General features: G+C 35.5%; 12 protein-coding genes and 3 pseudogenes across 12 annotated transcripts; 9 read left to right on the top strand and 6 right to left on the bottom strand.

Moving 5' to 3' along the window:
- The first annotated feature begins 2,318 nt into the window (after positions 1-2,318).
- LOC130236507 (olfactory receptor 1496-like) lies at positions 2,319-3,329 on the top strand. The gene has a single exon (XM_056467231.1). It carries the CDS (start codon positions 2,319-2,321, stop codon positions 3,327-3,329), a length of 1,011 nt encoding a protein of 336 aa, XP_056323206.1.
- Positions 3,330-7,932: 4,603 nt separating this feature from the next.
- Positions 7,933-10,530, top strand: LOC130235927 (olfactory receptor 1500-like). The gene is made up of 2 exons (XM_056466459.1): positions 7,933-8,867; positions 10,473-10,530. Exons 1-2 carry the CDS (start codon positions 7,933-7,935, stop codon positions 10,528-10,530), a joined length of 993 nt encoding a protein of 330 aa, XP_056322434.1.
- A 3,234-nt stretch (positions 10,531-13,764) lies between these two features.
- On the top strand, positions 13,765-14,766 carry or42a6 (odorant receptor, family 42, subfamily A, member 6). The gene has a single exon (XM_056467203.1). The coding sequence runs from the start codon at positions 13,765-13,767 to the stop codon at positions 14,764-14,766; it is 1,002 nt and encodes a 333-aa protein (XP_056323178.1).
- A 2,810-nt stretch (positions 14,767-17,576) lies between these two features.
- On the top strand, positions 17,577-18,575 carry LOC130236523 (olfactory receptor 1500-like). The gene has a single exon (XM_056467246.1). The coding sequence runs from the start codon at positions 17,577-17,579 to the stop codon at positions 18,573-18,575; it is 999 nt and encodes a 332-aa protein (XP_056323221.1).
- Positions 18,576-22,559: 3,984 nt separating this feature from the next.
- On the top strand, positions 22,560-23,537 carry LOC130236536 (olfactory receptor-like protein DTMT). The gene has a single exon (XM_056467260.1). The coding sequence runs from the start codon at positions 22,560-22,562 to the stop codon at positions 23,535-23,537; it is 978 nt and encodes a 325-aa protein (XP_056323235.1).
- A 5,415-nt stretch (positions 23,538-28,952) lies between these two features.
- On the top strand, positions 28,953-29,951 carry LOC130236538 (olfactory receptor Olfr180-like). The gene has a single exon (XM_056467262.1). The coding sequence runs from the start codon at positions 28,953-28,955 to the stop codon at positions 29,949-29,951; it is 999 nt and encodes a 332-aa protein (XP_056323237.1).
- A 6,329-nt stretch (positions 29,952-36,280) lies between these two features.
- LOC130235925 (olfactory receptor 1468-like) lies at positions 36,281-38,487 on the top strand (annotated as a pseudogene).
- Positions 38,488-42,384: 3,897 nt separating this feature from the next.
- LOC130235924 (olfactory receptor 2S2-like) lies at positions 42,385-44,611 on the top strand (annotated as a pseudogene).
- Positions 44,612-45,021: 410 nt separating this feature from the next.
- or42a9 (odorant receptor, family 42, subfamily A, member 9) lies at positions 45,022-46,088 on the top strand. Its single transcript, XM_056466458.1, has 2 exons — positions 45,022-45,028; positions 45,094-46,088. Exons 1-2 carry the CDS (start codon positions 45,022-45,024, stop codon positions 46,086-46,088), a joined length of 1,002 nt encoding a protein of 333 aa, XP_056322433.1.
- A 6,124-nt stretch (positions 46,089-52,212) lies between these two features.
- Positions 52,213-56,115, bottom strand: LOC130236306 (cytochrome c oxidase assembly factor 4 homolog, mitochondrial). The gene is made up of 2 exons (XM_056466980.1): positions 56,028-56,115; positions 52,213-52,614 (listed from the first exon to the last, which is right to left on the bottom strand). The coding sequence occupies exon 2, from the start codon at positions 52,611-52,613 to the stop codon at positions 52,359-52,361; it is 255 nt and encodes an 84-aa protein (XP_056322955.1). The 5' UTR covers position 52,614; positions 56,028-56,115; the 3' UTR covers positions 52,213-52,358.
- Positions 56,116-59,555: 3,440 nt separating this feature from the next.
- Positions 59,556-60,536, bottom strand: LOC130235738 (olfactory receptor 24-like). Its single transcript, XM_056466177.1, has one exon. It carries the CDS (start codon positions 60,534-60,536, stop codon positions 59,556-59,558), a length of 981 nt encoding a protein of 326 aa, XP_056322152.1.
- A 5,481-nt stretch (positions 60,537-66,017) lies between these two features.
- LOC130235922 (olfactory receptor 24-like) lies at positions 66,018-67,001 on the bottom strand. The gene has a single exon (XM_056466457.1). It carries the CDS (start codon positions 66,999-67,001, stop codon positions 66,018-66,020), a length of 984 nt encoding a protein of 327 aa, XP_056322432.1.
- A 9,678-nt stretch (positions 67,002-76,679) lies between these two features.
- Positions 76,680-77,717, bottom strand: LOC130235743 (olfactory receptor 1M1-like). Its single transcript, XM_056466182.1, has one exon. The coding sequence runs from the start codon at positions 77,655-77,657 to the stop codon at positions 76,680-76,682; it is 978 nt and encodes a 325-aa protein (XP_056322157.1). The 5' UTR covers positions 77,658-77,717.
- A 4,442-nt stretch (positions 77,718-82,159) lies between these two features.
- LOC130235921 (olfactory receptor 1078-like) lies at positions 82,160-99,762 on the bottom strand (annotated as a pseudogene).
- A 7,280-nt stretch (positions 99,763-107,042) lies between these two features.
- On the bottom strand, positions 107,043-108,394 carry waif2 (Wnt-activated inhibitory factor 2). Its single transcript, XM_056467200.1, has one exon. It carries the CDS (start codon positions 108,210-108,212, stop codon positions 107,199-107,201), a length of 1,014 nt encoding a protein of 337 aa, XP_056323175.1. The 5' UTR covers positions 108,213-108,394; the 3' UTR covers positions 107,043-107,198.
- Positions 108,395-143,118: the final 34,724 nt, after the last annotated feature.

Below are 143,118 nucleotides of genomic sequence, written 5' to 3'. Positions count from 1 at the left end.
GTATTGCATCATGTTTACTTCCCTTATAAACAGACATTATTACACTCCTAAATATACACGTCTTTAATTAATTATTCGACATTTGTTGCTCTGCTAATTGTGACTTAATTTTAATTAAATACAGATTTACAGGGCATTAACATTTTTACTTGCAACTCCAGAACCTGAAGCCCAGAGGCATGTGAAATAATTGTTATATTAATTCTTGTTTACTATAGTCAATAGAAAATTTAATTTAACTGTTCTGCATCTATAAATACAGTAAACAAGACAACTGCAAATACTATTTAAAGACTGCAACTTCTTGATAAAGAAGATAAACCTCTGAAATGTTTTCAGGTTTAGTAAATATTTTAATCATACAGTTTTTTTTTTGTAACAATCAATTTTTTCTATTAATAAACAAAAAGATTTAGTTTTGGCTCCTTTAATTTTTTCCAGGGGGTTTTAAATCATGTTTATTCAGCCCAAAATGTGTCATTCATTCAAACACATTTATTTCATATATTGACAAGAAAACAGTCACTGACTTTGTCACCAAGTCATTAAATCAAGTTTTTCTTTCTAAATGGATGATTCATTCAGGAATGAAGTGAATATTTATGAATGCTTCAATGAACAGGACTCTAGACTAACTTTTGTTCTGGTGCAAAATTTTGGGCCCACCAGTGCAAAAAGTTAGGTGCACCCAATTTTTCGACCCCATCGCATTTTACAGTGCAGTTTTACAAATTCACTTAAAAAAAAGAAAAGATATTCAGTTGTGAATGATTAACAAACAATCTGGTCAACATTAAGTTCTTTATTTAAAGAACAATTCTACAAAAAGGGGACTTTCTACCACCCTTCCCCATCTCTGATTGGTATAAACCAGGGATGTTTGTGACATATTGACAGTTTAACCCAGTGGACACCAAACTTTTTTAGCCAAAGATCCTTAATTTCATGCTACCCATTTTAAAAAATATGTTATTTGTTGTTGTTGGAACGCTGCAGGTGCATTAAAATTCTGTTGTTCGCACACCCTAGAATAGATCACTATTTAAAAATGCAATATTTAATGTGTCAGACAAAAAATAGACTGGTCAATTTTTTTTTTTTTTATTAACTGATACTTTAATATTATTCTGATCGGTCAACAGTTAATATATGTATAACATGATTGTTGGTTAGGAAAATTAAACATAATTAGCATCCCTGTTTGTGTCTATTGAACCACAGTCGAAGACTTCTTTAAATGTTTTTATTTTGCCCTCAAATGGCTGGTCGCATTTTGAAAAATTAGGTTGCATATGTGACCAAATTTGCTGCACTCTAGAGCCACGATGAATCATTGACTCAAATAATTGATCAGAATATGTGAATGACACTTTTTTTCCTGAGCATGATCCCAGATGATGTAATGCAAGCAAGTGTACAATTATATACACAGTACATGCACAAAATTGCATCTTTGCACAGACTTTGTATGTAATCTCACATAAATAAGTTTGGTGAAGTCAGTAATCATTGCAACATAAAGCTAAATGTAACGTTAAATTTCCAGAATTATACAAATTAACTACATTTTATTATTAATGATTCTTTGTTATTACTAATAACCTGAGAAGTCTTCAATTTATTTGAATAATTTTCAATAAAACTTATAATCAAACAGACAAAAAAAATCTTAAAATTTCAAAGGAATATGTATGGATGACGGTTCATGTCAACAACATTTCAGTTTATTCCAATTCAGCAACAATTACCCATGAGGAACAAAAAAAAATAATAGTACATCTTATATTAATAATACTACAACTACAACCAATGTTCAGTGTAATTAAACGTTGAATATCAGTCGCAATACTGCAAGTCCAGTTAAAGTTCATCATAAAGTCATCAAGTGAAAGCATTCACACATAATAATAATAGAGACGCAGTGACATAACATTAAAAACAAAAGTTACAAAAAGGCTTTCTGGACAGTGCCATTGTTGATTTATTCCAACCTTTTCGTGCTCAAGTCTACAGGGAGAATCGTTGCTCCATCAACAAAAATCCCAAGCTCAAGAGAAAGATCTAATATAAATTTGTCTGATAGCAGATAGAATAATGACTCTGTGGGAGCTTTGCAGAAGGTAGAGTATGAATCACACATTCCTTCTATTCTCTTGTTTGATTATTAAGTCAATGTAGGTATACATATAAAAAATACATTCACAAACACCATCATGACTGAAATGAAAACAGTGCTTTGTACATTGTCTGCTTTTGTAGTATTGAGTTTTTTACTTTTTCAGTTCTTAATTACAGGTGAAACCCAGACAGCAGGTGTCATGAGCTCCATACAGTCAAACTCTTCTGCAAACGAGACCTTTGTTCGTCCTGCAACATTTTTCCTCAGTGGCCTTTCTAATGTTCCACATGCAAAATACTACTATTTGTTCTTGTCTTTAGTGTATGTTGTGACTGTTTTGGGGAATTCATTTATCATGTGTGTCATTTATTTGTCCCGCAGACTACACACAGCCAAATATGTTGTTGTTTTCCATCTGGCCTTTTCTGATCTGTGTGGAAGCTCAACTGTGATTCCCAAAATCATTGACACATTTTTATTCGAACATCAGGAGATTTCATATGAAGCATGTTTGGCAAATACATTTTTTATATATCATTTTCTAAATATCCAGTCTTTAACACTACTTGTCATGGCTTATGACAGACTGGTTGCTATTTGTTTTCCTCTACGATATCATGCCATTATAACCAAACCAACAATGTTTCTGATCCTAGGAGTGATGTGGATTTATTCTGTGACATATTTTTCTATATTTATAGGTTTCCTAAATAGACTCTCCTTTTGTAGATCTAATGTGATTGATAGTTATTTTTGTGATTACAGCCTTCTGAATAAGCTAGCTTGTAATGATAATTCTATAAATATTTTGATGATAAAAATTTGCTTTGGTGTCATGATTTGCACGCCACTCATGCTGATCTTTGTCTCATATTTCTGCATTTCTTTAGCTCTGTTTAAGATTGCTCATGGTGCTGAGCGAGCCAAAGCCATAAAAACCTGCACCTCACACCTCATGTTGGTGGCAATTAGTTATATCCCTTATTTAAGTAGTCATATTGCATTCTTAACATCACCTATTCATCCAAACACCCGGTTAATTAACCATTCCCTCACACAGACAATCTCACCTATGCTGAATCCCATCATATACACTCTAAAAACAGAGGAGGTCGTGCAATCCATAAAAGATCTGTACAAATCTAGCAAAGTGAGCAGTGCAGTACAAATGAAATGTAGAAGAAATTCTAATCTAAAATTACAAGTTTAAACTGCGATCTGTGAGTTGATGGATTTTATATGTTAGATGTTGCTACAAATGTATTGTAAACAGGCCTAACATGTTGTAAATATTTGAGGTGAAACCTAGCAAACTACTAAAGTTTTTAAACAAAGCTTTACATATATTAGTTTAACAGCAAGTCAAATGAAGTAACATTTCAATCACCTTGGCTTTAAATATAACAAATGGTTTAAAATGCTTCTGCATCAGTGTTTGTTTTCATTATGAATAGACACCATCACACACTTTAATATAATCTTGTTCCATTTAAAACATTCACTGGAATGAGTTCCAGTTCTGCTGAATGTGACCCACAGTTTGAGCATTAAATGTATATATTTCCAGAGGTCAACTGTTTGAACTAAATCGGTTTAAGAGACCTTGTTCACCAAAAGTAATTTAATAATAACAACAACTATAAGCCAACTTAGCAGCACACAGAATGCACAAATACAGTTGTATGTCCTATATTATTGTAACAGGATATATGCAGGAATCCTAAAGGAAATTTCAATACCTTTTTAAGACTTTTTAAAGACCTTCTCAGAATATTTTAAGACCTCATCGCCACTTCAAGTTCTAATCAGAACTTTACCTTAATAAACAGTTGCAGTTAAATAAATCTATGGAGCACAACCGTGCAACAGAACTCCGATAAGCTCGGAAAAAACAAAGCCTGTAAGAATAAATTACGTCATTGTTTTCAGCGACAGGTTTCAGCCACTGTTTAAACTCGTCTTTCTCCAATCAGGAGTATGCAAACTTGCATTATCCCATTTTGCTGTCTGTTTTGCTCTATGGCAGGGCTATTCAATTAGTTTGTCATGTGGGCCAGTTCATGAAAAGCATCCCAAACTGGTGAACAATAATCATTTCTTCATTGTTAGAGCTGGAACTGCTACTTGAACCATCGATGCTTGTTCGAATCGCCAGTTCCGTGCCGTGCAACAGAAAACGCGGCGTTGAGAAGCCTGTAAGCTTAAGTATCCAAATGTTTCTGGCTGCTCGCGCCACTCGCTTAATGCCAGGTGACTTACGCTCTGCGCAGCCTTCAACTGCAGCTCAAGCTGTATTGAACAGATGCACGTCACTTCATAACTATAGCGGCCGTTTTTCGACTGAACAAAATTTATTTTTGATGTTTTGATCACACTATTTGGAGGGCTGGAACAAATTGCCTTGCGGGCCAGCAATTGAATAACCCTGCTCTATGGTTTCGCTGGAGAACCTTGGCTGGACAGAGAACCTTGGCTGGACGCACCCGGCCAGAACCAATTGAGGAAAAGAAATATATTTATGCTTTTTTGGAGTCCAACACTTTGGACAATGCTTGATCAAAATTTAAGACCTCATAAAAATGAAATTAAGACTTTTTAATACCTCTTAAGGGCCTTCATTTTCTCATAATCGATTTGTCAACTTTTAATACTTTTTAAGACCCCGCAAACACCTTGTGCAAAATTATAAACCCATCAGTAAACAATACATTGATGTAACAAACAGTCAAGACAATTTTAGGACTGCAACAAAAAATTAATAATGAAAACAACTGATAACTTTCATCTGTGCACTTTGCATGAAGAAAGTGCAAATTAACATCATTTTACAGAAAAACCACTGAAAACTGCTTCCCATTTAAAAACACATTTGAAATATTTCAGAAGTCAAAGAGAAATTACTTTCCAGGTCCCTGTACAGTTCGACATATTCATATATTTTTTTCATGTGTATAAATGCACATTTGAACGTTTACTATTGTTTTACCAAAAATTGTATTTTTGTCTCTTTTGCTCATGAATTCAAGCAAACATTTCCTTCGTGTGCAATTTCACATCTCAGTTTTAAACTGGATGCATAAACAAAATGAAAACAGGACATGGTAACTGTGCTTTCACATTGGCAGTGTTTATAACATGCAGCTGAACAGCTGTCATTCATTTATTCATTCATTTTCTTTTCGGCTTAGTCCCTTTATTAATCTGGGGTTGCCACAGCGGAATGAACCGTCAACTTATCCAGCATATGTTTTACGCAGCGGATGTCCTTCTACCTGCAACCCATCACTGGGAAACATCCATACACACTCATTCACACACATACACTACAGACAACTTAGCTTAGCCAAACTGAAGCACCCGGAGGAAACCCACGCAAACACAGGGAGAACATGCAAACTCCACACAGAAATGCCAACTGACCCAGCCGGGGCTCTTCTTGCTGTGAGGCGATTGCTGAACAGTTGTGCACGGCATAATTACTTTAAGTCCATACAGCTTATAAGTTGTCAGTTTGGTCACAAAAGTTATGTTGAATGTGGATGGTGTGTATGGAAATCTGAGGAGGTCTGTCCCAGACATTGCGCACATTTTCACGAAACTCTAATGAATGCTAATAGACTCATGCATGTGACCTGCCTTAAGTGAGTGTGACAAAATGTATTGAACAGAATTGTACACATTATGTACTCGTATGCCCTGAATTTTGTAAACACATAAGCAATATACATGCACTACAAGTTGTTTTTGCACTACCTAATTTGTCCACAAAGGGCTCTATTTTAACGATCTAGGCGCAAAGTCTAAAGCGCAGGGTGCAAAAGCATTAAGGATGTGGCCCAATCCACGTTTGCTATTTTAAAGATGGAAAAATACACTCAGCGCCGCGGAGCATGGTCTAACAGGGTTGAGCTTTTTCTCTTAATGAGTTACGGGTGTGTTTGGAGAATAAACCAATCAGAGTCTCTTCTCCTGTTCCCTTTAAGAGTCAGTTGCTTTGCACCATGATGCATTAGGTCCAAAACCTGACAGGTGGACAAATCTAAGCTTGTTTTTAATAAAACAAATATAAATATGCAAATAATAAATACTACGACTACTACTACTAATAATAATAACAACATTATACAAAAGCAAGTTGTCATGAACAAACTAAAAAAAGTTTTTTAGTTTAGTTAGATGAAGGCATGAAGGCAGTGGTTTTTATATTTATGTAGAAATTAATAATTTTTTAAATATTATAATCCTTTGATTATTTTTCAATTGTAAAGATATTTGCATATTGCTGTACATCCTGCGTGTTTTAAGCAACGTGGCGCACAACTTACGCGCTCTGCGCTGGACTTTAGACCTGCTTTCAGCTGGTCTATTGCGCAGTCTATTTTAGTTCCACAAAACAGCAACGCGCCAACAATGCGCCTTAACACACCACTTTTCTAGACAAAACACCCATGAGTCCACAAAGTGGAGCAAATGGATTTGCTATTTAAACAACATGGTGGAAAACGGGAAAATTAATGTTGCGTTGGTCTGAAAATAGCAACACATCAGGGCAAACAGGTCTTGCACCTTATTGCGCCGGGTGTATGATGGGGACCAAAATGTCAATACTGATCCTAAATCTTGATACAAATTTTACAAAAATATGGATCAAGAATATCATTATAAAACTCAGTAAAAGATAGAGACACCAGTGTTGTTAAGTTCTAAGAATCCAGTGGCTTCCCTATTAATCACACTGTAAATTGATAAGGTTAAGAATTTGTAAATGCTTCCCTACTTTCTTTTAAAAAGAAAGGAAACTGTTGTCACTTACACAAAATAAGGTCTCATCATTATAGCTAAATAAAGACTTTATTCAAGCCTCAGAAAAACTAAAAACATTAGTCTTACATAGTAGTACTATTCTATTAATTGTTATTATTAATATAATGTTAAATGTAATTAAGCATTTAAAATCCAACTTAAGTCATTAGTGCATGTCCAGTCAAAGTACATCTTGGCATCATTATTATTTCTCGGACTCTAATCATCCTAATAAAATCTATTAATCACCATAACCATAATGAGTGCATCCATGAAGGAATTAATAGACATCTGCAATTCTATTTTAACAAAGTTATTATCAATCATCTATTTCATCAAAATAGATAGTACAGAGACTGGACAGCAATAAATCTGAACCAAATTAAAAAATTAGAATTTTTTCTTGAAAGAATCTTGAAAAAATAAAAATAATATATATTTTTTTTATGTATGTATGAAAGCTTTCTGGACAGTTGCATTGTTGATTTATTCCTGCCCCTTCTTGCTCATGTCTACAGGGAATATCGTTGCTCCATCAACAAAAGTCCCAAGCTCAAGAGAAAGATCTAATATAAATTTGTCTAATAAGTAGAATAATGGCACTGTGAAAGCTTTGCAGAAGGTAGAGTATACAAAATGCTTTCCTTCTATTTTTTTCAATTTCTTTTACACTTCTTTCATTAATAGGTAATTACATTATATACAAAAACAAATTATTAACTCAGTTGTGAATGAAAATCATCATTTAATTTGATTTATGTGTGTGTCTTACATGACACTCAAAGACACCTAACATTAAAAAAACAATCTGCATTAAAAACAATTCAAATTAAAACAGCCATGACAATAGACCTACAGTAATATAAACAACCACATAAAATTACTAAAATTATTAAAAATGGATCTTAAGGGGAGATTTTAAAAGAAATAGTGTTTTGAATGTTGTCTGTTATTGAGTTTACTTTTTCTGTTCTTCATTACAGGTGAGACAAACCCAGACAGCAGGTGTCATGAGCTCCATACAGTCAAACTCTTCTGCAAACGAGACCTTTGTTCGTCCTGCAACATTTTTCCTCAGTGGCCTTTCTAATGTTCCACATGTAAAATACTACTATTTATTCTTGTCTTTAGTGTATGTTGTGACTGTTTTGGGTAATTCATTTCTCATGTGTACTATTTATTTAGCCCGCAAACTTCACACAGCCAAATATATTGTTGTTTTCCATCTGGCCTTTTCTGATCTGTGTGAAAGCACGGCTGTGATTCCCAAAACCATTGATACATTTTTATTTGAGCACCAGGACATTTCATATGAAGCATGTTTGGCAAATATGTTTTTTATATATCATTTCCTAAATATGCAGTCTTTAACACTACTTGTCATGGCTTATGACAGACTGGTTGCTATTTGTTTTCCTCTACGGTATCATGCCATTGTAACCAAACCAGCAATGTTCCTCATCATAGGAGTGATGTGGATTTTTTCTGTGACACATTTTTCTGTATTTATAGGTTTGCTAAATAGACTCTCTTTTTGCAGATCTACTATAATTGATAGTTATTTTTGTGATTACAGCCTTCTGAATAAGCTAGCTTGTAATGATAATTCTATAAATATTTTAATGATAAAAATTAATTTTGGCCTGCTGCTTTGCACACCACTCATGCTGATCTTTGTCTCATATTTCTGCATTTCTTTAGCTTTGTTTAAGATTGCTCATGGTGCTGATCGAATAAAAGCCATAAAAACATGCACCTCACATCTTATGTTGGTGGTAGTTGGTTATACTCCATTAATAAGTAATCAAATAGCAGTCTTAACAACACCTATGCATGCAAACACAAGGTTAATTAACAATTCCCTAACACAGGTAATACCACCTATGCTGAATCCTATCATATATACTCTAAAGACCGACGAGGTCATGCAGTCTATTAAAGAACTGTACAAACGCTGCAAGGTGAACACTATAGGACAGATGAAATGTACACGAAGATATTCAAAACAAAAATGACATGTTTAAATGTGACCATTCAACAAATATCTAAATGTTGATGGATTTTGTATGTTGTATCAGAAATGTATATTTAACAGGCTGAATATGTTTTAAACAACTGAGCTGAAACATAGAAAACAGTATAGTTTTTCAATAAAGCTAAGAATTCTTTTGTGAAATAAAGTCAAATGAGATAACATTTTAATCACATTTACTTTAAATATAACATCGTTTAAAATGCTCTTGCATTAGCATTAACTATTAATTAAATATTAATTGGTCACACTTTATTTTTATGGTCCGTTTGTTGAATTTAAGTTACATTGCATCTACATGCCAACTAATTCTGATTAGATTATAAATCGACTGTTAGGTTAGGGTTAGTGTAAGACATGTACTTGCAAAGTTTCTTATAGTCTTATAGTCAGTTAAATATCTGTTAAAGGAGCAGTTTTAATATATATTAAGCATGATTTATTAAAGATATTAAGCAGACAGTCTGTTAATACTCAAATGGACCATCAAAATTAAGTCTTGCCTATTAGTTTACTGGCATTTGTTTTAGTTCCACTGATTGTGACCCACAGACAGTTTGTGAATTAAATAGAGTGAGTGATCCTATCCCAGTGAGCCAAATCATTATCATTAACAAGTATTATGCTCTGTGATAAAAAAAAAATTACAAAGAAAGCAGTAACTATATTGACCTTTCCAGATTTTTCATAATTAAGAATTTCATTTGACTGAACTTCCTATGGCTTTCATTATTTTGTAGTGTTGCAAGATATACTGTTATATTAAAATGATACAATTACTCATTTTATTAGTACCGGTACTTTTAAGTGACAGCTGTCACTTGACAAGAGCTTGACAATAGGGGACAGAGTGTAGGGCTGCACGCTGCTTCTACGCCCATTAAAGGGCACATAGTTTACCTCTTTTTTATGATTTAATATTAATATTATGGTTCTTCTGAGTGTGCCAGTTTAGGTTCAGTTTAAAACACAATTCAAATTTTTTTATTATGTGTTAAAAAGTGTCCACAGGGCGTGGAGATGTGTCCACAGTTCGCTGATTTAGGGGTGTGTTGCTTCACATGTAGACTAGTTTCGGCTTTCCGCCCAATGTAACAAGGGGGCGGGGCCATGAGCTCACCCGCTCTGTGTTTGCAACACAGACAGGCAGACTGAGAGAAGGAGAAGGATCCTCCGCATTCAGTCGTACATGTACGACTCAGACACAGACCAAGCAGAGAGTACAAAATCATATGCGTCTTTGTACAGTTTTACAGCCAACTGTGTGCTAGTTTCAAGTGCCGAGCTTGTACACAGAAACTAAAAACCACGCACACTGAATTAACTTTGACTGAGGCACCGGATGCGCCGCTCGAAGCCGCGACACGGCACACCAGACACTCTCTGTGGCGCGGCAGAAACATGAAGTGTCCCGAATCGTCGCACCACGCATTTTTGCATTCTAAACATAGGTTTCTGCAGCGGTCCACGGCGCCCAGCTGTCGACTTGAGTGTACCCTGATAGAAACTTATGTTTAGAATTCTAAGACACATGCTAGTTAAGATCACAGGGAGCTTCTGGGAACGGCTGAAGTAAAGGGTAGACTTAATGAGAAGAACACGTTTGCAAACCTACCTAAAGATACAACCAATAATTCCGATTAGAGCGATAATGTGGAGAATATTGATCTTGTGTTGAACCCAATGAGCCTTGCATCTAAAAATAGAGCTAACGTGTTCTTTTAGTGATATTGCTTCAACTCGCACTGAAAATGGCGGACGTAAATCAACAAACTAAGGATATGATGGCGCGCCTGTCAATCAATATTGGTGGGCGGGGGGGACCGCACTCCTACGTAAAGTTGAGGTCGGTTTGAAAACCGCTCCAATTGGTCCAGTGTTTTTTATGTTGTTAAATTGAAAAAAAAGCACTGGGTGTGCTTATATCACCCCAATATGACGGTCTATACACCATACATGCACATATGTCTGTCCAAACAGCTTGAAAAGTAAATTTTTTACCATAGGTGCCCTTTAAGTGTGTTGAGCTGTGCTTTTCATCTCAGACCACTCTCAGTTTCATAATGACAAAATGAGGCATGTACATACACATCCTCTTAGTGACCACCCACAGCTTGTGGACAGAGCTGATGTGCAAAGTGAAATTACATTGCGTATGTTGCGCACTGTGACAGCCGATGTGTAAAATGCCAACAAGCATGCTTGCTTTAAGTTTGGAGAATGATTGTAAAATAAAAACAGTTTGTGTGTATGAACAGGGTAAGGTTCATGGGGGTGACTGCAGCTCTTAGTCTTTTTGTTAGTGCTGTGGAGCCAGGCAAAAGTATAAATCAGCCATAGTCTGTGTGGTTCATGCAAACTCTGGCAGGACACAATTGCACCAAATCAAAATGAAACGAAAGTAAGCTAAATTTATTAAGATAGCACGTATGAAATGGTCAAACTGTATTTATGCATTTATTCGCTTTGACATGCATCACCTGCTGTAAACAGAGAGAATGTTTATCTAATTTCTGCACAACTTTAGCAGAAAATGATATTCTTCTCATGCATTTGAACATTTACATTAAATTCATAAATAGACGCATGTTGTGACGAGTCGGGGTGACAAATGAGGTGGGGGTTTAAATGCAGTTTATTTAAAGCTTAGTCAGGCAGGCAATGGTCAAGACAGGAGCAAACAGTAGCATAAGGGCAATCCAAAAAGAGTAGTCGTGGTACACAGGTGAAGAGATCGATGCAGGCGGCAAAACAACATAAGTGGAGAATAAAACATGGGTCAGGGAACACGGCAAGGCTAGACAAGAGAATGCTTTGTAATGCTTACAGAAAACAAGACTCAGCAATAGATGAGTGTGAGCGTGCTGTATATGAAGTCCAGGATATCAGCCATGACACATGTGCTGCTCAATGCTAACAGGCTGAAGACAAAACTAAGTTTTCCATAGTTCAAATTTGAGGCAATCGAGCCAAAAATTTAAAGCAACAGCTGATTGCGCTGTCCTACTTGTAGAGGTACAGCAATGTAAATCACATTTAAATTGCAAGCTAATATTTAGATTTTAAATATATATATATACACACACACACACACAAAATATTGCAAAAATTTATATATTCCGATATAAATGTGTAATTTATAAATGAATATGACAGGATGGCTGTGTCATAAACAGTGAGGACCAATCAACATCTCCAGAACATCTCCTTTGATAACCTAACCCAAAAAGTTAATTGTTAATTTAAGCAAAGCTGCAACAATTATTTATAGATTTATTTTACTTTATTTTAAATTGTTCTACTCTGTTTCAGCTGACAGCAAACACCAAGCGTTTAATAATAAATTAAAATAGTTCTATTCTATGCTTTCCCAGTACTGGGTTGAGGCTAGAAAAAGCATGCGCTAAGTAAAACATATGCCAGAGTAGTTGTTGGTTTATTCCGCTATGGTGACCCCTGATAATCAGAGACTAAGCCGAAGTAAAATTTATGAATGAACGAATGAATAAAATTCTTGCCAATATTTCCATTTATATACATTTCTATTGCGGAGGTTCACAGATATCAATATAAAATTATATGCATAACATGACACTACAATAAGGTTTCATTTGTTAATGTTAGTAAATGTATATACAGTACTAACATGAACTAGGAATGAACAATATTAGCACTATGAATCATAGCTCAACTTTTGCTAATGCATTATGAAAATCAAAAATTGTACTTGTTAACAAAAACTTACTTTAAATGGCTAATTAACTATAGTTAAAAAAATATTAATAAATACGGTAATAAATCTGTTGTTCATGTCAGTAAATACATTAACATTAAACCCTGAGGGGTAAAACATTATTTTAAAGTTATAGGATTTCATTGTAATCTTACGTAAAAGTAACCCAAATTAAGATATATTGTACACAATCCCGGAGCTCTATGATCCTCCACAGACAGCAAGGGTTACGAAACTATAGTTCATGTACCAAAATCATTGTAAAATATTCCATGTCTCTTTAGTGGTTCCACCAAGACCTAATGAAGCTATGAGAATGTGTTTGTGCTCACAAAAGGTTTCTGCTCTTTTGTGTCAGTTCATGGAACAAAATTTCGAAAGCACTGTTTGTGCACTTACATTCAACCCTGGGTATATGTCTGAATTGTTTTGGGGATGTTTTTGATACCTATCTGAACTTATGGTGTTTAGCGACCCTTGCTGTCTATGGAGGGTCAGAGAGCTCTAAATATCTTCATATGTGTTCTGAAGATTAATGAAGATGTCAAGAGTTTTAGAACAACCAAGGATGAACAATTAATTACAGAATTTTAATTTTGATCAATTTTGAATTATATGAGTAACTGAAAAACCAGACCTGCCACTTCGTACAAGAATTAACACCTTGCCCATCATTTTATAATTTTTTTTTTTATTGGACAGAGTTGGCACTGTTGATTTATTCCTGTTCCTTCTTGCTCATGTCTACAGAGGAAATTGTTGCTTCATCCACTGAAGTTCCAAGCTCAAGAGAATTACATAATATAAATTTGTCTGCTGGCTGGTAGAATAATGACATTGTGGAAGCTTTGCAAAAGGTAGAGTATGATAGGGTGGAGATGATCTTTCTCTCTAATTCTATTGTAATTCAATGAGCTATTTTACTATTTGCTTGAGCACTAAAACATTTCTGTTTGCTCATACACTGTGACAGGTAAATGATAAACTATTTATTTTTGTTTAATATTTTCTGATATCAAGCATTTTTTATCACATTCCTTCATTACAGGTGAGACAAAGACCCAGCCAGCAGGTGTCATGAGCTCATCTGCAAATGAGACCTTTGTTCGTCCTGCAACATTTTTCCTCAGTGGCCTTTCTAATGTTCCACATGCAAAATACTATTATGTGTTCTTGTCTTTAGTGTATGTTGTGACTGTTTTGGGGAATTCATTTATCATGTGTATCATTTATTTGTCCCGCAGACTTCACACAGCCAAATATGTTGTTGTTTTCCATCTGGCCTTTTCTGATATGTGTGGAAGCACGACTGTGATTCCAAATATTATAGATACATTTTTATTCGACCATCAGGAGATTTCATATGAAGCATGTTTGGCAAATACATTTTTTACATATCATTTTATGAATCTGCAGTCTTTAACACTACTCGTCATGGCTTATGATAGACTGGTTGCTATTTGTTTTCCTCTACGATATCATGGCATTGTAACAAATCCAGCAATGTTTTCGATCCTAGGATTGATGTGGATTTTTTCTGTGACACATTTTTCTGTATTTGTAGGTTTGCTAAATAGACTCTCTTTTTGTAAATCTAATGTGATTGATAGTTATTTTTGTGATTACAGCCTTATCAATAGACTAGCTTGTAATGACAACTCTATGAATAGTATGATGGTAAAAATTAACTTTGGTCTTCTGATTTGTATGCCACTCATACTGATCTTCGTCTCATATTTCTGCATATCTGTGGCTTTGTTTAAGATTGCTCACGGTGCTGATCGAGCCAAAGCCATAAAAACCTGCACCTCACACCTTATGTTGGTGGCAATATTTTTTATTCCATTTTTAAGTAATCAAATTGCAATTTTGACAACATCAGTCCACCTAAACATCCGGTTAATTAACAGTTCCCTGACACAGGCAATACCACCTATGCTGAATCCCATAATATACACTCTAAAGACTGATGAGGTCATGCAGTCTGTAAAAGAACTGTACAAAAGAAAAGTGAACACAACTACTGAAAGGAGAATGAAATGGAACAGCAGAAACTCTAAACAAAAATTACAGGTGTAAAGTTGTCAGCTGAAAAATCAATTTAACAGAGTTGATTGATTAAATGTCAGATGATGTAAAATCTGTGTTTTACATTTGTAAACCTCTGAGCTGAAACTTATTAAAGCTATTTTGTGATTGGTTTTGTTAATTTAAAATGCTATATGAAAAACTTTCAGAGGAGATTTTAAATAATAATGCTGTAAGTTTAAGTGACATGAAAGAACATTTTAATTATATTTGCTTTAAAAAAACGGCAAAAGGTTAAGAAATGCTTCTGCATATATTTTTTTTTCTGCAATAAACAGATGACAATCACACACCTAAATATATTTAGATTCTGAACAAATCATTAGCTGGTATTAATTTTAGTTTTGCTGACCATGACTAACAATTTGTTAATGAAATAGTGACTTCCATACAGTAGGCCAACATTGTTTTCTTCAAAGTGATCCTAGAATCTCCTCTGAAAGCATTTGTTTCGGTGAACTAAATTATTTCAAGTCAATAACTATCACAAGCAGGAAAGCAGAATACAGAAACAGAATTATATAGATCTATATTAAAGAGCAGGCGGTTTATTCCACTGTTGAACCCCCACCTCTGCAGTCCGACCCCTGAAAAATCAGGGACTAAGAGCATCTACAATTTTGTGTGAATCAGTAAAGCTAACTATAACAGCTAGAATACCTAACAGCAACTATAAGCAAATGCCTATTTTCTTTTCTTTGCAAGATGAAAGTCTGAAAATGAAATCATTTTCCAGAAATGACAAAATAATTACTATTGATCATAAACCTATTAAGCAGATCAGAAATCTATTGAACACAGCAACAAATTAGCAATAAGACTATTTGTGTGATTTTTTGGTACATTTAAACATGCACAGATTATATAACAGAAAAAAAGTATTTAATACAGAAAACCAAACATAAGAGGATGACTAGAGGAAAAGCATAAATATAACAATTTGTAATGAATATAACCATCGCATATAACTGAAATTAGGGGTGGGTGTTTTTCATAATTATTCCATGCAAATGTTATGACTGAAATAAAATGTGTTTATTTAAATCATATTTAATGAGACTATGGTATTTTAATCAATTAATCAATAATACATATTCACAGTAACAAGCTCTCACTTCACTCACTTTTTCAAAGCTTATTCTTTTCCTTATTAGTGGTCTCCACAGCAAAATGAACCACCAATAACTGTCACATTTTACCAGCGGATGCCCATCCTGCTGGAACCCAGCTCTGAGAGGGAATGAACTTGTGTAACCCCAGTGCTAGGAAACACTCACACACTCTCTGATTTACAAAAATGTTAGGTGTTGAACCAGTGCTTAATTTGTGAATCACGAGGTCCCGGAACAGATAGGGGTTACAGAGCCGGCATGTTACCCGAGGATGGAGAGGTGCCACGCACAAAAGTGGAGAGGGGGTGGAGGGTTGGACTGGTGTGGTGGATGGCGGAGGGGTGTTGCGGACGATAGTGAGTGGGCCTGGGTGTCGCGGACGAAAGTGAAAGTGAACAGCAGACGGGGGAGGAGGACGGTTGAGGAGGGGGATCGGTAAAATGAGGCACACATTAAGCCCTGGTCGTAACTAATGGAGCTAATTATCCAAAACTTGGAAATTTTTGTTTAGTTACAACAGTATGTTAGGAAAGCTTTACTGTCTGAATAAGACATACTAATCACTAGGGACATAATGTATAGATATGCATATGACCTGACCCTATTTTGGAAGTGGTACACATGGACTAAATAAGACTCTGTCTCTGTCAAGAGAAAGGAATTTGTCAGGAGACTCTGTCAAGAGAAAGACGCGTTTACCAGAAGGGAAGATGTCCCAAGGAAAAAGTTTTTCAGTTAGGGAACTTAGAAGTGTAGAATACTGTAAGTGCACACATCTTAGGGTAAGGGAGAAAATGTTATGAATCAATGGTCTTGGTACTAGAGCGCAGGACATTGTGCGCTTTTTCCTCACTGAATTTTTTTCCCAAGCACAGGTGCACCAAGCGTGAGGCACAGCAGGTGGTAAGAATGTGAGATGCTCGGGGTGCATAAACAGCAAGCAAAACATTTGCTGCCAATACAAATGACCTCATCATGTCCAGTAGAATCAGGGCCTTTTAGTGACACCAATCCAGCTCTTCCCCATTACCTGTACTCATTAAAAGAAAAATGATGCGATACACTAAGATTGTAAATTGCATGAATATGTTTAGTGGTCATTCAGCCCACAGTTTTAAAGATACCTCCTAAAAGGGTGCCATGCTCTAACGTCCAGGAGGAGGAAACGCTTCTTGTAGAACGATTCTTGAGGCGTATGCCAAGGTGATGGCATCTACTATTTAGTAAACCTCTATTGGATAAGTACTTGGGATAAGTAGAGATTGTATCATTAAGTGGAGCATAAGACATATTGAATGCCATTAGAATAATACCATGTTCATAATTGTATATTATCTAAAAAATAAAAAGAGCTTTCTGGACAGTGGCACTGTTGATGTAGCCCTGCCCCTTCCTTTTCTAGTCAATAGGGAGCTTTTCTTGCTTCAACTAATGTTTCAATCTCAAGTGAATGATATGATATAAATTTGTTTGATGGCTGGTAGAATAAGGGGATTTTGAAAGCTTTGCAAAAGGTATAGACCTCGTATTCTTTGTTCTCTAAATTTTTTACTACATTTATATCTGTAATTATTAGTTAAAGTTGGGTTTTATCAAAACCTTGAAATCATTATTTATATTTTCTTGTTATTAAGTACATTGAAGTATTCTTCTTTTATACAGGTGGCAAAAACCCAGACAGCAGGTGTCATGAACTCCATTCAGTCAAACTCTTTAGCAAACACGACCTTTGTTCGTCCTGCAACATTTTTCTTAAATGGCCTTTCTAATGTTCCACATGCAAAATACTATTATTTGTTCTTGTCTTTAGTGTATGTTGTGACTGTTTTGGGGAATTCATTTCTCATGTGTACTATTTATTTAGCCCGCAAACTTCACACAGCCAAATATATTGTTGTTTTCCATCTGGCTTTTTCTGATCTGTGTGGAAGCTCAACTGTTGTTCCAAAAATCATTGACACATTTTTATTTGAGCACCAGGACATTTCATATGAAGCATGTTTGGCAAATATGTTTTTTGTGTATCTTTTCATGAGTATGCAATCTATGACATTACTTATCTTAGCTTATGACAGACTAGTTGCTATTTGTTTTCCTCTACGATATCGTGCCATTGTAACCAAACCAGCAATGTTTCTGATCATAGGAGTGATGTGGATTTTTTCTGTGACGTATTTTTCAGTGATGGTAGGTTTGGTCAACAGAATCTCTTTTTGTGGATCTAATGTGATTGATAGTTATTTTTGTGATCATGGTATCATTTATAAACTTGCTTGTAATGATATTTCTATAAATTTACTGATGGGGAAAATGACATTTGGTCTCCTAATGTGTACACCCCTCATACTGATCTTTCTCTCATATTTTTTCATTGCTCTGGCTCTGCTTAAGATTGCTCATGGTGTTGACCGGAAAAAAGCTATGAAAACCTGTACCTCACATCTCATGTTAGTAGCGATTGGTTATTTCCCACTTATAAGCAATCAAATTGCAGCTTTAACAACATCTTTTGATCCAAACACACGGATATTTAACAACTCTTTGAGACAAATAATACCATCTATGTTGAATCCCATCATATACACTCTGAAAACAGAGGAGGTCATGGAATCCATAAAAGAACTGTACAAACGAAGAAAAATTAACACAGCTATAGAAAGAAAAATAAAATGTGAAAGGGGAAATTAAAATGTATTTTTAAAAAAATAATTTGTCATTAGAAAATTTTTAATATGAACTTAACAGATGTTGTATGTTTAATGTTACATTTTGAAGAGCCAATTATCTTTAAATATTTAAAACTTTTGTGCTGAAACCTAGTAAAACTACTATGTTTTCCTCATGAGCATCATCTTCAGAATCCTGAATATATGGTACAAAATGAATCTCTCATTGGCATCAATTTTTTTTTTTTTGAGACCATATGGTGCAGGTATGAACTGAGCCTAATCATTATATATATATATATATATATATATATATATATATATATATATATATATATATATATATATATATATATATATATATATATATATATATATATATATATATATAAAAAATTATAATTATATATTATTTTATGAAATAATTAAGTGTTGTAAGACTTTAGAATTTAACTAGCCAGACATATATTGTAAGGGTCAAGATAACTGATTCATTTTTTGTGCCAAAAATCATTAGAATATTAAGTAAAGTGGATTGTGTTCCATGAAGATGTAAATATATCCAAACTCAAATTTGGATTAGTAATATGCATTGGTAAACACTTTATTTAGACAGTTTTAAAGGCAGTTTTCCTTATAAGTAGATTTTATTTTTAACCCTCAGATTGTAGATTTACAAGTAGTAGTTTTATCTTAGTCAAATATTGTCCTAACAAGTCATACATAAATGAAAAGCTTATTTATTTATATTTATGTGATGAATAAATAAATCTCTCAATTTCCAAAAATTTACACTTATGTCTGGTTTTGTGGTCCATGAACACATCTAATTGACAGTAAATCAGTAAAAATAGGCATCAGTTTACCAGTGTTGTAATGACAGCACAGTATATTTCTTGCAGTATATTTATTATATTTTGTGCACACAGCACATTTTTTTGCAAGCAGCAGAAAAAAGTAACTACATAGAAATGCCCTATCACACATTATTTAAGTGTACTTTGCTTTTCAAGTGAGCATGTGTGGTTCTTTCATAAGCGCACATGCTCCCCCTGCTGTTGCGTTTTGGTTAACGCAGCAAAAAAATAGCCTTTACTACGGCTGTGCAATTAATCGAAAATTCGGTTTCGATTTTGGCTTCTAACGATTATGAAAAAGCATTAATCGAGATAAATGATTATTGCATCATATACCGCCCCTTTCCAGTTGTACACATTTGTTGATCTGCAAAGCTCAGTTTCACGTGAAAATTACTAAAAGCATGTACTGTAATGTAACTTTTGCAGCACGGGATGCGCATCATTCACTGATGTACATTTGAATCACTCATGTTTTGAAAATGAGACTGTATGCTGTTGTGTGCCCGCGCTAAGTCTCAGATTTTAATGTGAACACGTTAATGGTCAAATAGTTGTCAAATGCGGTGTTTAGTGATTTTTCATATTAACCCTCATATGTGTAATAAACGAGTTGAGAATCAAAAGACATGTGTAAGACAAATCATACATCAGAACCGCACAGCCTTAAAGTGACAGCGCGCAATATTTCTGCTGCTGACTGTTTTTAACATTAATCAAAGAACCAAATGAGAAAATCACTTACTGCTCTTGACTGAAGAACTTTTGTAGCTATAATTAAAGTTTTTATCTTACAGTGAAGATCCTTAAAGCACAGTTTTTTTCATATTTTTATTCTATTGTATTTATTTCCCTTTAATTTATTTCCCTTTATTTACAGGGAGGACAATAACTGTATATATACAGTTGAAGTCAGAATTATTAGCCCTCTTGAATTATTAGCGACCCTTTCCCCCCTATTTCTGTTTAATGGAACGAAGAATTTTTTCAACCCATTTCTAAACATAATAGATTTAATAACTAATTTCTAATAACTGATTTCTTTTATCTTTGCTATGATGACAGCACATAATATTTTACTAGATATTTTTCAAAATACAAGCATTCAGATTAAAGGCTTAATTAAGATAATTGGTCAAGTGATTGTATAACAGTAGTTTCTTCTGCAGACAATCAAAAAAATATATTGCTTAAGGGGGCTAATAATATTGACCTTAAAATGGGTTTCAAAATATTTAAACCTGCTTTTATTCTAGCCAAAATAAAACAAATAAAGACTTTCTCCAGAAGAAAAAATATTATAGGAAATACTGTGAAAATTCCTTGCTCTGTTAAACATCATTTGAGAAATATTTATAAAAAATAAAAAATTTACAGAAGGGCTAATAATTTTGACTTCAACTGTAATCGTTTTGAGTAATCGAGATTACAATTATGATTAAAATAATCATGATTTTTCCCATAATTGAGCAGCCCAAGCCTTTACATTATGCATTTAAATGAATGGTTCTACTGTATACCACAATGATTTCTACTTCCGCTACTTGGAGTCAAAAGCTGGAGGAAGGGTGAAACCAGCACACAGCATCACCCCTTTTCTTTTTTTCAGCACAAAAACAAAAATGCCTTGCTCCCAGATCATTTTCATCTGCTGAAAATTCAGTGCATTCCTAATTATATCTGTCATCTGTGACTATAATAATAATAATAACAAAAAAAATGCAATCATTTTTATGATATAAAATTTTTATTAAATGGTACCTGCAGTAACTTTCACACTCCATACAAGTGCAGTAGGGATGGGCGATACCACAATTTTTGAATGCGATAAGATAATGATACTTTTAGTTAAAATTTTTACGATACCGATACGATACCACTTATTATTTTAAATGTAATGTGATTTTTCTAAATAATGTTAATTTAAAAATAGATCATAACATGTAAATAAATAAAATAAAAAAAATAAAAACCTAAGTCTGTAAGTGTTTAAAAAGGTTGCTTGTATTGTTGCTGTGTATGACTTTCTCATCACAAATATTGGATCGTGCAATATTCCATTAACACCGCTGATAAGAAGTAGCCACACACCTCACTACGTTTCCTCTCTGCCATCGTGCCGTTCTATAATGCGGAAGTGTGCGACTTGTGTGTATTGAGTTCATAAGTTAGCTTAAAGACACGATAGCTCATGACAGTTCCGCCGCAGGTTGATTGGTGTAACGTCTTATATGCAAAGCGTCACTGACCATACTGTACATAGCGCTAAATCATGTAGTTATGCAGAAATTATTCAAATATAGTTAAAATATCCATACTTTAAAAAAAAAATATCGATATTCAATTCCATTCATCTTTATTTCTGTAGCGCTTTTACAATGTAGATTGTGTCAAAGCAGCTTCACATAAATTGAAACAGTGTCAGTCCAGTTTTCAGTGTTGAAGTTTAGTTTATTCAGTGTGGTTTAATATTCACTTGATACCAAATTAAAAGCTGCTGAGTATCGATATAACGATACTCCAGCATCGATGTGCACATTCCTAGAGTGCAGTGTACACAAACAAACTGGTGAAGTAGATAAACTGCCTAAAATATTAATTTTTGCTGAAATAATTTGTTGAACGCTTAATTTGATATTAAGATACATTATATTCACCTGAAATAATATTCAATCTATGAGGTCTACATTTTCATGAGAACAATAACTGCAATACATTTTAAAGAAACATCATTAAGTGAAAATATAATTTGTTGAATTCTTTAATTGGGGCAGTTAAGAGGCAGACATGCAGTAAGAAAAAGAAGAAGAAAAAAAAAAGCTTTCAACAGTGCCACTGCTGATTTATTATCCAGTCTGTAGGGAGAGTCACTGCTGCATTAACTAAACAACTAAACTCCCAAGCTCAAGAGATTGATCTGATATAAATTTCTCTAATTGCTGGTAAAACAATGTCACTGTGTAAGCTTTGCAGAAGGTAGAGACTGAACCGTATGTCTTCCTTTTTCTCTCTAGCTATTTTACTACAGTGATTTTTGAATTCTTTGGGTTACATGAGCAACTGGAAATGAAATAATTATTTGAATATTCTGTTATTGAGTGCATTGCAGTTTTTTCTCATAGGTTACAGCAACCCAGACAGCAGGTGTCATGAGCTCCACACAGACAAACTCTTCAGCAAACCTGACTTTTGTTCGTCCTGCAAAATTTTTCCTCAATGGCCTTTCTAATGTTCCACATGCAAAATACTATTACATGTTCTTGTCTTTAGTGTATGTTGTTACTGTTTTGGGGAATTCATTTATCATGTGTGTCATTTATTTGTCCCGCAGACTTCACACAGCCAAATACATTGCTGTTTTTCATCTGGCCCTTTCTGATCTGTGTGGAAGCTCAACTGTTATTCCAAAACTCACTGATACACTTTTATTTGGTCACCAGGACATTTCATATGAAGCATGTTTGACACATATGTTTTTTATATATCATTTCATGAATCTGCAGTCTTTAACACTACTTGTCATGGCTTATGACAGACTGGTTGCTATTTGTTTTCCTCTACGATATCATGCCATTGTAACCAAACCAGCGATGTTTCTGATCATAGGAGTGATGTGGATTTTTTCTGTGACGTATTTTTCAGTGCTTGTAGGTTTGGTCAACAGAATCTCTTTTTGTGGATCTAATGTGATTGACAGCTATTTTTGTGATCAAGGCATTATCTATAAACTTGCTTGTAATGATATTTCTATAAATTTACTGATGGGAAAAATTAGTTTTGGTCTCCTAATGTGTACACCTCTCATACTGATTATGATCTCATATTTTTTCATTGCTCTGGCTCTGCTTAAGATTGCTCATGGTGTTGACCGGATCAAAGCTATGAAAACCTGCACCTCACATCTAATGTTGGTGGCAATCGGTTATCTACCATTAATAAGCAATCAAATTGCAGCTTTAACAACATCTATTGATCCAAACACACGGATATTTAACAACTCTTTGAGACAAGTAATACCATCTATGTTGAATCCCATCATATACACTCTGAAAACAGAGGAGGTCATGGAATCCATAAAAGAACTGAACAAACGAAGAAAAATGAACGCGGCTATAGGAAGAATATAATGCAGCAGGAGAAATAACAATATTAATAACACTAATAACTAATAACAATAAAAGGTTTAATGACACTGTTTCACACTGTGATAATTCAACTACTATCTAATATAACAAACCTCTGTGTGTTTCTGTATATCATACTGTATGTATACATGATACTTTATTTATTTTTTACTTTACTTTAGAAGCCTAACTGCTAATAAAAAAGGTAACCTTTCAAAAAGCTTAAAAAAAAATTTCCCAGCACACCATCATTTTACATAATCATATACTAGAATAGTCGATTACAGAAAGAAATCAATTGATATATCACACGTCATTGTTTTAAATTGATTTATTAATTACTGTTATTTTGTAGTAACAATGGTTGAGGTTCAATCATAAAAGTAATCTAATAATTTTTATATTAAGTAAAAGTATTCTTCATATCACAGATTTTATTTTTTTTGCTGAGAAAATGCTACAGTGTCATTTAGGTTACTTCCATTCTGCTATTGCAATGCTATCTGTTGAAAATTTGTACGTTGACTCTTAACAGTAAATTTGAAAACCTTGTGTAAAACATTAAGCTTTGACATTATAATTGTATTTGCAATTTAATTGTTTTAAATACAAGATATTTTAAAAGATATTTTACTAATATCATTCCTCATTGACAAATATTAATGTAATACATGTCAGTGTGAAAAAAGTAGTTTCAATGTAAATATCTACTTAAGTAGAAAGTTGACAGTGCTGTAGCTTAACTACTTTAACTGATTAGTAGCTTGTCTCTCATCAAGCTACAATTTCAGAGTACCTTCCCCAAACCCTGTGGTTCAAAGCATTTGCCAAATGTTTTAATGCTACAGTAATGCAACGTAAAACCACGAGGTTGAAATCTAGTAAATTTGATAAATATTTTCCTTTTAAAGAGACATCTTCACTCTCCTGAATACATTGATTGGTGTCTTGAGTGAGTCATTCACCGGTATTTGTTTGAGTTCTGCTAATTGTGATCCACACACAGTTTAAATTAAACTCTAGTGAATCAACTTAAGTAAACTAAATCATCATTTCAAACCTGGTTAATTTAACCAAATTAATATCAAACAACTAAAACAAGAAATTACACAACCCTAGCGTCAGTGGTGTAAAGCAACAAATTGTGAATAACTGAGTAGTTCAAAATGTGTACTTTGAGTAATTTTTTTGTTCTTTACTGGTTCTTATTTTGCACTATTTTCATCAACCTGCAGAAACTACTTATATAGTACAAGTATCAGAGTGTATATGGCGTGATTCCAGTCCAATGAAATCAGAAATAGAAAATGTAATTGCAACAAATATTAAGCAAACATACAGAGAACCAATAAAAATGTTCAAGACGTTGCAAAATTGCTACATGTAATGACCAAATGTGTTGTTTTCAATTACAATATGTCCAATATAAAGAGGTGGTCTAAGGCTGTTGTATACATAGAGTAATGTACAATGTTATAGAGTTGAAAAAAATCATTTGGACCCATCACTATTTCTTTGCCAAAAATATTACTTCTGAAGCAGAAGGTGGTTCATCTTTTTGTCCAGTCTTTGTCTTACATAACTATGAGTCGAAATCCTTGTAGAGATACTTCTCCCATTAAAAGGCATGAGTGTCTATCACCCCACAACAGTGCTTGGGTGAGAATGAGAATGTCAATCATCAGCGTCTGCTAAACTTCATGTCAGTGGCTGTTTAACTGGGAGAAGAATAGAGTATACTATTCCGCGTCCTAAGTAAATGTTATTTAAGTGAAAGTACTGATAGTTTTGATCTTTGACAAGCTTGTATTTCTTTCTCTAACTCAGCTCCAGCCATTGTGAGGGCTGATTTGAGTTTAGCAGATTTGCAGTTTAGTTGAGTTTAGTTGATTGAGTTAATCAATGATGTACTGGATGCTCTAACCACACGGTTGTGATTGTACACTCCTGGTACTACACTGTAAAAAATGAATCTTGAGGCTTGTAATTTTCATTAAAAAAATTCATGTGGTCATTAAAAACAATGTGCATATTTTCTTTAAAAAAATTGATATTCTGGATTTATTGCAGATGTTTGCATTTGAATCTCAACAACAGCAGTGATTAGACGACATTTTAAAAAGCAGATCAACAGCGAGCATGTTAAGAGGTGAGCATTAACAGTTTATAATTTTATTGTCTTAAATAGCCGAAGCCCTTTCAGGAAAGACACATGCTGTTCAAGCTAGTTCAGGAGCTTAGTTTTTGCCATATGATGTATATAGGGATACACAGGTATTTTTAACCACCCATCCCTATTTGAAATTGATTTGCTTCAATGTTCATTCTGAATTATATAATGAAATTGAACAAATTATTTGCATTGTAATATTTAACAGCAACGATCAGGCAACAGTTAAGCAGGGTGGACGAACAACAGTGAGCTTGTTAAGTGGTAAGTCAAAGCCAAGCTAAGTTAGCTAGCTATTCAATGGGGTTTATGCACAGTTAATGTTTTTCCATTTCATAAGGTTTCTTTTACAGCATTGATGATGTAATGTAATGAACTGTGTTCATATATAATACTGTACATAAATACTAATATTTGTTTGCTTCATTTTTCAGATCAATGAAGAAAACGTTTGCAGTATTTTCTCACTATAGAGGAGCAGTTTATTAACGCAGATTTTGATAAAGAGAATGGGTGCCATACATCGGGTATTTTTAATAATGTTATTTATGTATTAATATTATTATTATTAGGCAATATTACTAATTTCCACACTTTTTTTGCATCAGACCTCACATTAAATCAGGAATGAAACGAGAGATGACGTCCTCTGTTGCTGGTCTATCTGTATGAATAAGAGGAAGAGCTCATCCAGGAGTGCAATGTAAGTGTCTCAAACCGTTTCAGATATTTATGATCTTCAGAAAACGGCATTTTATATTTTTGCATGCTTACAGAAAAAATACATAGCTCAAGTACTACATTGTTGAATGCACTATTCCTTGAAACGTATATTAAGTTTCTGACACAAATTCACTGCTACAACCTTTTGGGGAAATTTCACTGCATTGACATTGATTGTGTTGCTAATATTTTGAGATACAGCTTTTATACTGGTTTTATATGTTATGCAATACACAAATTCTGTCAAATTTTGTCTAAAATGTGACTATTCCTACAAAAGAAAGTTGACAGAACATTTTTTCCATGACATGGATAAAGGAATTTTTATCAGAGATTAACATTGCTGTAAATTTTATATAGATTTTTTTTTAACATATTGTACCATTTTGTTATCAGTGTAACATGTAATAAAATGATATTTGGCCAAAATGTATTGTGTATGTATTTCATTATACATTATATATTTTACATTTTATGAATGAGTAATTTTCAATAATAAATTTGAGTAAATGGTGATTTATTTGTATATATTATAAAAGCACATTCCACTAATAATATTAAAGTCATCATCCATCACTTAAAAAAACTAGTAATTTTCACATGATTCATTCAAGTGGTTTTTGTTAAAAAAATTAATATGAGTAAATGGTGGTGGATTTACTTAAATTATAAAAGCACATTCCACTAATAATATTAAAATCTCCATCTGTCACTCAAAAAATTTAGTAATTTTCACATCAATTCGTTTAAGTGGTTTTTGAAAAAAAAAAAAAAAATCAAGTCTTGAAATTTACTTAAAAATAATATGTGCAATAGTGTTACCACAATTTTTTTAGTAAATATCACATAAGATTTTTTACAATGTGTACTGGATGCTCTAACCACACGGTTGTGATCGTACACTCCTGGTACTATAAGCTAGACTGATCACACTGCTGTAATTGTTTTCGTCAAAGGGCTATGGTTACAAAGTTGTTCTCCGTTTTACAGTGATATGACAGGATGCAAAATTAGACTGAGTAGAGTAGACTCAGTAGCACACCTCACAGAGACAATTGGAAAGCTTTAACAGCTTTAAAAGTTTCAAAAAGCTGAATACTTAAAAAAAAAAAATGGATGCAGTATTACCCTATAGTAACTAAAGATTAATATAAGATTGAGAAAAAGTTAGCTTGTTACACTCCCTTTAATTTACTAAAATATAATGATGATGGAAAAAGTTGTGGTGGGACCTAAATGCTTTCTTAGGCTATTATTTAAAGGTGTTTTCGGTCACTCTTTGTTTAGCCTGCATTAATGCATTCAGTGTAAAGCTGCACAAATAAACATTAAAAGATCATAATCTCAATTCAAACATGCACAACATAAATGATAAATGAAAATGATTTGCATGCTTATTAATGCTTCAAAGCGCTGCATTCAAATCTGCTTTTGATTGGGAGAGATTTAGTTTTTACACTTTTTCAGTTAGTTACAAACAGGAGAACAGTTTATAGCTCAGATATAAACACTGATGTTTAGGGTAAAAATTAAAATCGCTGTTTAATGGAACTTGATGTGAATGTTTTAGCAATTACATTGTTTAGCCAATAGGTGGCGACAGACAACCATCAAAATTATGTCACTGAATAGATTTCAAAAATGATCCACCTATAACGAAACATGAAGTTTTATGTGTGAATTGTTGAATCATTAATTGAAAATAAATATGATATTTTGTACAAGATGTTAGATCTCTATATTTAGCATTATCAGCAACAGTAGCAAAGATCATTTTTCTTATTGAATATTTTCCTTTTTTTCAGCTAGCTCTTTCTTGATTTTTATTTTTATTAAAACTACAGGTAGTCTGTCCACGCAGCTTACCCTGGGGTCACAAAGACAAACAGAATCAGATGGATTGAGATTGAATTTACTACAGAACTTTCATTTTTGGTTGTAGTTTGTCTTTAAACGGTCCGATTTATTCTTGCAAAGCTGGCAGCAGATGGTGCAAAGATGATAAAAAAAAATTGGGATTTTGTGGTCAGCAATATTACTTGTCATACAAATCTGATTTTCTTCTATTAATAATGTATTTTTAGCTGTACTTTATTATTAGTCATTATTTTTATCACGGTTTAGACATTTATCTTTTTAAAAATCTTTTATCTTCATTTCAACATAAGCTTACTCCCGCCTCCTTTTACAGAAATCTACAGGGAGAGAGGTTGATCTATGACCAAATGTCCAAAGCACAACAGAATGATCACATATAAATATGTCTGCTAGCTGGTAGAACAAATCCATTCTGTCAGCTTTGGAGAAGGTACAGTATGAACCATACTATAAGTCTTTGATTCTGTATACTAATTTTGCTGAAGCAATGCAACAACTTTATTAATATTATTTCAATGTTAAACATGTTTATTCACTTTTGCTTATTTACTGTGAATGAAAATTAAATCTACATGAATACTCTGTTAAGTTCATTTCTTTAACAGGTCTTTATTACAGGTGACACAAAGACCCAGACAGCAGGTGTCATGAGCTCCATGCAGTCAAACTCTTCAGCAAACCTGACCTTTGTTCGTCCTGCAACATTTTTCCTCAGTGGCCTTTCTAATGTTCCACATGCAAAATACTATTATGTGTTCTTGTCTTTAGTGTATGTTGTGACAGTTTTGGGGAATTCATTTATCATGTGTATCATTTATTTAGCTCGCAGACTTCACACAGCCAAATACATTGCTGTTTTCCATCTGGCCTTTTCTGATCTGTGTGGAAGCTCAGCTTTGATTCCAAAAGTCATGGACACATTTTTATTTGACCACCAGGACATTTCATATGAAGCATGCATGGCTAATATGTTTTTTGTACTTCATTTCATGAATCTGCAGTCTTTGACACTGCTTGCTTTGGCTTATGACAGACTGATTGCTATTTGTTTTCCTCTTCGGTATCATGCCATTATAACCAAATCAGCAATGTTTCTGATCATCGGGGTGATGTGGATTTTTTCTGTGACATTTTTTTTAGTAGTAGTTGGTTCAGTCAGCAGAATCTCTTTTTGTATATCTAATGTAATTGATACATACTACTGTGATTTTGCCCCGATCTATAGACTAGCTTGCAATGATAATTCTGTGAATATTTTGATGGGAAAATTATGCTTTGGCATTCTGATTTGCATGCCTCCAATTCTAATTTTTGTCTCATACTTCTGTATTTCTCTGGCTCTTCTTAAGATTGCTCATGGTGTTGACAGAAACAAAGCCATCAAAACATGCACCTCACATCTCATGTTGGTGGCAATTTTTTACCTTCCAATTTTAAGCAATAATATTGCATATGCAACCACATACATAAATCCAAATGCCCGGTTAATTAATAATTCTCTGACCCAGACAATACCACCCATGCTGAATCCCATCATATACACTCTGAAGACAGACGAGGTCATGCAGTCCATAAAAGAACTGTACAAACGCAGCAGGGTTTATGCGACTATGGAAAGAAATATGAAATGCCATGGAATCAAATGATTGTATTTGGAGCATTTCATATCAAATATTAGCTGTCTTCTATTATCTGCTTTTATCACCTGTTTTTTTTTGTATATGTAAATATGTTAGAATTTATATTCCCATTTTTTAACATTTCATTTAGTTAAGAAGCTCTTTCTTTAATGTGATTAAACTGAAACATTACAGTGTATGTTATGGGATATATCAAAAAATATATAAAGTCAGAATTATTAGCCCCCCTATTTATTTTTTCCCCAATTTCTTTTTAATGGAGAGAAAATTCTCAACACATTTCTAAACATAATAGTTTTAATAACTCATTTCTAATAACTGATTTATTTTATCGTTGCCATCATGACAGTAAATACTATTTAATTAGATATTTTTCAAGACACTTCTATACAGCTTAAAGGGACATTTAAAGGCTTAACTAAGTTAATTAGGTTAACTAGGCAGGTTAGGGTTATTAGGAACGTTGTTGTATATCAAAGGTTTGTTTTGTAGACTATCGAAAAATATATAGCTTAAAGGTGCTAATAATTTTGACATTTAAAACTGCTTTTATTCTAGTTGCTCTGTTAAACATAATTTGGGAAATATAAAAAAAAAAAGAAAAAAAATTCAAAGGGAGGATAATAATTCTGACTTCAGCTGTATATGCACATCTTAATATTCACTATTTTCATAGTCTCACATTCTGTAACATATGACACATTTACATTTGTTTGTGTACTACTGATGATATTTTAATCAATTATTTTAACCTCTCATTTGTATGTTGTTAATGTGTAGATTTTTTTTAAACTACTGTACAAGTAAAAGTGCTTTTGTTTATTGGACCTTTTACATTTTATGATGATGGTTTAACACTTAATGTCATATGTTGAATATGCAAAACTAATCCCATAGCATCATGCAATGAACATAAATACTAGCTAAATAAATGAGCAGTCAACATTTAACATTTTGTAGGCAATCCAAGGATGAGAGGAAAAGTGCACATGACTCTCTTCAGTTAGACTGCAGTCTTTTTTTTTTGAGATTTGTTTCTCAGCTAGCAAGGTTCCACTGTGGGGGTGTGGACCCATTAGCGCACAATACAACACAATTTTAAAAATCGCTCGAGTTAGCAAAACATCAGAATCAAGTCACAACATAATAAACACAAGACACAACATGAACAAACCCCAACACACTACCCTATCTATATCTATATCTATCTATAAGTTAGTATTCATAAGCAAAATCTGAGAAGTAAATCTGAGAAGTAAATTTAGTGAAAGGAATATCTTTGCAAATTAATACTGGGTATTGACAGGAATCATGGAGTTCAATGTTAAATCTTTAGAACCTCTTCCATATGTTTACCTCATCATAGAGCTGGCATGATAACCGTATATGATATATTAATAAAACAAATTGTGCAATTTATATTAATTAATATTTAAATTAATCTGCATTTTTTTATTTTGGTTGAATAAATTATTTAAAAACTCATTCAAGGACAATCTCTTGCCACTACTTTGTGCTGTAAATATAATCATTTACTTGGTATTTACAAAAAATACCATAAACAATGATATGTTCCATATTAAGGATGGTCAATCTAACAGTACTCTAACCACCACTGCTGATAAACACATTAATGTACAGATAAATTGCAATGACAAGGTGAATCTAATGAGGGGGAAATATTACAGTTTTGGACAGAAACTGACTGCAAAGTCAATTATATGATAATAATCTAATTGCCAATTGGTCACGACTGCATTGACTAAAACTAGACTAAAATGCTTGATGTTTACTTTGTCAACAACTAAACTTAAAGGGCATCTATGGTGAAAAATCTAGTTTTCAAGCTGTTTGGACAGACATGTGTGTAGGTATAGTGTACATACCGTCTTATTGGGGTGATGTAAACACAGCCAGTCCTTTTTTTTTTTTTTTTTTTTCAATTTAACAATTAAAAAACGGTGGACTAACAAAAACGGTTTTGAGACTTGAGAATTTTTCCTCATTGCTAAACCCAACACATTCATGGCAGATGAGTTAAGAGTGTATGTGAAAAGGCCTGTCTAAAAATAATAACAACAACAACAACAACAACAACAAATAAGAGGATACCAACCATGTTCCAGTTATTACATCAACTGTTTGTTTGTATAGAATTATAGTAAATGTGTTTAAAAATAATTGTCATTACACATTATAGAGTATCTTATAAAATATTATAGATTAACTACTGTTAACGACTGTGCTTGCTTTGTGTTAATTCATATAGTGTCTGATCAATAAACTTGAGCAAGTCTGACTTTGTTTAAATTTCATACTAAATGTAAAGTTCCATATTCCTATTACACTGAGATTCACTGCATTTATTCAGAAAAACTGTTTAGGAAGGCTATAATGACAAGGGTTTTGCCATGAATAGTGCCAAGTAATTCTGACACTAAAATCAATACTTTGATAGTTTGTTCACTAAAAACAGTTCTTTATCACTGGTAACAACTGCCAACTTCACCTCTTATGTATAAACACTGAACAGTCTATGGTTTAATTATTCCAAACATTCAAATGAATATATTGGCTGTTCAGACACTATAAAATAGTTGTACATGTTGTTAGAATAGATAGTAACATTACATTGTTAAAATAAATACAATCAACAGAATCAGTGTGGCTATTTGTTGTAGCTTCCAATGGCTCCACAAACTCAGTTACACACACACACACACACACACACACACACACACACACACACACACACACACACACACACACACACAATTCTGCAAAATTTCAGGTATTCTGCACTCTAATGGGCATGAAATAAAAAGTGGAAGGTGAAATAAGCTCCAGGTGTGTGTTTACTGCTCATTGCTGTGTGTGAATGAGTGAAATACAGAGCACAAAAGGTGAGCACAGTTTTATATTACATCATTCCCTCACCTTATAAACCAAATACAAGGGCCGGGCACAAACCTTTTAAGTGTCATGTGCTGAAACTGAGAAACACATAAATGTGCTTTTAAAGATGTGAAATTAAAACTCTTTATGACAAATTAACCATATCAGTGATTACAGATATTACAGATATCAGAGACAATTTTCTAAAAGGTCACAATGCTAATTGAAGGAGCTTATGGAGTGTGCAGAAAGTAGCGTCACATATAGAAAAAAATAAATGTAATTGCATTATTAGTAAACTATACCGATTTATTCTAAGGTCACATCTAACAGATTTAATATGCAGGTTATGAAAATATATCAGGATTAAGTTTGTTACTCATGTTGTAGTTGCACGGTTGTCCTCAAAGTGCTTAGGCCCCATCCCAATTCCACCCCTTAGCCCCCTGACCCAATTCTCTAAAAACGCTAAATTTGGCTATTTATAATCCATAATAATAACTCCTGTATATTAGTCCCACAACATACTTTCTTATCTGTCACTCGATGACACTGAAATACCCTGTCAGTAAAGTCGAGTGGCTGGGAATGTCCTTTTTACTGTGTCTGGTATAATGTTAATGTTGTTTTTCTGTGTTTACATAGATGAATACGGCCACGGTATAAATGCACAGTACAGTTGAGCTTATTGCCACATTATATCGATATGATAACATGATATATGTCTTCAGTGATTTCATGAAGATAAATACTAAAAATTAACGCAACTGGAATAATTACAACAGTTGTGATGGTCGATTACATATGATATGATATGACATTTCATATTTTATCTGTTTCTTACAGATAAGCTGGCCACTTTCAGTCCACCTCTCCTTTCCCAAGCACACGGGGGAATCCTTTATATGGCCATCCACATAAATGACGTTTTTTAACACCTCACTGAGATCGCCACTCGGCAGCAGATGTTCTTCAAGTAGAAAATGGTTTTGAAGCTCTTCTTTTCCAACTATCAGGAAAGAGAGTCAAGCCATGCCACCGTCCCTGGGCTCATCTACCACAGGACTGCCAGCCAGCCCTTCGGGCCACCAAAAGCGATAGAGGGGGTGAGTGTACAAGTTCTTCCACTAATCTCTTCCACAATCTATTTCAGCAGGTCACTGCTGGGGGTTCTTTCAGAAGAGCACAGCATGGAGATGACACATTGAGAAACTGCTGGTTACAAATAAGGATAGTCGACGGTGACGAAAGACTCCCAGCAACCTAACCCCCCTCCCCTACTATGTTCCAAATCGTCTGTTACACTGTGTCACCCAGTGGCATGGGGAGAAGAAAACTGGTGGTACCAAAGAGTAAAGTCCCACTGCAGTAAAGCTGGCCCACTCCCATCCGATGGTGGGACATCTGGGTCATGACAACATGGTGCAATGGATCTGTGACCATTTTCACTAGCCTGGGATCGAAGTGTATGTCAAGAGGTACTGCCAGGGGTGTTCCACCTGCCATAAGACCTCTCCACAATGGCCTCCCTCCAGCCAGCTGATTTCTTTACTGATTATCAAGATGCCCTTCAACAGTATTGGTCTGTGGGCCCACTACAGATCCTGGATTATGCTACCCACTACCTCAAGACAGTGCCACTATGAGAGGCAACATCCTAGAAATCTCTGCAGTGGGTAGACATCCTCTTTGAGATCCTAAGTGACCAGGGTACCCTGTTCATATCGTGGCTGATGGCAAACATCTGACACCTCCTGAACAGGTGCAGACATTCGTGTATCATCCCCCAACAGACAAGCTCATCGAAAAGTCTAACCAAACCCTGAATCCGAAGTCATTTTTCATGACTGGTGCCCCTGTGTTAGGATTGTTAAAGTTCACTGAGTCACTCAAATCAATGTTGTGTTGTAATTAATCAGCATTAAGTGAGTACAGGTTTTGAAATTGACACAAGAGAGGGTGTCCAAACTTTTAGCATAGCCTGTTTTTCAGTTTTAATTTAATTTCACACATTTCAACATTGGTACGTATTTCTGTCTGAAAAACATGACATTATCTAGCTTTCTCTAGAATCCGAATGCCATATGACTGATCTCTTATAAAGAACGAGCACATAATCATGCAGCATCAGAGGGGTGGCCAAACATTTGCATAAGACTGTCCTTGGGGTGACATGGTGCAAAAATATTACAAATACAAAGACAGTGAGATTAAATGGTCAATCTAACAAAATTCTGACCACCACTGCTAACAAACACAATGTACAAATAAATTGTAATGGGAAAGTGAATCTAAAGAATGTAGTTTTGGACAGAGTAAATTGACTGGTTAATAATTACCACGCTGCTAATATGTCAATATCTTATTGATTAAAACTAGTCAAAAATACTTTGTTTACTTGACCACAAATAGACTTTAATGCAAAGATTTTAAGTTGACTAAATCTCGACTAAAGAAAAATGGGATAAAAATGACTAAATATGATAAATAAATAAAGACATTTACCATGGGACTATTCAAATTGAGCTGAAAATACATGACAAAATTAACACTAGTTCACACAAAGATCGGTCAGCGTCCTTAGCTTAAATTGCAGCCTGAACTAGGAACAGGGCAGTTAAAGAGTTTGTTCATCCAAAAATTTTAATTATGTTATTAATTACCCTTGTGTCGTTCCAAAACCCTGAGACATTGTTTGTCTTCGAACACAAATGAATATACTTTACAATTTTAGAGCTCCCTCATTTTCCAAAGACAGCATTATTCCTGCGTTTAAAAATAAAATAATAGAAAAACAACAAAAAAAAAAAAGTTACAAAAAGCATTTTGTGCAAATATAAAAAGAAAAATAATGACTTTATTCAACTGCTTCTTCACCTCAATGTCATTAAAGTGCAAACATTCATTATACAGTGACTATACAATCTATAAAAAAATCCCTTTGAACAGAGTCATTTTTGTTTTATGTGCACATAAAGGAAATCTCATAGCTTGAGAACATATTTAGTTTTTTGGGGGGGAACTAACCCTTTAAATGCTTTGATTCCATGTTTGATGAACCTTGTTTGGCCTTCGGCAAATTATGTTGTTTTGATATTTATAATTTTACAAAAAGACACTACTTTTTTGCAGTTTTTTTTCTTGCTCTTCCTAACTCAAGAGTCAAACGTCACCTATTAAACCCCGAAAACATGCATAGGGCTATCATTATTAATATTTGAATATTGCTTTGGTTGGCCAGGTAACAGAGGTGTGGCATTGTTGGAGAAAGGAGACAGGGATTGGTTGAAGGGACTGACACCTCTGTATTCAGTATATAATGGGTTAGGGGAAGTCTAAAAACTGGGCAATCTTCCCTAGGTTTATTCTGTGAGTAAACCATTTTGATCATTCATTAACTTTATTAATGTGTAACCCTTTGTTTCTGCAAAGATTTGAAAATGAGTCAAGACGTCTCTGGAAACAGGAACATTTCCTTGCAGCTTGCTGCACATTCTGGTATACCTCACATGAGATACTACTGTATATTCCTGTTGATTGCGTTCTCCATTTCATCTTTAGGAAACTACTGCCACACGATTGTCATCATTATAGACCAAAATCACCAAACTACTAAACATACTGCTGTTTTTAATTTATCATTGACAGATATTTTTGAAAGTATGACTGTGATCCCTCTGCAACTTGGTGCATTTTTGTTCAGCAATTGCTTGATCTTATATGGATTGTGTATGTATATGTTGTTTGTTTCACTGCAGTCTTTAACTCTAACTATCAAGTCTTTTGACAGATTAGCAGCTATGCGTCTTCCTTTGAGGAAAAATGTGAATGTGACTCACAGATCACTGCTTGCTACAGTTTGTGCTTCATGGACACTAGAGCTAATACAAACATTTTTCACGAACAGACTTTCTTTTTGGAGAACCAGTGTTCCAAATGTCACAAATGCTCTGTTTCAGGTGATCATCATGTTTCCAGGTTTTTGTATTGCCTTTTCATACACATGCAGAGTTCTGACGATGTTCAGAATCAAAAACCCCACAAGATCGTCAAAGAGCAATGAAGACATGTACTTTTCATTTAAGATTAGTGGCTGCACTTATGTGTCCAACCAACACGAATAACTATTCTTTCTCTCACTTGTGTGCTTTTTCTATTCATTGCAGATGAGTTAAGAGTGTAAAAAGACATGTCTAAGAAAAAAATGAGTTCCTGTTCATGTTGCAGTTATTACAACAGCAACAGTTTTGTTGTTTATTTGTATGGAATACTTGTCAATGCATTTAAAAAATAATTGTCATTACACAGTATACTGCAGACTTTACTATAAAATATTATGAAATAACTTCAGATGAAGGTGTTTGCTTTGTGTTACTTCAACTATTTAAAAAAAGTGTCTGATCCCTAAACTTGTGCCAGTCTGACTTTGTTTATACTAAATGTACATAGTACATATCCATATTTGTAAAAAAAAGTTCCATATTCTTATTAGGTTGAGTTGCAGTGTACTGTATTTATAGAAAAAAAAAAATGTAAAGGAAAGCTGGTTTTTAAAAACAAGGGGTTTGACTTGAATTATAACGCCAGGTAATACTACAATAAAATAACTATTTTGATTTAGTCTGTTAACTAAAAACAGTTCTTTATCACAGGTAACACAACTGCCAACCTGACCTCTACAAGTGTGACCTTTGTTCGTCCTGCAACATTCTTCATCAGTGGCTTTTCTAATCTCCCACATGCAAAATACTACTATGTGTTCTTGTGTTTTGTCTATTTTGTGACTGTTTTAGGAAATTCATTTATCATGTGTGTCATTTATTTGTCCCGCAGACTTCACACAGCCAAATACATTGCTGTCTTTCATCTGGCTTTTTCTGATCTCTGTGGAAGCTCAGCTGTGATTACAAAACTTATAGACATGTTTTTATTTGGTCACCAGGAGATTTCGTATGAAGCATGCTTGATGAATATGTTTTTTGTATTTCATTTAATGAATTTACAATCAATGTCATTACTCGTCTTGGCTTATGACAGATTAGTTGCTATTTGTTTTCCTCTAAATTACCATGCAATCATTACAAAAAAATCTATATCACTCATTTTAGGCAATATGTGGCTTTTTTCTATATTTCTTTTTGCTACACTTGCGGGTTTAGTAAACAGACTGTCTTTTTGTAGATCGACTGTGGTCAGTAGCCATTTCTGTGATCACGGCCCTGTTATCAGCCTTTCCTGTAATAGTAATTTTATAAATTTTCTAATAGCAAACATTTTATTTGGTCTTCTGATTTGCATGCCTATGCTACTGATAACCATCTCATACTGTTGCATTGCTGCGGCTTTATTCAAGATCGCTCATGGCGCTGATCGAATCAAAGCTATGAAAACCTGCACCTCGCATCTCATGCTAGTGGCAATTTTCTATCTCCCAATTTTAAGTTTAAATATCAAATCCGTTGCAGTATCTATTGATCTAAACTCTCGGATAATTAACAATTCTCTAACGCAAATACTACCACCTATGCTGAATCCCATTATATACACTCTAAAGACAGAAGAGGTCATGCAAGCCATAAAAGAAATGTACCGACGTCGTCGAAAGGTGAACACTATTATGGAACAAAATGTGAAACTGAGAAAATAAATATTACTATTTCACATTTTGCTGTTTCTATGAAGGAAATGTGTCCTTTCTTATGTATAAATATCTGACAGTCTAAAGTTTATTACTACAAACATTTAAGTGAATAGGATTGGCTGTTTAGACACTATAAAATAATTGCACAAATTTCCTATGCCATTAGAATTGACAGTGACTTCACATCGTAAAATTAAAAACATGTCATCAGAATCAGTGTGGCTCTTTTGCTGTATCTTCCATTGGCACCACAAACTCCGTTACACACACACACACACACACGCACACTTCTGCAAAATTTCAGGTATTCTGCACTCTAATGGGGATGAAATAAAAAGTGGAAGGTGAAATAAGCTCCAGGTGTGTGTTTACTGCTCATTGATGTGTGTGAATGATGAGCACAGTTTTATATTATATCATTCCCTCACCTTATAAAACAAATACAAGGGCCGGGCAAAAACCTTTTAAGTGTCATGTGCTGAAACTGAGAAACACATAAATGTGCTTTTAAAGATGTGAAATTAAAACTCTTTATGACAAATTAACCATATCAGTGATTACAGATATTACAGATATCAGAGACAATTTTCTAAAAGGTCACAATGCTAATTGAAGGAGCTTATGGAGTGTGCAGAAAGTAGTGTCACATATAGAAAAAAATAAATATAATTGTATTATTAGTAAACTATACAGATTTATTCTAAGGTCACATCTAACAGATTTAATATGCAGGTTATGAAAATATCAGGATTAAGTTTATGTTACTCATGTTGTAGTTGCACGGTTGTCCTCAGAGTGCTTAGGCCCCATCCCAATTCCACCCCTTAGCCCCCCCCCCCGTCCCAATTCTCTTTAGCTTGAAAGCGTAGGGCTAAGGGGAGGGCTAGATACTCCTTAAAATTGAGATTTTTTAGGACCACACTCGAAAATTTCCCAGAATACACATCTATAACGGCAGCATGGCTACACACGTAAGTCAGGAGATGCACTAATTTATTTTTTTTTTTTCATAATTACAAATTTTTACAACAAACAAGCATTTGTTTCAATGAATTTATAATGGTGTGCGTGTTTTACCGTCATGATTAAAAAAAAAAAAAGATAAAAACGCTAAATTTGGCTATCTATAATCCATAATAATAACTCCTGTATAGTAGTCCCACAACATACTTTCTTATCTCTCACTCGATGACACTGGAATACCCTGTGAGTAAAGTCGAGTGGCTGGGAATGTCCTTTTTACAGTGTCTGGTATAATGTTAATGTTGTTTTTCTGTGTTTACATAGATGAATACGGCCACGGTGTAAATGCACAGTACAGTTGAGCTTATTGCCACATTATATCGATATGATAACATAATATATGCCTTCAGTGATTTCCTGAAGATAAATACTAAAAATTAACGCAACTGGAATAACTACAACAGTTGTGATCGTCGATCACATTTGAAGCAAGAGATCGTGATGACATATAATGACGTGTGCAGTAGGCATGTGCCGGTATCACATTTTCATGCTGCGATTAATTGATTGAGCTTTTATCACGGTATACGGTATTATCACGATATTGTAATTTTACTAGAGAAACAGGTAAAAAACACAAAAAACTTCAGTTTAGTCAACTTAGTAACTTTAATAACTTTTTAATTAACTAAAAGTACTTCAAACATTTAAATACAAATAAATATAAATAAAACAATACACAATTTAAAAGTAAACTTGAGCAATTATATCAAAGTGAATGTGCAAAGGGAAACCGTCTTCGATCAGCAATCGTGGAATGAACTGCCAACTATTCCAGCATGTTTTATGCAGCAGATGCCTTTCCAGCCACAACCCAATATTGGAAATCACCCATACACACTCATTCACACACACTCATACACTACAGTCAATTTAGCTTATTCAATACACTATTCACTCAGCCTATATTCAATAATAAACATAACAAAAACTCCCTGCTAATGCATGGGTAAATCTTCTAAGAGAACAGTGTTACATTTTAACCTTTCACCTCATCCTGCTTGCGGTTTCACTATCTAAACAATGAAAACATAATATAAGTCAAATTTGTTTCATTTTGATATTTGATTTACACTGTCTCTTTTGCAGAATATCAGTTTTAATAACCAATAATGGCCATTATAACAGTATAACGTACATTAAATTTAAACGATAAACGTAAGCAATCAGTCAATGTGCAGAATCAGTGTATGTGGTTACATAAATTAATATATTAGCTTATCTTTGCACTCAGAAAAAAAACAGTGAGACTGAAACTGAGAACAAGTGATTGAAAAGACATAAGAATTGTTAGACAGAGACAACAAGATGAATTCAATATCACGTTTAACAACTATAGTGAGAACCCAGCAGATGAACTGTCTGACATGCACTGTACTCTCACCTGGGGTTTATGCTTACCCGCTGAACTAGTGGCTGCAGCTCTGGGCAGAGAGTGTGTGGTCACGTGATTTGCGTTTTTAGCCGTGTACTAGAATGAACAGAGAACTTTTCAGAATCGCTAAATGAAACGCCGGTGTATTTCTCGCGATTTCTCTGCGCCTACCTTGCGTTTCTTCTCTCTGACTCTCGACTATTTTGACAAATACACACAGACGATGCACGCTCACACGGAGTCCAAAATAGGAGTTTGTGATTGGGCCAGCCCAATGTCAATACCGAAAAGAGCCAATGCGCTGCAGAGTGTCACATGGACCGGCCCGGTCTGTCTGTCCAGGAAAAAAAGCATCTACTTTCAGAGAGTCACAGATCACAGCAGCGTCAATCAATAAGGCAGAAAAAAACGATAGGCTGCTAAGCCTTTTATGGGCCGATCAAATCATAAGACGATGATCAGCCTGGCCCAAAATGTACGTCGGCCCACCGGGAAAGTGCCCGGTCTGCCAGATGGCAAGTCCGCCTCTGCGTGTGAGGATTATAGTGCGGTGGCAGCGGCGGCGCACACACAGGGCCTCTACATGTGGGGATTGTTTACATCAGAGTGCGCATCAGTTCTGCGCAGCATATACGCAGTGTTTTTTCAAGCGGTTGATGGAAAATAAGCTAAGGCGCGTTCTAAGAATATAAATTCGGATCTATTATTTTTCACTGTATTTTGAAGTGCCCGCGATAACAATATCGTGCATATTCATTACCGTGATTTATCGCATTACCGAATACCGGCACAAGCCTAGTGTGCAGGTGTTGTAGTGGTGTCCCATTTCTTAGGGGTAAATTTTGAGGGGTAGAGGTGCAAAAATAGAATCGGGATTGGGCCTTAATATCTACATGCAGCATATCTAAACTGTGAAGCTAGCTGAAATAACTTATCCTTTCTAACATCTAATTTAGCTAGTACACTGGAACAACTACAGCAAAGTATTTTTCTCTGCAATTTCAAGGGAGACAAGACAAAGATGTCAGAACTACCTGGATATGAGATTTTCTATGTTTAATGTTACACTGTTTCACTATGTTGTCACAAAAAAAGTTTGTTGAAATAGGCAGTTTTTCCTCCTCTTTTCAGCAACTCTAAGATATCTTTCCTTCATTTTAGCTCTGTTTAGGGGGGAAGACTTATGCCCCTTTTCACAAGATGTAAAATAAGTCCCTAGAATGTGTATGTGAAGATCCAGCTCGAAGTATTTCACAACAGTTTTTATAACTCTTTGAAACTGCCTCTTTTAGGCTTTGATCCAAATTGTGTCATTTTAAATTCAAATGAGACTGAGCTATTTATCTCTCTTCTCGCCACAGTGGAGAATGGGAGCAGAAAAGAGTGAAAATGAAAACACACTATGTGTAAGAAATGATCTTTTAATATTTTATCTGTTTCTTACAGATAAGCTGGCCACTTTCAGTCCACCTCTCCTTTGCCAAGCACACCGTGGAATCCTTTAAATGGCCATCCACATGAATGACGTTATTCAACACCTCACTGAGATCGCCACTCGGCAGCAGATGTTCTTCAAGCAGAAAATGGTTTTGAAGCTCTTCTTTTCCAACTATCAGGAAAGAGAGTCAAGCCATGCCACCGTCCCTGGGCTCATCTACCACAGGACTGCCAGCCAGCCCTTCTGGCCACCAAAAGCGATCGAGGGGGTGAGTGTACAAGTTCTTCCACTAATCTCTTCCACAATCTATTTCAGCAGGTCACTGCTGGGGGTTCTTTCAGAAGAGCACAGCATGGAGATGACACATTGAGAAAGTGCTGGTTACAAATAAGGATAGTCGACGGTGACGAAAGACTGCCAGCACCAAATCCCCCTCCCCTACTTTGTTCCAAATCGTCTGTTATACTGTGTCACCCAGTGGCACGGGGAGAAGAAAACTGGTGGTACCAAAGAGTAAAGTCCTACCGCAGTAGAGCTGGCCCACTCCCATACGATGGTGGGACACCTGGGTCATGACAACATGGTGCAATGGTACTGTGACCATTTTCACTAGCCTGGGATCGAAGTGTATGTCAAGAGGTACTGCCAGGGGTGTTCCACCTGCCATAAGACCTCTCCACAATGGCCTCCATCCAGCCAGCTGATTCCTTTACTGATTATTAAAATGCCCTTCAACAGTATTGGTCTGTGGGCCCACTACAGATCCTGGATTATGCTACCCACTACCTCAAGACGGTGCCACTATGAAAGGCAACATCCTATGAATCTCTGCAGTCCTCTGCATCCTCTTTGAGATCCTGAATGACCAGGGTACCCTGTTCATATCGTGGCTGATGGCAGACATCTGACACCTCCTGAACATGTGTGGACACTCAAGTATCATCCCACAACAGACAAGCTCATCGAAAAGTCTAACCAAACCCTGAATCCTAAATCATTTTTCATGACTGGTGCCCCTTTGTTAGGATTGTTAAGGTTCACTGAGTCACTCAAATCAATGTTGTGTTGTAATAAATCAGCATTAAGTGAGTACAGGTTTTGAACTCCACACAAGAGAGGGTGTCCAAACTTTTAGCATAGCCTATTTTTCTGTTTAAATTTAATTTCACACATTTCAACATTGCTACACTACGAAAAGACACTACAAAAATCTACAAAAAGACACTACATTTTTTTGCTGATTTTTTTCTTGCTCTTCCTAACTCAAGAGTCAAACGTCACCTATTAAACCGCGAAAACATGCATAGGGCTATCATTATTCATATTTGAATATTGCTTTGGTTGGCCAGGTAACAGAGGTGTGGCATTGTTGGAGAAAGGAGACAGGGATTGGTTGAAGGGACTGACACCTCTGTATTCAGTATATAATGGGTTAGGGGATGTCTAAAAACTGGGCAATCTTCCCTAGGTTTATTCTGTGAGTAAGCCATATTGATCATTCATTAACTTTATTAATATGTAACCCTTTGTTTCTGCAAAGAAAGGATGGAAATTTGATTTGAAAATGAGCCAAGACGTCTCTGGAAACAGGAACATGTCCTTGCAGCTTGCTGCACATTCTGGTATACCTCACATGAGATACTACTGTATATTCCTGTTGATTGCGTTCTCCATTTCATCTTTAGGAAACTACTGCCACACGATTGTCATCATTATAGACCGAAATCACCAAACTACTAAACATACTGCTGTTTTTAATTTATCATTGACAGATATTTTTGAAAGTATGACTGTGATCCCTCTGCAACTTGGTGCATTTTTGTTCAGGAATTGCTTGATCTTATATGGATTGTGTATGTATATGTTGTTTGTTTCACTGCAGTCTTTAACTCTAACTATCAAGTCTTTTGACAGATTAGCAGCTATGCGTTTTCCTTTGAGGATAAATGTGAATGTGACTCACAGATCACTGCTTGCTACAGTTTGTGCTTCATGGACACTAGAGCTAATACAAACATTTTTCACGAACAGACTTTCTTTTTGGAGAACCAGTGTTCCAAATGTCACAAATGCTCTGTTTCAGGTGATCATCATGTTTCCAGGTTTTTGTATTGCCTTTTCATACACATGCAGAGTTCTGACGATGTTCAGAATCAAAAACCCCACAAGATCGTCAAAGAGCAATGAAGACATGTACTTTTCATTTAAGATTAGTGGCTGCACTTATGCGTCCAACCAACACCAATAACTATTCTTTCTCTCACTTGTGTGCTTTTTCTATTCATTGCAGATGAGTTAAGAGTGTAAAAAGACATGTCTAAGAAAAAAATGAGTTCCTGTTCATGTTGCAGTTATTACAACAGCAACAGTTTTGTTGTTTATTTGTATGGAATACTTGTCAATGCATTTAAAAAATAATTGTCATTACACAGTATACTGCAGACTTTACTATAAAATATTATGAAATAACTTCAGATGAAGGTGTTTGCTTTATGTTACTTCAACTATTTAAAAAAAGTGTCTGATCCCTAAACTTGTGCCAGTCTGACTTTGTTTATACTAAATGTACATAGTACATATCCATATTTGTAAAAAAAAGTTCCATATTCTTATTAGGTTGAGTTGCAGTGTACTGTATTTATAGAAAAAAAAAAATGTAAAGGAAAGCTGGTTTTTAAAAACAAGGGGTTTGACTTGAATTATAATGCCAGGTAATACTACAATAAAATAACTATTTTGATTTAGTCTGTTAACTAAAAACAGTTCTTTATCACAGGTAACACAACTGCCAACCTGACCTCTACAAGTGTGACCTTTGTTCGTCCTGCAACATTCTTCATCAGTGGCTTTTCTAATCTCCCACATGCAAAATACTACTATGTGTTCTTGTGTTTTGTCTATTTTGTGACTGTTTTAGGAAATTCATTTATCATGTGTGTCATTTATTTGTCCCGCAGACTTCACACAGCCAAATACATTGCTGTCTTTCATCTGGCTTTTTCTGATCTCTGTGGAAGCTCAGCTGTGATTACAAAACTTATAGACATGTTTTTATTTGGTCACCAGGAGATTTCGTATGAAGCATGCTTGATGAATATGTTTTTTGTATTTCATTTAATGAATTTACAATCAATGTCATTACTCGTCTTGGCTTATGACAGATTAGTTGCTATTTGTTTTCCTCTAAAGTACCATGCAATCATTACAAAAAAATCTATATCACTCATTTTAGGCAATATGTGGCTTTTTTCTATTATTTTTTTTGCTACACTTGCGGGTTTAGTAAACAGACTGTCTTTTTGTAGATCAACTGTGGTCAGTAGCCATTTCTGTGATCACGGCCCTGTTATCAGCCTTTCTTGTAATAGTAATTTTATAAATTATCTCATGGCATATATTTCATTTGGCCTTCTTATTTGCATGCCTATGGTACTGATAACCATCTCATACTGTTGCATTGCTGCGGCTTTATTTAAGATTGCTCATGGCGCTGATCGAATCAAAGCTATGAAAACCTGCACCTCGCATCTCATGCTAGTGGCAATTTTATATCTCCCGATTTTAAGTTTAAATATTAAATCCATTGCAGTATCTATTGATCCAAACTCTCGGATAATTAACAATTCTCTAACGCAAATACTACCACCTATGCTGAATCCCATTATATACACTCTAAAGACAGAAGAGGTCATGCAAGCCATAAAAGAAATGTACCGACGCCGTCGAAAGGTGAACACTATTATGGAACAAAATGTGAAACTGAGAAAATAAATATTACTATTTCACATTTTACTGTTTCTATGAAGGAAATGTGTCCTTATGTATAAATATCTGACAGTCTAAAGTTTATTACTACAAACATTTAAATGAATAGGATTGGCTGTTCAGACACTATAAAATTATGCAACAAATTTCCTATGTTATTAGAATTGACAGTGACATCACATCGTTAAATAAACATGTCATCAGAATCAGTGTGCCTCTTTTGCTGTATCTTCCATTGGCACCACAAACTCTGTTACACACAAAATAATTTAGCACAGTTACAGGTATATTGCATTCAAATGGGCATGAAATTTAATAAAGAGAGAAAGGTGAAATAAGTTTCAGGTGTGCGTTTACTGATCATTGCTGTGTGTGGATGGGTGAAATGCAAAAGCACAAATCTTGAGTACACTGGTTCTTATTACATCATTCACTTACCTTATAGAGCAAATACATCAAAACAGGTCTGCTTTATATTAAATCATTCACTTACCTTATAGAGCAAATACACAAAAGACAGGTCTGGTTCATATTACATCACTCACTTACCTTATAGACCAAGTACATCAAAACAGGTCTGCTTTATATTACATCATTCACTTACCTTATAGGCCAAGTACACAATGATATGTCTAGACATTTAAAAAGTGATGAACTTTTAATGTTGGAACAACATCAGTGGTGTTGAGCTCAATACAATATTTAGAAAAGCATTCCTGAAATGCATATCGCTTCACAGATAGTAACAGAGAGCATGAACAATCTCCAGTTCAGTAGGCTATCATCTATGACAGTAATTAAGGGCGTACTCACAATATGTACAGTTGCCTTGAACCGGGCCAAAGCACGCTTGTCCCCCCTCCCGTCGGCCCGCACTCACATTACATTCAGGCCTGGCACGCTTATGTCATCGATGATGCGCTGTTCAGTAAGTGCTCTCGCTCAGCAGTTATCGTTTTAATCGTTTAAGATGCGGTGACAAGAAGTCAAATATTTTGCCGAACAGATCAGTCACTTTTGACGCTCATAAACAATCATTAAGTCCTCGTGTTGAAGGTATTAGGAGGTTTGCTGAAGGTGCAGCTGTCATTCAGTGAGGGGTTTGCGTCTTTAATAAACTATGACAGTTTGCGTTCATGATTAATAAACATATGATACATTCCCTTAAAAGTCATGTCTTGTCTTCAGTTTCGGTCTCTGGCGTGCTTTGCACTCACACTACAAGCATACCGCGCCAAAGCCCAAGTGAACAATTCTCTAGCACACCTCTCCCAATCGGGCCAGGGCCGGCCAAGTGAGCCCAATTCAGGCACTCACACTTCTCAAATGATCAGGGAAATGGGCCTGGGCACGGTTTGGATAGCATAGTGTGAGTAGGCCCTAAGATATAAGCAGGCCCTAGGGCTGGGCAATTTGGCCTAAAATCAAAATCTCAGATAATTTAACATTTTAACTCGATTATGATTAATGAACGATTATTTTATTTATTAAATTTTTTTGCCCTCATAGTTCACTGACAGGTTTTGTACTGTAAATATGCTCACATATTACAAGTGAGAGATTTCTGAAAGCACATTGCCTAAAACAGTCACTTTTTTCTAATTAAAAAGTGAGAATAAATAAATTAATGTTTTTTTTCATATTAAGAGTAGAAAACAAGCAGCATCTCGTCTAAATAAAATAACTCTTGCATATCCTGTAAATAAAACATTAAGCAGTGCATTTCTTGGATCTTCTGTAAACAAATATTTTAATGTAAATAATAATTTTATTGCAATGGAAAATATGCCATCTCATGGCATATCTGGCGCAGCTTCGAATTATCGTCAACGTAAAGCAAACGTGCGACGTCTAGTTACATTTTTTTAAGGGTGCGCAGGTATGCGACCGTGTGAAGGCTGCGCCGGACCATTCACGTGCACTCGACACAGAAGTATAAATCAGCCTTACCAGAGCAGGGTCATGTGACTCCACACTCGGTAGGGAAAGTAATTGAAAAAATTGACCTGGAAAAATCAGATGCAGCATGGTTTCCGCTACATTCATTCTTCCATGGCAGGGCGACACACCAAAATGCATCCCGCCACGGCTACATTAAAGCTTCTCATTGAAAACATTGTCATTGTTGTTGTTTTAATAGTGGGTTATAATTGCACCAAAACTTGACTAAAAGTTAAGTAAATTATAACCGAGTGAACTTTTCTGTACTCATAGTAGTGCTGTGCGTTTTTGTTAAACCCTTTGAGGTTACGTGCTGACTGACTGACAGGTGTGTGATGAGTGAGGGCAGCAAACATGACGCAGCTTTCAGTTAGGATGAACACAGTTTCCATAATTTTAATTTATTCATAGATAAGTCTTTGGTTCTGCACACAATGACTTTATCTTGCTGGAGTTTATAGCTGTTTCACTTTACTTCAGGATGCATCAATTCCACTCTGTAGGTCTATTGGAGACATTCATAACTATTCCTAGCAAATTTAATAAATGTTGGAGACATACTCATTACATAAACGCAATAAACTGCACTTCAGCAGCGTTTATGTGAGAGCGCACAAGAAGATCTGCGAGTGAGCAGCATGTGCAAGAAGTTTTGTGCACGAGCAGAGAAGATCAGCACGCAAGCAAAAAGATCTGCATGCTCATATTGCATAAATGCGATCTCGACTTGTAATACTGCGCTCACGACATTTCTCCATTTGTCATTAAAATAACGCCATAGGAAGTTTATAGATTTGTGTAAAAGGTCTGCCGCCACAGCTGGAAAAAATCCTAGAGGAAACACTGTGGAGTATATGTTCTGAATGTCGATTTCAATAAATCGATTTTCGATTAATCGCCCAGCCCTAGCAGGCCCTCTACCCAGCTTGCTTTAAATAATTTGGCACATAGGAAAATATAACTGGGACCCATGGTAAATACAGTATTTAACATCATGCTCTTTTCAAAGTATCTTTCTACTTTAACATTCTTTAAGCCTGTCATAGTGAATTTGTATATCTGTAAAAAATATTGCACTATAAAAATATGGGCCACTAACTAGCTAAGTTGTTTGCTAACATTTCCAGATTTATACCAATATCATGCAATGAACTGATTATTTCAACTTGTGTTCTAAATGTGTTCTATGAGTTGTAAATAAAAAATGCAAAGTAGATGTCAAACTAAAGATTTGGATAATGTAAAAATAACAATTACTTACCTTCATGCTCCACTTTTCCTTCAACTGAAAGCACTGTCCTGAAGTGGATGGTTGCTGTCAAGCTGTGATAAAAGAATCAAACATCTCAATGTGCACTTTTTTTAAACCATACAGTAGCTTAACAAAATTACTTAAAAGGGATAGCTCAGCCACGGATAAAAATTCACTCATTATTTACTAACCCTCGGGTGGTACCAAATCTTTATGACTTTCTTCATTTTGAGGAACACTAAAAGAAGATATTTTGAAAAGCTAAAAACTTGTAACAATTGACTTATATTGTAGGAAAAACAAATACTTTGGAAGTCAATGGTTATCAGGTTTTAGCTTTCTTCAAAAAAATCATCTTTTTTTGTTCAACAAGAAAGAAAGTTCAACAGATTTGGAACAAGTAAAGGCTGAGTAAATGATGATAATTTTCAGTTTTGTGTGAACTAACCCTACAAAGCTTGTGTGTGCAATGAACACAGAAGAAATAAAAACGCTAGACTTTAAATATTTCACATTAGACTCTCTGTTGCATAATGTTCATGTTTTTTAATAAATTGTTTAATGAATTCATAATAAATTTAGTACTTACTTGACCTGACTGACTGCAAACACCTCTAGGTTATCAACCAACATCACAACTAGCGGTCATCAGCTAAAAAACAAAATAAAAAACATGCATTAACAGTTTTTAAATGTCAAGTTAAACGATATGTAAACATTCAAATGTCTAATTCTGCTCAAAAGCTAATGTTTGGCAGGGCTGCCAACTTTTTAGTAGGAGAGAGAATTGCCAATGTGTGTGGCCAAGACCCAGGGTGAGAAGTGTATTGCTTTACTGACAGAGAACATAATAGTAATAGATTTAAAATTTAACATGTGCTTTGCTGCAAGTCTGGTGGCTGATTTTTCCAATAGTATCTGGATGCAGCCTTTATGATGTTAGCATACACTTTAGAAAACATCATATAACAAAGCAGGTTGGCGATAAGGAAATTACAAATTGTTTAAGGATTCCGATTGCGCACTGTATTTTAGAACAAAAGTATGTTAAATGACTCATGTAATGCAAAATATGTCATTGATAATGCTAACTGCATTGTCTGACTATAATAGTAATACTCAATACACTGTAAACGAAGTACGAACATATTCAGCTAGAACTAGTTGCTTATACTTACTTTAAAAATGGGCTCATGAATCAGTGTACATGGCTTCTGTAAACAGCAAAGGTCCGCCTTCATTGATTTGATTGGTTGGTTTGGAGACTTTAAAATTTACATTACTGTTATATAAAAAGAAAACTTTCTAATCCTTATCACCATCACAGACTCACCCATAGGAAAATATTTGGGGGTATAATTTACCCATTTATAATTACACTGGGAGATATGTTTGCTTCACTTTTCCCCATAGACTGTAAAATATAATCCCTTTGACAATGGAGGTGAGGTCGGACGTTTGGCCTCTTTTGACAGGCCTAGCATTATAGGGCACTTATAACTTACCTCATTTAACTGAAACCACAATAGTAAAAAAGAAAAATCTAAAATAAAACAAAACATCTTGATATTCAGTGTCCTAAAAAAATCGCCCATCGCGAATCGAGGTATTTATCACTGTCTACCGTTAGTGGTATTATTTGTTAGGCCGTAACATTAGCTGTCTCTCATTTCAGAGACTGCATCCTCCGAAGGATAATCAAAAATTAGATTACTTCGAAGTCCTTGGCGTAATTTAATAATTATATTGTAAAACACTTTTCAGTACTTCAGTCTTGCACTACAGTTCTTCAGTCTTACCTCTCCCGTTTCCAACGTGAAATGGACGCAGCGCAGGCTTCCCGCTGAAATTTGTAAACTCCGCCTACTTTAAGTTGATTGGCCATCTCTTGGTAGCCTAAAAAGTGCCTTTATTTATTTATCTATTTATTTATTCACGGAGTGCTACAAAGTAAATTTCGTTTTTTGGGGTGGTGGGAGGGGGGGCAATTTGACAATTTTTATTCAACACTGAACTTTAGCTGTTGTTTTCACTAAAAGATTGATTAGCATTTAAAGCTGTATTGTAAAATAAAAAACACAGATAACCTTTAAATCAATTAAAAAATTTCCTACACAAAATGATTCACTGTATTTGATATCCTCAAAATGCCTTGATGTGTGCTGGTCAAAACAATCATGTCAATAAAATACATTGGCCAAAACATGAATTTTAAAAATTATTTTTATGAAACGATTGCCAATATTTTATTGATATATGCAATTATCACAGTTAATGGGATGTGCAGTGAGCAAAACAGAAATTGTGATTTGAATGCACCTTTCAATATGTAATAACAGAAATGATTCTTTAATAAAAATAAAATCTTTTTTTTTTTTAATAATGTGTAAAATGGCAACATCTGCTCGAAGTATTCACTTCATATTCAATAAGATATATGCACAGCTAGTGTTTTTCAGCCAATGATGAACTTCCGGTGAGAGCTTTATGTGACTATTTTCAATTTCATATGGTTCCTTTTACAGCATCGATGTTGTAATGTAACTCAAATATAATCAGTTAAATGCACTTAAGCATTCATTTGGTTGTTAAAGTGTAAAAATAAACGAAAGACCGCTTAAACACAAGCGCCGTCATTAGCGGCAAGCTATCACAGAAATTCCATTGAAAATACTGGGGTAGAATTTGTTTCCATATTTTAAAGACATGGCATGTAAAAAAATAATTTAATGCAGTGCTTCTTGTTTGGTCTGATACCAACTTTATATCGCATCTCAGCTAGGTAGCGAAGATCGCTGTTTTTAAAGAAATCTGATCTTAAATGCAGCAATTTTGTGTGGGATGATGATTAACCGGAAGCCCTGGAGCTGACTGACAGAAATTAAAAGTCTGTGTGCATATACCCCATTATAAATTTTTGGTTTAATATCCAGCATATGAAAACAAAAGCCATTTGTTTATTGACAACAAACAAAAGTTATAAGTTATTTTGTGAGAGAAATTGCTGACACTTCATTTTGTTATGAAATTGAGATGTACATTGTATTACAGCAATACACAACACTGACTCTGAGGCCTGTGCATTAGACAGACTCTGTGGCTGAAGTCTTTTGCTTCAGCAGCTGCTCTTTGCGAGTGTTCTGGTAGGCGCTCATGCACTCCTTAAACTTCTGAACCTCAGTCTGACACTTTCTCCAGTCCTGGTGCTCAGCCATACAGTCCAGCAGTGTGTAGTGCAGCTCAGCACAGCCCGTCTTGGAGATCATCGTGTCCACTGGATCTTCCTCATCTTCACTCCTGCTCCGGTTGTGTGGCGATGGAGGAGGAGCAGATGCCATCCTGTCAGAAAAATAAACACATAAATAAAATATGTGTTTTTACAATACAAAACAAAGAACAGTTCAAAATAAAACACTGTAAAGGGGCGACATGGTGGCTGAGTGGTTTGCACTGTCACCTCACAGCAAAAAGCTCGCTGATTTGAGTCCCGGCTGGGTCAGCTGGCATTTCTGTGTGGAGTTTGCATGTTTTCCCATGACCTCCGGGTGCTCTGGTTTCCCCCACAGTACAAAGACATGCGCCATAGGTGAATTGAATAAACTAGATTGGTCGTAGTGTATGTGTGTGAATGTGAGAGTGTGTGGGTGTTCCCAATACTGGGTTGCAGTTGGAAGAGCAACAGCTGTGTAAAACGTATGTTGCAATAGTTGGCAGTTCATTCCTCTGTGGCGACCCCTGATAAATAAAGGGAATAAGCCGAAAAGAAAATGAATGAAAACACTGTAAATACACTACATTGTGTATGTGTATGTGTGTGTATGTGTGTGTGTGTGTGTGTGTGTGTGTGTGTGTGTACATTTGTCTTGTCACATAATGTTTAAGAAAAATAAACAAAGCAAATTCCAACTCAGTTGCTTTAAGGTTTGATCATACAAGAATGCAATAATTGTTCTAAGCAAACACAAAGTACAATAAGGTCACACTGTTATCCTTATTTATTCTCAAACATCAAAAGCAAACTTGTGTAAAAGTGTAAAGGCATTAAAAAGCACTATAGTACACTTTTAAATAATAAAAGTTGTTTATTAGCATAAAAACTTTAACATCCATGGAATCTTTTCATCACATATGGCTCTTAAAGTTGAAACTGATTCTTTGAATAGAGTATACGCACACAGACTTTTAACTTCAGCTAGCCAGCCTCAGCGTTTAATGTCTGATTTCTTTAAAGATCAGTGATCTTCACTGCCTGATTTATATAAAATATAAAGTGGGACTCTATATCCCATAGAGATGCCATTTTCTCCTGCTATGTATTTAAAATATGACAGTTTATTTTACCCCAACATTTTCAATGGAGTTTCTGTGCTTGCCTGCTGATCAAGACGACGCTAGTGGTCTTTCATCTCGTTTTACGCTTGAACAGCTAAATGAATGCTTCAGTTTTATTTAGTTTATTACGTTTCTTTAACTGACTGTATTTTAATTACACTACAACATCTATGCTGTAAATGGAACCTTATAAAATTGAAAATAGTCACATAAATATAATGTATATCTGTAAATAATGTTCATAGTACATCCATCTGTAAATATTACCATAGTTTTTCTATAACTGCACTTTATAACTTATACCTGTATCCTGCACTTGCTGCTATTGCACTGCTGGTTAAACCTAAACTGCATTTCGTTGCCTTGTACGTGTACATGTGTAATGACAATGAAGTTAAATCTAATCTAATCTAATAAACCTCTCACCTGAAGTTCATCATTGGCTGAAAAACACTAACTGTGCATGTAGTCCACCATAGATATATACACTAGATATCGCATACGGACCCTAAGCATGCGTCAATAGTGCCACCACATTTGTACAGTGCTTCCAGGACAAATGTCATTCAACTGCACAAGTCAAGACAATGTTACTATGTGAAGATGCTGGACTTTAGCACTGTCTACGGGTGTAGTAACGAGCAAACAAGGAAAACAAAGTACAAACATTTCAGAAGATTTCGTTTTTTTACATTTTTGTATGTTATGAACTTTTGTGCTAAACAGGTAACATTATTGAGGACAATACAGTATTCACCATAAGGCAAAGTAGCACCAACTCACACAAAATAATCAGCTTATGCTAGTTATGTTGAATACAATCAGCAAACAATGCAAAAGAAATATGACAACGAGATGTTGCGGTGCCGGAAACTTGTATTATTGTGGCTAAGTAAACGAGTCATTCATAATAGAGATTCATTCACAAACGAATCGCTCCATCCGTCAGTATGAGAAGTGAAAGTGGGATGTAAAATTATAATTTTCGTAATTAAAAACAAATTACATACTGACCTCCGGGAAAACTCCCGATTATAGATAAGTGTGTATATCTCTGGTTCTGGATGGCCACAGTCCTCTACTGCAGCTGGGTCCCGCATTCATTTCAAAGGAGCGCTACCCTGTACTAAAATGGCGGCTCTATTGATGCATACCTTCCAATAAACAACAACAGGGTAGGCGACATCTAATGTATACATCTATGATAGTCCACTATGAAATAGTTTTTAGACTGAAAAAAGGAATTTTAACTAAATTGAACCAATCATCCAAGGCATATCCCACATAGAAATGTTATATAAAAATACATATATGCAAATCACACATTTAACATTTAAGTTTTTCTGAAAACATTGTTATTTTATTATTTGCAATATTTTGAAGTATATGTTGAAAAAAGAGACTGTTCACATATATTACATTAACCTCATGAATTACAAATATGTATAGGAAATTCTACCAGAAATGTACATTTTCATTTATAAAATGTGACAGGGCCTGACTTAAGCTTGTCGTCCTCAAAAAATCATACAAAAACAAGCATAAAATCCTACGATTCAATGACAGAATGCATCCTTGATCACTGTCAGCTTCTCCATCGTCAAATGATGTCACTTCTGAGTCATAGCCTTAAACATCTAATGACCGCATTTTTATGTTTAATTTAACGCAAATTTGACAAGACTGGCAAAAACATGGAGACAACTGCAAATTTATTAGTATTTTATTTTTATAATTTATATATAACATTTATAATTTCATGTTTTTAAAACAATTGATGTGAATGATAACAACTTAAACTTGCCATTTCATTTTTCTGAATAACGCTTTTTACCATAACAAAATTATTAAAGCTGTAGGTTCAATAGGGCTGAGGACAATGACAGGATTTGTACATTTGTAAAGTGTTTTTAGTAAAGAAAAAATATATGAGAACCAAATGAAAGACAATCCCTTACTAAACAACTCACAGAAATCAACCATCAGTCCATTTTAGAAATTTAGGGGTTTTATTCCGTGTTTTTCTGTTTTTATGTTCAGGGACAGATAATGTAGGTTTCTAGTAGAATGTCCTGTACATGTTCAAATCTATTAGCTATAATTTCACATGTTCATATCTGGCCATAATTCAGATCTATGAAATACCCCTTTTAGTTATTCTAGACACTTTTATTTTTTAAGAATGAAAACAGAATGCACTCAAAAAATGAAAAATATGGATTATCTGTAGCATAAAACTGTTCTTTGAATTAAACGAAATACATGTTGAATTAATGTCAACTTAAATTGAAGCTGACACTGTACTGAAAGTGCAAACGAGTGAGTCTTCGGACAGTAAAAAGCGGATTAACTTAGATATTCTTTCACCAGTGTGTGCAACAAAACTGTAAAATGTGTAATATTGAATTAAGCAAACTTGCCTTTGCTATTTCTGAAGATGTCACGAGCTTTCAAGCTCTCACAACTAGCAGTCCGGACACATTTCATATCATGAACAGGAAATGTGTTACATTTCTAAGGGTCCGAGTAAATTCATCAACCCAAGCAACATTAACGTAGATGTAGTTACAAATTTAAGCCACAAGATGCCATTGTTGTGTCACACAATTTCAATTTGCTCAAAAGCTTTTGATATGGCCATGACTCGTGATTTGGCCATGACTCGCTTAATGTATGAAGTCCATCTATTTTCTACAACTTTCTTATTTGTTGTTGACTGAGACTCTAACTTGCATTAATTGAATTAATTTTCTGAACTAATATGGCTCGGCATGAAAAGGAGAAAAACAGATGTATTCACAGACTGTTGAGCTGCTTAATTCGTATTAGATGAGTCCATGTCAGATTGTGCAAAACAACTGTAAATGGGCTAAACGCATATTGTAGTATCCTCAATCTCCAGATGATTAAACATTGTAACTAAAAGTAAAGTTGATGTGATCAACTGGAAATTCATTCTTTTCCTTCGGCTTAGTCCCTTTATTCATCAAGGTTTGCCACAGCAGAATGAACCACCAACTTGTCCAGCATATGTTTTACACAGTGGCTGCCCCTCCCGCTGCAACCCAGTACTGGGAAACACCCATACACACGCTCATTCACACATGCACTACGACCAATTTAGTTCATTCATTTCCCCTATAGCGCATGTGTTTGGACTGTGGGGCAAACCGGAGCACCTGGAGAAAAACCCACGCAAACACAGGGAGAACATGCAAACTTCACACAGAAATGCCAATTGACCCAGCCAGGACTCGAATCAGCGACCTTCTTGCTGTGAGGTGACTTACTACAGAGCCACAATTGGAATTATTTTGTTTGCACGTTTGTCAGTTAAATAAAAGGTAAGTAGCAAATCACACCTGTACACATACAGATTTTTTACAAAGCAAAAAACTAGGGCTGTAAAAACACAATTGAATATACTCCTATATTTTGTAGGGGTGATTAAAACTGGCAGCGGCTTTACATTTTTATGACATTAGCTGCCTCCCAAATGGCACACTATACACTCCACTAGATGGCGTGGCGGCCATTTTGGAATGAAAACTCCAATAGAACAACAGCATATTATAAGTCTGTAAAATAAACTATTAAAAGTGCTGATGATTGTCATAGTAAGTGCTGTATTGTCGTCTTTCAGGTTGTATCTCAGCTTTAATGCGCTTTTTAAATAAATAAACAAAAAAACAAAGCAGCTGCCTGCGATCGCGACAGTTATAATATCCAATAGACAGCCGATCGCTTTCACTCTAAAATGGCGGAATCCGGGGCTGCTGCTGGGCACTGCTGTTGCAATAGAACGTTCTATTGAGTGTCGCCTCTTGGTCATTCTAAGCTCTTTGGCATAGTATATGTATGCAGTGGATGTCGTCTCAAATAGAACACTAATGTTTTTTTACTAAGTGCAAATTCAAACTGTTTCCCTGATGATGATTGACGGATGCCAAATTAGTAAAATAAATAACCAAACTACCCAATAATACCTGCCATGAGTATAAGTATAACCGCATTCATCATCGGGAGGCGCTATTATCATTCTCGTAGGAGAATTTTGCTTTCACAAGCAATGATGGCAGTGTCCATCATTCCAAACTTCATTTTACCGGTTAAATGAGTGCATCATCCGGGTAATTAAAGTGCGCTTACTATTTGTGAAGTTTTCAGTGTGAATGCACTACTTGCACTATTTATTCTACAAAATGGCATAAGTATGCGATTTGGGACGCACAAGGAAAGTTTTGCAGTGCAGTTAATATTTACAGTTTTAAAAGAAAGACTTGCTTTGTAGTCATTTAAAAAATTTATAATGAAAAAATAAGGTTGTTTACACATGCATTATTTAGCTTCCTCTGAGCCAAATAAACAAATCTCCTACCACAGCTATGCTGATGACACTCAGATCTACTTAGCTTTACTGCCTAATGACTTCAGCCCCATTGACACCCTCTGCCAATGTATTGATGAAATGAACAGTTGGATGTGCCAAAACTTCCTTCAGTTAAACAAAGTGAAAACTGAAGTCAGTGTTTGGAAACAGAGATGAGGTTCTCAAGGTGAATGCGTACCTTGGCTCTAAGGGTAAAACAACAAAAAATAAAGTCAAGAATCTTGGTGTGATTCTGGAGTCAGATCTGAGTTTCAATAGTCATGTCAAACCAGTAACTAAATCAGTATACTATCATCTCAAAAACATTGTAATAATTAGATGCTTTGTTTCCAGTGAGTATTTAGAGAAACTTGTTCATGCTTTTATCAGCAGCAAGGTGGATTACTGTAATGGACTTCTCACCGGCCATCTCTCAGACAGTTGCAGCTCATTCAGAATGCTGCTGCCAGGATTCTGACCATAACCAGGAAATGAGAGCACATCACACCTCAGGTGTCCTCAGGTTTTTACACTGGCTCCCAGTTACATTCAGAATAGATGTTAAAGTATTATTACTTGTCTATAAATCACAAAATGGCCTAGGACCCCTGTACATTACAGATATGCTGACTGAATACAAACCTAATCATTCTAATGACATAAAATGAGTAATTCCAATGGTTCAGTCAAAGCAGGGTGAATCGGCCTACAGCTGCGCCCCCCGCTGCTGGAATCAGCTTCCAACATTAGGCACGTTCAAATCAAGACTAGTCACATCTGTTTAGCTGTGCCTTTACTGAATGAGCACTGTGCTACGTCTGACAGATCACATTATTATATCTTTCCTTTCTTTTTCACTCTTTTATAAGCTGTTTTAACACATTTTAACATGCTTTTATTCGTTTTAATCATTTTTAATTCTTTATTTTTTTTATTTTCTTGTTTCTTTTACTCCTGTTTAAGTAAAGCGCTTTGAATTACTATTGTGTATAAAATGTGCTATATAAATAAACTTGCCTTGCCAAGAAGTGAGAAGCGCACAAAATTAGTTCCAATACATATTTACAAAACCTACAAAATAAACTGCAAAAACTTTGGGTTGTGTTCTTTATTAACAAAATTGTGAATGTTAAACCAACAGAAAAGTGGAAACAATTTACAATAAGGTTGCAGTAGATAATGTTAGTTAATGCATTTACTTACACGAATAAAACAATGAGCAATACACTTATTTACAGTAGTTAGTCATGTTTAATAGAACTACAATTGTTCATTGTTAGTTAATGCTAACTCACAGTGCATTAACAGATGTTAACAAGCATGCATTAATAAATGCTCTACAAGTATTGTTCATTATTAATTCATGTTAGTAAATATGCTACCTAATATTTACTAATGAAACCTTATTATAATGTGACCAGAAAAGTACACTTTTAAAGCAAAACTGTGAATTAAATGTAGTTTTACTGAAACAATGCAATTTAAAATGACCACAACATAATATTAGAAGCAGATATCCAACAAGATAACAATAAATAATGTCATGCAATTTACACTTGAGTCACTGTTGTGTTTTACCTTAATGTACATTTTTAAGAGGATGAACAGACAGTCTCGGGTTTAACAAAGAAACAATCCTGCTTCGAATCTCCTTAGTTTTCAGTGAGTAGACAATGGGATTTGCACAGGGTGGAAGAACAGATGAAAAAGACAAACACACTGCTCTTACATTCGGGTTTAAAAAAACTCCAAAAAATCCAAGATTGAAGATAATTGCAAGAGGTAAAAAGTACAGGGACACTAATATGAGGTGCTCAGTGCATGTTGCCAGTGCCTTAAAGCGGCGCTGATTGTTATTCATTCTGAATACAGTATACAGAATAAACATATATGTCAGCAAAATAAAACACAAAGGTACAGAAAAAAAGAGTATAGTTAATATACTGGCAAAGTTAAACTGAGATGTCGTGTCACTGCAGGCAACTCTTAAAACAGGAGTGTAATCGCAAAAATAGCTGTTGACCTGGAGAGAGCCACAGAATGAGAGAGCTGGGATGGATAAAGTGCCATAAAGTGATATAGTAACAGAAAGAAACCAGCTTACAGAGATTGTGTAAGTCATTCTGGTGTTTGTGTTTATAGACCCCTGTCTTAAAGGAAAACAGATGGCAATGAACCGGTCATAAGAGAGAATACACAGAGAAACTGCCTCTAGCTCTAAAAGTGTATAGTAAGTGTACATTTGCACAAGACAGAGCTTGAATGGTATAAAATTATCAAGAATGATGTAAGTTTTTATCATGCCAGGCACAAGAGAAGTGCTGAGAATAAGATCAACCACAGCCAGATTAGCAACAGCCATGAACTTTGGCACATGCAGACGCTGATCATAGACAATAATGGAGATCAGAAAAACATTGCATATGACTGTGATCACATACAGCACGGTGAGGAACATGACATAGACATTACTGTAAGGCATTGAACTCAATGCAACAACGTAAAATCCTGCAGGCTGAATGATGGAGCCGTTTGGGTCTGAGTTGATGATGTTTTGCATTGCTTTTTATCCTTTAAAGCCTTCGTTGAGGTGTGCATTCGCTGCTACAAAACACACATGACAGCCTGTGCTTTACAAATGATCACATATGGCTTTATCACAGGATGCAACAAGAAAAATAACAACGCATGATACACTTAACATGTTTCAATGATTGCTGTAGTCAAAGAAACACTGAATTAAAACAGACCACACTGTTGTCTTCTCTGCAGTTTTTGCCTCTGCTTCACAGTTTGGGATTGCTGTGAGTCCTGAGTGTTAAACAGAGAATCTTTGGGCAATATATTGTCCACTTTTTCCTCCAGAGGAGTCATTAGACAGGAAAAAAGCACCAACATCTAATAGTCTTCAGAGAAAAGACATTCATTAGCATGTTTAACTACACTATTGTCAGGTTATTAATAGTGATACTAATTATCTGACTGTAAGTGTTGCTAATTAGTCATTTTGTTTTTTTAGTTGGTGAGAATATTACAGCAACAAAATCTCCCAAATGGAAATGCAAGACCACATTAGACAGAAACTGTTATAACAACCAAATGAAAAGAGAAGAGCTGAAAAAAGTCAATCTTTTAGATTATTTTATAATATTAACAGAATAAACAGGTAAAATATAAGAATTTATTTATATAAAAAAACACAAAAGTGCCCTGTAAAAGTATTCACAACATCTTTGCACAGTTAGATTAGGAGGTTTTCTGCTATGAATGAATGGATGAAGACTGTTGTTGGACTGCTGTTTCTCCAGAGATTCATTTATTCATTTTCTTTTCACTTTAGTCCCTTGATTAATCAGGTGTCGCCACAGCATAATGAACCGCCAACTGTTTTACACAGCGGATGCGCTTCCAGCTGCAACCCATCACTGGGAAACATCCATACACTCTCATTCACGCTCATACACTAAGAACAATTTAGCTTACCCATTTCACCTATACCACATGAACTTGTGGGGGAGACCAGAGCACCCGGTGCAAACCTACATCAACACGGGGCGAACATGCAAACTCCACACAGAAATACCAACTGACCCAGCCGAGGCTCGAACCAGCGACCTTCTTGCTGTAAGACGATTGTGCTACCCACTGCACCGCCATAACACCCCATCTATTTAAATATAAACATAGAAAAATGACCATTCAATAAAAATATTAAATAATTTCTGTGGAAATGAAGTTTTGGTGTGCTAAAGTATACATTCTGAGCTCTCTTAAAAAGTTGCTTGAATGGGAAACAGAGCATGGGGAACAAAAATGGGCTGCCTGTACACAAAACCTAAATTAAACACAATGCTAGAATAGAATTAGGCTAAATAAAGTAATTTAATTAATTACTTTATTTATTTTAACAAACATCTCTGGGGCAGCACAATCACCTCACAGCAAGAAGGTTGCTGGTTTGAGCCTCGGCTGGGTCAGTTGGCATTTCTGTGTGAAGTTTACATGTTCTCCCTCTGTGGGTTTCCTCCGGGTGCTCCGGTTTCCCCCATAGTCCAAAGACATGCGGTACAGATTAATTGGGTAAGATGAATTGGCCATAGTGTATGTGTGTGAATAAAAGGGTATGGGTGTTTCCCAGTGATGGGTTGTAGCTGGAAGGGCATTCGCTGCTTAAAACATATGCTGGATAAGTTGGTGGTTCATTACGCTGTGGCAATCCCAGATTAATAAAGAGACTAAGGTGAAAAAAAAAACGAAGAATTTAATAAATTTATTTAGATCATTTGTAGTCTCTTTCAGAGTATTAGTGTCAGTGTGGGCAAAGTGAGGGCTTCCTGGGGCCTAGAGTTGAGGGCTGCAAGCCCAGCATTAAGTGGCCAACATTTTGCCAATGAATAAACTGTCTGGGTAAATAATCATTAAATAATCATAATCGTTAAATAATCATTCTTTTGACTTTGAGTAGGTGATGGAGAGAGAAGAGAAGGGGGTTCAGGGATGCTTATAATATCCTTGTTCTGAAATTTCTACTACAGATTTTTAGATGGAGACGTTTTTTTATATTATCATAATGCCTGTTTTTGTAAATACACATTTCCTATCAGAAAAAAAAACATTCTTACAACCTGTTCAGAGAATCTTTAGCCTGCCTTTTAGCCCGCCTTATTTTCTTCACTTTTGGTTGTGTCAGCCCTGATGTTTCCTTGTTTTTTGACAACATCTCTACACTACATGACAAAAGTCTTGTCGTTGATCCCAGTTATAAAAGCAACAAATAATAACTTGACTTCTAGTTGATCATTTGGAAAAGTGGCAGAAGGTCGATTTTTCCTGATGAATCATCTGTTGAACTGCATCCCAATCATCACAAATACTGCAAAGGACCTACTGGAACCCACATGGACCCAAGATTCTCACAGAAATTAGTCAAGTTTAGGGAAGGAAAAATCATGACTTGGGGTTACATTCAGTATGGGGGTCCGAGAGATCTGCAGAGTGAACGGCAACATCAACAGCCTGAGGTATCAAGACATTTGTGCTGCCCATTACATTACAAACCACAGTAGAGGAAAATTCTTCAGCAGGATAGCGCTCCTCATACTTCAGCCTCCACATCAGTTTCTGAAAGCAAAGAAGGTCAAGGTGCTCCAGGATTGGTCAGCTCAGTTACCAGACATGAACATTATTGAGCATGTCTGGTGTAAGATGATGAAGGAGGCATTAAAATGAGTCCAAAGAATCTCGATGAACTCTGGGAGTCCTGCAAGAACGCTTTCTTTGCCATTCCAGATGACTTTATTAAGAAGTGATTTGAGTCATTGCAGAGATGTATGGATGCAGTCCTCCAAGCTCATAGGAGTCATAAACAGTATTCATTCTGTTTCCACTGCAGCATGACTTTATATTCTATACTGTACATTATTTCTGTTAGGTGACAAGACTTTTTCTAAGTAAAGTCAGACTTTTTCTGTCCTAATTAAATAATTAAGAATCAAGGCATGATCATATTTTATTTTGGTAAAATAAGCGTAATCTAGAGGCATTTGCCTTTCATATAAGCCACTTCTGATATCAAATTATCAACTAGAAGTCAAGTTATTATTTGTTGCTTTTACAAATGTGATTGATCACAAGACTTTTGTCAGGTAGTGTATACCTACCTACATTGTTGTGTTTACTTTTGTCAATGCTTGCTTGTCTGAGTTTGATTTCAGTAATAAAGCTGTGCATTAGCTGCAATAATACTCTCTGCTGATTACTGTGTACCAGTAAAAGCCTACAGATGTCATCATGTTACTTTTCAGACTGCTAAAGAACATTACAAAGATGTATATCTGACACCATCTGTGCACTTTCATGACAAACACAGAACAATCTTGGAAATAAAGGTACAAGAGCTGTCACAGGGGTGATACCTTTTCAAAAGATACACATTTGTACTTAAAGGGTCCAAATTGTTACCTCAAAGGCATATATTTGTTTCTGAAAATTTTAAGAGGAACAATTTTTTACTTTTTCGGTACTAATATGTACCCTTGAGCTATAAATATCACACCTGCAGCTTCTCCACGATGGACATCCAGCATTCTCCAGCCTCCGGTGCCAAGACTGCAGCTCTGCACAAGAAGTTTGGCCAGAGGAGAAATGGTCGTGCCCAACTGAGCCTGGTTTCTCTCGACGTTTTTTTCCCTTCACTTTTGTCAATTGGTGAAGTTTGTTCTTTGCCACTTTCGCCACTGGCTTGCTTGGTTTGGGACTTGTAGAGCTGCGCATCCTCAGTGTTTGGACTTTCAGCAGTGAAAATTAAACCCCACTGAACTAAACTGAACTTCTGAAAACTGGACTGACACTGTTTCAATTTACTAGAACTTCTATGTTAAGCTGCTTTGACACTATCTACATTGTAAAAGTACTATAGAAATAAAGATGAATTGAATTGAATAATATGAACCCTTAAGGTACAAACGTGTACCTTTTGAAAAGGTACCACCCCAGTGACAGATCTCATATCTTTATTTCTGAGAGTGTAGTTACATTGAAAAACAATATAGTTATTACAAAGAAATTACTTAGTATGACGATAATAAATAATGTTCTGTATTAGCAGTGATTTCCCATTTTGTGCATAGAAAATATTATACTGTAAATATTCTCTCTCTTTAATCATTGATATATTATTTATGAACTTTGAATCAGAATCAGAAAAGAGCTTTATTGAGGAATTTGTTTTCATGACAGAGCTTCTACAGTGCAACAGAATTACAGAGACAGGACAAAAAACAGAACAAATATATATTTAAAAATAGAAGTAAGTAGTGAATGCAAATATACAAACTGACAATATGTACAGGTATATGACTATACTGTATACAACATTATATGTGCAGCTGTTACGTGCAAATTGACATGTAAAGTATGCTGTTAATTGTATATGTGTAAAAAAGTGTATACCAAGAATGGATGTTTGTTTCACAATTACTATCATAAGGTAGAGGGAAGAAACTGTTTCTGTGTCGGGCTTTTCTGGTGCACAGGGCTCTGTATAGCATCGACCAAAAGGTAAAAGTTTAAAGAGGCAGTGTGATGGGTGTGAGAGATCTAGAGTAATTTTAGCAGCCCTTCTGATTGGGTTGGACCAGTGATACGCTCAGCAGTCCGAACTATTCGACGTAGGTTGGATTTGGTAGCTGAGCTAAACCAGACAGTTATTGAAGTGCAGAAGACTGATTCAATGATGAATTTAAGAGAGAGAACAAAAACTATAGATGCAGATGTATTTTCTGTCTCTGCGTTTTCCTGCTCTGCTTCTCTCCTCCTCTGGAGTCTATCTTCTCTGACTCTACAGCAATCAGGCTAAATTCTGGGCCTGCTCTCTTTGTCTCTCCCTCTCTCCCTCCCCCTGTGTCCTTCTACCTCTGGTAACTTTAATTTTACATTTAAGCTGGGTACAATCACATATATCACATATATATCATATGTTTTATCATTCCATATTTGATCATTTTATACAGTTATTTTGTAACTAATTCAGTTGTAATCATAAAGAATTATTGTCATTAAATCATTTCATATTCAAGTATTTGTGAATTACTTTTGATTTAACATCAATATTTAATTGTTCCATATTGCAATACAATAAAATCACATAATATCAACGCTCTCCCACATTTATAGCCATTAATACTGCCCTTATCTCCGTTTTTGGTATAAGATTGCAGAAAAATGGTTTGACTAGAATGTACAGTTTTTTACCATCAATACTGATAACTTTTTAGTCACTCGGCAGAACTACAGTTCGAACCGCTGTTGTTTAAAACCCATTCCTACACATGATAGAAAATATAAAGTTGTCCTTACAACAAAATGATGCAAATGAAAGCATACCATGTTTGAAAAGTTAGATATGCATTTGTTTATTTAAAACATTTGAATGCATTTTAATATGAACACAAAGTAATACCGAAACCTTTTAAAGCAGTATTATAAATAATCTCATAAATAATCTCAGCCCTTTACACTTCAGCCACAATTATGTAATACATTAATGTTCATTTTTGAGAAAATCTCCATTTTTGAGTCTCTGCGGTAACAAAAAATAAACCCTGCTTCGAATGTCCTTTGTTTTCAGTGAGTAGAGGATGGGATTCACACAGGGTGTGAGGAGAGATGTCATAGATAAACACACTGATCTTACATTTGAGTTTATAACATACCCAAATAACCCAAGATTAAAGATAATTACAATGGGAAAAAAGTATAGGGCCACTAGTATAAGGTGCTCTGTGCATGTGGCCAGTGCTTTAAAGCGGCTCTGGTTATTTTTCATTCTGAATACAGTGTACAGTATGCCCGCGTATGTGAGGAAAATAAAAGTAAATGGTATAATTACAAAAAGTATATTTGAAGCGGTGCCAAAGTTAAACTGAGATGTCGTGTCGCTGCAGGAAACTCTTAAAACAGGAGTGTAATCACAAAAATAGCTGTTGACCTGGAGAGAGCCACAGAATGAGAGAGCTGGGATGGATAAAGTGCCATAAAGTGATATAGTAAGAGAAAGAAACCAGCTTACACAGATTATGTAAGTCATTCTGGTGTTTGTGTTTATAGACCCCTGTCTTAAAGGAAAACAGATGGCAATGAACCGGTCATAAGAGAGAATACACAGAGAAAGTGCCTCTACTTTTAAAAGTGTATAGTAAGTGTACATTTGCACAAGACATAGCTTGAACGGCATAAAATTGTCAAGAACGATGTAAATCTTAATCATACCAGGCACCAGAGAAGTGCTGAGAATAAGATCAACCACAGCTAGATTACCAACAGCCATGAACTTTGGCACATGCAGACGCTGATCATAGACAATAATGGAGATCAGAAAAACATTGCATATGACTGTGATCACATACAGCACAGTGAGGAACATGACATAGACATTACTGTAAGGCATTGAACTAAAAGCAACAATGTAAAATCCTGCAGGCTGAATGATGGAGCTGTTTTGAGCAGAACTGATGCCGTTTTGCATTGCTTTCCTCTTTATACAATCTTCTTTGCAGTGAGTGTTGCTTTCACTGCTAGAGACACCTGCGAGAAACATTCACAAACACCCACCGCTGTACAAATCTGTTAATTTATCACGTAGGCCTTTATCATAGGATGAAAAAATAACAATGAAATGTACACTTGTTACAATGATTGCTGTAGAACATACACTGAATTAAAACAGACCACACTGTTGTCTTCTCTGCAGTTTTTGCCTCTGCTTCACAGTCTGGGATCGCTGTGAATCCTGAGTGTTAAACTGAGAATCTTTGAGCAATATATTGTCCACTTTTTCCTCCAGAGGAGTCATTAGAAAAGAAGCATCAACAACTAGTGTAACTCTTCAGAGAACAGACATTCATTAGCATGTTTAACTACACTAATGTGAGATTACTGATGATCCCTAATTATGTGTTTTGATTCATTTCTTTTGGTTAATTTTCTAACAACAAGTACAACAACAACAACAACAACAAAAAAGATCTCCCAAAGGGATCATTTAAGGTCACATTACAGAGGTAAAGTCAAATCTTTGAAAAATGCTAAACAATCTAAAATAAACTCTGAATCATCCTTTTAATTTATTTTATGTAATCAACACATGTCACCGTCTGCATACAGTATACAGCTTTATTTATATAGCATTTAGCAACAAAAGTTAACCAAAGTGCTTTACAAATCAGCTATACTAAACTTTATGAAATTAATTACAATCAAATGCAAAAGGCAAAAGATGATTTTTTAAAATGAGAATCCTGCTGAAAAAAACAGCTTAAACCAGCCTAGGGGTTTTGGCCATTTCCAGGTTGGTTTCCAGCTATTTCCAACCTGGTCTTAGCTGGTCAGGCTGGAAAATGACCAGCTAAATCCAGCTAAAACCAACTTGACCAGCCTGGTTTAAGCTGGACATAGCTGGTTTTGGCTGGGCTCCCAGCCTGGCTTGGCTGGTCAAGCTGATTTTAGTTGGTCATTTTCCAGCCTGTCCAGCTAAGACCAGGCTGTAAATGACTGGAAACCAGCCTGGAAATGGCCAAAACCCCTCTAAAACCAGGCTGTTCAACCAGCTAAAACCAGCCAACCAACCTAGGCTGGTTTAAGCTGTTTTTGTCAGTAGGGATTTGGAGGTTTGGTAGGGCACGATCTGATATAGAAAGGTCAACCATTCCACAGACAAGGGGCTGCAACGGAAAAAGTCCAGTGTACATCTGATTTTATTTGAGACTTGGGAACAACCAGCTGAAACTTTTGTGCTGACCGAAGGGTTCTAGACAAAGAATTCAGGCAAAGAAGCTCACTAACTGGTGAACCAGACCAGACTGGTGAACCAAACAAATAACAACAATTTGTACTGAATGCTAGATTACCACGTCTTCGGATTTTAACCACATTCTCACCCTGTGATGAACTTGTTCGCTTCATTTTTTGGATTTTGTTTTTGTTTTCTTACCTGTTTTCTGGAACCGCTCTTCCCCGGACTCGAACCCAGTCGTCGTCATGGTCAGCCCCTCTCTGCGCCTCGAGTCTGCCAAAGTAAGAGCTAACCGGACAAACTGGTTGCAGCGGGTAAGGCCTCCACACGGAGGCGAGCGCCGAAAGGAACGGCGTCACACCGCCCCGCAGCGTTCACTTAAAAAAATGAAACGCAGCCGTACGTACCTCCGGCTACATATTTCGCAGTCTCCAGAAACGTCCACGGGACTACGTTCTCAGAACGAGCCTGGGTTGCATGAAACACGAGAAACCCATAGAATCGCAGTGTTATCCTGCCAGCTGAAGCTTCTGCCCAGTCTTAAGTTGGGTAGTCAGACCAGGTTTTCCTTAATGATATCTCATAGGTATTTTTTGACGTGACCAGTCCTTGCCTCAGAAAAATGCATACACAGCAAGATGCTATCATCACCTTTAATTACCCTTAGGATACCAAATACACAGGTCAGTGAGGCCACTGTGCATAAACATTTTAACCAATCTCAGTTCAATCACAGTTTCCTAATATCTCTGAGGTCTGTTGCACAAAACCAGTTTGGGATCAGTTAACTTAATCACAAATTTAAGTGTATTGAACATAAAACTAATAAGTTGTCCCAAACAACCCTTAAGAATTGTGTTTAAAACTTTTTTGAGTCAAAATTGGCTTTTGTTGCTAATTATTTACAGTATTTACATTATATGAATACAAAATAGTCATAGCCCCTGTATATTATATCTGAATATTGTATATTTATATAGTTTTGAATTGTCAATATGGCTTTAAATAAAAATAAATACATTAAATGTTCACATAAAATGGCTGTCTTTTGTGTTTTGAAGCACCTACATTAAAATCGGTTGATTTGATTTGCATTTATTTAATAATATTTGCTTTCTGTTTCCTTCTCAAACTTTTGCTGCATCAGCAGTGTTTATTTCTGACTTGTATTTGTGTTAAAATTCATTACATTTCTGATGATGATATCTCTTAATCTTCAACAGAGAAGTGAAATGCTGACACTGGTCAGCTGATCCAGAACTGTGTCACACTTTCAGGTGCTTGCAGCTCAAATTCTGGGTTAAACCCGGAGTTGACAGGGAACATTTACAGTATATCAAGGGTTGTAAGACCACTTAAACTGATCTTGCAGTTTGGATTTACTCTGCAAACTTACTCTGCAGCTCAGAGTTTGTTCAACTTGTTTTGTTCAACAGGCCTCAGGAAGCACCAAGAGTGTTGAGAAATTAGTCTTTTCCTTCAGTTCTGTGCATAATGCAGTGTTGTATTTGTAATGCAGAGTGCTCAGGAATGAGTCCAGTTATTTATAGTTCAACAAAAGAGCTCAAAGTGATGTAAAAACAGGTTAAAATGTCATAGATACTTCAGCAAATGCAGGTTTGTGTCACGCTTGCTTTTGTTTATTTGTTTTAATTAGGTTTAAGGAACCCAGGATCAATAAAAATATGACTTTAGTTATGCTTCTCCAAAACGTGAAATGCATTGCTCTGGGTATGTTTTACCACACTTTTGATATGAAATGTCCAAACATTTTAGTTATTAAAATGATATATTTTAGTATGTGTAAATCGTTTCTGCCCTGATGAGCCCCAGGCTGCTCTCATCTCATGAGGTTAGGTGATAATGAGTGGAGACACAACATAAACACGACAATGATCATCACAGAGTGAGTTAATTAATCTCCCAAAACCCAGAGATGTCATAACACTCTCAGGACTTGCATGAAAAAGAAAAAGGAGAAAAAAAGAGCATCAGATTCCCCAGTAAGACTTCAGTTTGAAGTCTGAAATATAAGAGGTCAATTGAGGTCAACCTAAAAGTTTTGTTTATTTGTTCATTACTGATCATTTACATCCGTTTTCGATGAGCTAATCTTAGAATGATTATTGAAACACTGAGGGTTGGTGAGAGGTAGTGATGTATGGTGAGATCAAAGTCAGAATAAAAAGTGCATCATTTTCCATCACCATGATTTGTTTTAAGCTCCATGCAGACGGCAAACAGAATACAGATTTTCATTCAATTCAATTCAATTCACCTTTATTTGTATAGCGCTTATACAATGTAGATTGTGTCAAAGCAGCTTCACATAAAAGGTCAAAGTAAATAGGAATAGTGTAGTTCAGTTTTTTTAGTGTTTAAGTTCAGTTCAGTTTAGCTCAGTTCAGTGGGGTTTAAAAATCACTCCTGAGAGTCCAAATATTGAAGAGCAAATCCAACGATGCGCAGCTCTACAGATCCTGAACCATGCAAGCCAGTGGCGACAGCGGAGAGGGAAAAAACTTCACTAATTGGCGAAAGTGAAGAAAAAAAAACCTTGAGAGAAACCAGGCTCAGTTGGGCACGACCATTTTAATTTCTCCGCTGGCCAAACATCTTGTGCAGAGCTGCAGTCTCAGCGGCGGAGGCTGGAAGCTGGCCTCAGCGAAGACTCGTCTGTCCCTGGAGCGTCACAGGAATCAGTCTCATCTTCTCCACTCCTCCATGACCACCACAGTAGCTGCTCAGGATACGGCCTGGTCCAGGATATGGAGACCTTGGGATCATCTTGTCATCTGGTCTTGGATCGAATCAGTGACTCTGCATTTTAGTATCAAGTATCCTGCCACAAAGAAGTTGTTATAGGTTTATATCATACAAAAATAAATACTCTATCACTATTTATTTACTTGCAGTTGGGACCCATATTTTATTTTGAAATTTTTGTTTTATCCTTTCAACAACAATAGGTACCTGCACTGTGAAAGCAGTCTACAGTTATTCCTGTGCCAAAAAAACAGAAGCCACAGAAGATAGAGGACTTTAGACTTTAGATGTGGCACTTACATCTTTAGTTATGAAAAGATAGTTAAGATGGAAAAATGCAAAAGACTCACAGTGTTCTAGATCCCTTTCAGTTTGCGTATAGGTCTAAGAGAGGGGTGGAGGATGCAGTAGGGACTCTGCTGCACTTACTTCTTAAGCATCTTGATAAGCCTAAAACATTGGTCAAGATAATTTTTAACGACTTTTCGCCTGCATTTAATACCATTCAGCCACATATTTTGGTCGAGAAACTTATTAATGAGTTTGAGTTGGATCGAATGCTTGTAGGTTGGATTTTAGACTTTCTTGTCCAGAGGACACAGAGGATTAAGGTAAAGAATTGTTTCTCTAAATGGTTGGTGTCATCTACGGTGTCACCTCAAGGTTGTGTCCTTTCTCCTGTATTATTTATTTTGTACACAAATAGTTGTAGGAGTATTTTTAGTAATAGGTATATTTTAAAATTAGCAGACGATTCTGTAATTGTTAGTTTGTTAAGTGAGGAAGGCTCCACTTATGGTCCTGTAATTGATTATTTTTCCAGCTGGTGTCAGGAGGCTTTCTTAAAAGTGAATGTTCTTAAGACTAAAGAGATGACTATTGATTTTAATTGTAAGATGAGACTGATTAAGGGTAAGCAAACAAGTATTAATGGAGTGGGTGTTGAGAGTGTTGATCAGTGTGGGTATTTGGGAACTGTTTTAGATAATAAATTGTCCTTTTCTTTTAATACTAATATGTTGTGTAAGAAGGGGCAACAAAGACTATACTGTTTACAGAAATTAATACATTCAGTCACTGTTACCCTTTTCCTTGCTTTGTTGGTTTAATTCCCTAAGTGTGAAAAAATAAGAGTTGTTTGGAGAAAATTGTAAACCTAGGAGGAAAAATAACTGGGAGAAAACAGATGACCATGGCACAGTTATACCATACACAAGTTTTTTGTAAAGCTCAGAGTATTCTGTCAGATGATTCCCATCCTATGCACCACGAGTTTTATCTTCTCCCTTCTGGTATTCGATACAGAACTCCTATTAGTAAAACCAATCAGTTTAAATTCTCATTCCTCCCTCAGCTGTAAAGTTTATAAATTTAGGATAGAATTTGTATTGTATAATGTGCTTTTGTGTATTATATGTGACATGCTTGTATGCTGCAACCAAATTGCCTTCAGGAAATGAATAAAGACTGACTGACTGACTTTGAAGTTGTTCCAGTCTAAATTGATATTGCTTTTCTTTTTTAAAAACAAAAGGATTTCCATCAAATATCATTATTTTGATTTTGTCAAGCATTAAAATTTCATATCAGCAACACAAAAGTAGTCAGTATGTCTTATTTGTGACTTTCTAACTGTTTTGAAATTCTACAAAAGCTTTGCGCAATAAAATTAATTCATAACTGTGTGAAAAGGCAGGTGTTTCTGAAGGTGTAACCCACTAGACTGCAGTGTTGAAAAAGACAATTAAATAGACAAGAAATAAGACCGCACTTGTTCTATTTCATAAGCTGTTGTGTTTCTACTGAAATTAGACAGTTTCTACAATTCTCACATGTACAGTATTTGCAAATTAGATGTATATTTTTGCTGCCTTACCTACAGTTGAAGTCAGAATTATTAGACCCCCTGAATTATTAGCCCCCCTGTTTATTTTTTCCCAATTTATGTTTAACGAAGAAAATGTTTTTTTCAGCACATTTCTAAAAATAATAGTTTTAATAACTCATCTCTAATAACTGATTTATTTTGTCTTTGCCATCATGACAGTAAATAATATTTGACTAGATATTTTTCAAGACACTTCTATACAGCTTAAAGAGACATTTAAAGGCTTAACTAGGTTAACTAGGTTAACTAGGCAGGTTAGGGTAATTAGGCAAGTTATTGTATAATGATGGTTTGTTCTGTAGACTATCGGAAAAAAAATAGCTTAAAGGGGTTAATAATATTGACCTTAAAATGAGTTTTAAAAAATTTAAAACTGCTGTTATTCTAGCCAAAATAAAACAAAATAAAAATATTATCAGACATTCTGTGAAAATTTCCTTGCTCTGTTAAACATATTTGGGAAATATTAAAAAAAGTAAAAACAAAAATTCAAAGGGGGGCTAATAATTCTGACTTCAACTGTTTATGCCTACTCTTATATGTCATACTTTTATTTTGTATTGTACATTCAAGAAAGGCATCTTTTGTTAAAAAAAAAAAACTAAGTGTATGTGATTTCTATACCAATGTAACTGTCAACCCCCCTGCATTTAAACTGACTATTGTAAATGCACCACTGTCTTAAATGGATGGTTCACCTAAATGTTTACATGTGCTGTTGAAGGGATAGTTCACCCAAAACTGATATTATGCCATCATTTACTCTTCCTTAACTTGTCACAATTTTATTCTTTTTATAAATGACATTTTGAGAAATGCTGAATAGCTGTAACCATTGGCTTCCATAGTATTTGTTTTTCCTACTGTGGATGTCGATGGTTACAGCCTTCTAACATTCATTCATTCATTTATTTTCTTTTCGGCTTAGTCCCTTTATTAATCAGGGGTCACCACAGCGGAATGAACCGCCAAATTATCTAGCATATGTTTTACGCAGTGAATGCCCTTCTAGCTGCAACCCAGTACTGGGAAACACTGATACACTCTCACATTCATACACATACACTACGGCCAATTAAGCTTATTCAATCAGTGCATGTCTTTGGATTGTGGGGGAAACCGGAGCACCCGTGAAAAACCCACGCCAACATGGGGAGAACATGCAAACAAACGCCAAATGACCCAGCCGGGACTCGAACCAGTGACCTTCTTGTTGTGAGTTGACAGTGCTAACCACTGAGCCACTGTGCCAGTTTCTAACATTTTTCAATATATTTTTTTAACAGTAAAAGTATACTTAGAAATGTTTGGAACCACTTGAAAGTGGGTAAATTTACATTTTAGGGTAAACTATCTCTTACAGTACTGTATAAAAGGCCCCTAGTAAATTTAGGCCCCTAGTAGTTTCACCTACAAATTGTATTAATGTCGGTTAATTTGATATTTTGGTGTAGTGTGTCAGTAGGACACTATCAGTTTACATTTCCAAACATTGTTTTGCTGTTAATTGTAATAATAAAGGAGTCAGACCAGGGGTGTGTTTCCCAAACAATGATGTAACTCGCGGCTGAACTATCATATTATGATGGATGCATCATTTGGCTCATCATTTGCATCATACGGTTCCCAAAACCGTAGTTTCTCTGTCACAGATCCATCGTTTAAACTACATTAGTTATAATGTAAAACGCCCATAATGATGCTGTAAATGGGGTGGAGTAACAACTTATTTAGAGAAGAACCCCATCATTTCTTTGTGCAGATTATATTGTTTTACACGCACATGCATTAAAATAAAAACGATTTGGTAAAACATGCACTGTTTTTCATATTAATTGAAATATATGTAAGCAGCTCATATAGGGCCTGTGTTTCCTTTACAAATATTATTGAGAATATTCCATATTCTATGCTAAATTAACATAAAATTACTTACAAAAGCTAACACGTTTTCTAATCTCATATATAAATCATAAAAATAAAAAATGAGGCTATTTATTAAGAAATGAAATTTAGTATTTATTATTTATTAGGAAATGAAAACTTAAATATTTTATATTACTTTAATAATAATATTATTTAACAATATTAATGATGACGATTATTATTATTATTATTATTATTATTATTATTATTATCATTATTATTATTATTATTATTATTATTAGGTAGGATATTGTTTATTTATTTTTATTTTCTACTTTTACAATTTGACACATGTAAACCACTGCAGAAATGTTCTAACCAACAGGCCCATGATATATACAGTAGAATGCTTAATAAATAACCTACTATAAATGAAAAGCATTAACGTATGCTATGCTTTTTTCACAAGCTTTGGAGACGTAACGTACACTTACTTTTAAATAATAGGTCACCTATAGCTTTCGTCATGAGCCATGGCTGTGTTCAAAATGACATCAAAGTTTTTAAAGTGCACTACGAAGGAAGCGCAATTGTAAACATGAAGATCGCTAAAACTGACCTGTAAAAATACTTTGAAAGCAAATTACACCTAAGAGTGCTGACTTTAATGCTTTTAATCGTTCCAAGTTTAAATGTTAGAATGTACTAAACGAATAGGGCATAGGGGGATAACTGGGAATAGAACACAGCCAGGATCTATGTTTCTAACTACAGCTTCAGAGGTGTAGCTGCAAGCATGGAAGATTGCGACGCAGTTTGCGAATGCTTGTTGAAACGACGGATTTGGGAAACGCCAAATCAACAAACTATGTTTGTAACGACGCAACTTGCAACCTTAGTTGGCTAACAAGGGTTTTCAGAAATGCACCCCTGTGCAGCACACAGAGATCTGATCTCACCATCATCCTGAATGAGGTGTGAAATTAACTTTGACCCTGAAATACATTATTTTTTCTTTTTATTACAAAAACGATGTTTAGAGATTTGCACTATTAGTGTGGAAAGAGTTCATTTGTATATTTCAATTTCTGATTTGAAAGGTCTCAAACAGTTAACATAATGTTCTTTATCTAAATTAAAATTAATACTGTAAATTTGTAAAAATGTAGATTTACTCACTATTTACTGTGGTTTTACACATTTATGAGTTTCTTTCTTCTTTTGAATACAAAGCAAGTTATTTTAATTAAAGCTGAATGCCTGTAAAGAAAACATAGAAAGAAAAACAAATACTATGGAAGTCAATGGTTACAGGTTTTCAGCTATCTTCAAAATATCTTCTTTTGTGGTTTGAAAGAAGTGAAGCGTGAGTAAACAACACAATCTCACGCCAATTCGTAACTTTTTGATTTAGTGGCTAATTCGTATGAATTCATACGATCTAATTCGTACAATTTAGTACGATTTGCTCATCCTCCAATGATGGTTCGGTTTAGGGGTGGGGTTAGGTGCCACGCCTCCTTTTTGAAATAATACAATTTCGTATGACTGAACTCATACGAATTCATACGAATTAGCCACTAAATTGCCAAAATGTAAAATACTTACGTTTTCTCGTGAGATCAGGCTGGAGTAAATGATGACAGGATTAATATTTTTGAGTGAACTATCCCTTTAAAAGAACGATAGAAGCTGTGACCTTTTGTTCATTGTGAATTGTTGCTATTGGATGCTAATAATTACTAGATAACTACATAGCGAATGCAGAACTGAAGATTTAAAATTGTCAAGTTATGCATTTTAATATCAATCAAAATGATCACAGAAAGCCTTCAAGAAAACATTATAAATCATCTCATCGCTTTACACTCAAGCCACAACTACATTGTACATTAATGCACATTTTTTAGAGGATTAACAAATAGTCTCCGGGTTAATGAAGAATAAATCCTGCTTCGAATCTCTTTAGTTTTCAATGAGTAGATGACAGGATTCACGCAGGGCGGAAAGAGGGATGACAAAGACAAACACACCAAACCAACATTGGGGTTCCAAATAATCCCAAAAAATGTAAGATTGAAGATAATTGCAATAGGAACGAAGTATAAGCACACTAATATGAGGTGCTCTGTGCATGTGGCCAGTGCCTTGAAACGGCTTTGGCTGTTTTTCATTCTAAATACAGCACTCAGTATACCTATATAAGTAAAGAAAATAAAAATTGAAGCTACCCCTAAAAAAAGTATAGTTGCTGTGGTGGCAAAGTTCAACTGTGGTGTTATGTCACTGCAAGCAAGCACTAAAACAGGAGTATAATCACAAAAATAGCTGTTCATCTCATGAGAGCCGCAAAAGGATAGTGTTAGGATGGATAAAACAGCATAGAGTACAATAACAACACAAAAGAACCAAACTGCACTAATTATATAAGCCATTCTGCTATTTGTATTTATAGATTCGTGTCTTAAAGGCAAACAGATCGCAATGAACCGGTCATAAGAGAGAATACATAAGGATAATGACTCTAGGCATGTAAAAGTATAGTAAGTGTACATTTGCAAAAGGCACAGATTGAAGGGCACAAAATTATCCAGAGCAATATAAGTCTTTATCATGCCAGGCACCAGAGAAGTGCTGAGAATAAGATCAACCACAGCCAGATTAGCAACAGCCATGAACTTTGGGACATGCAGACGCTGATCATAGACGATAATGGAGATCAGAAAGACATTGCATATGACTGTGATCACATAAAGGACGGTGAGGAACATGACATAGACATTAGTGTAAGGCATTGAACGCAAGCCAATGATGTAAAATCCAGCAGGCTGAATGATGGTGCTGTTTGAAGAACCGATGTTGTTCAGCATTGTAGCTGTTTTTTTGCGACCTGGCTTTTTTGAAATGTGTTTTGCTTTCAGTGGATGGGAAACCAGAGACCTGTGAGAAAAACAGAACAGAACAGAACAGAACAGAACAGAACAGAACAGAACAGAACAGAACAAACAAAACAAAACAAAACAAAAGCAAAGCAAAGCAAAGCAAAGCAAAGCAAAATGAAAACAAAATCAAATCAAAACAAAACAAAACCAAACCAAACCAAACCAAACCAAAACAAAACAAAACAAAACAAAACAAAACAAAACAAAACAAAACAAAACAAAATCAAAACAAAATCAAAACAAAACAAAATCCAAACAAAATCAAAACAAAACAAAATCAAAACAAAACAAAATCAAAACAAAACAAAACAAAACAAAACAAAACAAAACAAAACAAAACAAAACAAAACAAAATCAAATCAAATCAAATCAAAACAAAATCAAAGCAAAGCAAAGCAAGCCTGTGATTTACAAATGACTGTTATTTGATCACATAAGCCTCAAACAACATTCAGCGAGAAATGATTATATATTTAGCATTTTACATATTACAGCGAGCCTGTCTAGTGATGCTTACATGAGAAGTAGTTGTGGTGGTTTGTAGATGATTCTGAAGCTTCTGCTTCACAGCAGAAGATGTAGAGAATATTTACAGGCAATATATTGTAAAGGTTTGTTCCTCCAGAGGGGTCATTAACTGGGAAAGAAGCTCTGATAATAGTCTTGAGAGAAAAGACATTCATTAGTCTTTACTTCACAAATGTGATATTATTGATGTCATTACTAATTGGTTTAAGTGTCACTAATTAGTTTGCTTGTTTTTGAGCTCATTTTTGTAACAACAATAAAATTGGACTGAATTGTTATCTTTAATGTCCTCAAGAGGCAATTTGGTTCTCAGCAATTGCAGACACAAAGCAACGCACGCATACAATTTGACACAGGATAGTTAAAAACAAGAGTACAACAAAGGAAATATATCCAAAATATATTTAAGCAATATACAGTGCATAAATGGAATAACCTTTTCTTCTTTTTCTTTTTTATTGACGGCTGACAAATTTGGAGTTATTTTCTGCCACCTACTGGTTAGGAGTGTGGGTCAAAAGTGGCATTGGCTGTTTCTCAATTCCAAGAACGCAGAGAACGGACGTGCGTCAAAGACTGTAGAATACACAAGACATGTCACTCGTATACATTTGAATGGGGAAAAGTGTAACTGTCAATATGGCGAATGAAGTCCCGCCTTCTAGTATTAGAGCCAATCAGCCAACAGAATAACAATTCTCATGGGGAGGGGCTCGGACCAGATGTGAGTTTCTGCAGATTTAGTGTTATACGAACATTTAGAAATGAAACTAAAGAGACAGTGGTTGTTAAATTTTATTGGTCATTCGTAATATGAAATGTAATGGCAAGTAGTTTTGGAGAATTTGATGTTTCCCCATTCAAACAGAATGCTTGAGCATACTGCCCGAGAGGCTTTTCAAAGATGGCCGCAGAATGAAATGACTTGCCTTAAAGGGACTTTGCTTGAGTTCTTGTGAAGAACGGTCTTGCCAGGTCACCTCGGAAGAACGAACTCGGGTGACCGCGAGGACAGAGAACGCCTCCTGTGAGAAATGAGATGCTGTGTTCTTCCTGATGGTCACATGACCTTCACGCACTGAAAATTATGTAAACATTACAGTGTTCATTCATTGATTTAATGTTTTCCTCCTTTTCACAATATATAATATGCATAAAGACTTTACAAATATACGTTGCACAATATAAATAAAACAGGTTTTAATACAAATTCTAGTAAATAAACACCCTTAATGTGTTTATTCCCTTATTAAGATTTTCATGGTAATGTTTATAATCACGTTTCATTTATGGAAACTCCTAAGATAAATACGTTATGTCTCTGAACTTTAATAATAAATCTCTATAAAATGCTGCGCTTCCCACCTCCAGTCGCAATGACTTATTAGACTTCTAGAGCGAGATCGGTGCTCAGGTCTGCATCGGTGCGTCCTCGATATCAAGAACACAACCAGGAACTTTCACAAGTCCTCCGTTCTTGTGGTCTTGAGTATTGGAACTAAACTTTGGCAGTTGATGATGACGTTACACAAAAACACAAGGACACAGATCGCTGAAGAACGCATATTGAGGCTGCTTATTAAATTGTATTTCATATACCAGTCTCCCTAAATCATCATTAATGAAGTAGTGGATTAAATCTCCTAATTCACTTAAAATATTATTCAAATCTACGTCTTCATTGTTGGTTTTGCGTTCTGTAATCTTCATGTTCCTTTTCCTCCTATACTGTACACTGGACATTTCTTTACAATAGGTTCTATACGTTTTTCCTCATTACCATAGTCACAGTTTACACATTATAACCGATGACCTACTGTAGATCTAGGGAAACCAACTGCTATCTGAACAAATGATTGCAAATATCTGTTTGACTTAGCATGTTTAAGATGGCAGAAGGCAAAACTCTGGCTAAAGTGGATGGTTATCCTCAGCTGAAAAGGCCATAGCCCTCTGTATGACGCTTACCACACAATACTGTTAAGGTTAGTGCCAATGATCTTTTGAGATATCGGAAACATTCTTACTAGTCTGTTTTTGCATGTCACAGCAAGGTTACCGTACCAGCATATCGTAGCAAAAGTTAATACGGACTCAATAAAAGAATAAAAAAATTTCTTCAGACAAAATGAATGTGAGCCTGAAGTGGCCCACCTGTACAATGGCAAAAGGGGGCCAAAGATTCAAATTCATACATGGGCCATTTATATGGAATAAAATCACTGTCATAAATATTTTGTACGTAAATAAAATTCACACATCTGTAATTATAAAATCGTAAAGGAAAACGAAACGTACTCGTAATTTTTATGAGGGTACAATTCCAAAATCTGCGATTAGAACAGACACAGATATGACATTTTCTTTGTCTGTTTGTATATGACTAATAAATTTACGATGGGTGTACACAAAATACAGTTTCACCACGAACATGACGACCTGATTATGAGTACGAGTCAAACAGCAACACTCCAATGTCAAAATTACGTCACCGCATGAATTTTATTTACGCACGTAATATTTATGGCAGTGATTTTATCACATACATTTAAGGCAAACATTTGGCAGTAATGGCAAAATGTAATCTGAATGTGAGCCTAATGTGGCCCATGTGGAAAATGATAAATTTGGCCCAAATGATGGAGGACAAATGTGGGTTACAGTTGGCAAAAATGTGGCATAGTCATTTAAGGGTAATCTGGGTCTAAACCTAAAGTGGTTCACATGTGTAAGTGCAAATGTGGCCCAGTTATCTTAAGAGATATGTATGCCACTTTTGGCAAATATTTGGCACAGTAAGCTCTGGCTATTGTGGCTGTGAACCTAATGTAGCCCAGAAAAAATATGGCAAATGTGGCCCAGTTATTTTAAAACATATTTAGGGGCCACCTTTGGCTAATATTCGGCACAGTAACTCTGGCTAATGCAGCCGTTAGCCTATAGTGGCCCAGAGAAGATATGGCAAATGTGGCCCAGTTATCTTAAAACATATGTGGACAACATAGACTAAAGTCACCATCATGGAGAAAAGGGTTTGCTTTAGTTGGGCTCATAGCCCTGAACCTCTTAATGTAAATTTTCTTTTGGGCTGCTATAACTTTTAAAAACTTTGCTTGAAAATTTTATTCATTACAGCAAACAAGCCAAGTAGAAACAAAAACAAACAATAAAATTAAGTGAGGCACAACCTGTGATGAAATGATATAATTCACTGATATTAACTAATGTTTAATCCATTATTAGATGTAACGTAATAACATGCTTGCACATGCCACAGAATTATGAAGGTTTATAAGCTAAAATTCTATGGTTCAACTTTTGCTCACAGAGACATCAATAATCAGCGTATGAACCTCAACAACGGTGACAATTAACAAAATGAACAAAACTTACAAACATCACAAACAGGAGACCCAAAGTGACAAAATCAACAACGTCAACAAAAACAGCAGAATCAACAGCAAATAATGAAAACTGGAGCATCAATAAGCTATAGAATGTATTCATACTGCAATGCATGCTGGGATTTTTGTACTTTGCCACACCAAGCAAGTGTAAGGTGTAGGCCAGATCTGGGCCAGAATAAAAGCAAACTGTGGCTCAGAATAGGGTCAGTTCTGGTTCATTTGGTTGAATTATGGCTGATATGTGATATTGCTATTGCTTAATTGTGGCCCAGATCTGGCAAACAGGAGTGGACCGCCCAAGTGTCTGGTGTGGGCCGGATTTGAGCCACAGGAATTTTGCTAGCTGGGTATCCCTACTAAATCACTTTTAAAGATTTACAATGTTCATTTTGTTAGTGCACATTGTTTTTTTAGGTGAACATTTAATCCATACAATTCAATCAAAGACTGAGCATTTGCTTCTGTGTTTGGAGTGGCGGTTCTTCTCCAATGACATCATCTGACGGCTTCAGCCACAATATTCTTAATCACGTTCCACGTGCAAGTAGATGCATTGGAAGTGGGGCTGCAGAGACAACCAATAAGCATCTCTTTAGTTTTTGAAACATTGAGTTGCAGATATGAGGCTTTGCACCAGGTGATCAAATTGACCAAAACTCATGGCCCACCTCATGATCCTGCCAGAGACTGACAATGACAGAATCATCAGCATGATTTACTCTGACAGTGATTGAACAGCAATATTGATAAAACACACTCAAGTTGAGCAAACAAATGGCCTTAGACGCTGTTTCTCTGTGTCTCAATATTAAAATTTAACAACATATTGTGAGTGTTAATATGTCTGTATACATATTGGGAGTGTTCAAGCAAGTTGAAGAGATGTAAACAGATACACAGAGATGTAAAACTGACATCAATCCTGGTATACGTGAAGTTCATTTTTAAACTGTTTTCGAGAGGATCAAGTGCTTATGATTGCTTGCAGCTGCCACGCATTATCCAATGTATGATTTACCAACCAGACGATTCCTAGGCCACTATAAGTGCCCTAGGTTTCATACCACAGACATCTTCGTTTTGAAGAATCCCCCCCTTGCAACCCTACTACTCTTCCTTTTTTAATGGGTGGCACAGTGGCCCAGTGGTTAGCACTGTTGCCTCACAGCAAGAACGTCTTTGGGTCTGTGGTTTAGACGTTTCTGTGCAGAGTTTGCACGTTCTCCCCATGCTCATGTGGGTTTCCTCCCACCGTCCAAAAACAGGCGAATTGGGTAAGCTAAATTGTCCGTAGTCTATGTGTGTATGTCCTGGTACACCAGATTGAGGGTTGGGCGTTGGGCTAACATCTCACCTCCTAAAAATAGATGTTAGGAAACACCAGTATGGTGCAGCTAAATATCAACTTCGATATAAATTGCCTGGCAGTAAGTAAGTATATATCTTTGAAAGTTCCTGTGTCTTGTACGGTCAGGAAAATTCATCCCTACAATGTTTGTAAAGACATTTACCTCTTCCTTATCGTTTATATTTTATCGTTATTCATAACTCACATTTTAATGTTTCAGAAATACTGAGCTTTGAAGTGTTTGCATTCCCTACAGCTAAAATGAAATTGGGAACATTCATGAAAATGACAGAGGTCCATAATGAAATTTAAAAAGTAAATACAAATCACTTTTCTATTGGAATTGAGGTTCCAGAACATTACTTGAAGCAATAATATTCAAAAGCACAAACAAGTTAGAATACATATTTTAATTATTTGTTTTACAACAAATTAATGCAGACAACTTATTTTTCATACTTTAGATTGAGTACATTTTTTTCTTGCTCAATTAATGCATAAAAAGCAATGCTTAAATTAAGGTAATGATATTGTGAGTAATTAAACACATTATTGTGGGAATCATTTCAATTTCCTTTGATTTAGACAGAAAGCAGCGACTGTATAATTTCTCTTCAGTCATCAGTGTGGCTGAAATAACATGGTCGTGTTTATTGTTGTAATTAAGACCCCATAATTGAAAACCTTTGCGTCAGCAAATCTTGAGACAGAAACAAATCATGTCTGGTGTGTGTGAATTATTTTTAGCCGCCCTAATGAGCCCCAAGCTGATCTCATCTCACGAGGGTAAGTGATAATGACCTTAGCAGAGACACAACATAAACACAACAATGATCATCTCAGAGTGAGATAATTGATCTCCCCAAACTCAGAGATGTCTCAACACTCTTAGGACTAACATGAAAAAAGCTCATTTTAATTTGCTGCATCTGCAATTAAGAGGTCATCTGAGGTCACCCTAGATTTAGCATATTTGTTCAATATAAATGATCAGTTCATATTAAGTATGATGAGAAGATAATAAAGTAAAATTATGTCCACATCATATGGAGTCAATCTAGGGCCATATATACTTATGCTAATATAAAAGAAAGTTTTGCTAACAAAATAAAGTATTGAGCAAAACATTTGCAAAATAATACAAATCTCAAAAAAAAGGGCAAAGGGAGAATAAAAAGGAATTTTCCAAACAAAAATAAAAAACCACAAATAAAAATCAGGAAGTGCAAAACATTTTATGAATATTTTCAACTTTTTTTAAATGTATATATATTTGATTAAGATTTTTTTTCTAGTATTGCTTTTACAAAACCACTCAAGTCAATTGCAAAGCTCATTTTGATTTGCTTTTCAGTTAACCTTGAGTTTGCGATGCTGTTTTCTTTTTGCACTTCACATTTCTGTGAAAAAATGTAAATGTAAATCGTCAAACAGTAAAACTCACAAATCACAATGAGCATTACAATTGACTTGAGAGGTTTTGTAAAGACAATACTGGAAAAAATTTAGCAAATATATGAATACATTTTTAAAATTGCAAATATTACATTTTTTTGCACTACGTTTTAATTAGTAGTTTATTATTTTTGGTTGGAAAATTCCTTTTTATTTCTCAAAACTCAAGTTTTTTTGAGATTTGTTGAATTTTTTTGCTCAATACTTTATTTTGTTAGTTTCTTTTATGTTGCAAGTATATATGGCCCTAGATTGACAATATGACATAATATTGACTTCTTTCATTCAGAGACAAAAAAGTTCTAAAATTAACATTGCAGGAAACCGTTAGGATCAACATAAGTATTAAACCAATAAATCTACACTGTAAATCCTAATAAGTTGAGACTACTCAAATGATTTGAGGAAAGTGATTGCCTCAGTTCGTTTGAGTAATGGGTAATCGACAGCTCAATTAAATGAGTTAACTAAATTTGGTCTCTTCTTTAATTTAACTTAAATGTTTAAGTACAGATAACTTAAAATGTCAAATAGGCTAAACTTCCAAAATTTTCAGCTTTCATATTCTTTACTTACTTACTCCCAGGACCAATTATATCGAAGTTGATATTTAGCCGCACCATGTTGGTGTTTCGTAACGTCAAATTTTTACAAGGTGGGTCGCTAGCCCAACACTCAACCTTGAAGACCAGGACATACACTACGGACAACTTAGCTTACCCAATTCACCTATATGCATTTCTTTGGACTTGTGGGGGAAACTGGAGCACCAACACGGGGAGAACAAACTACACACAGAATTGCCAACTGACCCAACCGGGACTCGAAACAGCGACCTTGCTGTGAGGCGACAACACTACCCACTGCGGCACTGTCACCCCTGCATGCATATCAATTAAGAAAAATGTATATAAGCTGTTGATCTCAAGAGAGCCACAAAAGGACAGCTTTTGGTTCGCTAAAGGAGCATAGATGACGACAGTAACATGAAAGAACCAGAATGCACTGATTATATAAGCCATTCTAGTGTTTGTGTTAACTGACTCATGTCATAAGAGAAAATACCGATGGAACATGACTACAAGGATAAAAAAAGCATAGTAAATGTAAATCTGCAAAAGGCACAGATTGAAGGGTACAAAATTATCCAGAGCAATGTAAGTCTTTATCAAAACTGGCACCAGAGAAGTGCTGAGAAAAAGATCAACCACAGCCAGATTAACAACAGCCATGAACTTTGGCACATGCAGACACTGATCATAGACAATAATGGTCATCAAAAAAAACATTGCATATGACTGTGATCACATAAAGGACGGTGAGGAACATGACATAGATGTTACTGAAGGCATTGATCTCAATGTAATGATGTGCAAACCAGCAGGCTGATTGATTGAGCTGTTTGGAGCAGAACTGATGCCGTTTTGCTTTGTAGCCCTTTTTTACAACCTAGTTCCCTTGAAATGTGCTTTATGCTTTTTGGTTTCAGTGAAAGAAAAAGCAGATTTACGCTGATGATAATTTTATTATATATATATGTCAAATATCACAGAATCTGTTCAACAATGCCTAAACCTTATAGATGCCTTCAGTAAATTATCTGGTTATAAAATTAATTGGAACAAATCTATACTTATGCCACTTAATTTATCTGCAAAATCAGAGATTCGGGCCTTAACCACTATGATTTCTGTCAACACCCAGTTTAATTACCTTGGGATTCGAATTTTCCCCTCGTTATCTAACATTTCCAAATGGAACTATCAATCTCTTTTTGAAAAAATGCAAAGTGACCTTCGGTGTTGGTCTCCACTTTCTTTGGTTCTTCAGGGAAGAATAGCCACTATTAAAATGAATATTCTTCCAAGGCTAAGTTTTTTGTTTTCGGGTTTACTATTGGCACTACCTACTGGCTATTTTAAAGAACTCAATACAGCAATAGCAAAATTCTTGTGGATTAATAAATGGCCTAGAATTCGACTGAAATCAATGCATAGACTAAAACCTCATGGTGGCTTATCCGTGCCGGATTTTTCATCATATTATTTAGCATACCAAATGAAAACACTTAGGACTTGGTTGGAAGTTGACACCCCTGTTCCATAGCGAGCCTTACAAGCTAATATTCATCCACTGTGTCTACAGGATCTACTCTTTACTAAAACATCCAAGAAATTGCATGAAAAATTTGGTCCAGTTATAGGCCACTCTATTAAAATTATGGGATTATGGGAGCATCTGATTGTTATTATGATTCCACCCCTTTCTGTTTTAACAATAATATATGTACTGGTAACAAACCATTTATATACAAATGCTGGGCAGAAAATGGTATCTGTGTTAAAGGACCTATACAATGATGACAGACTTAAATCGTATCAGATTTTGAAAGAGGAATTCTCTCTCCCAGGATTCTTCTTTTTTTATATTTAAAGTTGCAGTAGGTGATCTGCCAAAATGCTAAACGGTTAGCATAATATCTTTGGATGACATGACAGCAGACAACCCACTAGTTCATGTCATTCACCAGTTAGAAATGTAGTTCAAAAGTTCACACTTAGCTGATGATTAATTATAGGCTTGTTTGGCATGCTGTCCCGGGAGAGAGCCCTGAGCTCATAAGATCCTCGAGCCCGGGGCTCCCTCCGGTTGCAAGGCGAGAGGGGAGTTTGAGCTCAGGTAGATCTCGAGAACTCCCCCGCTGTAATAACCAATGAACGGCTAGTGATTGATCGTGTCACCCATCTAGGAAGAAGGAGGAGTAGGGGTGGATGGGGGGATTCTTCAAAACGAAGATAGCGGTGGTACGTAACCCAGGGTATTTGTAGTAGCTTAGGAGTCGTCTGATTGGTGCATTGAGAATTGGATAATGCGGATCCAGCCGCTAGCAATCATAAGCATGTGATCCTCACGAAAATTTTTTATAACTAAACTTCACTTAGTGGTTGGCTGGCGGCGTGTTGGAATTACTTATTACTCAGCCATTATGCGTGATTTGCGTGAACAGAGATGCACCATTGGACAAATCTGCATTTGATGACAGACAGTTTGGGCTATTTATCAGAATTATGGGCGATGTCGGCCCGACAATATTTAATTGGATGAACATTTTTTTTTTGTTTTATGCCTCACCCAGAATATAAAAATACATATAAATATATTTAGATCATTTACTTTAATCATTACTACTGGACTGTAAAGAGACTTTCAACCAGCACAACAAAAAAATGTTTCTCAAGACAATCACCTACTGCACCTTTAAGATTGAGGTCTGTGCTAAAGCATATGGAGTACCTTGGTTATTCAAAATATCCCCTCATCCTATGATGGATTGCATAGATTCTAGTTTGGACTGTATTGTAAATATAATTTATAAATCACTTATAGTACCACAACACTCAAATATATCAATTGAGGGCTTCTGGGAGAGAGAACTCAATACAATTATTGATTGGGGGATTGTCTGGGAGAACTGTTTTGTAACTTTAAAAAACCCAGCTCACCAAATGATTCATTATAAATGAATTTCTAAGGCTTATGCCACCCCCTACCTGTTATCTAAAATTAAAAGAAAATTAGACCCTGTTTGTCACTTATATAACAACTATACACAAGGTACTTATATATATATATATATATATGTATGTTCTGGGAATGTCCCAAAATTGCATTATTCTGGACCGAGATATACGAGCCTTTTTATCAGAACTAATGGAAACTCAGATCCAATGCGACCCATTGCTCTTTCTCATGTTGGATGATTCATCACTCTCCCTATCCATCAACCAAAGAAAAATTCTGTCAGTTGTTCTGACTGCTGCATAAAAAAAGAAAGAAAATAACAATCCTGAAACTATGGCTGGATCCATCTGCTCCAACTGATCTATCCAGGAGGCTCTATCTACTGGACATTATTAGTTTGGAATACACCACAGCCAAAATAAATGGTGCCAGTAAGAACTGTACAACTTTGGTTAAATATGAGACTGTATCAGATATGTTTCAATTCTGGTTTTGTACCTATTGTTACAGTATTACTGTTTTCATTTAATTTTACATTGTTTTGTTGGGTAAATCTCAGGCTTTGTTGAAAATCAAAATGTTCAATAAAAAAGAAAGAGAAAAAAAAAGAGAAAGCCAATACCTGTAAAAACATTCAGAGATCCTGTGCTTTACAAATCACATCTAAGATATCTGTTATTTGATCACATAAACATTCAACCTAAATCTAATAATGATTATACAGCTAATATTCGTTTTACATTCATAACAGTGACTCTCTTGTGACGCTTACACGAGTTGTGGTGGTTTGTAGATGATTCTGTAGACACAGCTCTACAACTGGAGAATATTAGCAGGCAATATAATGTCCATTTTGTTCCTCCAGAGGGGTCATTAAATGAGAAAGAAGCTCTGGTAATAATCTTGAGAGAAAAGGCATTCATTAGCGCTTTTATTTCACAAATGTAATATTATTGATGGTATTACTAATTGGTTTAAGTGTCACTAATTAGTCTTTGTTTTTGTTCAACAATTTTATCTCCCAGAAGGACGATTCAAGTAACATTATAAACTCAGAGTGGGGAATATTATAGAGCAAAAACATTTAACTGAATACTCTAATCTACTACTTTTTAATAGGAAGTATATTAAAGAATATATTACACAATTTGAAATATAATAAAACCTAAGAAAGGCTTGAGACGCTGAGAGTTGACCACGACAACGAGGTTTGAGGCCAGTGAAGAACGGTTCCAGAAAGCAGATAAGACCAAAACAAAAGCCAAATAAATAAATAAATAAAGTAAATAGCAGGGTGAGAATGTGGTAAAAAATCTGAAAACGTAGTAAAAATCAGGTAAGGGCTTTTCTTTTTCTGGATTGCTTTTGAAAACACTTTCGTTTGGGTTAGGGAAGTGGGCAGGCGGGTCAATTGGTGCTTTTTAAAATCACTATTGGTTCGGTTTAGGGATGGGGGAGGGTGGATCAGTCAGTGGACAGCAGTCTCTGATGAACTTACGCGAGAACAGCAGGCATAAATGGCACTCGCGAGACAAATCAGAAGTACACATCGGCCTCTGATGAATTTGTGAAAACAAAAACTGCAAAAAAAAACGTACCTCCTTGGTATTTGGGCTTTTGTTACATGGTCAAGGAGGAGACAAAAGTATACTTTTGATCTGTCTCTTTTCTGCTCTGCTCTTTCCTGCTCTGAAGTCTTTCTTTCTTCTCTGGCTCTACTGCTATCTGGCTTTCTTTGGCCCAACTCTCTCAGAGGAAACTTTATTTCACATTTAAGCTGGGTAAAATTAATATCATATGTTTTTATAATTTCATGTTTTATCATTTTATACAGTTACTTTGTAACTATTCAGCATGACTATAGCAAAATATTGTCATTAAATAATTTCATTTACAAGTATTTTGTGAATTTAACTTTAACACTTCATTGTTCCATATTGCAATATAATACAATCACATAACAGCAATGCTCTCTCTCACATTTGTAGCCATTAAAACTGCCCTTATTTCTGTTTTTGGTATAAAATTGCAGAAGAATGTACGGTTTTTCACCATCAAACTGATCATTTTTGAGCCATTCACCAGAATTATAGTTCAAGCCACTGTAGTTAAATCCCATTCTTACACTGCTTTTTAAAAATGCATATTGGTCCGAGCTGTTCATATATTTACGTCTTTTTAATATCTCCATCTTCACTTCTGATCTTTTCTAAAGTGACTGATCCCTCAATCCACAATTGAATACCACAATCTAATGACTCCCCAAACAACTTCATTCGCTCCAAATAGTGACAGTATTAATGTAACTAATTTGTTTGTCTTATTAGGGCAAGTCCATGACAGAAACAAATTATACCTAGAGAGTGTGAATGATCTGCCCTAATGAGCCCCAGGCTGCTCTCATAAGTGATAATGACCTTAGTGGAGACACAACATAAACACAACAATGATCATCTCAATGTGAGAGACTATAATTGATCTCCCTAAACCCAGAGAGGTGTCGTAATCCTCTCAGGACTTACAAGAAAACAAACAAGACAAGAAAATGAGAATCCGAGCTTCCATGCATTACCGAGTTTAGTTTGTAGGACTGAGGTCAGCCCTAGATTTGAATTGATTTCCTTTTCATCAGATAGAGATGAGTTTATCTCAATTTTGATTGAGTTGGCTGCAGTGAAGCAAGGCGAAATAAAAATCAGATGACTATTAAGGATGAGTTGCATCAAATGTATCCTTGTCTGCCATCTGGATTTCCTTTGACATGTAGACAGTAATCCGACAACATCAATATCTGTCCAAAAAATTCAAACATATATTGTTGGTTGATATTGTACCAATGAAAATATTTGTTTTGTCAACTAGCATCCAAAAATGTAACCCTATATCAATTTCTGGAGATCGCAAATGATGTATTTCATCTTTAAAACGAACACTAGGGAGCGGTATAATGCCGTTCCTTTTCTCGCTTACCAGCTGACCGCTTACCTCAGTATTGACAGCTTTTCCACTGTTACCAGTTTGTCCAGTGTCTCGCTGCATTCGTTGGAGGATTTGAAAGGCAGAGCAGATTTGACTGTGACAACGTGGTTCAATTCTGATGAAGAACAGTTCCAGAAAACAGGTAAGACAAAAACAAAACCCAAAAATAAAACAAGCAAGTAATAACCGGATGAGAATGTGGTAAAATCTGAAAACGTGGTAAAAATCATGCTGCCGCGAGGGCTCTTTTTTCTGGATTGCTTTTGAAAACACTGTGGTTGGGTTTAGGGAAGGCAGTGGGCGCTAGACAATCGGTTGGGTTAGTGAAGGAGGAGGGTGGGCCAGTCGATTGGTCAGTCAGCAAGTCGGTCAATTGACAGTGGTCAGTGGATTTACGCGAGAGCAGCAGGCGCGTATGGCAAACAGAATGGCGAAGAGAATGGATAATAGAATGGCGCTCGTGAGAGAAATTTGAGATCTGATCTGAAAAAATGTACACAGCAGCCTCTGGTGGATTCGCTAAAACAAAAACTGGCAAAAAACTTAGATCCTGGGATGTATTTAGCATTTTCCAGAAATGTATATAGGGGTACATAATCAGAATGAGCCTGGGTTGTCCGATTTCCTTATATGAAAGACAAACACTAGTATTTCATCATTCCCACCGGGTTATTACCGCCCCTATCATGGGTTTTTGAAAATGACCTTCTATTCAGTGTGTAACACAGCTCTAAGTGAATGAAAATATCCATCTGAGGTCTAAATCTGAACGTGCATTGTGTTTAAAAGTATTGTTTCTTTAAAGAAACAGTAGACTAAGAGTTGACTAAATGAATTGTGTTGGGTTCGGATCTTTTGCCTGAATGCATCAACGTCGACACGGTACATCACCAAATACTGGTTCCGGTAAAATGTGAACGCGCCTTTCCCTTCAAACACTAGTTCAACTTTTGTAAGTGTGTGGATTAATACTGAATGTGTGTAGTTGTTAATACTTAGGGGTTTGGGATCAAATGAATCACTGACTCATTGAACCATTTGGGAGTCGTTGGGATAATTATGTAAAAATAAATGCATATTATCAGACAATGAAAGTGTTTTATGACCTTGCATGCATATAAGCCTGTTGTTGGAGACCCCCAAAATCAAAATATGACATTTTATAATGCAAAATAGGGGCTCTTAAATGAGTAGAGCCTGGTTAAAAACTCACAATTCCACCAGTTTTCCAGAGTCCCTTTCAAATTAATCTGCACATTAAGGATTCTAATGAGTCTCAATTAAAGTATGAAAAGGCACCTTATGTTATAATAATGTGTCTGTAACTGTATCTTTTGTCATTTCAAACACATATATACCCCAATCAATTAAAACGTGCAAGATCATGTTAATAATACTAGGCAATAGAGTCTTATTTGTATTGTACTGTGGTTATTTGCAGTACACTGTAAAAAGTGATTAGTTACTTAAAGCAAGTGAACCAATTGCCTTAAAAGCAACAAGTTGACTTTACAAAAATAAAGTATGTAAACCATTTAAAAAAAAATACAAGTAAACTAATCACTTTTTTCCAATACACCCTTATTATATTAGCTTTTTCCCCCAGCTTTTCTGTATCTAGCAAAATGCCATACAGTAATATTAATCTGCTCTTCCAGACTCCAGTGTGTCTTCTAATTTCAATGCAGGCTATAATTGTAGATTTTATAGACTTAATGAAGCACCAAATATGTAATATTGTGATAATTACAGTAATTATTTGAAAACAGACGCGCTAAAATAGTCGGACACTGTAAAAAGGGATTAGTTGACTTTTAAAAAGTAAGTGCAATTAGCATAATTCTAAAAATGGAGTCAGCTTAACAGTTTCAAGATGTAATGGGTGTACTTTATTTTTTGTAAAGTCAACTTGTTGCTTTTAAGGCAACTGGTTTACTCGCTAACTAATTACTTTTTACTGTGTACATGGTAAAAATGCTGGGTTCTACACAATCGATTTGTGTCGGGACAACATGAAGGAATTAAGTTGACTAATTGGTTTTTACACATTTACAGTACATCAGAGAACATACCCAGAAAAGGGATTCTTAAAATACTGTACCTCAAAACTCTCGAGAATATTAATATCTCGAGAATATTAAAGCTTTAAATATGAAAATTATTAAAATTCTTTTTTGACATTTTTGGACTAGTAGTCAAGCTTTAAATATAGGAAAATTAAATGATGAATTATGAAAATTAAATTATAGAAAAATTTAAATTTTTGAAAAATATTAAATGATTTATGCTATAAGCTAAGCTAAAAGAGCTTAGACCTGGAGATCGATTGAATGATTTCATATATGATAAAACAACAGTTTAACTCAGTTGTAAAATTTGTGTTCCTTTTAGAAAAGAGCAAAAAATACTTAATGCCTCAGCAGGCGACCCTTCTTTCCCACCCTGATTTTATCTTGCAGACATATTAATCGCACATGACCTTCCCCAGACCTCAGTCTCTCTGCATCTCAGACGAGTTCACTCTCCGTGTGTAAAGAATTAGGCCTCTGACTCAGAGTCCATTGCCTCTGCAAGCCTGACTGAAATTCGAAATGACTTTGTCCAATTCACTGGCTTTCTAAAAATGAGGAAACAGTCAAATATTTATGCCGACCGCAGCAAAAAAGAGAAGAAAACGAGCAAAGGATAAAGAATGAAAGTCGTTGAAATAGGCTATTTTCTTTAATAATGGCGAGCTGTAGCCTTTGTGCTCTTCTGGTTTTATGCCAGCTCATTCTCTATAGTGCTGGGACAGCCAGTCATTATGAATCTATATTATCTCTCATGCACCAGGAACACATTAGCATAGTGCCGGCCAAGCAACTAGACCTATATTCAGTAGAAGTTTTTCAGAAGTTATCATTCAAGACTGTTAGAACTATTGATCTTATGCGATTTCAATGCAAATTCTCAGCTGTATCTCTTTTCATACATTTGAAATGATTTTTATAAATACATTTGAAGCACAATAATCATAATGTTCTGATTTGAGCACAAGGCTTTAATAATAAACTGTGTATTTAGAATCACAAAATGCTAATAAATAAATTTATTTATTTAATTGCATTTACCACCATCAGTTCAATTTCATTAAGGCTAATCTAATATTATTGCATTATTTAACAATACAGTTATGCATAAACAGCAAAAATCAGTCCAAGGCACTCAAAATGTGGAAAAAAACATAAAAGGCTATTATTCACATGGTTACCCTGATGAAGGCAGCTCTCGCATAGGTTTTTTTTAAAGGATTAGCTATGTGAATAAAGGCTTTTTATATGTTTTTTCCACATTTTTGAGTGGCTTGGGCTGATTTTTGCTGTTTATTCTGATGAATCCCTTACCCAAAGAGCACTGACACATTATTTAAGCTATCCCTGAGCACTTTTTGTTTGAATTTGGATTTTTCTATATACAATTATGCACTTTAAAATAATATAAACAAATAATGAACATTGGTATTTTATTACTTTACACCAACAAAGATTAATAAATTCATTGGTTTTCCTTCAGCTTAGTTCCTTATTTATCAGGGGTCGCCACCAATGAATCGACCAACTATTCCAGCATATGTTTAACGCAGTGGATGTCCTTCCAACTGCAACCCAGTTCTGGGAAACACCCACACACTCTCTCATTCACACACGCACTCAATTTTATTTACCCAATTCACTTATAAAGCATGTTTTTAGCACCCGGAGGAAACATACACTAACACGGGAAGAACATGCAAACTCCACACAGAAATGGCAACTGGTCCACCCGGGACTCGAAGCAGGGACCTTCTTGCTGTGAGGTGACCACTGTGCCGCCTTAAGATAAATAAATGTTGAACATTTTGTACATAGCTTGTTCCAGCTATATACACTTAATATAACACTTAATAATACAATATTACATTCGCTGTTAGTTCAAACTTATAAATATGCTGAAACAACATAATTCTTGAGAGTTTTTTGGGGCAACTTAAATGTTTTATGCTCAATCTACTTACAGTACATCATGTAATAAGACCAAATGGAAATAAAAAAAGTTTCTATTTTCTAGACCGATATGTATAGGAATACTCTCATTCTGGCATAATAGAGTAGCAGCAAAGTTTCTAGCCATATCGACCTAGAAAATAGCAACTTTAAATAGAAAGATTATTAAAAAAAATTTTGAGAGAGATGCTAATGGTCTAATCCGATTCAATGATTTATGCTAAGCTAAAAGTGAGATCAGAAATGTAGACCTGGATACATATCCGCAGTGAGCCTGGGTTGTTTTAAATGTAGGGGAGCCACAGTAAAATGAGTAATTGTAAAGTTAACTGTAAAATGAGCCTATTTTCCTCTAAAAAGTAGAGTGTTTCTTTAAGACTTGAACTGATTCCATCAGCACATATGGACACGGACACCTGAGTTCTTGGCCAGCATCAGAATCACAAGTTTTAAGGTATTTTAAGAATCCCTTTTCTGGGTATGTTCTCTGATCTACATCATGTACTAAGACCAATTGGAAATAAAAAAGTTCCTATTTTCTAGACCGATATGTATAGGAATACTCTCATTCTGGCATAATACAGTAGCAGCAAAGTTTCTAGCCATATCGACCTAGAAAATAGCAACTTTAAATAGAAAGATTATTGAAAATTGTTTTTGAGAGAGATGCTAATGGTCTAATCCGATTCAATGATTTATGCTAAGCTAAAACGTGAGATCGACTGAATGGCCTAAAAAATAGTCAAACCAAATGTTTAACAGCATCTACATTTCTAGAGAAACATTCATACCCCTATCCACATTTCTGGAGAGTGTGAATTATGTAGTCAGAGGTAAGTCTGATTGCATTTCGTCTTTAAAATGATCGCTACAGAGTGGCATGACACCGCTGACGGCTTCTGTTCCTTTTAGCGCTACAAGCCGACCACTAACCTCCACATGGACGGCTTTTCCAGTGTTACCAGTTTGCCCAGTGGCTCGCTGCATACGTTGGCGGACTTTAGACGTGGAGTGGAGTTAACCGCGATGACAGGCTTTGAGAATGACGAAGAAAAGTTCCAGAAACCAGGTAAAACTAAAGCAAAAACAATGAATAAATAAACAACAGGCTAAACATGTGGTGAAATCATGCGTCTGTGGCGGCTTTTCTTTTTCTAAATTGACCTTGAAAACACTATCAGTTAGGTTTAGGGGAGGAGGTGTGTCGGTGGGTCAATCAGGCAGTTGACAGCAAGCTGGCCTGGTCGCTGAAGTGTATATTGCGCCCTCTGATGGATTTACGCAAGAAGAAGCTGTGCGAGAGATTTGAGATCATCAAAAAGTGTACAAAGTGGCCTCTGGTGGATTTGCAAAAGCAAAAACTGTGTGAAGACGCATCTCAGGTTACTCTCCCCAGAAATGTAGACCTGGATACATATCCACAGTGAGCCTGGGTTGTTTTAAATGTAGGGGAGACACAGTAAAATGAGTAATTGTAAAGTTAACTGTAAATGAGCCTATTCCCCCCTAAAAGTAGAGTGTTTCTTTAAGACTTGAACTGATTCCATCAGCACATATGGACACCTGAGTTCTTGGCCAGCATCAGAATCACAAGTTTTGAGGTATTTTGAGAATCCCTTTTCTGGGTATGTTCTCTGAACATAATGAAATGATGCCTAAACAGTCAGGTAAATAAAAATTTGAACACTTGAGATGCTATCAACATTTACCCATCTAAAATAACACTTTTTTGCATATGTTTAATGTATATGTAAATTAATTTAACATGTAAAGCTAATGTAAGGTTTATGTCATTTATAATTGTGTTCTGGAGACAAAACTAATTTATATACAGTATGAGCAGATTTAATTTGCCCTTTTTCACATAACATTGATTCTTGAAATTCTCAATCTCAAACAAGACCTCATTCTTGCAGAAGAACCTGCTGTTCATCTCATAAAGCAATCATGTCTCTTCAGAGAACTTGGATTAAACTGCTTAATTTGTATGGATTTTTCACGTAATTAAAATTTAAGTGTCTTTCATTTATAGATTTTAAGCAAATGTCAGGTTTTGGTTAAAAAGACATCCAGCGGAGGGACAGAAATCTGTCAGACTGATTAAAATACCTTCATTTGAGTTCCAAAGATGAACAAAGGCCTTATGAGAATGAATCAAGGCTGAGTAAATGACAGAAGTTTTATGTTAAGGTCAACTAGTCTTTTAAATGAACAGTTCACCACAAAATGAAAATGAATTTACTCAGTTTTAGGTGAACTATATCTTAATAATTTATTAGGACTCAAATGGTATATTAAAATTGCTTCAACATTTCATTAATGGGTAATGTTTTCTTAAAATACTGCTTTTTATGAATAATATTTAATAAATAATCATTTTATTTTATATAAAGCCTTTAATAAGTAATTATCAAAGCGCATACACTGAAAAGATACAAGGATAACAGAAAATACAGTTATCCAGAGGTTAAAGGAAGTTGTATAGAGATAAAAACAAGTCAGAAACATAAAAACACATACACTTCACTGAGAAAGTGAGTCTTCGGCGATGCTTTAAAAAGATTATGCATGCCTATTATCACAGGGGTGAGAGTACCAGAGTTTTGGAGCAAGGAAGGAAAAAAAGTCTGGTTACCCATAAAACATAGACGAGTGGAGAAACCTAGAATTGGAGAAATGGAGATACTGTAACGTGCAGGGTGTCACAGCCAGGCCAGGATCTCCCCACTCCCAAACATCACAATCATGCCCGTCCCCGTCACCTGCTTTCAAATGAACCCTTGCACGTCATTTCCTTTGCTCCATAAAACCAGTCACCCCGATCCACTCATCCGGCCTCGTCGCAACATAAAAGGACTGCACTCGCTTCATGGTCAGAGTATCAATACTAGTTGCATTACCTCGTTTTCGAGAGTGTCTGCATCTCTCCTACCTAGTGTGGCTTCTCCAGGTTTAGAGTCTGGTTATCATAGTCTCCCCTGTGTCTGGTCTCCTCCGTTCCTTTATCACCATATCCCTTCTCCGGTCATTTCCATCCAACTTTAACCATTCCTATCATTCATCTCTGGTTATTTGTTTATACTGCCATCCAATTCAATAAACTGTTCATACTTACTATCCTTCTGTGACACAGGAGTACAGTAAAGTTCTGAAAGATATTGGAGCATAGATAACACTGTCCTTCTGGGACAATGAGCCAATACATGCTTTGGAGCAATCATTGTTGTATAAATAAAAGAAGAAATTTTCATTTACTCAAGAATATCCGCTTACTGAACCTTGTTTTTTTGCAAAGCCATGTTTATCTGTGAAACAGAACACAGAGCATATTAAACTCTTCATAAGCTTACACAAATGTACCATAGCCTTTATAATTAGTGCATTATTCCAAGTGGATTTATTCGAGTTCTCTAGAAAACAGGCCAGAATAAGTGGTAATTAAATGGAAAATAGCTAAAGCCTGCTTGAAACATTGACATCACATGCTAATTAGCATATTAACTTATTCCATTTTTGTACGACCTATTTCTCTTTCAATGCAAGCCTTTATCTTTCAGATATTTTGTTTCTGCAGCCCATTATAGGACAATAAAACCCATAAAGAAACTGTTTTTACACTTTAAGATGGTTACAGCTGTGCTCGAAAGTTTATATATCCCTTGAAAAGTCATATAAAATGTCACTAACTCTAAGAGCTAGGGGGTGAAAACTTTTACCTGGAAAAAAAGTGTCCAAATTCTTTTCTTATTTTGTTGAAATAACTTTTTTCCCATTTAGTGCTGCTCGTTAGAAATAACAAAAAATAATTGCATATCCCAGAACACAAATGAAGTGCAATTTACATTCATCTTCAGATTCTACAAGTTTTCACACCTCTGCTCTTAATGCCGTGTGTTTCTTTCTGGAGCATCAGTGAGAGTTTAAACCTATTTCAACAGTTGTGTTTTAGTCCTTTAATCATCCTCAGAGAAAAAAGATGAATCTCGCAATCATGCAGTGACTGCCAGAAAGGGTTCAAATCTGCAGAAGATGCTAGAAAACTGAAGAATCTGCAGGACATGGGGGGTTTTCCTGAAGAAATGCCGTCAGTTTAACTGCTCAGAGCAAACAAGCGACTTGCAAACATCCATCACAAAGCAGAAAAGGCAGATCATCAGGAAACCACACACAAAGGGAATGTAAACTTTTTGAGGTTATTTTAATAATCTCCCCTATGTTTTTGTCTTGGGAGCTATATGTAAACTTATTTTATGTAAAACATCTTAATCAGGACAACACTAAATAAAAAAATAACAACTTTTGTAATATCTCTATTATTTGATCTCTATATTATTAAAATTATTCATGGTTTTTAAAGGGGTATGTAAACTTTCGAGCACAACTGTATATGTATACACTGTAAAAAAATCTTGCTGCCTTAAATTGTTTATTCATTCATTTTCTTTTCGGCTTAGTTTTTTTATTATTCCAGGGTCGCCACAGCGGAATGAACCGCCAACTTATCCAGCACATGTTTTACACAGCGGATGCCCTTCCAGCCACAACCCATCTCTGGGAAACATCCATACACACTCATTCACTACGGACAATTTAGCCTACACAATTCACCTATACCGCATTTCTTTGGACTGTGGGGGAAACCGGAGCACCCGGAGGAAACCCACGCAAACGCAGGGAGAACATGCAAACTCCATACAGAAATGCCAACTGACCCAGCCGAGGCTCGAACCAGCGACCTTCTTGCTGTGAGGCGACAGCACTACCTGCGCCATTGCGTTGCCCCTTAAATTGTTCAGTTAAATCAAATAAACTTTTCTAAAGTATATGAACTAGAAATATTAGGTAAAATTTTGTATAACTTTTACATTTTAGTCTAAACCTGATTAGCTTATGAAGTTAAAATATTTGTTGTCTTGACTTTTTGTCATTAAATAATTTACAGTGTATGTTGCATGTTGCTGAAACCAAAAATATTTTCAACAATGCCACAGCTATATCACCTTGCAGCCCAAGACCGGTTACTTACTGAAGCTAAGCAGGGCTGAGCCTGGTCAGTACCAGGCTGGGAGACCACATGGGAAAACTATACGTTGCCATTGGAAGTGCTGTTAGTGAGGCCAGCTGGCGACGCTCAACCAGCGGTCTGTGTGAGTCCTAAAGCCCCAATAAAGTGAAGGAGACACTATACTGTCAGTGAGCGCTGTCTTTCTGATGAGACGTTAAACCGAGGTCATTAAAAATCCCATGGCACTTCTTATACCTTCTCGTAATGGCCTCCCAATCATCCCCATACACTGAACTGGCTCTATCACTGTCTCTCCACTCCCCCTATAGCTGGTGTGTGGTGAGCACATTGGCGCCGTTGTCCTGTGGCTGCCGTCGCATCATCCAAGTGGATGCTGCACACTGGTGGTGATGTGGAGAGATTCATGATCGTAAAGTACTTTGGGTCTATGGCCATACACGATAAATACGCTATATAAATACACACATTACATCACATTTACAATATGAATCATACATTTTATTTGCAGGTAGACACTGGTTATTTTAGCATTTTGTAAGCCGTTTCATTCAACTGCTTTTGTTTATCATGGTATACAGTCACCTTTTAGTAGTAAAAGAAATCAACAACTATATCTGAATGTAGCCAAAAATAATTACTTATCAAGATATAAATTAACAAAATGTGTAATAGAATTGAATGTTGAAAGTGCACAATGTTTGATAGGCTAACTGATATTCACTTTACCCAAAAAACAACCTCTCAAACATCTGTATTCCATATGCAGGATATAGAAACCATTCAGAGGTTAATGAAGCATACAGTAAACATCAATAACACCAGCTTTATATTAAAAAAGATTCATCAAGACATTCATTTTTCTGTTCAGTACCTACAGGATTTGTATCAGAGGTTGTGCCGTTACATGACTGACGCTGTGTTGAAAATCAAATACCCGATCATAAAGAACCAAGTAATTAAACCTGTGCAAATGAATCAGGCTCAAGATTTGAAGAAGCTAGGATTTATAGGACATTGGCTTGCCCTCTTCTGGTTATGACCCTGATGAGATTAATCCCAGTTCAGCTATAATTATGTCACAGATTTGTCTTCAGCCATGCTTCTGTTCTTTTAATAGCAGCAAATTGTCTCCAGCTATCATCAATATTGAGGAGGGAGAGCTTCATACATGGGCTACTTAAAGAGGGAGGTTGAGATTGAGCAGAAAAGATTGTGTACACATAAACTGAAGATGCTCAACCCTAGTGTGCTGTTGGGGATGTTTTCATCCACTCTGGGGGGGATTTTAACGCTTAATTTGGCCACAAGTTTCTCTGTGTTTTAGCAAATGGAATGATTTTTGGTGAAAAATCTTATTTTGAAACATATTTTGGGGAAATGCTTTGGATTTTTTCAAAAACTCAATGTGGTCTGGGCAAATTGACTACCCTTTCATTATATTCTTGGCTGTTTTTGCCCTTTTGACTTCCATTATTATAGAAGTGGTGTTAGTGAGACCAGCAGGGGATGCTCAACCCATGGTCTTTTTGGGTCTTAACGCCCCAGTATATTGATGGGGACTCTATACTGCTCAGTGAATGACGTCTTTTGAATGAGACGTTAAACCGAGGTCCTGACTCTTTGTGGTGATTAAAAATCCCAGGATGTCCTTTGAAATATAGTAGGGGTTTAACCCTGGCATCCTGGCCAAAATTGCCCACTGGCCTCCATCATGGCCTCCTAACTACCCCCATATCATAATTAGCTTCATCATTTTGTCTTCAGCTGGTGTGTGGTGTGCGGTCTGGTGCAATATAGCTGCCGTTGTGTCATCCAAGAGGATGCTGCACACTGGTGGTGGACGAGGAGATTTTCCCCAAAAATGTGTAAAGAGCTTTGAGTGTCCAAAAAAGCGCTATATAGATGTAAGAAATTATTATTATTATTATTATAATGACATTTTTATCTGCAAAACCATAACAGCATACAATCATACATTCTTGATTGTTGCTGGTTTTCTCTGTTGGGGATTTTAACTATTGATCATCAGTTACAGTGCAAAAAACGCTAAGTTACTGGCTTTTATATGGAGTATAATGTGTGTGTGTGTGTGGTTGGGGGGCATAGTAAACATAATGGCCTCTATCATACACCCAGTGTAATAAGGTGCAAGACGTGTTTTGCGCAATTTGTTGCTATTTTCAGACCAGCGCAACAGTAATTTTCACATTTTGAGCCACGATGTCCAAACGCTTACACAATGCTTAATACACACATGATGTACAGCAATACACAAATATCTTTACATATGAAAAAAATAAAGTTTTAAAATGTTACAAAAATGATTATTTACTACCATAAAAACACTACTTTCATGTCTTCATGTCGGGGGGCCTTTTCAGTTTACTCATGACAATTTGCATAAGTATAATGTTATTATAATTAGCAGTATTATTTATTATTTACATATGTATATTTGTTTTAATAAAAACAAGCTTAGATTTGTCTGTCTGTCAGGTTTTGGAGACGTATGCATCACTATATGAAGCATAAGAATAGGATGCGTGTTTGGATGTAACTTCATTAACCACACTTCATTATTATTCATTTCTTTTTCCTCACACTGCATATGGTCTGTTAAACTGTTTTCTCGCTAGAGATGCTTTAAGTTTTTCCACTTACAAAGTCCGCTGTGTAAATATGAAATGCGCCACAGAGGGACGCAACTGACTCTTAAAGGGAAAAGGAGATAAGACTCTGGTTTATTGCACCTTATGCTCAAAACCAACACAATCTCATTGCAATTCGTAACTTTTTGATTTAGTGGCTAATTCGTATGAATTCGTACGATCTAATTCATACAATTTAGTACAATTTGCTCATCTCCCTATGACGGTTAGGTTTAGGGGTGGGGTTAGGTGCAATGCCTCTTTTTTAAAATTGTACAATTTGTACGACTGAACTCGTACGAATTAGCCACTAAACTGATAAAACGTAAAATACTTAAGTTTTTTCGTGAGATCAGGCTGCTCAAAACACACTCATGACTCATTAAGAGAATAAGCACAACCCTGTTAGACCATGGCCCAATCACAATTTTACTCCTTAGCCCTTCCACTTATCCCTACCCCTCGTTTTGCGTGTTCATGTGAAGGCGTAGGGGTGTCCCAATTTGCTTTAGCTTGAAGGCGTAGGGCTAAGGGGAAGGGGTAAGAAAATTTTTCAGAATACACCAGCTACAACGGCCGCATAGCTGCAACCGGAAGTAAAGATTTCTACAAATTAGTATTTTTTTGTCATTATTACGAATTTTTACTACAAACAAGCACATGTTTTAATACAATACATGTTCGTGTTATATGTGGATACGCCTTTATTGCTTTTTCGCAATGCGCTTCAGACTTTGCACCTAGATCATTAAATAGAGCCCTGTACGTGTATTTATGCATGCACACTATAATTTTCTATTTTACTCCATATAAAAGACAAACTTTTTTTGCACAGGCCTATCTAAAGGGTTAATGGTGCCAACTGTTGATCAACAGTAAAAATGACAACTTTACCTCTTCCCAACAGGAAAAACAAGCAACAATCAAGAATGCATCATTATTTGGTGTCATGGTTTTGCAATCAAAAAATTTAACTATAATGGGAGTCAATGGGGCAAAAACAGCCACCAACATAACGGAAGGGTAGTCACTTTGAACAGTACAAAAGGGATAATGACATTCCCATTTACTGTAGGAAACTGACAATTATTCAGTAATCAAATGACACCTCAAAAATTTGTTTATGAGGAAATAACAGATTTTCGCTCAGCTTAGATTTGCTCATCTAGCTGCTAAACCGATATGAAAGCAAATCCAATTGATATGATCCATTAACTTGTGAAAAAAGGAAAACCACGAAAACTGTAATCATTAAGGATATCTCGAGTTTTATTGAGGATGCAAGTCATTCGTTTATAAAATGATATTATTTCACTGCTCTAAATGTATTTTCATCACAAGACTATTTGGGCTGCATCACAGTCATTTAAAATATGCAAAGAGCTGATGAAGGGTAGAATTGCACATCTTTTGTACAGTCGAATATCCATACACAAACTAAATCAAAGGTCTAGATTTGAAGATCGCAAAAAATGTTTTAAATAAAATAAATAGTTGTGTTTCACTCTACACCAAGAGTGTCTGGACTTGGCACTGTACACATGGTTATATAGGGTAAATTAAAGAGAGAGAGAGAAAAATTCAAGCAGTAGTCCAGGCAGTTTTTGTGCATCCATTCACCACAGTGCACATTCTCATAGTATTTAACAAGAGATGCAACAAATTGATGTATTTTAATAATGCCTGTTTTAGTAGTATTTAAAGGGTTTGTACCTTACCCAGATTGTTGCAGTAAGTGTAACAAGTAAAATGCATTAAATAAAATACATTTCTTGCATTTTCCTATAATACTTGAGCTTGTTGTTTACGTATTAGTACAATTTAAAAATAAAGATAAATGTATTTACATTTAGGCCACTATCATTTTGGCCTCAAATACAAATAACACTTTAAGCTCAGAAATTGCTTATCAAGCCCTGTTTTCCCCCCTCTTTGTTGATGTATTGATGTGGGAATTTCTGGTTATGAAATACAGGTAGAAAGCTTCAGTTCAAGTAATGTGAACCATGATTTAATACTTTATATTGCTTTCAGAAAGATTTATAACACCTGGAAAAAGCTAGCATTCCCATTTATCTCAATGGCATTTGTAACCAGCAAAATCCAGTACCATTATAGGTCTAGTTCACCCCAAAATGAAAATGTATTCATAATTTTCTAGCTCTCAAGTGATTTCTACAACACCACAGGCTCATTCTGAAAACGTACCGCTATATACATTTCTGGAGAGCACCAAATACGTTCCAAGAGCTATGTTTTTTGCAGTTTTTATGGTCGCGAATGCACTAGAGGCGGCTGTGTATGTTTTTTCAGATCTCAAAATTTGCTTGCAAGTGTCATTCACGCCCGCTGTTCTCATGTAAATCCACCAGAGGCCGCTGCTGTCGACTGATCCACCCTCCTACTTCCCTAAACCCAACCAATAGTGTTTTCATAAGCACAGAATGACCCGCTCACCCACTTCCCTAAACCCAACCGACAGTGTTTTGAAAAGCAATCCAGAAAAAGAAAAGCCCTCACCTGATTTATACCACGTTTTCAGATTTTACCACATTCTTACCCTGTTATTTACTTGTTTTTCTTGGCTTTCTGCTTTCCGCAACTGTTCTTTGAACTTTAACTTACTCCAACCTTATCGTCGTAGTCAACTCCTCTTTGCGTCTCAGGTCAGCTGATGTACATGGCGAGCTACTGGACAAACTGGTAACAGCATCGTTCAGCGGTCAGCTGGTAAGCATGAAAAGGAACGTAGTAATACTGCCACCTAGCGTTCGTTTTAAAGACGAAATGCAGCCATACGAACATCTGGCTACATAATTCACGATCTCCAGAAATGTATATAGGGTTTGTTTTCAGAATGAGCCTGTGTTGGATTTCTAACATTTGAGTTTCTTTGCTTCAACAGAATATTTTTTTAAAGTGTTGGAAACCTTTGACAACCTTTTAGCCATTGACATCCACAGTAAAACAAAATACTGGTGGTCAAGGGCTCACAGTTTCCAACATTTCCTCAAATATTTTGTGTTTAAAAGAAGAAAGAAAATCAAATCTGCTTGAACAAGTGGAGACTGAGCAAATGATGCCAGAATTTTTACGTGAACTTTCCCTGTAATTGCTAGTCACATGCAGGTGGGAGGGGTATTCTCATTCCAAGACCATTTCATTGGACAAAAAAAATAAAAAAAATCAGACATGCCCATGAGTGCAACCTGAGTTATTAAAAGCCCATAATTCCAAACATTTAGCTGCATCTCATTTGGATGGCTGTGTGCTCTGGAGGTCGCATTTTTTGGCTGCATACACTTTTGATGGAGTCTCATTTTTGAAAAGTGATAATAAAACTGCCCATATATACTGAGGTGAAACGTTTTGTAATGTCTTTTTTATGTGGAATGTAATATTTTTCTGAAATGAGGCAACTTCAAAAATATATTAGCCTGACACATTTAAAATGAACCGGTCACGCTTTACAATAAGGTGTCATTAGTTAATGTATTTACTAAAATGAACAATTCTACTTTATTAAAATCCAAATGTATGCTTGTTAACTTTAGTTAATGCTTTGTGATTTGTGGAGCTGTGCACTTATGGATTTGCTCTTCAGTGTTTGGCCTTTTAAGCAATGAAAAACCACACTGATTTAAACTTAACTTCAACTCTGAAAACTGAACTGACAGTTTCAATTTACTTCTATGTTAAGCTGCTTTGACACAATCAAATTGTAAAGGCGCTATAGAAATAAAGATGAATTGAATTGGGAGTTAACAAACTAATTATGAACAACTGTATTTCCATTAATGTAAACAAAGATAAATAAATACTATTATAAATGTATTGTTCATTCGTTGTTTGTTCATGTTAGTAAATACATTAATAACATTAACTGATATAACCTCATTGTAAAGTATTACCAAAATAATGTTATTTAAAAGACTGCTGAAAGTCAATTTTAAAGAGGTTGCTTGTTTCACAGCTAACAGTGCTCAGCATATATAAGTACACCCCTCATAAATCTCTTTTAAAATCATATTTTTAATAGGAAGCTATACAATATCATATTAGTGCATATTCATTAAATTCGTCAGTACTATAGCCAAATCTGGCGCTAATCTAACAAAATAACTTACAAATATTGTCCAAAAACTCGTAGACTCAAATGTATGTTATAGAAAAATATTAAATACAAATTTTATAAAGAGCAAAAGAAATCAAGGAGCAAAAAAATTTTGTTGAAATTTTGTAGCTTGTAATTTTTTTTCTATATTTTGCTTAAATTTAATTGTGTTATATTTCAATTTAGTTTGTTGACTAAAATATTATTTTAATAAATATATCTGTTTAATAAATCTATTTTGTTTAAATGTACCAAAATGCATTGCCTATATTCACTGAGAAATAAAATATATTAAAATATTCATTTTAAAAATGGGGTGTACTCAACTATGCTGAGCACTGTAAATGCCACAAAACTGCAGTCTGGTTGTCAGCATCTTCGCGAAGAGTTCAAGGAAATTACATCAGCAGGTTCTTCTGCTTAAACAGCAACGTTTGTCAACCTTGGATCGGAGTCCTGTTCATATCTGTAATGATACACCTCCATTTGATCCCGGCAGGCCTCTCTAATGTTGTTGAGCCACCTTTTAATGCCTCGCCTGTTCAAATACAACACCATGAGGAACACCACGCCGATAAGGGCCAGCACAATGCCAAGAAGAACAAAAGAGCCCACGTTTTTACAGTCCACGCTCTCCACGCGTAAATCCTTCTGCACTTTGGGTTGCGCGCATTTCAAGTTTTTGGAGTCTGCGCACTGTGAGCTGTTCTTCAGCCAATCGTGAAACTCCCTCAGTCTGTCACATCTACAATCGAAAGGGTTGTGCGACAAGTAAACGCGCATTTCCCTGTATTCGCTTAATTTAGTTAGCTCATTAGTATCCAGTGTTGTGATTGAATTATGCGTGAGGTTGAGCGTGGTTAAACTGAATTTCCCAAACCCAGAAAGAGGGATAGTCTTCAAACGGTTTCCAGAAAGGTCCAGTATCTGGAGACTGTTCAAACTGTCCAGTGCGCTCGACAGCTGATTCGCACCAGCTGCAGTTAAAGTGTTACTGAGATTAAGATTACGCAGTTGATTCAGTTCAGAAAAAGCCTCAGGATGCACATCCTCTAAACGATTGCGACTCAAGTCTAACAAATGGAGTCTGTGGAGTCCACAAAACGCGCAACTTTGAATCACTTGTATGTTGTTGTCCCGCAATGACAGCTCGTGGAGACTGTGCGCGTTTGTCCCGTTGGCTGAAAACGCTCTCTCTATCAATACTGAAATGTTTACATTGTTTAAAGTCAGGATTTGTGTCCTTCTAGGCACTTCTAGAGGTAGTTTGATCTCTTCAGAGTCCTCACACATCACGGATCTGTTAAAACATGTGCAGTTGAAAGGACACTGAGCTTCATCGGACAAAACGAACGAACACATGAGCCAGACGGTGAAATGATATCGCTTTAAAGTGTGAGATAAAACACGGAGATGTTTTCCGTTTACTCCCATTTTAATGTGAAGCGAACACCAGTCAGTTTGGTCCAGGTTTAATAGCCGTAGGTATTGCCGGATTCAGTGCGCTTCAGGATACCTTTTCGTCCATCGGGGAGAGCAGAGCTATCCGTGCGTGCGGCCGGAGAGCGAGTGTTCAGTCCGGCAGCATTTTCTTTACTGGAGCTCCCCTGATGACGCCTACTCTACTACGATCAAATACTGTCTGTCTGTCTGCCAGCATCCCTGAAGTGAGCAAAACCTCGCCCACTTCCCTCAGTGTGTGTGTGTGTGTGCGTGTGTGTGCGTGTGTGTGTGTGTGTGTGTGTGTGTGTGTGTGTGTGCGCGCGCGCGCTTGTTTATGTAGTTTGTGAGGACACAATGACATGGCTATGACCTGTATTACAATGCTGAGGTATGAGGTAAAGTTGATCTTCTAGTCGCACATTCGTTCAGTGACAGCTCCCTATATTGTTTACCATATTTAGAATTTTCGGACTGAAATCACATGTACAGTGCTCAGCATATATAAGTACACCCCTCACAAATCTTAAATCTTATTGAAACTCTGAGGTGGTTTGTGAGAAACTGCCTTATAGCTTTGTAATCCAAAATTATTAAATCATAAGTAACAGGGTCTGTTGACATCTAAAAAATTTTCACAGATTTCCTGAGTGCTGGGGTTTAGGGGTAAGGGTAGCGTAGGGCCATATCATGAGCTGTTTTTACTGTATAAAATACAATACGCCTATGGAGAGTCCTCATAACTAGGCCTCATTACATGAAATCTGCGCGTACAGAATTTAGCAGATTTTTAGCCCATCATTAATTCTGTTTATTTACTTGTGTAAATGTGTGTAAATCTATATTTATTTCGTTTTAAAATTAACTACAGTAATATTATTGACTAATATGAAAATGTTCATCTGATTTATGTACAATGAAGCTTGTACAGTAATATTTTCTGTCTTTTAGTAGATATATTACATGAGAGACTTGCTTTGTTTACCAAATAAAGTGAATCTAATTGGATTTGCATTTTAAACATTAAATAAAATTGAAAAAGATATTATTTTTTATTTCACAAATTATGGTTTTAGTTATGATACTCCCAAAATAATTCAGCAGAAATTAGCAAATTTTTACAAATATTCTCCGCAGAAATAGCAAAAAACGTCCGCAGATTCCGTCTGGCCCTACCCATAACTCACAAATTCCCAACCCCCCACAAGCGCTCTCTATCTCTCTCTTTCTCTCTCTGTGTGTACTGTATGTGAGCGAGATATACTGTACACAGAGGTGAGTAGTGGAAACTGAATGAACCTCACCAGAGATCAGTATTTTGCAAACTCAAACTGAGCACTTCTATGTTCTTTGGGACACTTAATGTGACAAAGTAATTGTAAAAACTCTCACAATTTATTTCAACTGAGAAAAACACACCAGGCACCAAGTACTGTTTTTCATTTAACTGTCAATTAGTTTGTTTTGGCTTCTTCTTAACTCTGGTAAAACTTTACAATAAGGTTTCATTAGTTCATGTTAGTTAATGTATTCGCTAACATGAACTATGATGAACGATACTTGTGCAGCATTAATTAATCATAGCTCAACATTTACTGATGCATTATTAAAATCCAAAGATGTGCTTGTTATCATTAGTTAATCCACTTTTAGTTAACATGAACACTAACAATGAACAACTTGATTAACTAACATTAGCAAAGATGAATGAATACTGTGATAAATGTGTTGTTCATGTTAGTAAATACATTAACTATTGCATTGCCTAATACACTGTAAAGTGTTACCTTACATCCTCCCATCTAGGGTAGGGGAAGCAAGCAACACTGAAAATTAACAGTAATTAAGCATTAACTTTCAGTTTGTGAATAAAGTTAGATACAACAACGTGTCATTAAACAAAATTGAGGAAAAAAAAAAAAAAGTAAAAAATAAAACAAAAACAAAATGTTGACCGAGTGTGGATTAGTCTATTTACTTAAAAAAGGAAAATAAATAAACAACCAAATTGTTCTTTGATTCCTTCTCTAAAGAAAAACAGGAGAAAATTGCCCCTGTGCACTGTGCACTTTCAAGAGTTCACACTTAGCTGATGATTAATTATAAGCTTGTTTGGCATGCTGTCCCGGGAGAGAGCCCTGAGCTCATAAGATCGAGCCCGGGGCTCCCTCCCGTTGCAAGGCGAGAGGGAAGTTTGAGCTCAGGAGAACTCCCCCGCTGTAATAACCAATGAACAGCCAGTGATTGCTCTTGAGAGATAACCATTTACTAGGAGCATGTCTATAGTGCCGGTTTGGATTAGTCAATTAACTTATGTTGCATGTTTTTTGGACGGTGGGAGGAAACCAGGGAACCCAGGGGAAACCTACGTGAGCACGGGGAGAAAATGCAAACTCCGCACAGAAATGTCTGCTGGTTTGGTAAAACCTGGAACCAGAGACATTCTTGCTGTGAGGCAACAGTGCTAAGCACTGGGCCACCGTGTCACCTATCTAGGAAGGAGGAGGAGTAGGGGTGGATGGGGGATTCTTCAGAACGAAGATAGCAGTGGTGCGTAACCCAGGGTATTTGTAATAGCTTAGGAGTCATCTGATTGGTGCATTGAGAATTGGATAATGCGGATCCAGCCGCTAGCAATCATAAGCACGTAATCCTCTCGAAATTAGTTTATAAATAAACTTCACTTAAAATAAATCAATGAATAATAAATTAAAAATATATATTTATAAAATAAATTTACACTTTCAGCAGCACATAGTAAACTGCATAGTTCCATTCATCTCTATGTTCTGAAAGTTGCAGATCATATTTCATTTATAATTTGAGTATATAGCCAAAACAATTTTAATGAAATAAGAGCATTTTCATAATTACAGGTGATAAAAAGATTTCCTCTGTGAAAACCTTTGATTCTAATATGAAACGAGAATTCGGATCCAGTGTTTAGATGGTTAGGCCAGAAATATATGCTAATTATGACATATTTAAATCAACCCAGGCTCATTCTGAAAACGTACCCCATATACTTTTCTGGAGAGCGCCAAATACATCCCAGGAGCTTTTTTTGTTGTTGCAGTTTTTGTTTTCGCGAATCCACCAGCGGCCGCTGTGTATGCTTTTTCAGATCTCAAATTTCTCTCGCGAGTGCCATTCACGCCTGCTGTTCTCGCATTAATCCACCAGAGGCCGCTGTCGACTGACTGATTTACTGACTGATCGACTGACCCACCCTCCGCCTACTCTAAACCCAATCAATAGAGCTTTCAAAAGCACCGACCTAGCCCCATCTGATCTCGGGTCAAGTAAGACGATGGACTCATTCTTGAGCCTTACTTTGCACTACATTGACGATGATTGGAAGCTGCACCAGAGATGCCTTTAGACGGCATATAAAACTTGTCAGTGAGCTATGAGGTAAAAAAATTAAAATAAATAAAATAATCGTTTATTAATCGTAATCGAGTTAAAATGTTAAATTAATTGAGAATTTGATTTTAGGCCAAATTGCTCAGCATTACTACGTAGTATTTAATTCAATAGTGTAAACATAGCATTTTAGAAAAACAGTTTAAAAATGCTTCCCAATGTCAATAAACTGGGGAACTGTCATGATAACTATTAGTGATTTTTGTTTTACCCTATTAACCTGTCTGGTCTCAAGGTTAGATGTCTGTTGGCTGGCTCACTTACCTGTTTGATTAGCTCATCTTCGTCTGCCTTTATCTTCTTCCCGACATCACCTGCAACAACACCAGATACTGTTACTGCCCGCCAAGTCTTTTGGATTACATTCAAGAAGTCTGTTAAATCACGTGTTGCCATCCATCTCTCCCCGCCGATCGATTCCTATCAATAAACACTTGTTCAGTTTCACTTACCTGTGTCGCCTCCTCCTGTGAGCTGACAGATAGACAGGAATGAAGAAAACCCATTAAAGATCATGAACAAAAATGCAATAAATAATGAAATAAATAAATAAATAAATACATTTTATTGTCACTTGAGACCCTGATTTAATTAACTTTTGTGTTATATTATATTATATTATATTATATTATATTATATTATATTATATTATATTATATTATGTTATATTGTTATATTATATCATATTATGTTATATTATATTATATTATATTATATTATATTATATTATATTATATTATATTATATTATATTATATTATATTATATTATATTATATTATATTATATTATGTTATATTGTTATATTATATCATATTATGTTATATTATATTATATTATGTTATCTTATATTATATTATATTAAATTGTTATATTATGTTATATTATATTATATTATATTATATTATGTTATGTTATATTATATTATATTATATTATATTATATTATATTATATTATATTATATTATTTTATATTATATTATATTATGTTATTTTATATTTGTTATATTATATTATGTTATATTATATCATATTATGTTATATTATATTATATTATATTATATTATATTATATTATATTATATTATATTATATTATATTATGTTATATTGTTATATTATATCATATTATGTTATATTATATTATATTATGTTATCTTATATTATATTATATTAAATTGTTATATTATGTTATATTATATTATATTATATTATATTATGTTATGTTATATTATATTATATTATATTATATTATATTATATTATATTATATTATTTTATATTATATTATATTATGTTATTTTATATTTGTTATATTATATTATGTTATATTATATCATATTATGTTATATTATATTATATTATATTATATTATATTATATTATATTATATTATATTATATTATATTATATTATATTATGTTATATTATATTTGTTATATTATATTATATTATGTTATTTTATATTTGTTATATTATATTATATTATATTATTTTATATTTGTTATATTATATTATATTATATTATATTATATTATATTATATTATATTATATTATATTTAATTGTAGTAATTTTTTATTTGATTAATTCATGGATTTATTATGTAATAATTTTTATTTAGGATGTCGATTTTAAATTAGCATTTATTTATTGAATTTAGCATTTTTTTATTTATTTATATAATAAACTTTTAAATACATTTACATGTATACTTAATATGTATACTATATCATATTTTATTCCTTTATTTAATTATTTTCTTTTATATTACTTTTTTATTTAATTTGTATAATATTTCATATTATATGTTGACTAATATATATATATTATGTTGACTTTGAAACTTGAAACTCAACCCAGCACTACAAAACTAATTCTTCCATGTCGAATAAGGATTCAGACAACATAACATCTGAAATAACAAACTGAAATATTAATATAGGTACAAAGCAAAACTACAAGCTTCACTTTTATGCTTACAGACCCTCTGGCTGTCTTGCCTGACCATTGTACTTTAATAACAACAAGGTTGTTTCACTATTGAACATGTTGTTTGTTTAACGCTTAGCATACTGTGACTGCTTTTTTATATTATTAATTCACAAATTGTTTACTGATTCCTGCACATGGATGACTTAACCCATCTCACAGTTTTCTTGCATCCTCATACTCCATAACTGACACGACTTATGTCACAATTAATATTTTATTTTTAAATAAGTGTTTATATTATATGTTTAAAATATGTTTTTATATGTGTAAAAAATATGTTTATATTATTTATTTTATTTTATTATGATCATGCTGTATGCTGCATTTCACAGTTGCATTTATTAATACGAGGTAATCTTTAAAATTATATTTATTGATTAGGATATTTTAATATTTATGAATGTTTACTTATATTTCAATAACATTTACATTTCTAATTAGGATGCATGTTTTTATTTATTTTATTTTATAGGCATGAACTTATATTACAGTTAACAATATTAATAATACATAATACGATATCACTAACATGTAAAATCTATATGTAATTTTGCTTTATTTTATTTCAGAAATAAAAATATATTCATTTTTAATTAGAATGTAGATTTTTTTTTTAGTTAAATGTATTTTTTCTTATGACCACTGATTTATGCAGGAACTAACATTTAAATTTATAATTAGAATGAAGAATTAAATGTAATTTGCACTTATATTTTAAATAACATTATAATCAATATGCACAGTCTTTACTTTTATTTACATTTATGAACAACTTTAATTAGATTGTAGATTTTTATTTTTATTTTAGTTAAATGCATTGTTTCTTTTGAGCATTAATCCAGCACATATCCTTTGCTATGCCATCTTTGATTTGCTGTATCTGTTCACAGTGCGGCCCCTGCAATCCAATCTATACTGTGAACACCAGCTGTCTACAGGATCTAATGTTACTCCATGTTATCTGTCTGTGGGGTACAATCCGTTGGCAGGTAAAGCCTTTTTTCAACTCATTGCAATTTTAGCTGTCGTCTTAATACTGCTCTCTGAACAGTATTTTAACCGCCTCCCTCATTGTTTAATAGAAGAGAGCAAATCTCAGGGTACCGTGTTGCAATGACTGTAAAATAACACAATCAGAAAGACAAACAGAGACAGGTAAAATAAGCTCTATAAACACTGGTCTGCCAAGGGACGTTCATTTCGGTCGCTGCATAAGTCTCTTTTCCACCAGAGGTTACTGGAGTTCAGATGAGAGCACTCAGCATTCAGTCATTTTCCCCAGTCAAGTGGAGCATGTAGCTTTTAACGCTTGGAGATAATTCAATTTCGTGGGATATCATTACAGTAACCCATCCGCCACTCTTTAGCCACACGAAATATATCACTGATCAATTATGCTTTAAAACGTAACCTTCTGCTTTCCATCTTAACATGTCTACACAGGCTCATGGCCAGCTACTGGATGAGATTTTTCATATTCATTCATACATACATTCATACATACATACATACATACATACATACATTACATACATACACATATATATATATATATATATATACATACACACATACACATATATATATATATATATATATATATATATATATATATATATATATATACACATACACACACACAAACATATATATATATATATATATATATATATATATATATATATATATATATATATATATATATATATATATACACATATACATACATATATATATATATATATATATATATATATATATATATATATATATATATATATATATATATATATATATATATATATATATACACACACATCTAAAACTCTACAGTAGCCAGAAAAGAGACTCTGGGTTTGCATCAGAAATACTGGGTGTGACACATTTATTGTTAGATTATTGTGGAAAAAATAGGAAAAACTAAGAAAAAACAGTGCATACCACTAACGTTACGGAATTGACTTTGCAGCCTGAATGTAGACTGATTTTTTTTAGAGAAAATAATAAAAAAATTTGTATTTAAATATTTTAGGTTTAAGAATTTAATTATATGTACATTTAATCTGAAAAAATGAAGGAAGAAAGGAAGGAAATATGTAAGGATAGAAAGAAGAAAATAAAGAAAGAATGAAGGTAAGAAATAAGGAAGAAAAAAAGAAAAAAGAAAGAAAGAGAGAAATAAGGAATGAATGAATGAATGTATGAATGAATTAAATAAGAAAGGAAGAGAGAAAGTTCATATATAAATATGTATAGATAGATAGATAGATAGATAGATAGATAGATAGATAGATAGATAGATAGATAGATAGATAGATAGATAGATAGATAGATAGATAGATAGATAGATAGATAGATAGATAGATAGATAGATAGATAGATAGATAGATAGATAAAAAAGATAAATAAGCAAATAAATAAAGGAGGAAGGAAGGAAGGAAAAAGTAATGAATGAAAGAAAGGAGGAAGGAAATAAGAAAGGGAAGAAAGGAGGAAGGAAGGAAAAAGAAACTAAGCAAGGAATGAATGAATGAAAGGAGGAAGGAAAGAAAGAAAGAAATAAGGAATGAAGGAGGGAAAGAAGGAAGAAAGAAATAAGGAAAGAAAGAAGGAAGTAATGAATGAAAGAAGGAAGGAAATAAGTAAGAAAGGAAAGAAAGAATGAAGGAATGGAAAAAGAAAGTAAGCAAGTAAGCAAGAAATGGAAGAAAGGAAAGAAAGAAAGAAAGAAAGTGAAAGGCAGGAAAAAGAAAGAAGGAAAGAAAGAAAGAAAGAAAGAAAGAAAGAATGAAGGAAGAAAATAAGAAAGCAAACAAGGAAAGAAACTAAGCAATGAATTAAGAAAGGTAAGAAGGAAGGAAAGGAAGAAGGAAAGAAGTAATGAAGGAAGGAAAGAAAGAAATAAGGATAGAAGAAAACAAGGAAGAAAAGAAGGACATATTATACTTTGTTAGAATAGGAGAATCAAAAGTCTAAATATAGAGAAAATCACCTTTGAAAAACATCTTAAAAGAACACAATCTTAATGTAATACTGTAGTGATATTTGACATTACAGAAAAATGTATAATTTTGACCCATACAATGTCATCTTGGCTAACCCCAACGCTAAACTAACTCTTCAACAGCAACAAGCCATAGGAATGAATGGGTTTCATAGCACAGCACTTTCTGCTTCTGCTGTGAAAGCTGCTTCACATTGTGCAGTGACTATGATTGAAGGGAAAGTCAAATGTGCAATGTCTTTTTTGGGCTCATAATTTTGTCCTTTTTCTTTTCTTTTACTAAAAAACTAAAATGCAACTTTCTGCATATAATTTTTGCCTACCAAAAATTGGGTGCATGTAAAATTTACAGAACTAAAGTCAGAATTATTAGCCCCCTGTGTATTTTTAAGAAGATTTTTTAACGCATTTCTAAAAATAATAGTCTATTAGATTTCTTTTATCTTTGCCATGATGAAAGTGCAAATTTGACTAATTGGGCAAATCATTGTGTAACGATGGTTTGTTCTGTAGCCAATCGAAAATAAATACTGCTTAAGGGCGCTAATTATGTTGACCTTAAAATGGTTTGAAAAAAAATGTAAAATTGTTTTTATTCTAGCCCAAATAAAACAAATAAGAAAAAATCTTATATCCATTGCTCTGTTAAACATAATTTGGGAAATATTTAAAAAAGAAAAAAGAACAAAAAAAAAAAAACATACATATTTATATCTTTAACTGTATGTCAGAATTTGGGTGCAGAGTTGGGTATAAAGTGTTCCACAGTAACGTGTTACTGTATTCTAATTACATTTTTGGGGAACGCAAAAAATCATGTTTTCCACAGCAACATCATTTAATAAGCATGCGCTTTTTTTTTTTAATTTCTGGAGAACTCCAGCTGGAATGGTTGCTGACGAGAGTGCTTGCTTCTTCAAGTGGAAATACAAGCATTACTTTGCAGTCTATGTCCAGTCTCTAAAGAACGTTCGACTGCTTTTAACTCGAGCAACTTGTTCAAGCACTTGAATAGAAAGCATTTTGTCAACACTCATCACCTAGGAGGACATTGGTGCCCAAAAATGTGGTGATCCAACTCAGCCTAAACAGGCTAAATTAAATTAGCATAGGACCGGGATTGAAGGTATCTTCTGAATGTGAAGAGAATTGTAGCTGCTTATGGGACTGTTCACATATCGCGTCTTTTGCGCGCGCAAGTTCGTTATTCCCAATGGAGGCGTGTGGCTTGTGGCCAGTAGAACAACACGCGTCACGCGAGTCTCTGACTGATCAGCTTCATACTTTGTTTGGAATGTATACATTTCGGTAGACTAATTACCTCAGACAAACACAGAACACCCAAACACTGTAATGCTTTTGCATATGGATGTCAATGGTTACTGGTATCCAGTTTTTTTTTCCCTCTCCGCTGTCGCTGCTGTCGCCACTGGCTTGCATGGTTCGGGATCTGTAGAGCTGCGCATCGTTGGATTTGCTCTTTAGTGTTTGGACTCTCAGTAGTAATTATTAAACCACACTGAACTGAGCTCAACTGAACTGAACTTAAACACTAAAAATTAAACTACACTGTTCCAATCTACTATGACCTTTTATGTGAAGCTGCTTTGATACAATCTACATTGTAAAAGCGCTATACAAATAAAGATGAATTGAATTGAATCTTCTTTTGTGTTAAAAAAAAAGACAAACAGGAGAATTTAAGTCTTTTGAATATGCCAAGCTGCTGTGATCATCCCATTGTAATGTTTTTCAGTGAGTATTAAATTACTGAAAGAGCTGCAGTTTATTTTTTATTTTTTAATATATTTTATATATATGAACAGTAACTTCAAATTAGTAATCTTACATTAAGTAATTAGTAATGTAATCAGATTACAATTTTCCAGTAGTAATCAGTAATTTAAAATCTATTACATGTTTAAAGTAACTTACCCAACATTAATACTGTGTAAATGCACAATTCTTAACCCCAGACGGATGTCACTAATTTTCAAACCCTGGCCATGCGACTGCATCAACACTAGACTGATGGTAATCATGAAAGATGCATGCATCAGAAGAGCTATAGCCTAAGTGATAGCTGTTATCGAGTGATGCACCATGATTATTTCATTCAGCGGGTACCTGACAAAGTGGCCTAATTGTGCTTGTCAACCTATGGTAAGCCGGTTTGAGGTGTGCAACAGATATGAGCTATCATGTTCCAAATAGAGGAGTCAGACGGGTACATTACTTTATCCTGAAGACTGTTCGTCTGGAGTATCACAGTTGGCAAAGTGTCACCATGTCTGTCAGTCGTGCTGTAGTTTAGCGGATCCTCAGCCAGAATGCAAGAGAGATGAATGCTTTTTAATTGAGTAGAAATTTCACTTTGCTCAACTTAATTAAAAAGATACAGTAAAAATAACAGAAATACTGTGAAATAATATTATAATTAATAATAATTTTTTTATTTGGATATATATATATATCTGGTTCAAGTCCTTATTTTATTTTAAATACATTTATTTTATTTTATTTTATTCTCTAATATGCCTTTTGGAGCAAATAAACATACATTCATTATTATCAATATGTTTGTGGAAACAACAACATCAATATTAAAAATTTTATTTTATTTTTTATTTAAATGCATTCATTAAATTGAATTGTATTGATTTTAATTAAATTAAATTAATTTCATAAAATGTTTCTAATATGGCTTCGATATGTTTGTGGAAACAACAACATTCATTTTCTTTTCGGCTTAGTTCCTTTATTAATCATGGTTGCCACAGCGGAATGAACTGCCAACTGATCCAGCATATGTTTTACGCAGCAGATGCCCTTATGTAGCTTATTCAATTCGTCTGGACTGTGGGGGAAACCGGAGCACCCGGAGGAAACCCACGCCAACACGAAATCATGCAAACTCCACACAGAAATGCCAATTGACGCAGCCGAGGCTCGAACCAGTGACCTTCTTGCTGTGAGGCGATCGAGCTACCCACTGCGTCATCTTGACACCTAATAATAACAATAATAATAACAATAAAAATAATAATAATCAACAATAAATTAATCTATAAATATATTTATAAATGCAAAATAATAACAAAATAAATAAGTGTATTTTTATTTTATTTTAAATAAATTTATTTTATTTGAATTTAAATACATTATTTAATTTAATTTGATTAAATGTTTCTAATATGTATTTTTTTTAAATGCAAAATTAAAACATTTATTTTCTTTTAATTTAAATAAATTAATTGAATTTAATCAAATTTTTCTAATATGCCTTTTGGAGCTCAATAAATATACATTCACTGTTATCAATATATTTGTAGAAACAACAATATTAATAATAATAATAATTATTATTATTTATTTATTATAACAGGAAAACTAATCATCAGAACCAATAATAATAACAACATTAATAATAATAACAACAACAACAACAATAATAATTTATTTAGTTATTTTTATTATAGGAAAACTAATAATCAGAACCAATAATAATAATAATAATAATAATAATAATAACAACAATAACAAATTAATATTAACAACAACAACAACAATAATAAATTTATTTTTTATAACAGGAAAACTAATAATCAGAATCAATAATAATAATAAAAAAATAAAATAATAATAATAATAATAATAATAATAACAACAACAACATATTTATTTTTTATAACAGGAAAACTAATAATCAGAACCAACAATAATAAAAATAATAATAACAATAATAATAATAATAATAATAATAATAATAATAATAATATAAAAAGATTTAAAAATAATCCAACAACAACAACAAAAAGAGATCTGGTATCCAAACTAGTTTTGTGTAATTGCTTGTGTGTGAGTTAGCATCACATGAGCATTGTTTACAAAGTGTGTTGGTTCCACATCATGCAACTGTGCGTTTGTTCTCTGCCTGTCACTTGAAAGTGTGTCTGTGTGCTGGCAACATGTGACTGGCTTTCTGCCTGCTAGATCAGTAGTAAACGCGCTCTGTCTGGATGAGATCCTCTGATAGCTCATTCTCCATTCTACTCAATTCACATCAAACTCTGCATTAAAACCTGACCACACATTTCCGCACATTTCTAACATCCACACCACAGTGACTCCGTTAACTGTCAGATAAGAGCACTTAACCAAACCGCTGCATTATCAGAAATCAGTCACGCAACACATTAGAACCATCAAAACCAGACTGCTGAATTATTCATGTGCAAACGGCTCAAATAAAAACACTAGTAGAGTGACAGAGATGTTTTCAGATCACATTGAGATGACTGTATTGTTTATTGTTTTAATTATTAATATTTTTTATTTATTTTATTTATTTATTTATACAGGGACAATGTACAACATGACATGTTGTGCCAGAGTTAGCTATAAAGCTAATTTACATCTGCAGTCCCTGGGTATATATTATGATAGTATTTGTGTTAGTTTAATGATTGAATACATGTAATGTGTATTTAATCAGTTATGCTGGTGTAGATAAAATAAAAGGTTTATATTCATTCATTCATTCATTCATTTTCCTTTGGCTTAGTCTCTTTATTCATCAGGGGTCGCCACAGCGGAATGGAACATTTCTAGCATATGTTTTACACAGCGTATGCCTTTCCAGCTGCAACCCCATACTGGGAAACACCCATATACTCTCTAATCACACACATACACTACGGCCAATTTAGCTTATTCAATTCACCTATAGTGCATGTCTTTGGACTGTAGGGGAAACCTGAGGAAACCCACGCCAATACGGGGAAAACATCTAAACTCCACATAGAAACACTAACTGACCCAGCTGGGACACGAACCGGCAACCTTCTTGCTGTGTGGGTGCTAACCACTGAGCCACCCAAGGTTTATATTATTATCTGCAATTATATTGCTAAAAATTGAAACTACAAATTAAAATACACGGATGCATAATTATATTGTGAAGTATTGTGCTTAATTGTGCAAAAAATACCCATGAATAGACATTTCCTTATCCAACCCCCCCCCCCCCTCCCCTCCCCATTTTCTAGAGTGAAATATGACTCCATATTAGTCATTTTTCTGGGTTTACTAAGCGAGATTCACTCAAAAATAGTTTTTCATTTTTTCATTTATTGTCACCATTAAATTAAAATGTTATTAAAAGTTAAAATGTACAATTATTATATCTTTTTATGGTTTTATTTTTGGAGCTATTTTGCAATGCATACAGAATATATTAGGGCAGACTCAGCCCTGGTTCTAGAAGTTTTTTCATATTATTTTTAAAGTTTTAAGTCCCAGTAAGGGCTTTAAAAAGTCTTTATTATAGCATTATAAGCCATGAGCCAAACCAACCAACTATGACGAGAACCACATAATAATTTTGATTACATGTAAAAACGTATTTAAATATTGGAGAAAAAGACAAAGGTAGAAGATTGTGCAATTAACAACAAATATATATATAAATATAAAAGTATCTACACCCAAAAAATGATTTTTGCTTCTTATTTAATTTGAGCTGTAGGCCTACATAAACTCCAAACAGAGATTTCATACTTGCTTTTGATGTACGTACATACTGAAAATGCTGCTTCTTAATGCCAACTTCACAGAGCTCTGACGGTGTGTCCAACAAAATCTTTTGTAACTTTTTGATTTAGTGGCTAATTCGTACGAATTCGTATGATCTAATTCGTACAATTTAGTACGATTAGCTCATCCGCCAATGACGGTTGGATTTAGGGGTGGGGTTAGGTGCCACGCCTCCTTTTAAAATCGTACAATTTCGTATGACTAAACTATGTTTACATGGGCAACAATACTTTAATACGATTTTAATCTGAATACTCTGATTAAGAGTCTACCATGTAAACAGAGATTTTTGATTACCTTAATGCGACTAAAGTCATAACTGAACTAAACAGAAAAGGTCATTAAGACATGTGGAGTATGCAGATATTAGCGGCATTACTGAAGTAAACACTGCAATCCAACTATTACTGTCATGTAGGACTTTTCACCATATTTTCCAAAAGATCCACACAGGCGGCTGTCAGTAAAGGACCGCACACACACACACACACACACACACACACACACACACACACACACACACACACACACACACACATCGCGAAATGCGAAAGTTTTTTTCTTTCCGTTTGGCGAGTGTTATTACATTCTATAACACTCTCACCAGTCCTTACTTCTTATTTGCGTCTAATACCCCAGTTTGTCATGGGGGCATGAATGAAATGTTCATGAGTTAAAGTGAAACTGCCGAACTGCAGCTAAAGTCAGGTATCCTGCTGATTTGATTCAGAAGGGCACATTTTTGTCAGACGGCTCACCAGTCAGGTATACATCCGCGCTAAAATATCAAGGTGAAAGACATCATAGATTGGGTAGAATAGACCCAGCTCCCAACCTAACTTTGAGAATAGATTAACGGCGATATATATTTTTATCGAGCCATAAGAGTCTCGCTTTAACGCAGCACGTTAACGCAGATGACAGCCCACCACTAGTATCTATATATCAATATATTTCAAGTTCATTGCAAAAAATGCATATAAATATTGCGTAATGCAAACAGATGGGTTCAGTATTAGCAAATACAATCAATTATCATCCTCAACTCTGCTCACAACATAATTTTCACTATTGGGAATCGAAAGAGTTTTTTCCTTCTGGAAGCCAGCTGTTGTGCTCTATTATAAATGATTTATCCATGCGCCATTATTATCTTTAAAATTCATGACCCTCATCGACCCTGGCCCTGGTTGTTCTCAGTCTTCAATCAAAATGAATTCTCCTCCCTCCCAACCTCCCCATCTTTTCTCTGGTGACAAGTTTATTAGTGCAAGAGCAGGACAATCTAAATCACATTCAATCTGCCAATAGCAATAGCTATTCAGTCATTCATTCTATAGACCCACACATTTTTCCTCTAGAAGCTGTTTTAATTAAAAATACACTACAGCAGGCAAAAATAAACTACCCCAGCAAATGTTTTAGGAAAAATTTAATGGTTTCATTTGTTTAATTTAAAAAGATTCACCACTTTGCAGTATTTTGAGATTCCAGCCAATTATCATAAAGAAACATGAATATTTTACACTTGAGCTCAACCACTCTCACTGGCAGAGCTGTGGTTAAAAATAAAACACTATTGGCTGTTTTTGTAAAAGGGGAGGAGCTACTATACAGTGCATCCATAAAGTATTCATAGCGCTTCACTTTTTTAATGTTACAGCTTTATTCCAAAATGGATTCAATTATCTTATTTCCTCAAAATTTTACACACAATACCCCATAATAACAATGTGAAAAAAGAGTTTTTTGAAATTGTTGCAAATTTATTACAAATAAAAAACCTGAAAAATCACATGTACACAAGTATTCACAGCCTTTGCCGTGAAGCTCTAAAATGAGCTTATTCTGTTTTCACTGATCATTCTTGAGATGTTTCAGCAGCTTGATTGGAGTTCACTTGTAGTAAATTCAGTTTATTGGACATGATTGAAAAGGCATACACCTGTCTATATAAGGTCCCAGGGTTGACAGTGCATGTCAAAACACAAACCAAGCATGAAGATAAAGCAATTGTCTGTAGACGTCCGAGACAGGATTGTCTCGAGGCACAAGGCTGAGGAAGGATACAGAAAAATTTCTGCTGCTCTGAAAGTTCCAGTGAGCACAGCGGCCTTCATCATCCGTAAGTGGAAGATGTTTGGAACCACCAGGACTCTTCCTAGAGCTGGCCGGCCATATAAGCTGAGTGATCGGGGGAGAAGGGTGATTAATAACCCGATGGTCACTCTGTCTGAGCTCCAGCGTTCTTATGTAGAGAGAGGAGAAACTTACAGAAGGACAACCATCTGTGCAGCAATCCACCAATCAGGCCTGTATAGTAGAGTGGCCAGATGGAAGTCACTCCCCGCCTGGAACTTGCCAAAAGGCATCTGCAGGACTCTCAGACTATAAAAAACAAATTTGTCTGGTCTGATGAGACTAAAATTGAACTCTTTGGAGTGAATGGCAGGCCTTACATTTAGAGAAAACCAGCCACCGCTCATCAACAGGCTAATACCATCCCTACAGTGAAGCATGGTGATGGCAGCATCATGCTGTGAGGATGTTTTTCAGCAGCAGGGACTGGAAGACTAGTCAGGATAGAGGGAAATATGAATGCAGCAATGTACAGAGACATCTTGAATGAAAACCTGCTTCAGAGTGCTCTTGACCTCAGACCGGAGCGACGGTTCATCTTCCAGCTGGACAATGACCCAATGCACACCGCCCAAAAAAATAAAATAAAATAAAAAAAATATTAATGAAGTGGCTTCACAACAACTCGTGAATGTCCTTGAGTGGCCCAGCTAGAGCCCAGACCTAAATCCTATTAACCATCTCTGGAGAGATCTGAAAATGGCTGTACACCGTCACTTCCCATCCAATCTGATAGAGCTTGAGAGGTACTGCAAAGAGGAATGGGCAAAAACTCAAAGACAGGTGTGCCAAGCTTGTGGCATCATATTCAAAATGACTTGAGGCTGTAATCGCTGCCAAAGGTGCATCAACAAAATATTGAGTAAAGGCTGTGAATACTTATATACATGTGTTTTTCAGGTTTTTTATTTTAAATAAATTAGCTTCAATTTAAAATTTTTTTTTTTTCAAATTGTCATTATGGGGTATTGTGTGTAGAATTTTGAGGAAAAAATTAATTTAATCCATTTTGTAATAAGGCTGTAACATTGAAAAATGTGGAAAAAGTGAAGCGCTATGAAAACTTTCCGGATGCACTGTATATTCCAGCCCCATCTTCACGCTTTAGTCGAGATTAAGTCAAATATACAGTAAAAAAATGCATATTTCAAAGCACATTTGAGCCTTTTTTATGCATTTTACCAAAATGTGCATCAAAATAAGTGAAAACAGAAGCATAGCCATTGTGTGGTGTTCGCTAACAAACATCACAGCGCCATGTGCCTTGCTTTTCACCCGTGACCCAGACAAAAGGGTTTATGTGTGGATGGTGGAGCCTGCAGGAGATGATTATGGTCGAAAGACTCTTCTGCTTGCTCCGATAAGCATTAACACAGGCTTTTATTTCTTATTGACTCAAGGTGCTGCAACAGAGGACGAGGAAATCACACATGTACATCTGTGAAGACACTAAACACTGGTACTTGAGCAGAACGTCTGCCATCAGGCTGTGTCTACACCGCAACACAGAAAAGAAACTTGTGATTATAATAATACAGCTGATGATATTTACTAGGATGATACTTATATAGATATAAGTTTCTGATGGTATGATAACCTTAGTTTCACGGTATAGACCATTTTCAATGTGGTCATGTCATTGGCTCATGAACATTTCCTGCTTGTTATCAAACTATTTCATAACTGTAACAAGAGGCAATTCAATCATAACTTCATGTTAAAACTGCTATCATAACATTATTTATCAATATGTGGCTCTTTTTGGATTCTCAGAAGTTACAGAATTTAAAAATGTAAAACAGGATATACGTTGGGACCATTGTTTTTGTTTACATCGCTCAAAATGGTCTGTGATTACTGCTCTAAAATATGTTGTTTTTAAATATCTAGGTAAAATATACCTAAATAATATAAAAATAACAACCTTTTCCCCCACTGAACACAATATATTTTATTTTAAGAAATATTAAAAATATTTTGGAGCAGTAAACATGTCAGGCTAAATAAATAAAATAAAACATTGACTTCTGCTGTCTTCATTACTTTCAAAAACACAGATTTCTTCACATCTTGAAAAGGCATCTTTTGATATCTTTCTTTTCTTTGAAAATAAGTAAACTACTGCACTGTTCATGTCCAGTATGCTTGGTTTATAAGCAATTTGTTTTCCGAATGTTTCCTGAATCATGGGCTGACGTAGCTTTTGAAGTGGATATACTGTTGGAGATACTGCTGCCCTAAATAAACTCAATAAAATAGTTGAATATAACAGAAATTTTAGCAGTTTTAAAGGGGCGGTCCAGAGTGTATTTTTAAGGCTTGGTTGTGTTTATGAGGTGCAAAGCAATGTGTGCTCATGATTCATTTGTAAAAAATCACGTTATTTTTTCATCTTATTTTGATTATATACAGCTATTTCCTAGTTCCTTCAAAAGCCCGCACTCAAGAGGCTCTGATTGGTCAGCTAACATAATGTGCTGTGATTCACGGATCGGCTCCACGTCACCAGAAAGCGTCAATGCTCTGCTGAGCCTGAATCAAATCTGACAAGTGTCTTTCTTATATATATATATATATATATATATATATATATATATATATATGTATATATATATATTGTGGCGAGTCATCCAATTCTCCGTCGCCATGGTCCGTAATGTACACCAGCTGCACAATCCTCAAGCCCAATCAGCCACTCCAGTCGCTCATGAAGAGGGAGAGATATAAACGGCATGAGAGGACAAGCGAGTGAGTGCATTCTGACAAAAAACCTCCATGCTAACTATTCTCTGTTCTACCTCACAGAATCGAGTGGCTGATTGGTGCTCACCCCCACTGCTACCCCTTCACGGACCCGAGAACAACACAAGAATCACCACCACCAAAACACGGCACTTTCTGGGACTGAATGAAGCTGAACAGAGACCGCACTTTCTCACATACACACCGGATTTCACCTGTAAATAAACACCCATTCCATCCGTGTGTGTGTATATTTTCCCTCTTTATCTCGCTACTATATATATATATATATATATATATATATATATATATATATATATATATATATATATATATATATATATATATATATATATACACACACACACACACACACATTTATATACACACACAATATATATATATATATATATATATATATATATATATATATATATATATATATATATATATATATATATATATATATATATTGTGTGTGTATATAAATGTGTGTGTGTGTGTGTATATATATATATATATATATATATATATATATATATACACACACACACACACATTTATATACACACACAATATATATATATATATATATATATATATATATATATATATATATATATATATATATATATATATTTGGGTTATGAGCATATGGAAGTAATATGAAATATTCACATATCTTTTTCGAGTTTGCTATTTGAGATGTAGAACGTATCGAAAGCGGCTGCATATAGAGACAATTCCGCGTGTTTGAAGATTGTGGGTGCTTACAGCGGTTTGAATGAGAAATATGAATTTTTAGCTAAATTGTTAACAGTGCAAACAGCATTTCCCATCGTTTACATCCTTGTTTACATACTTACTATAACATACAATTAACGCAAGACGATATGCATGTAATAGATCAATTTTAACAAATAAAAACACTTAGAGGTTGTGGCTCACAATCCACAGCTTCCTCTTTTATAGTTGGAGCTGCTCCTTCTTTGAGGAGTTTTTAGCCGAATCCAGCACTAAACCCGGAGATTCTGGAAGCTGTCCTTTGTCAAATGCTAGAGCTATATATTTTTTATAATTCTCTGCACATAATTAAAATTAAACTGTAAGCACTTCTCTCTTTGTGTCATGTTCTTTGGAAGTACAAATACAGAAACAGAAGAAGCTCTGTGGAAATAGCAGCGTTTGGACATCATTTTAGCTTTCTCTGCTATAACATTATAGCACCTCAGGTCACGCCCCTTCACTGCGCAGGGTGTGTGTGCATAGCCTGAAGGGTTTATGACTTCGTTAACCAGGATGTATTTTTTTGTAGTCCCCAAACCTCATTCGCTGTAGTCTTTGCCAAGCTAATTCTATAAAAGCCAGTGTCTCACTTTGCATTGAACTCAGAGCATATTACATTCAGAGATGTTGTTTATGTTCACACAGCTTCATTACACTTAAACTAAAGTTTAAAATAAGATATCACAATGGACCACCGCTTTGAAACCTTGACTTTTCTGAACTGCAGAAAACCGGTTATCATCCCATCCCAAATGTTGACCCTCGGGCTTGACGTAAACACAAGCGTCATGTGCTGTGCTGGTGTGAGCATCTGACTTCTGCTTTATACTGTCTGCACAAGTTAAACTGAAATGCGCACACTCATCACACATCAAATGCTTAGATACTGTACGGCAAACTTGCATGCGTGTCAACATGCATCTCATCTCTGTGTTATATAAGCTCCAGACACTCTATGGGACGATCATATATATTCTGTCATAGGCAGAATGGCAGGGAAAAAATCAGCTGCTTTGTACAAAAGTTTTACTGTGTGTATTATGTAAATGAGATGTGATGGGTGAGTAGTCATACTTTAACTGCTTATTGCTGCATTTCTTCAGGCACACTGAGTCACGACAAAACTTACCAAGCCAAGCATGAATTTTCAGGCAGATTAAACTACAAAAGGAAGAAAATTGCTGGGCATAATGCAAAGTGGTTATGCATGTAAGAGTACTTCTATTATTCTTTTAGTATTGTGTTGTCTATTTTGTACATACAATTGAAATATTCATTCATTCATTTTCTTTTCAGCTTAGTCCCTTTATTAATCTGGGGTTGCCACAGCGGAATGAACCACCAACTTATCCAGCGATGTTTTATGCAGCTGCAACCCATCACTGGGAAACACCCATACACATTCACACACATACACTACACACAATTTAGCTTACCCAATTCACCTACACCACATGTCTTTGGACTTGTGGGGGAAACCAAAGCTCCCAAAGGAAACCCATGAAAACACGGGGAGAACATGCAAACTCTACACAGAAATGCCAACTGACCCAGCTTGGGCATGAACTGGCAACCTTCTTGCTGTGAGGCGACAGCGCTACCTACTGCGTTACTGTGCCGCTCCTATTGTTTATGAGATATTGATATGATTGTTATTTTGTTTGTATTTATTAAACAGAAGTCATTTTGGGGGAAAACTGTTATAGATGGAGTTCTGTCATAAAATGATTCATTCATTCATTTTCCTTTGATTTAGTCCTTTATTTATCAGGAGTTGCCACAGCGGAATGAACCACCAACTCTTTCGGCATATGTTTTTATGCAGTGGATGCCCTTCCAGCCGCAACCCTGTACTTGGAAACACCCTTACACTCTCACATTCACACACAATCATACACTACCTGACATGTCTTGTCGTCGATCTAAGTTGTAAGAGCAACAAATAATAACTTGACTTCTAGTTGATCATTTGGAAAAGTGGCAGAAGGTCGATTTTCCTAATGAATCATCTGTTGAACTGCATACCAATCATCACAAACACTGCAGAAGACCTATTGGATCCCACATGGACCCTAGATTCCCACAGAAATCAAGTTTGGTGAAGAAAATATCATGGTTTGGGTTACATTCAGTATCGGAGCGTGCAAGAGATCTGCAGAGTGGATAACAACATCAACAGCCTGAGGTTTCAAGACATTTGTGGTGCCCATTACATTTCAAACGACGGAAGAGGGCAAATTCTTCAGCAGGATAGCGCTCCTCATACTTCAGCCTCCACATCAAAGTTCCTAAAAGCAAAGAAGGTCAAGGTGCTGCAGGATTGGCCAGCCCAATTACCAGATATGAACATTATTGAGCATGTCTGGGGTAAGATGGAGGAGGCATTGAAGATGAATCCAAAGAATCTTGATGAACTCTGGGAGTCCTGCAAGAACGCTTTCTTTGCCATTCCAGATGACTTTATTAAGTGATTTGAGTCAGTGCAGAGATGTATGGATGCAGTCCTCCAAGCTCATGCGAGTTACAGTATACACAATATTCATTCTTTTTCCACTGCACAATGACTTTATATTCTATACTGTACATTATTTCTTATAAGTGACAAGACTTTTGTCTAAGCAAAGTCAGACTTTACAGTCCAAATTAAATAATGAAAAATCAAGTCATGATCATATTTTATTTGGGTAAAATAAGCGTAATCTAGAGGCTTTTGCCTTTCATATAAGCTACTTCTGATGCCAAATGATCAACTAGATGTCAAGTTATTATTTGCTAGTCCTAAAACTTGGATAGGCAGTATTTGTCAGGTAGTGCACACTACGACATATGTAGTTTATTCAGTTCACTTATAGCACATGTCTTTGAACTGAGAGGGAAACACGTGAACACGGGGAGATCATGCAAACTCCACACAGAAACGGCAACTAGCCCAGCCGGGACTCGAACCAGCAATCTTTTTGCTGTGAAGCGACAGTGCTAACTACTGAGCCACCCACAAACAGTGATATAGCGTAGTAAAGCCTTTAAATTGCACTTTGAATTCTAGTATCTTTCAAAATAAGTAAAATATGATGTGCTGTCATCATGGCGCAGACAAAAGAAATGAGCTATTAGAAATTAGTTATTAAAACTATTATGATTTAAAATGTGTTGAAAAAAAAACTCAAAAAATTTTTTTTTAAAAACTTACACACACACACACACACACACACGTCATAAAATACTATAAAAATACAATTATATTAGAATTAAATTCCCGTCAGCAGCTATTTCGTCGCTTTTGAAGCAATGTCACTGAACCCAAAATTTAAGCACATGCAGCAGAATCTCTTTCCTTTTTCATTATAAGTTGTGCTGCTTTGTATTGTGACAGGTTTTTGTGAGGATATACTGTAGATAGGCGCGGTAAGTTTCCAGCTTACTTGTCACAAACCTGTCAAGGAACGTCCCTGGAGACTTACAGTGGCCATAAAAAGTTTACACGCAGAAAGTATCAGAGATGAAAGTGACCTACAGAAGCGATGTGTCAGTGGAGATTAAAGCTCATGCGCTCACAATGCACTCCCATCGGCTTCACATCAGGGGACCGCTTGTGTCCCGAAAGGCCAGGATTTGTTAGTAAACGCCGTTCGTTCTGTCCCTCCCCTCGCTCGAATCCTTCAGAGCTGCCTCTTAAGCCAAGGGTAAGGAGTTGAAGGACTCGCCATGCACTATTCTGGCACACATGCAGAGCTGTACCTACAGCGAGAGCTTTTTCATTCATCACGCACCACCACATAAACTTAAATCGGCTGTCTGCATGACAAACGGCTCGGCTCTGATAAAGCACCGGTACACGTTCTTCATCATTCAAGAAGCAACAAGGTCATTTATATCTCACGCTCAACAGGAATCACATCCTCAAGGTCGCCCAATCTACAGCTCAAGCACGCAAGTGAGAATCAGACGCGTAATCCTACAAATAGTGGACGTTATGATGGAAAATCTATCATTGCTGTGATCAATCTCATCGCTCATAGGTGTCATGTTCTGAAGACGGACCAAAAACCTCTCTAATCTACACACTGTTAAACCCAAAAAGTTAAGGTAACTCAAACCATTTGAGGAAACCGATTGCAACAAATTATTTAAGTTCAAAATCTAATCCTAATGAGTACTTTGAACTTAATCCATTTGAGTAAATGAAGCAATTTGAGCACAGTAAAACCTAATAAAAGAAGAGAGCTCAAACCAACTAAGTACTGTAAAACCAATTAAGTTAAGGCAACTCAAACCGTTTGAGGAAACCAATTGCTACAAACCATTTGAGTTAAACTAATCTATATGAGTACTGTGAACTTACTCCATGTAAGTTGAAGTAATGAGGTATTTAATTAACTCATTACCTTCAACATTGAGTTCAAAACTCTTTTCAAATGAGTAGAATTAACTTTCAGTCAATTTTGAGTTAACTACACTCATTTCATTTGGTAAAGTTGACGGTTGGGTTTTACAGTGCAGTGGCAGGGAGATCAATATGCTGCAACTTAAGAAATCAGAATCAGAAAGAGCTTTATTGCCAGGTATGTTCACACATAAGAGGAATTTGTTTTCGTGACAGAGCTTCGACAGTGCAACAGGATTACAGAGACAGGACAAAAAACAGATAATAAATATATTTTAAAAAATAGAAGTAAATAGTGAATGCTCATACAAACACATACAAATAAAAAAAATAAACACAAATTAAGAAAACATCCTCGTATGTTTGACAACACACGTAGTGGAAATCCTCACAACACAACCAAATACAGCAATGCTCTACTGGCAATACAGTTCTATGACAACACCACTGACTATAAGCCACTGAACGATAAGCGAGTGTCTGTATTTGCAGTGCGTTTCTGTATTTTCTGTACTTTTTTGTATTTGCCAACCATCTAGACTTCTAGAGGTCTCCATAATCCTGGACCAGGCCTTTATAGAAATAAAGATAAATTGAATTGAATATTTTCTGTGCATTTCTGTGATTGCAGCAGTACTTTTCTGCACATTTCTGTATTTTCTGCACATTTGAAAAAACATTGAAACTACAGAAATAACTTAACATGTTCATCTTCTGTTATGTCTTTGAGGCTGAGTTCTTTTCTGTGCTTTAAAAAGCTTGGATGAATCCAATACAGTTAAAAAAAAACCCCAACAAGCCCATCCCAGGCTGCAAACCTCACATTACAGGATTTAACTGATGTCCACATGAAACTGAGCTTTCTGGAGGAGCTTTTCTGTTTGCATCAGTGCTTTACTGTATTTTCTGCATGTTTCTGTATTTTTTGTGCATGTCTGGGGGTTTTTCTGTGCATTTCTGTGTTTGCATCAGTGCTTTACTGTATTTTCTGCACATTTCTGTATTTTTCTGTGCATTACTGTGTTTGCATCAGTGCTTTTCTGTTTTTTTTTTGTGCATTTCTGTTTTTTTTTTGTGCATTTCTGTTTTTTTTTTGTGCATTTCTGTTTTTTTCTGTGCATTTCTGTGTTTGCAGCAGTGCTTTACTGTATTTTCTCCACATTTCTATCTTTTTCTTTCTGCGTATTTCAGTTTTTTTCTGCACATTTCTGTGTAAAGTGAAGTTAGCCTTGTCAAGTATGTTTTTACCCATACTTCAAATTGGTCTTCTGCTTTTACCCATCTAATTGCACACACACACATTGAGTGAGGAGTGAGAGCACACACAAACACACAATGTAATCATACACCTGTGGCTGTGGGCAGTTATTGCTTCCAGCACCGGGGATCAATTAGGGGTTAGGTGTCTTGCTCAAGGTCACCTCAGCTGGGTATCAAGGATAGAGGGAGGGTGGTTTAATTCACTCCCCATCTTCAATTGCTGCCAGGACCAGGGGTGGAACCAGCAACCTTTGGGTTAAAAGTCCAACTCAGTAACAATTAGCCCAGAGTGCATTTACAGTATTTGCAGTGTGTTTTCTGTGACTTTCTGTATTTAAAGTAGGAATGTGCAATAATGGAATTTCATTCTTCTTTAATTTTCCTTCAACTTACTCCCTTATTTATCAGGGGTCGCCACTGCGGAATGAACCGCCAACTATTCCAGCATATGTTTTACACAGCAGATGCCCTTCCAGCCACAACTCAGTTCTGGGAAACACACATGCACTCATTCACAACAGCCAATTTAGTTAATCAATTCACACAGCGCATGTCTTTGGACTGTGGGAGAAACCCTATATTCATTCATTCTTATTTCGCCTTAGTCCCTTTATTAATCAGGGGTCGCCACAGCAGAATGAACCGCTAACTTATCCAGCATATATTTTACACAGCGGATGCCCTTCCAGTTGCAACCCATCATTGGGAAACACCCATACACTCTTGCATTCACACACATACACTACAGCCAATCTAGCTTATTCAATTCAACTACAGTGCATGTCTTTGGACTTGTGGGGGAATTGCTAGGGAGAGATATATTGCTGACTAAGAGCTCATCTTTGGTGCCAATTTGGTTTAGTCAGTTCACTTATGTCGCATGACTGTGGAAGGAAACCCACGTGAGCATGGGGAGAACATGTGAAATCCACACAGAAACGTCGACTGGCCTGGTGAGGACTTGGACCAGTGACATTCTTGCTGTGAGGCGCCAGTGCTAACGACTGGGCCGCCGAGCCATCCAATCTAGGAAAAGGGAGGAGGAGTAGGCGTAGAAGTGGGGATTCTTCAAGATGAAGATAACTGAGGTGAAACTCTGGTTATTTATAGTGACTTAGGAATGGTCTGATGGGTGAATCATGTGTTAGCTAATGCAGGACCAACTGTGGTCAATCATAAGCACGTGATCCTCTCGAAATTAGTTTATAAATAAACTTCACTTAAATTTAGTAATGTTCAACTTAATTTATTTGTTTATATTCGGCTCATATAAATTATTTGCAATAATTTATTATTACTTATTAGTTATTAATAAACATTTCTTAGGTCACTGGTTCGAGCCTTGGCTGGGTCAGTTAGCATTCCTGTGTGGGGTTTGCATGTCCTCCCTGCATTCAAGTGGGTTTCCTCCAGGTGCTCCGATTTCCCCCACAAGTCCAAAGACAAGGTGAATTAGGTAGGCAAAATTTTCTGTAGTGTGTGTGGGTGAATGAGAGTGTGTGGTTGTTTCCCAGTGATGGGTTGCAGCTGGAAGGGCATCCGCTGCATAAAACATATGCTGGATAAGTTGGCATTTCATTCCACTGTGGTGACCCCAGATTAATAAAGGGACTAAGCCGAAAAGAAAATGAATGAATGAATGGAGTGAAATATAAAAACATTTAGTAAATCCAATGAATCCTTTTTCAGTGTATTTTCTGCACAGTAAAAAAAGTTGGGTTTCATACAATTGCTTCATGTTGACCCAACATAAATCATTTTTACAAATTTAATGGATCGAACATAAAACATTTAAGTTGTCCAAAAATAAGAATTGTGTTGTTTCAACTTAATTTAAAGAAGTAGTTAAAAACTAGCAGCAAGAGTCATTTTTAAGTGTGTGCGTTTCTGTATTAGCTGTGCTTTTCTGTTTTTGCAGTGTGTTTGCAATTTTCTATTTACTGCAAATTGTATTAATTTCTACACATTTTTTTTGTATCGTTTCTGTATTTGCTATGTCTTATCTCTGTGTGTTTACACCCTTTTTCTCTCCATTTCTGTATTTGGTCAAACTGATGGAGAGGTTCCCATAACCTCCTATGGCTCGAGTGTCCAAATACGTGGACAGCACATTTTAGCTCTTAAGTGGATATTTAAAATTCTTTGAATGTTTTATATTTGGTTACAGACATGCAGCGTCATCCTGCAACTGTTTTGCAGCATATGAAATGTCCCAAACGCTATTTTTAAATGTCCAAAATGGGGAAAAAGTCAAAGCAAGTTCCAAAAAAAATACGCATTAAAAAAATTCAGGAAAGTCCGCACGAATAGCCTAGTGGTTAGTGCATCGACACATAGCACCAAGGTGCTCGTGGCGACCTGAGCTTGATTCCCGGCTCAAAGTCCTTTGCCGATCCTTCTCCTCTCTCTGCTCCCCACACTTTCCTGTCTCTAATCTCCACTGCCCTATCAATAAAGGCGAAAACCCCTAAAAAAAATAAAATAAATAAAATTCAGGAAAAGGTGTTTTATGTAAATTCGGACCACGAGTCCACATATTTGGACATAATTTTTATCTAAAAGTACTGTACATCGTATCAAAAGATGATACTTAGATTTTTATATTCTAATCAGGTTTTCATAAGCCCAAACAGCAAAGAGAAATAAAAAATGCATGTAAAAAAAAACACCTTGGGTCTTAAGAGGTGTTTTTACTATTTGCATGGAGCTCTCTCAGTCACCATATTAATCAAGTCATAAAATCGCAAAAGGCTTCCATCTCATCCAAGGGTCCCTGAGGCTGTAATCAAGCCAGTGTTTTGAAGCGTGGCTCCAGGGCCACAGGAACACTGCTGGAGTGCAGAGAGACACTGCTTAAACACTACTCCTGAGCCACGGTGATGAATAATGGAGGTGGATTCCATCTTTGCTTGGTCACTCTGAATGGTTATAGCAGCCCATTGGCCGGAGAGTAACGGATACTTATAAAATGGTGTCAGCTGTCAGAGAGGCATTAATTAGTCATCCAGAGTTGTAACAGAGCGAGGCGCATCCAGATGCCAGCGGGAGCCGCACAAGGCCACTGTGGCTCAATGTCAGCTGGTTGTGTGTTCCAACATGGCCATCTCATAATGCATCTCATTCAACCTCTGACATAAATGACTTCTACTGGTGTGGATGTGCATTTGGGACAATGGCATCCATTCACACTGATGCTCTGGCTGATGAATAACCTAGAAGGGTCAGTGGATCAGTGCTTTATAGTTAAGTAAAACTAAAATTGTTATCTTTTTAAATGCTTGAAATAAATATGTTGCTATTTGCCAAATAAATGTTTTTATTCATTTATTTGTATTTCTTATGTACTGTAGTACACTGCAAAAACAGCAGTGTTATTTCAGCTCTAAGGAGTTAAAATCTACTCCGAATGGGAGAACACACTGTCCCAATATTCATTCATTCATTTTCTTTTCGGCTTAATCCCTTTATTAATCTGGGGTCGCCACAGCTGAATGAAACGCCAAATTATCCAGCATTTGTTTTACGCAGCGGATGCCCTTCCAGCTGTAACTCAGCACCGGGAAACACCCATACACTCTTACATTCACACACATACACTACAGCCAATTTTACTTACCCAATTCTCCTATAGTGCATGTCTTTGGACTGTTAGGGAAACCGGAGCACCCGGAGGAAACCCATGCGAACACGGGGAGAACATGCAAACTCATCACACAGAATTGCCAACTGACCCATCCGGGGCTCAAACCAGTGACCTTCTTGCTGAGGCGATAGTGCTACTCACTGTGCCACCGTGCTGCCATTGTCCCAATATTTCCGGTTAAAATAACACTCTTAAGAGAGTTACTTGTACAACACTATAAATGAGTTATATTTACTCTGTATTGAGGTCAAAATAACTCTGGTGTAGACTACTGGGAGTTGATTGCTCCCTAACTCTAGTGTAAAGAGTGAAAATCTTTAACAGACAGAATTTAACTCTTGTCTAGCTAGTAAACAATACTCAAATACCTAGATACCCATTATATCCAAACCAAATATCACAGAGCAGTGGGCAAAAGTTAAATATACCACAGTATTTTACATTAAAGTTGCCATGGGTAATTTCCTAAGTAATTTCATAATTCATTCATTCATTCATTTTCCTTCGGCTTAGTCCCTTATTAATCAGGGGTCACCACAGCAGAATGAACCGCTAACTATTCCTGCAAATATTTTACGATACTGATAATAAAGACTAAGCCGAAGGAAAATGAAATAATTGAAATGAACAAATACAGTGAGCGCAAGCTGATTTTCAACCTTTTCCTCCCTTAGAAAACAGCCTAAACCTGAAAAAGAAAGCATTTCTTGTTGTTTTTCTGTACTGGATACTGAAGACAACTGTGGCTCTTGCTCTCTGCCGCTGGGAGTGACCTTGCTGGGACTGATGCATGGCCTGGGCAGTGTCTACACGCAAATTCAATTATTTATGGTGTGGCTGTGTTGAACTCAAGCGTTTGCTTTGAGAAGAAATGCCCTCGTCCATCACAAAGAGCTTCAGGGGCTATGAATGAGTGAAGGACACTATTTACACCCATGTTAATTATCCGCATAGAGAAATGGGATTATGTAATCAAAACATGACAATGTCTCGAGGACAAATACATTTATTTGATCATCAATTTGGCCAGACTGCTTAAAAAAACATGATCTGTGACGATGATGATCTGCTTGTTTCTCTTTAAAAACAACTGGGTTAAACTGCTGTCATGTGGACTTTTACATCAATGACTCAAAGTCTATTTACTTTTGATAGAAAGACAGAAATTTCTCAAATGTAAAAAGAACAAGCAAATAAACAAACAAACAAAACAAACCTATTCTTACAAAATAGTTCAACTTTTAAGCCTTGCAAACAAAATGGAAGCCAGTAAACAATGTATGTATGTATGTATGTATGTATGTATGTATGTATGTATGTATGTATGTATGTATGTACGTATGTATGTATGCATGTATGTATAAATACATTTTGCTGAAATGCCACTGGGATGAAAGAGCAGTTTTAATTGGGACATAATTTGTCCTGAGAGGAAATATTATTTGTGCCTAGTGTAAAAAAATAATTTACCAACGGAAATAAATGACAAAGTGTAAATAAAAATCCTTTTTTTTATTGTAATGTAAGCAATAAGGCTGCTCAAAATAACCGATTAACCATTAACCGAAAGGGTGCGTTTTTAAACGATTAATGGTATCAGCTTAATGATGAAAAATATTATTTGATATATTATTAAAGTTTGGCTGCATAAGGGAGCGATCACAGCGAACGCACTATTTTCATTGAGGCACATCTTTTTAATGGTTTACTAATGGTTGCGACTGCTTATGTGCCCTGTGCGCCTCACGTTTTTGCCCTTTTTCATTCTTCAATCAAATAAAAGCATCTATTGAGGTGACAGCAGTGTGTGTGTTGTCAAGACAACAAGGAGATCTTTTAATGATGGAGGAGAGACTAGTGGTTTCAGGTTAGCCAGAGCTGTATGACTCACAAATCTTGAATATCACAGTATTATTAAATATTACAATTATAACGACATTAACAGCAACAATCGGTCACAATACGCAGCTGATTCAGTCGCTTCATAGTGACATAAAATTGTTAATTGTTTTATGTTCAATCCACTTAAATTTGTAAAAATGATGAAGTTAACTTAATTCCTTTATATTGTCACAACACAAAGAAATAGTGTCGAACTCAGACATTGTTTTAACAGTGTAACCAAAGTACATTTTGATTCTGTGCAGACTTTAAGTTTACCAAACAATGACAAGTTCTAAAACCCTTGCAAATCTACAAAAAGATCCATCGTCTCTGAAAGACTAGACCAGCTGAGAACTCGCATTGCTTGCATTTCGGTTCCAGGAGCTCGTCCCTATTGAATGGACGTGGTATTCCAAGGATTTGCTTTGTCCTTCCTCAACATCCAATTTTAGAAAACTGCAGCTGAAATTACACCACCTTTCAAATAAACTTGACTCAAATTCCCCTCTCTAATTCTGTTTTCTGCTGACCTGGTCTCTTGCTCAGGGGAACGGTTAAAATAGCTTGATGTGCTATATAGAGATGGAGAACACACTGCTTTTAATGTGGACAGATAAACACCAGAGGCTTCTCATTGGTTTAAAAAAATCTCTACTTTATCAAACAACATGTGAAACAACATTATCAGACCTGTTTTTACACTGTAACGCCCTCCCGCTGTGCTGGTAAAAATGTAGCTTGATTAAAGTTTAATGGCCCTGAGACCCTTCAATTAGTAAGTTTGGCTCATACATTAAAATAATGACTCTAATGAGGAGAGTAATGAAGACTTTATCATGCGCGCAGAGAGGAGATTAAAACTGCTTTATCAGCCATTATGTGTCACTGAGCCTGCTAAAAAAAGATGAAAAATAAGGTCAAAGTGAGTGTAATGAACAACGTGTTAATATTTAGCACCTCTCCACGTCACCATATTCTATTAATGCTTTTTTAAAATGATTTTGTTGGGATTGACAATGTAAGAGCTTTAGTGCTGACATATAACGTTTTTAAATATATTTTGTATCATATGCAGACTATAATATGGTTATGTAATGGTAATCTTATTCTCATCCGCTTCTGCAGATCTATCCATGCTGATGGTGTTACAGGCCCGGACACAGAAACCACAGCTTATGCATTATGGTTTGTAGGATTATATTATACATGACATTTGATATATGTTAATTTAGTTGCATGAAATGGACATTAAATGGACACTTAAAGGAACAGCTTACCATCTGCTTAAACCTTAACCTTGGATTGATTAAGTCTGCTTACTCAAGGTCATAGATATTTACATTAGATGTCGCCTACGCTATTGTGTCTGTTGGAAGGAATGCGTCAATAGAGCTGCCATTTTAGTACAGGGTAGCGCTCCTTTGAAATGAATGTAGGACCAAGGTGCAGTGGAGGACTGGCCATCCAGACCCAGAGATATAAACTCATATATACAGAGCATGCGGTAAGTATTCAAAGTGCTTCACTTTTTCCACATTTTTTATGTTAAAGTCTTATTCCAAAATGGATTAAATTCCTTTATTTTCTCAAAATTCTACACACTATACACCATAATGACAATGTGAAAAAAGTTATTAAAAATAAAAAACCTGAAAAATCACATGTACAAAAGTATTCACAGCCTTTGCTGTGAAGCTCTAAATTGAGCTCAGGTACATTCTGTTTCCACTTATCATTCTTGAGAAGCTTAATTGGAGTTTATATGTGGTAAATTCAGTTGATTGGACATGATTTGAAAAGACATGATTTGAACCTGTCTATATAAGGTCCCAGGGTTGACAGTGCATGTCAAAGCACAAACAAAGCATAAAGAAAAAGGTCTGTAGACCTCAGAGACAGGATTGTCTCAAGGAACAAGGCAGGGGAAGGTTAAAATGAGTAGGTAAGAAGGTTAAAAGTTCCAGTGAGCATCATCTGTAAGTGGAAGATGTTTGGAACCACCAGGACTCCTTCTAGAGCTGGCCGGCCATATAAGCTGAGTGATCGGGGGAGAAGGGCCTTAGTCAGGGAGGTGATCAATAACCTGATGGTCACTCTGTCTCAGCTCCAGCATTCTTCTGTGGAGAGAGGAGAACCTTACAGAAGGACAACCATCTGTGCAGCAATCCACCAATCAAGCCTGTATAGTAGAGTGGCAAGACGAAAGCCACTCCCTGCCTGGAATTTGCCAAAACGCATCTGAAGGACTCTCAGACCATAAGAAACAAATTTCTCTGGTCTGATGAGACTAAAATTGAACCTTTTGGAGTGAATGCCAGGCCTTACATTTAGAGAAAACCAGCCACAGCTCATCACCAGGCTAATGCCATCCCTACAGTGAAGCATGGTGGTGGCAGCATCATGCTGTGGGGATGTTTTTCAGCAGCAGGAACTGGAAGACTAGTCAGGATAGAGGGAAAAATGAATGCAGCAATGTACAGAGACATCCTGAATGAAAACCTGCTTCAGAGTGCTCTTGACCTCAGACTGGGGCGACGGTTCATCTTCCAACAGGACAATAACCCAAAGCACACCACCAAAATATCAATGGAGTGGCTTCAGAACAACTCGTGAATGTCTTTGAGTGGCCCAGCCAGAGCCCAGATCTAAATCCTATTGAACATCTCTGCAGAGATCTGAAAATGGATGTACACCGTCACTGCCCATCCAACCTGAAAGAGGAATGGACAAAAATTCCCAAAGACAGGTGTGCCAAGCTTGTGGCATCATATTCAAAATGACTTGAGGCTGTAATCGCTGGCAAAGGTACATCAACAAAGTATTGAGTAAAGGCTGTGAAAACTTATGTTCATGTGATTCTTCAGGTTTTTTAATTTTTAATAAATTTGCAACAATTTCAAAAAATCTTTTTTCACATTGTCATTATAGGGTATTGTGTGTAGAATTGAGGAAATAAATGAGTTTAATCCATTTTAGAATAAAGCTGTAACATAAAAAAAGTGTAGAAAAAGTGAAGCGCTATGAATACTTTCCGGATGCACTGTATGTGTTGTCCTTGAGGTCTTCGATGGTTGGCATCATCTCTTCACAGGTCTTGGATCACATCAGTGGCGCTGCACAATCTCTAGAGGCCTCGGGATGTGTATCCCCAGGTGAGAGACGCCGGACAAGAATGTAAACAATGTTAAAAACTACATTTTCATCTCAGGGTATTTTAAAAATAGCAAAGAGCTGAGGGTCTATTTCAGTTTCTTCTGTTCTCTGTGTGCTGAGAAATATTCAGCTTTGAGTAAAATGCAGCACTCATCAATATCACTCTCAGAGTATCCAAGGTCTGTGCCAGATAATATCTCTAGGCTACAACAATAATCATATGAGAAATAATGCTTGGAGGAACATTTTGTTCCCCATGGGGTCTAACTATAGACTGCAGAAACAGATGCACAACACAACTCCATTTCTGTTCACTCTAGGAGCCAATGTGTCCCAGAGATGGCATCTTGCATTAATGTCATTTCCATCTTCATTTGAAGCTCTTGAAAGAAGTCCACTGTGAATGCTTCACTCAGAAACAGACAGCTGTCAATCATGATGTCATTCTTTTATAGCATCAAAAACTGATGATGCTTTCCACTGTGTAGTATGGCTTACTTTTGAGGTACTTAAATCTGATGAGTAAACACTGTTTCTGCAGATACTGATTGACCAGATGGGCCTCTGGATTTGCAACACATCTCCAAACCTGCTTAATGTAAATAAACAGCAACAGCCACCACAGGACCATGTGGCTACAACAAAGTTATCACAGCACTAGAGGTGGCACAACTGCATCAATATGGCAATGATCCCACCCACTTTGAAGAGGAATGAAACTACAGTGAAAGTCAAACTGAGACAAATTAAAAAAGACGGGCAGTCTCATGTCAAGCTACTGTGTAACATAAAAAAAATCTAATTTGAAAGAAAAACAAACACAACATACATCAGTGTGATTAAAAACAACCTATAATGGCAAAAACCATATTGTGGTGAAAAATGTATTTATGTTA

The sequence above is a fragment of the Danio aesculapii genome, chromosome 10, assembly GCF_903798145.1.
Source record: "Danio aesculapii chromosome 10, fDanAes4.1, whole genome shotgun sequence".
NCBI lineage: Eukaryota > Metazoa > Chordata > Actinopteri > Cypriniformes > Danionidae > Danio > Danio aesculapii.
This window is presented reverse-complemented; position numbering and strand designations above follow the sequence as displayed.

Coding starts and splice junctions, on each gene's coding strand:
- waif2 (XM_056467200.1), bottom strand. CDS start 108,212: ATGGGAGTAAACGGAAAACATCTCCGTGTTTTATCTCACACTTTAAAG.
- LOC130236306 (XM_056466980.1), bottom strand. CDS start 52,613: ATGGCATCTGCTCCTCCTCCATCGCCACACAACCGGAGCAGGAGTGAA.
- LOC130236536 (XM_056467260.1), top strand. CDS start 22,560: ATGAGCTCCACACAGACAAACTCTTCAGCAAACCTGACTTTTGTTCGT.
- LOC130235743 (XM_056466182.1), bottom strand. CDS start 77,657: ATGCTGAACAACATCGGTTCTTCAAACAGCACCATCATTCAGCCTGCT.
- LOC130236523 (XM_056467246.1), top strand. CDS start 17,577: ATGAACTCCATTCAGTCAAACTCTTTAGCAAACACGACCTTTGTTCGT.
- LOC130236538 (XM_056467262.1), top strand. CDS start 28,953: ATGAGCTCCATGCAGTCAAACTCTTCAGCAAACCTGACCTTTGTTCGT.
- LOC130235738 (XM_056466177.1), bottom strand. CDS start 60,536: ATGCAAAACATCATCAACTCAGACCCAAACGGCTCCATCATTCAGCCT.
- or42a6 (XM_056467203.1), top strand. CDS start 13,765: ATGAGCTCATCTGCAAATGAGACCTTTGTTCGTCCTGCAACATTTTTC.
- LOC130236507 (XM_056467231.1), top strand. CDS start 2,319: ATGAGCTCCATACAGTCAAACTCTTCTGCAAACGAGACCTTTGTTCGT.
- LOC130235922 (XM_056466457.1), bottom strand. CDS start 67,001: ATGCAAAACGGCATCAGTTCTGCTCAAAACAGCTCCATCATTCAGCCT.
- LOC130235927 (XM_056466459.1), top strand. CDS start 7,933: ATGAGCTCCATACAGTCAAACTCTTCTGCAAACGAGACCTTTGTTCGT. Junction 8,868..10,472: donor ATGCAGTCTATTAAAGAACT/GTACAAACGCTG, acceptor ACTTATGTTTAG/AATTCTAAGACACATGCTAG.